The 138,890-nt window shown below is 34.6% G+C and overlaps 16 protein-coding genes across 36 annotated transcripts in view; 7 read left to right on the top strand and 9 right to left on the bottom strand.

Annotated features, from left to right (window-relative positions):
• Nucleotides 1-1,484, bottom strand: part of LOC115961049 (protein NRT1/ PTR FAMILY 4.3) — a 4,692-nt gene extending 3,208 nt beyond the window's left edge. The window contains exons 1-3 of the mRNA XM_031080098.1: nucleotides 1,290-1,484; nucleotides 727-944; nucleotides 1-381 (exon numbers count right to left, since the gene is read on the bottom strand). The exon at nucleotides 1-381 is cut by the window's left edge and continues 60 nt beyond it. Coding sequence (XP_030935958.1) covers nucleotides 1-381; nucleotides 727-944; nucleotides 1,290-1,440 — 750 coding nt within the window. The 5' untranslated portion in view covers nucleotides 1,441-1,484. The remainder of the gene's footprint in view (nucleotides 382-726; nucleotides 945-1,289) is intronic.
• A 15,989-nt stretch (nucleotides 1,485-17,473) lies between these two features.
• On the top strand, nucleotides 17,474-20,886 carry LOC115959350 (5-methyltetrahydropteroyltriglutamate--homocysteine methyltransferase-like). 3 transcript variants are annotated; one of them, XM_031077699.1, is made up of 4 exons: nucleotides 17,474-17,660; nucleotides 19,638-19,707; nucleotides 19,805-19,862; nucleotides 20,627-20,886. In XM_031077699.1, exons 1-4 carry the CDS (start codon nucleotides 17,609-17,611, stop codon nucleotides 20,756-20,758), a joined length of 312 nt encoding a protein of 103 aa, XP_030933559.1. In that variant the 5' UTR covers nucleotides 17,474-17,608; the 3' UTR covers nucleotides 20,759-20,886. The 3 variants fall into 3 exon arrangements, 2 of the variants coding, with proteins under 2 accessions (XP_030933559.1, XP_030933560.1); XM_031077700.1 differs by having other exon boundaries at nucleotides 17,489-17,654; XR_004084854.1 differs by lacking the exon at nucleotides 17,474-17,660 and adding an exon at nucleotides 18,771-18,946.
• Nucleotides 20,887-24,031: 3,145 nt separating this feature from the next.
• On the top strand, nucleotides 24,032-27,901 carry LOC115959975 (GDSL esterase/lipase At1g71250). Its single transcript, XM_031078661.1, has 5 exons — nucleotides 24,032-24,236; nucleotides 26,282-26,409; nucleotides 26,752-26,997; nucleotides 27,186-27,441; nucleotides 27,678-27,901. The coding sequence occupies exons 1-5, from the start codon at nucleotides 24,032-24,034 to the stop codon at nucleotides 27,899-27,901; spliced, it is 1,059 nt and encodes a 352-aa protein (XP_030934521.1).
• Nucleotides 27,902-29,370: 1,469 nt separating this feature from the next.
• Nucleotides 29,371-31,869, top strand: LOC115959519 (DNA repair RAD52-like protein 1, mitochondrial). Its single transcript, XM_031077951.1, has 4 exons — nucleotides 29,371-29,772; nucleotides 29,874-29,911; nucleotides 30,021-30,115; nucleotides 31,401-31,869. The coding sequence occupies exons 1-4, from the start codon at nucleotides 29,462-29,464 to the stop codon at nucleotides 31,542-31,544; spliced, it is 588 nt and encodes a 195-aa protein (XP_030933811.1). The 5' UTR covers nucleotides 29,371-29,461; the 3' UTR covers nucleotides 31,545-31,869.
• A 14,085-nt stretch (nucleotides 31,870-45,954) lies between these two features.
• On the top strand, nucleotides 45,955-52,530 carry LOC115959518 (RNA-binding protein 24). Of its 2 annotated transcripts, none has more exons than XM_031077949.1 (6): nucleotides 45,955-46,543; nucleotides 46,797-46,929; nucleotides 47,657-47,816; nucleotides 48,372-48,408; nucleotides 50,091-50,388; nucleotides 51,152-52,530. In XM_031077949.1, the coding sequence occupies exons 1-6, from the start codon at nucleotides 46,361-46,363 to the stop codon at nucleotides 51,190-51,192; spliced, it is 852 nt and encodes a 283-aa protein (XP_030933809.1). In that variant the 5' UTR covers nucleotides 45,955-46,360; the 3' UTR covers nucleotides 51,193-52,530. The 2 variants fall into 2 exon arrangements, with proteins under 2 accessions (XP_030933809.1, XP_030933810.1); XM_031077950.1 differs by having other exon boundaries at nucleotides 45,957-46,543; nucleotides 51,132-52,530.
• Nucleotides 52,531-57,195: 4,665 nt separating this feature from the next.
• LOC115960132 (vacuolar protein sorting-associated protein 52 A) lies at nucleotides 57,196-73,148 on the bottom strand. 3 transcript variants are annotated; one of them, XM_031078850.1, is made up of 20 exons: nucleotides 73,000-73,148; nucleotides 72,142-72,239; nucleotides 71,936-71,993; nucleotides 71,586-71,681; nucleotides 69,493-69,594; nucleotides 68,653-68,736; nucleotides 67,861-67,941; nucleotides 66,732-66,875; nucleotides 65,518-65,609; nucleotides 64,180-64,261; nucleotides 62,207-62,389; nucleotides 61,612-61,727; nucleotides 61,452-61,510; nucleotides 61,027-61,127; nucleotides 60,008-60,058; nucleotides 58,855-59,034; nucleotides 58,629-58,763; nucleotides 58,299-58,370; nucleotides 57,693-57,750; nucleotides 57,196-57,604 (listed from the first exon to the last, which is right to left on the bottom strand). In XM_031078850.1, exons 1-20 carry the CDS (start codon nucleotides 73,015-73,017, stop codon nucleotides 57,300-57,302), a joined length of 2,115 nt encoding a protein of 704 aa, XP_030934710.1. In that variant the 5' UTR covers nucleotides 73,018-73,148; the 3' UTR covers nucleotides 57,196-57,299. The 3 variants fall into 3 exon arrangements, with proteins under 3 accessions (XP_030934710.1, XP_030934712.1, XP_030934711.1); XM_031078852.1 differs by having other exon boundaries at nucleotides 57,210-57,604; nucleotides 72,142-72,206; XM_031078851.1 differs by having other exon boundaries at nucleotides 57,210-57,604; nucleotides 72,142-72,233.
• Nucleotides 73,149-82,579: 9,431 nt separating this feature from the next.
• LOC115959031 (single-stranded DNA-binding protein WHY2, mitochondrial) lies at nucleotides 82,580-87,150 on the top strand. Its single transcript, XM_031077323.1, has 8 exons — nucleotides 82,580-82,734; nucleotides 84,018-84,139; nucleotides 84,343-84,440; nucleotides 84,539-84,631; nucleotides 85,036-85,130; nucleotides 85,341-85,414; nucleotides 86,086-86,174; nucleotides 86,747-87,150. The coding sequence occupies exons 1-8, from the start codon at nucleotides 82,703-82,705 to the stop codon at nucleotides 86,870-86,872; spliced, it is 729 nt and encodes a 242-aa protein (XP_030933183.1). The 5' UTR covers nucleotides 82,580-82,702; the 3' UTR covers nucleotides 86,873-87,150.
• A 562-nt stretch (nucleotides 87,151-87,712) lies between these two features.
• On the top strand, nucleotides 87,713-93,823 carry LOC115962112 (tRNA-specific adenosine deaminase TAD3). 13 transcript variants are annotated; one of them, XR_004085356.1, is made up of 11 exons: nucleotides 87,713-87,945; nucleotides 88,501-88,542; nucleotides 88,648-88,767; nucleotides 88,907-88,958; nucleotides 89,121-89,194; nucleotides 89,292-89,413; nucleotides 89,563-89,645; nucleotides 89,927-90,026; nucleotides 91,050-91,499; nucleotides 92,044-92,176; nucleotides 93,231-93,320. XR_004085356.1 is itself a non-coding variant. In XM_031080996.1 (11 exons), the coding sequence occupies exons 3-11, from the start codon at nucleotides 88,671-88,673 to the stop codon at nucleotides 93,403-93,405; spliced, it is 1,200 nt and encodes a 399-aa protein (XP_030936856.1). In that variant the 5' UTR covers nucleotides 87,714-87,945; nucleotides 88,501-88,542; nucleotides 88,648-88,670; the 3' UTR covers nucleotides 93,406-93,823. The 13 variants fall into 13 exon arrangements, 12 of the variants coding, with proteins under 12 accessions (XP_030936856.1, XP_030936857.1, XP_030936849.1 ...); XM_031080996.1 differs by having other exon boundaries at nucleotides 87,714-87,945; nucleotides 89,341-89,391; nucleotides 89,922-90,026; nucleotides 92,064-92,176; nucleotides 93,231-93,823; XM_031080989.1 differs by having other exon boundaries at nucleotides 87,715-87,945; nucleotides 88,628-88,767; nucleotides 92,064-92,176; nucleotides 93,231-93,823.
• Nucleotides 93,824-101,800: 7,977 nt separating this feature from the next.
• Nucleotides 101,801-104,198, bottom strand: LOC115958879 (phytolongin Phyl1.1). Its single transcript, XM_031077136.1, has 2 exons — nucleotides 104,068-104,198; nucleotides 101,801-103,584 (listed from the first exon to the last, which is right to left on the bottom strand). Exon 2 carries the CDS (start codon nucleotides 103,083-103,085, stop codon nucleotides 102,264-102,266), a length of 822 nt encoding a protein of 273 aa, XP_030932996.1. The 5' UTR covers nucleotides 103,086-103,584; nucleotides 104,068-104,198; the 3' UTR covers nucleotides 101,801-102,263.
• Nucleotides 104,199-108,174: 3,976 nt separating this feature from the next.
• On the top strand, nucleotides 108,175-109,508 carry LOC115959976 (zinc finger MYM-type protein 1-like). Its single transcript, XM_031078662.1, has 3 exons — nucleotides 108,175-108,788; nucleotides 109,203-109,379; nucleotides 109,454-109,508. The coding sequence occupies exons 1-3, from the start codon at nucleotides 108,175-108,177 to the stop codon at nucleotides 109,506-109,508; spliced, it is 846 nt and encodes a 281-aa protein (XP_030934522.1).
• Nucleotides 109,509-109,635: 127 nt separating this feature from the next.
• On the bottom strand, nucleotides 109,636-111,176 carry LOC115958881 (RING-H2 finger protein ATL58-like). Its single transcript, XM_031077141.1, has 3 exons — nucleotides 110,926-111,176; nucleotides 110,728-110,810; nucleotides 109,636-109,990 (listed from the first exon to the last, which is right to left on the bottom strand). The coding sequence occupies exons 1-3, from the start codon at nucleotides 111,151-111,153 to the stop codon at nucleotides 109,651-109,653; spliced, it is 651 nt and encodes a 216-aa protein (XP_030933001.1). The 5' UTR covers nucleotides 111,154-111,176; the 3' UTR covers nucleotides 109,636-109,650.
• An 878-nt stretch (nucleotides 111,177-112,054) lies between these two features.
• Nucleotides 112,055-114,063, bottom strand: LOC115958878 (putative pentatricopeptide repeat-containing protein At1g12700, mitochondrial). Its single transcript, XM_031077135.1, has one exon. It carries the CDS (start codon nucleotides 114,032-114,034, stop codon nucleotides 112,079-112,081), a length of 1,956 nt encoding a protein of 651 aa, XP_030932995.1. The 5' UTR covers nucleotides 114,035-114,063; the 3' UTR covers nucleotides 112,055-112,078.
• Nucleotides 114,064-116,929: 2,866 nt separating this feature from the next.
• Nucleotides 116,930-120,887, bottom strand: LOC115958880 (RING-H2 finger protein ATL7-like). Of its 4 annotated transcripts, none has more exons than XM_031077137.1 (4): nucleotides 120,130-120,887; nucleotides 119,942-120,048; nucleotides 117,747-118,183; nucleotides 116,930-117,318 (listed from the first exon to the last, which is right to left on the bottom strand). In XM_031077137.1, the coding sequence occupies exons 1-3, from the start codon at nucleotides 120,400-120,402 to the stop codon at nucleotides 117,772-117,774; spliced, it is 792 nt and encodes a 263-aa protein (XP_030932997.1). In that variant the 5' UTR covers nucleotides 120,403-120,887; the 3' UTR covers nucleotides 116,930-117,318; nucleotides 117,747-117,771. The 4 variants fall into 4 exon arrangements, with proteins under 4 accessions (XP_030932997.1, XP_030932999.1, XP_030932998.1 ...); XM_031077139.1 differs by having other exon boundaries at nucleotides 119,942-120,024; nucleotides 120,130-120,886; XM_031077138.1 differs by lacking the exon at nucleotides 116,930-117,318 and having other exon boundaries at nucleotides 117,521-118,183.
• A 5,489-nt stretch (nucleotides 120,888-126,376) lies between these two features.
• Nucleotides 126,377-130,325, bottom strand: LOC115959471 (stachyose synthase-like). The gene is made up of 4 exons (XM_031077888.1): nucleotides 128,806-130,325; nucleotides 128,540-128,717; nucleotides 128,063-128,430; nucleotides 126,377-127,073 (listed from the first exon to the last, which is right to left on the bottom strand). Exons 1-4 carry the CDS (start codon nucleotides 130,237-130,239, stop codon nucleotides 126,471-126,473), a joined length of 2,583 nt encoding a protein of 860 aa, XP_030933748.1. The 5' UTR covers nucleotides 130,240-130,325; the 3' UTR covers nucleotides 126,377-126,470.
• Nucleotides 130,326-132,894: 2,569 nt separating this feature from the next.
• On the bottom strand, nucleotides 132,895-133,446 carry LOC115959979. Its single transcript, XM_031078666.1, has one exon. It carries the CDS (start codon nucleotides 133,444-133,446, stop codon nucleotides 132,895-132,897), a length of 552 nt encoding a protein of 183 aa, XP_030934526.1.
• Nucleotides 133,447-133,629: 183 nt separating this feature from the next.
• LOC115959984 lies at nucleotides 133,630-136,996 on the bottom strand. Its single transcript, XM_031078673.1, has 5 exons — nucleotides 136,189-136,996; nucleotides 135,628-136,131; nucleotides 134,979-135,279; nucleotides 134,854-134,898; nucleotides 133,630-134,797 (listed from the first exon to the last, which is right to left on the bottom strand). The coding sequence occupies exons 1-5, from the start codon at nucleotides 136,994-136,996 to the stop codon at nucleotides 133,630-133,632; spliced, it is 2,826 nt and encodes a 941-aa protein (XP_030934533.1).
• Between the last annotated feature and the right edge of the window lie 1,894 nt (nucleotides 136,997-138,890).

The following is a 138,890-nucleotide window of genomic DNA, read 5'->3' on the forward strand; positions in this document are numbered from 1 at the left end:
CGAAATCAAGCTGATCATTCCTATTGCCATGGCAGCTGCAGAGACTCCAAATCCAACATCCATTCCAGAATGAGTTTGGACCCAAACCAACACAGTAAGAGCAATGAGCTCCCCTATGCAGAAGGCAAAGTAGGCAGCATTGAAGTAAGTAGAGAGTGTCTTGGATTGCTTGGAGTAATTTGTTCTGAATTGGTCAGCCCCATGAGAGATTATATTGGGTTTTAAACTACCACTTCCTAAAGCCACCAAGTAGAGTGCAACAAAGAATATCAATGACTTGTAACCCTTTGCCTCCTCACACTGGCCTTCCTCCAATATCATGTTGCATTTTGGTGGCCTTAGTTGTGGAATATGGGCTTGAACAGCAAGTAGTATAAAACCCTGTCACATAATTAACACAAATTAATATTTATTATTATATATAATTTGTTAAAATGAATACAATATATAATTAAATAAGATCTACTGGCTAGCATTTTGTACTGTGGAATATTCTTTTTTTTCCCTTTCGATGCAGCAAACCAATGGGCTTTAGAACAAAAACCATCATTGATACATTCATCTTTATGTTTTTTACAGAAGTGAAATGAAAAGAATCTCAAACTTTATAATTCATAATTAGATAAGGTTGCAGAGATGTTAAATAGAGATATACTGAGATCTCTAGAGAGACAAGAATCTGTTGGGCAGTATAAGAAAAAGAGACATGTCAGAGAAAGGGCTTACAGAGAGCTCCACAAAGCCAAAGATCAACATGGTCCAGAAACTCCCAAGATAAGAATCGGAGAGGAACCCACCAAGGAGTGAGAGGAGGAAGACTGTCCCTACAAAGTTTGTTACTATGTTTGCAGACTTTGACAGAGGAAAGTGCATGTCATTGATTACGTAAGTTATCAGATTGTTCCCAACAGCAGCAATTGCCATCATCTCGAATGCTTGGAGACCTGCAGTGTGACCCACAGAAATCAAGCATATGTATGTACTTATTTTTCATATAGAGAACATCAAAATGAAATGAAGGATATCCTACATAACATTTATATCAATAAAATCTAAACTCTGATATTTATTTCTTTCTAACTATTGTACTACGACACTTGAAGAATAGTATAAGTGTTTAAAATGGTACTTCTAACTTTAAGCAAACGTAGAGATTAGATTTTGTAGGCATACAACTACAAGGCCAAGCAACATATATGAAAGAGAGAGAGAGAGAGAGTATGCATGGTGCACATGGAAGAATAGTATTAAAACAACACAAAAAAAGAAAGATCGAGGAGATCGAAGACCTAGGACAAAAACAGCAGCCGTCATTCCACCATGCTTGTTAGGCTTGCAGGGTCTGCCTCTCCAATCAACAGAGGTCTCCTCCACCAACACAGACTCATTAGGCATGTCAATGGCATCTCCTTTTTTTGTCTTCTCCACTCTTTCCACCATTCTTTCTCCTTAATTAATTTGTCCTTTATCTAAATACAAATTTTTCTTTCCTTGTCTATACTATCTGTCACAAAGATACTTTAATTAGTATTGTTGAAACTTGGAACTTGAGGGACTACTTCTTTTGTGATTTTGGGACAAGTGAAGAAAGTGGCATGGGTTGGCCTTATATTTATAATGATTTTCCATCCAACAATATTCCTCGTGGCCGATCTTTTCAACTCCTCGTCAAGTTGACTAATTAGGCAGTAGTGGAGGTGGCAGCCTGGCCCCCATTACCATTAGGCTCAAAACTAATTAAGCATTAAGCAATATTGCAAAAAATGCTTAAATGCAAGTCAGCCTCCTTTCCCCCACAAATCACAATCACCACTTCGGTTTTAATTGGTATTATACATACATATATCTATATTTTGATAGTATTTGATAATTACATTTGAGTTTGACACTTATATATATATATATATATATATAGCAATATATAGTAGCAACTAGCTTGAAAGAAATCTTTTGTTTATATATAAACTCCTCCCAACCAAACCCATATCCAGCATCCACCATCAGATATATGGTAATTCCTTCAGGCCCGGGTACCATAGACCGTACTTAATTTTGTCGTCGAGCACTATATATATCCACCGATGAATCATGATAGTTCTAGTTGGCCTGACGTATTGTTTCTCAAACTTGGCCCACAAGTCATGGAGTGGAGCATTGAAACCACTTCTTTGTGCTCTTCCAGTACTCGTAATTACTTCTCATCAAAAGGATTTTTTTTTTTTTTTAAATATTTTGCTTTAACACTGTGCTATCCTTGCTTAAATCAACATCCAATCCGTGCCTACAAAATCTTCTTGTGGTCAAGAATTGAATGATCTAGGATATGGTGCTAAGCAATTGATCGGTGAACCACTATTTTTTTTTTTCTTAAACTCATAGTCAATTAAAACTTGACTTCATTTAGAATGCATATATTGTTCAGCTTTTGGTGATGCAAGCCTTTATGAATGGCACTATGGCAGAACCTTTTTTTTCTAATCTACCAAAAGCAATTTGGAAAATTTCTAAGAATCATTGATTACCAATTTATATTATATTAACATTTGACTGACGCGTGAGAAAATGAAGTAAATTAGGAACTTTGAAACTATAAAGTCTTAATTATTATGAATAATGTTAGAGATACAAATTATTTTACAAAAAATTTTACAAATTGATAATGTGGTGAGTGAAAAGATTTTACAAATTGCTGATGTAATAAGTGATTATTGATAAATAAAAAAGTAATATCAATGACGAGTTTAGATGAAAACCAATAATAGGTTGGTCACATCAACTTTATGGCTGTAGCATTACTTAATCATTATAATTAACCTCAATGAAGTTTCTGTAGTATTTTTCCAAAAATTTCGCAAGTTGACTTAGATGCATAAGTAATTATAGCAAGATAATGCTTATAAATTTGTATTGAATATATTATTTTCTATATGACACTATTATTATTATGTAGGGTCTGAATTTGGGGCCCAAGCCCAACAGATATGGAGTCTTAGTCCAAAGGGCCCTGAAACAATGAATTTGTAGAAAGTGAGTTACAAAACCGGACCTTAGCAAAGTAGATAGAGGCTAAGGTTAGGATACACAACACTTGGACACAAGAAGATCCTGTTAATGTCCAAATATTCTCAGTCTGAGGGGATGAGATAGATATTTGGAGGTTCTTCCTTTAAATTTTCCCAGTCCCCTTTTCTCATGAGGACTCCCTTTCTTATATAACCTCCTTGAAGCCATCGTAACCTTACACTTGTTGATTATCTAGACTCCCACTTAAGTGCTTGTCCCATCGGACACCCCCTCCACCTTACTGTGAGTTGTGGTAGCCAAGGCAGCACTGTTCACAGGTTTTCTCCACATTAATGTGGCCAGAAAAGTAGCTGCAACGCATTTAATGTGGTAGCTGCAGCCTCTCCTTGGGCATCTTTCGTTTCCTTCTTTACCACAGGTCTGTAGGACTTGTCCTTGCTACTAGTGTTCGTTGGGGTGGATCCTTTTGGTAGGCAGAGTGTATGTTGAGCCATACTCATCACGTTCAAGGAGACATTTCTTCTCGGACTGCTCTTTAAGTGACTTTAGGCCTACGAGAACTGGACTGGGACCCCTTTTGATATCCACGTCCTCTCCTCGGACATAGTTGACCATCCCGTATGAGGCCCAAGGTCCATTGTATGATTTTGAGCCCGTAGGCCTTTGCCCCTACAATTTATTATTTTGAAAGAAAGAGCTTCTTGTGCAAGTAATGGTTAAACTTAAATCGTAGACTTAAGGGGTTCCTACGTCGAGCATGATTGCATTTTTTGACAAGTTTGCTGGATAAGATTAACCAAGAATTGAATAATCATGGCAATGAATTATACAATGGAGGGGTTTACATGCCTTGCTTTACCTAAAACCAACGATGCCATATATGAAGGCAAAAATGGATTATCGATATGATGAATATGATTGATTGCACCTGTCTTAAGTGTAAAACTAATAGGGTTAAGACTTAAGAGCCAGCTGGTGGGTACGTACCAAGCCATATATGTACGTAGGCCCCAGAATTAATGTATATTCTATTATTCATTTGAGCTATGTAGGATCTTCAATTCTCAGTTCATAGGTCATAGCTAGCTTTATGTCATCGATCTAGAGATCATTATTATCAACGAAAATCCATTAGAACTAATCTTGATGCTGAGCCTTCTCTCCATAGGAGGGTTTTTTTTTTTTTTTTTTAAGACATTAAGTAAGGTATTAGAGTTGAAAACATGTAATACACAAAATGTGAAATCAGATGACAGAATATCACATGGGTGTACGTTGGTCTGACTTGTTGTGGTTACAGTTTATTTAAATATCATGATCGCCTGTCTGGGATTACACAGTTATGTGAAGAGTGTCTCTCGTGAAATTGGAAGTTGTTAGTTCAAATCTCTGTGTCTTTAATCAAACTCATGTTTTAGACGTTAAAGTAGGCATGTTTTTCATACATTATATATGGTAGGCAGAGAGGATCATGTGACCACTATATATATACATTAATTATAGGACAGAAACGCATGCACTTCATAATGTGGATACAGCTGCTGGGACTATAAAATAATTTAAAATAGTTTTTTTTTTTATTATAATATTTCCGAAAGCTCTAGGGTAACATGTGTTGCTGAAGGCGCACACACAAGCTAGCCATTGGTTGCAACTGTAAGCGTATCTCTTTTGTTTTGCCAAAGGCTGTTAATTTTAATCATACATGCAATGTCTTTAATTAAAATGAGTACATGCACCTGTATTCCAAAACTTCTCAGATAGATTCCAACGCTATTTGCTAGGCAGGTTCCTTGAAGCATGTAGTAGTACGTGGCACAATCCAATTTACAGGATTAATAATATATAAGGCCTTGTTGTTCCAAAAAGGATATAAATTGTTGCTCTTTTCGAAGGATTTAATTGGATCAAAGATTGGAAATTATGATTGGTAATAGTTTATGCTATTAAGGGAATTGACAAACACATCACTAACCGCAACCGGCCTGCCGCCTCACAGAGAGAGAGAGAGAGAGAGAGATGTGGTTCATAGTGTTAAAGACGTCATAGTATGCATTCAAACAGTATCCAAGAAAGAGAGCCAATTGAATTTAGGTTTTTACTTTTAAATTTTTAATTGATAGTGGTGATTCCATCTGAGTAAGACATTGACGCATGGCAGATGCTAGAGTGCGATAAATCCACCTAATTCATTTCAAGCATATGTTAAACGGGAAAAAGAAAAGTTTATGCATTTGAAAATGATGGCAACCATTAAGACTTACAAAAATTAAATGAATTAATCAAGTAGCCACAAATTTGCTTTACTTTATATTTATGTTTTTTTTTTGAAGGCAACTTTAGATTTGATTTATTTGTGTTTAATCATATAATTTGGTTAAATTGCTTTTCCCATGGCGCATCTCAAATAAAAGTCTCAATTTTTTTTTCCCATAATGATTTGATAGTTGAGGGTGGAGAAATTTGAACTCTGAATATTTCTATTGAAAATATCAAAAAATACTAACCAATTGAGTTACAAGGTGCTTGGCGAAAAAGTGACAGCTTAAAAACACTCAATTTTATGGTTGCATAGTCTTCCCTAACTGTTAACCAAAAAAAAAAAAAAAATAGTCTTCCCTAACTTCTGGATGCCATGCTTGAGCAACTGCTAAATCACTAGTCTAAAACTCATGAAAGTGAAATGATTTCTTAATCCCACATTGCTAAAGGTATGTTAGTGTTAGGAATGGAATCATGATCTATCCCTAGTGGGTCAAAGCAAAGAAATAAAGAAGAATAGTACTAAGTACTAACAATAAGAAAAGAAGAATAGGTTGTATGGATTAGCTTAATGTAAGCTCATCGATCAAATTTTATAATGTTATTAATATGATAATCCCATATTAATGAACGCAATCCAAAATTATGTTTTAACAAATAAAATCAATTTCATCGATCTCAAATTTCTGAATTTTGTATGAGGATTTTAAATAATTAGTATATTAACATTTGAAGTTGATAGTACTTTAGTTGGATTCTAAATCATTTGATTTTTTTTCTTTTTCTTTTGAGAAGAGTTGATTGTTTTAATTGACTTTCTCATAATCTAAAAGTCAAATAAACATGATATTTATTATCTCATTATATCTATAGTAATATTCCAACTAAAAAATCAATTCATGTTGGCAAGTAAAAAAGAGTTTAAAAAAAACAACAAAAAATTAATCATATTGTCACAAAGGGTGGATTAAGCTGAATACAAATGGTTCCTCACAAAGGAATCTAGGCCAAGAGGCAAGAAGGTGGAGGGCCAGTAAGTATGAGTATGAGTGCTTTGCCCAAACTTTGAGTGGTTTCCTTTCTCACTAATGCAATTATAATAATGTTCATCTTAGCTTGAGTTGTTTTATATATAGAGGATTGTAAGTGGCTCTTGAGGAAGATTGCTTACACGAGAATCAAACATGCGGGAAGTGAATACTTGCGTTGATGCCTTTGATGTTTTTGGGGAGAACACAAGTTGAATATTGTTGCTTTTGAATTGATGATTTGATGGGCGTTGGTCTCGTCTTATACATTCTATTATTTGTACGTACTTTGGACTCTGTTTTGTTTCGTTTAATGCATAACCTCCTTTTATTCAACACAAAAGGTTTCCAATCTAGAAACTGCTTAAATTTGGTTTGCTTGCACTTTGCAGAATGAGTCTTAGAATATTTACGCTCAAAGGGGGAGACTTCTAAACATATATATTCATTGGTGATTGTCACACATTCAAATCATGATCCCACCCATTTAAAGGTCTATCATTTTAAGCCTTTTTGGATAGAGCAAATGTAGTGGGCGATCCATGGAAGCGTCATGAACAGTTGCTTTGATTCACTTAAGATGTTCGAATATATTTTATAATCCAATTAAGTTACTGACTAAGAGAATGCCACCAAATGTGGTTGGGAATTGGAATGATTTTTGTATGAATGGAAAGAACAATTATCAATTATGGTTTGGTTCTATGTTGCCCGACACATGCATGACAATTCATATATGATAGTGGCAAACATTGAATTTATAGTTCCCGCAAACATTGGCTTTGGCAGCCCTTAAAATCGCCAATATGTGAAGGCCACTTTTTGTTTTGACAACACGCATGGCCTGTAACCCTTTCTACGTAGTATCTACTATCTACTATGAATTGAACTACCTAGCTACTACTTCGTACCTAGATTAAGCGCTTACCATTAGCTTTCTATTTTGTGAAAACAATAAATTTCTTGGAGCCTCTTATGGTCTAGACTGACGCTTTCACTAGGCAGTAGGCACCAGACCACTTAGGTAATTATCCATGGATCCCAAGTGGAAGGTCTAATAATAAATTATTTTTTTTGGTAGACAGGATAACATATTAAAAACTAGGTGGTATCAACCACAATATTACAACCACGATCTTGGGATAAGCCCAGTTTGTCAAAATGTAAAAGGGAAGCAATTATAGAGGGAGGGGACTCAAAAATAACAAAATCATCCTCCATGTTTGCTCCAAATTTTTTGTGAGCGTCCGCACAACGATTTGCTTCTTTACATTGTTATTAATACCGTTTCGGACCCTGTTTCGGTTTGTCCAGTGGAATGGAATATTTCGGTACCGGCCGATTTCGGCGTACCGTTTCAGAGTGTTTCGGGGTTCCTAAAAAATATTTTATATATATTCTTGTAGAACATAAAATTGTCAATTCTAATAAATAAATAACTAAATATCAAATAATACAAATCATTTAGTCTTAACTCTTAAGTCTTAAACATCAATATAACATCAATTTAACATCACACAATAATAAGATTTACAAGTCAATAACTAAATATCAAATAATAACTCCTAAGTTCTTAACCACAAAACAAATCATAAGAAAAAAAAAAATTATGACAGAGGGAGAAGGAATGAACAAACAAAAGACATTATTTATGACAATGTATACCACAATCACATATCTTAAGTTCTTAACACTTAATCTTAACTCCTGACTCCTAAGTTCTTAACCACAAAAAAAGACTTTTAAAAAAAAAAAAAAAAAAACAAGCCAAATCTTGTACCGGCCGAAATTCACATCTCGGTTGGAATTGGTTGGAATTGTCCGGAATGACCCAAAACGGCCCGAAATTTGACCCAAGGTGGAACGTGAGGTATTCTCGTACCAGTTTGCATACCAATACAAAAAATTCCGGCCGTTCCGGCCGAAACGGAACGGAATCAATAACAATGCTTCTTTATAGCAATGTTTTAGTCAGACTTGGGGAATGTTCTTCATTAAGTTCCTACAATCATCAATAAGAGAAGAGAGTTCTCCATTAGTACTAGTGGAGTGAGATAACAAGGAAATAGCTACAAAGACATCAATATCAATTTCCACCGCAGCTATGGAGAGGCTACAACAACGAACCAACCCATCTCTCACAGCCCAGAGTTCAATAGCAATGCTAGATGTGAAGCCAATAGCCCTGGCAAATCCAAATACCAATTCCCATTGCAGTCACGTATGATGCCTCCACCCCCTACCAGCTTGGGGTTTCCTAGAGCAAACCCATATGTATTTAGTTTAACCCAGTTCAGTGGTGGCTTCACCCAACCAACAGCAATAGTGGAGCTAGTCCTAGGTCCAGCGTGATCAAGAATGCAAAACCAATATCCATATACCTGCTTCTCCACAACCTTGCATAGATTCAGATTTGGTTGGGTGGATTGGAACAATATTTTGTTTCTTTGGAGCCAAAAGTTCCAAATGTCAAATAGAAAGAAGTGTGCCCAAGAGTAGTTCTTCCCTCCATTAAATAGAATATAGATAAAAGATCTAGAAACATAGCTCATAATAAGATTACTAGTGTCCATTGGGAGGTTGTATAGGATAAGTATATCACGGTTAAAATGCCATTCAAGCCTGTCATAGGCCTTTTCAAGGTCGATTTTTATTGCCATGTTGCCTAGATTTCCCTTTTTTAAGCTCATAGTGTGGATGAGTTCTTGCACGATAATCATGTTGTTGAGCCCTTTCCTCCCTGGGACAAATGCTGATTGAAGGGGGGAGACCAATTTATCTAGGTTAGGTCTGAGTCTTTGGACGATGATATTTGTTATAATGTTGTAAATAGTATTACAATGACTAATTGATCTAAAGAGGCTTAAGCAATATGCACTTGGGCATTTGGGAATAAGTGTGATCAAGGTCTAATTCAGGTGGCTAGGCATGACTCCGTTATTAAAGATCGAGTAAACTTCCCTAATAGTTGTTTCTTTCATAATCCTCCAATTTCTTTGATAGAATCCCGAATGCATTCCATCTGGCCTGGGGGCCTTAAAGGGTTTCATAATCCATAGCCCAACTTTCACCTCTTCTCCTGTGATCTAATCGTTAAGAGTTTCTCCTTCTTCCTTCTTTAGAATGCTGGCCCAACTTGTGACATTCCAGATGGTGATTGAGGCACTTGTTTTGCTAGTTTCACTAGTTTCAAATAAGGACATGTAGCCCTCCCTAATAATGGATGCAATACTCTCCTTATTGTGAATCAGAGGGGGCCCCAATACGTGAGTCCATACAACAACCTTTGAGCAAGCAGCTGCTATGGGTTTGAAATAAGGCTCCCATGCACGAATAGTAAGATAGCGCTCCCCTACAAACCAGTCCCCCCCCCCCCCCCCCCCCCCTTTAAGGACTTTCTCATAATCCTCAATTAACCTAAACTTAATCAAATAGAAGTCATTCTCAAGATCAATACAATCCAATCTCCCTGTCGGTTTCCAAAGGTGCATTATCCTGAAATGTAGAAAATGAAAGCCCATTGTTCTCCCAAATACTTTAACAATAAGGGAATGGACCCATTTAGACTTAATATTCATTTTTGTTTTCTTGGACAGCTTGATGGCTATCATGTCTTCTAGGGGATCATCTATTTCCTCGACTGAAAGTGAGTCTTTTTCAATATCAGCATGGAACTTGAAGGCTTGGGCATAGGCTTCTGTAGGGATAAGAACGATTGTCTGTCTCTCCTCCTTTTTCTTCTACAATTCTCTACAAATAGAACCCTTTCCCTCCCTCACCACCACCACTCTCAGAAAACAAAAACACTTTCTTCCTCTAAAAAAAAAAAACGCAACTCACTCTCTCTCTCTCTCATTTTGCTTTGTTTCTCTTTGTTTTCACCACCTCCAATCTCAAAAAACAAAAACACTTTCTTTCTCTCCAAAAAAAAAAAAAACCCAACTCTCTCTCTCTCTCACACACACACACCCACACCCACACACACCCTCTTTCTCTGAATTTGATTTGTTTCTTTTTGTTTCTCTATTTCTCTAATTTTACTAGTTTCTCTTTGTCTTCACCGCCTCCAATCTTTTAAAACAAAAACACTTTCTTTCTATCCAAAAAAAAAAAAAAAACTCTCTCTCTCATACACACACTCTCTCCCAAAAAAAAAAAAAAAAAACAAACAAACAAACAAACAAACAAAGTACTCTGTATTTTGAAGCTAGCGATTGAAAACCAAGAAACCTCTATCTGGGAAATCAAGCCCAAGGATACGAGGATCATGCTACAATCATTATATTTTTTTTCTTTATTTCTTTTACATTGCATTGGATTCATTTCTTTTATTTTCTTTGGATTTCTCTTCTAGGTCTGCTCAATGTACTCTATTTTACTTGAATTAGGTACAAGTGGTTTTTTCTTTTTCTTTTGTGAACTTTTTTATTTGTATTGCTATGGTTTTTGATATTTGGATTTAATTGAAATACTGACCTCTCTTGGTTTTTGAAAATAGGGCACTGGAGGTTTTGATGAAGAGGACAATAGGTGGCCTCTATGGCTGAAACCTTTGCTTAGAAAGAGGTTCTTTGATCCATGCAAGTTGCACCCTGATTCCCACAAGAGGGGATGTAATATGTACTGCTTGGATTGCATGAACGATGCTCTCTGCTCTTTCTTTCTCAAATACCACAAAGACCACCACGCTATTGAGGTACTATTTATTGGAGTGGGTTGTATTTCAAACACTAAGCATTGTACTTTATGTCCCACATTGATTAGGAGTGAACCATGTTATGTGTTTATAAGCCATTATTCACCTTAAGTGGTAACTTGGAAGATAATTGGCTAGGTGTTAGAGTTGGGCTTAGGTTGGGTTTATGCTTGTCTATATCTCTATTGGGTTGTATCATTTTTCTTTCTTTTCCTTCTAGCCTTTTTAGTTGGTCTTTGTCCAAGCCTCCCATTGGGCATTTAATAAGCTGCCTCTTGGGCATGCAAAGTGACCGTTGAAGCCAACCCACTATTTTCTTATTTCCTTTGGCTTATAAAACCCTTTAGCCCTCATTTCTTTTTCTTATCTTTTCCTTTTCTAGCCACAATTCACAGCTTCTCTGCTCCTCTGTTTTCTTCTCTTCTCCCACAAAACTTTATACACTTGTTTTGGGTGCAAGGAAAGGCAAAATAAGAAGGTTATTCTTTAGTTAATCTTTGTAAAATTGTGATTTACAACTATGTTTTTGTTGGCTTTTATTCCGTGTCAAATTTGATTGTATTTTGTTCAATCATTTCCCTATAAGGATTGAGTGTGAGAGTTTGGTGGAGAATTGTGAAGATAGTAAATTTCGCGACTTGCTTGTGACTGTCTTGCGAGTGGATGACCCGCGAAAGGCCACGTGAGAAGCACATGCTAAAAGTTGAAAAGACTTATGCTAAACTAGTTTTCGTGAATCACTTTGCAACTTAGCCAACTCATGGGTGACCCGCAAAACTCTCTATTTGGATGATTTTAAAGAGTTCTTTCCTCATTTCTTTACCTACACTATATAAGACAACATTAACCACGAAATTGTAAAGAGGCTATTCAGAAGAAAACCCTAGAAAAGTTTTTACAATACCCACCATTTTAGAGAGAATAACTCATCCTTAAGTGAGAATTCTTTTGTAGTCTCTTCTCCTCCCCTCTCCTATTGTTATATCTTGAGAGAAGATTTGTATCCAAACACAACCCACACCTATTCAAAGTGTAGAGAGTATTTGCCAAAATAAGCCAATGAGGCTTGGCGGATGCAATTTTACTATATTGCGAGATTCGGAAAGCTAATAAAGACAAAACTCTAAGAAGTCCGTTGGTAACTAGAGCTTGGAAGGCTCAAGTACTTAGGGTAAATTAGAGTTTGGGGGTCTTTTTGGTATCCTTGTACTCCAACTTATTCACTAATGGATCATTTCGGGTTGAAAGGCCGAGAAGAGGTTTTCTGCTGAGTTCTTCGGTTTCCTCTTCGATAACACATCGTCTTGTTATCTTGGGTTTGCAACTCTATTTCCCATTTTGCTTTCCATTTTAGCATTGCACTTATTTGTTCATCCATGCAATTATTGAATGCTTCAATTGATTAATTTGCTAATCACGTATATTCCACATTAAGTATGTTAAGTTTAAAATTAATCAAGTCATAATTAAGAATTGGGGGCCTAAATAAGCAATTGTGTTTTACACTATTTGAGCTTTCATTCTTGATTGGGTATGCATCCATCTCGAATATTTTTGCTATAGTCTAATCAAGGGGGGTTGTTTGGCCAAGAGAGTCAAACGTACCGAATTCCACTCCATGCGGCATGAATCAACTTTTAAGGACAACGTAATTTACGTGATTCTATAATTTGTGAGATCTTTCTAATTCTATCTATTTATTTTTGTTATTGATAATTTTTTAGGGTTTATATTGTTGAATCAAAACTTGTTTTTCGTAACTATATTTTCAACACCATTTCCTCCCTCTGAATTTAAAATTTTCCTCTCTTTCTGGTTACATATATTGTTGTCAAATCTGTTGTCATATAGATTCTCAGTAGATGATGATAGTTTGCAAATATATTGTTTTATATTGAATGTTTTCTCATACATGATATTATTATAATGTTAATGTTGATGGTTTTGATATATTTTCAAAAACTAGAAGTTTTAAAGTAAGTTTTGAAAGTAGAAAAAAAAAAGGATAATGAATTTACTTAAATTATGTATTAAAAAGCTAAATTCATTTCGGAATACTTGTATTATTTTCATAATTTTATTGAAAATATTTGTTGCAGTTTGTTTTTATAGAATGTTTTTTATTTTGCAAATTAAAATTGATAATATCCTATCTAAAATATATTGGATTAACCACATATAATATATATATCAACAAAACTTGAACATTAAAGTTAGTAATTTTGAATCTTAAAAAGTGAGAAGAAAATTTATAAAACTAAAAGTTAAATAAATTTTATTTAAACATTAGAAAATGTTTCACTAATGTTTTACATCTTTCTGGACTTCCTTATATTTATTTTTGTACATTTTCTACTGAAGTAATGTTATCTTTTGCTTCCTAGAAACTACCAAGATTAATTTGCTCCTCTCTCTAGCTTAAAGATATTTGGTTTTCTTGTCGAAAAAGTAGTGAACTTGAACTAATAAGATGCCCGGATTAAGGTGCTACCAAATTACAGTTTCGAATTTTCTTGCAATAATTTATTTATACATATACTCTTGTTAGATACGTAAGTTATAATTCGATGAAGATTAAATACTAAGGAATGATGATGCCTTGGCCGGCTTTGGCCAGTCAGAACACCTATAGTTGAAATACAGCACTTTTGTGACTTTACTTCAAAATATCTTCTTCTGTGTAACCAAGCAAATTCATGATTATCAATTGTCGTTTCAACCCTAGCTAGTATGAGTGTCAAATTAAACCACGTTACTCCCGCTTTAAAACGTGCCTCCGTGGAAACACACACAACCAAATAATTAAAAAATAAATATTTGGAAAAGTAATTAAATCCTTTATTATTCAACCGACCAAGCGACCAAATCTCTGTAAAATCCACTTTAATTTGCTAAAATAATTAATTACTCTTTGAAGAAAAATAATAGAAATTTCCTCCCAAGGAAAGGGGTCAAAACTCAAAAGAAGTAGCTAGGTCGGTAGGATTAGTTGGTTGAGTCAAATAAGCTAGAATTTGTAAATGTAGGTAAAAAGTGCCATGCACAATGGCCATACACTACTCTTTTTTCTTTTTTCTTTTTTTGGTTACATAAATAAATTATTAAGTACCTTAAATGTATTACTATAACAACAAGTTATTTAATCCAAAAATTAAAATTTTCACATAATTTAAAAAACAAATTAATTCATATTATTTTATTAAACAACTTATTTTTATTCATGTAGAATACCATATCAGCTGTATTCTAAAAATATATATGGTAAAAGTTATTCCATATATATATATATATATATATATATACTTATTTGTAATTGTTTCCTCTAAATAAGATTTTCCCGTAATTGTTTATGGACATTTTATAGTCTTTGGCCACCATCAGATCAGCAACAAAGTACGCCTAAGATTTAGCTCAAGCATCATTTCATTATCTCCCCACTTATGATTTGCTTAATTAAAAAGTATGGGTGATCATAAATCAGAAAGCACACAAGAAGTGTCTCAAGCTCCTATTAGCCTATGCATGCCACATGGCACAGTCTTATGGACATAATAATAATAGAGTAGTCAATGTGTCAATTTTTAATTTGTGTTTGCACACAACAATGCTTGTGAGTGGGAGACAAACATTCCCTATTGTCCAAATTCATTCTAACGAATTAATAAGTGCGGGTGTGGGTTTAGAATATTATATATATATATATATATATATATATATATATATATATATATCTCTTTAGAATACTTTGTTTCATATCATTTTGTGTACTTTGGATACCAATAGATAAAAGTTTACAACCCGATCCTTAATTTTGTATAATTTTTTTTTTATCTTTTTTATAATAATAATAATAATAATAATAACAACAATTCGGTAGGAAATAAACATATGTTTTTTCTTTTTTTCAGAAAGTTGGTGCCAATTGTCTTGTTCTTTTTTTAATGTCCTATACGTCTTGTACAGGCTGTATATCCTCTTCAAAGTAATTAATTAATCAAAGGTGAGATGAGATGAAAATTGAACGGGAGTGGGCAGAAAAGAAAGATTACAGTCTCCTTTTTTTTTAGTGGCTTGATGAAAACTTTTTTTTTTTGTTTGGGGGGGGGGGGGTGAGAATCTGCTTGATGAAATCTTTAAAGGGAAGATTACGGACATAATTATAACCAAACTATGGTATGCATTTTGACTTTTACTTCACCTATAAAGAAAAGTGTTTTGAATTTTGATTTGAGATAATGACCGTGTGTCAAGCACATTATTTATTTTTTTGTTAACAAAAAATAATAATATATTCTCATTCTACAATGGTGATTTTTTTTTCCTCATTCCCCCACCACCCCCCCCAAAAAAAAAAAAAAAGAAATCTTGGCTCCATTTTTAGGCGACTATTTGATTATATGTCTTTTTTTCCTTTATTATATTTTATCTAAAGTCACACTCTCTTCTAGCTACTTTCATATTCTTGTGCAAAATGAGCCATTGCTTGTACTCGAGGCTTACACTTTCCACTTGTTGCTTCCTCGTTGAGCCTAGGTGATACTTGTCAAATTGATAATTGGTCCCAACAACCTAATTGGTAATCTCTTCGAAGTAACTATACCAAATTTGACTATGTCAATGTCATGTGTTTTTGCTACAGACGCTAGCTACCTTAATTAATTGCCTCTTTCTACTCTCTTTAACCACTTTGCATTTCATTAGATTTTCATTTTACACCACTCGTTACTTATTAGCATTCCAAGCATTAGTTCTGGTTTTTAACTACCTTCACCTTTCTAGTCGTAATTTTCTCGTTTTGCCACTTTTAGTGCTTTGAGAAGATTTATTTAACCAACAACATTAATGACCTGATCTAGTGGGGGAAAATATTGTTAGAATATATATATATAGTCATCATTCAATTGCTTGGGTAAATAGAATTTTTTTCTTGGTTAATAGTAATTAAAATAATTAAAACAACATTTTTAGACCCATTGGTTTAAGTTTTTAGGTAGAAATGATATTGGTTTCCCTGTCTATTGTTTCCAATTTGGAAGCCATTTCTTTTTTCCTTTTTTGCTAGGTAAAAGTTTTAAGGTAATTCAATCCTCAAATGTGTCCCATTATTGAAAACGGATGTTATCAACTGGAACCAAGTTCATTGGCATTTTTGTTTTTGTTTTTGTTTTTGTTTTCTGCTTTGGTTACGTTTAGATTTTTCATAGAAATTATATATGCCTCCAGTTATCAAATCTATATCAAATCCTCCAGTTCCAAAAAGGATATGAAGCTTGGTGTTCCTTAGCATATTTTATTTTGTGTTTGTGTTAACTGCTACGATCCCACTTGTATGTGCATATTGCGTGGATGTAACTCTGTATCTGCAAGAGAGGGAGAGATTTTTCTTGATCCAGCAATTATTACTTTGAAGAAGAAGAAGACAATTTAAAGAAAGCTTCACCATTTTTAACCCCACGTTTGAAATTGGTTCAAATTAATATATATATATATATATATATATATATATATTCTTCCAAGTCTCCATACAATGAAGTTGGGCGAAGAACAACAAGGCTTCATTATCCTTAACCAGTCCTTCAAAATCATATGAGAAAGTGGCCTTCTTATTCATAAAGATAAGGACACTACTGCTACTTCTACTAATCTAGCTACTTCCTTATATACCTCAGAATTTATGTTGTGATGAAAAATCTGTCACAGTAACACAATAAGACAAGGAAAGACCCCTGGCTTAATGACTGCCCTGACATTATAGAGTCATCGGTCTAATAAAACAAATAGTATATGATATTGAAGTTTAGGAAAAAAAAAAAAAAAAAAAAGAAGAATGTGTGTCAGTTTGTTTTTTTGTTTACTAATAAATTTCGAGAATAGAATTTAGCTTATTTACGCATGGTTGGAAGTACCCAACGCCATCTATGAATATAATGTATGTATGTATGTAAAATATTATTGCAGTAAAATAGTCTGATTGGATTATCATCGCTTTTTTTTTTTGAGTTTGCAATCAATTTCCTCACACTGTCTGTCACACATACACCTAAAATGGCAAAATCCTCTTGCATTCAAAATTTATCATCTTTCAGCTAATATATAATTTTTTATAATCCCCATTTTCCTCTAGTTACAAGTTATTTGCTTTGTAAATTTCACAAGTTAAGACGACTTTTGTCAAAACACAGGCCACAAACCTTCTAAAAAACTACTAATAATTTCGGTCTACCAATTATTAAGTTGACTAAACTCTATTAGATTTAAAATATTATACATGGTTCTCAAGATACTAAAATAAAACCAAGATTTTAAAATTATTTTACTGATTTGTGGGAAAAATAATAATAAACAAGCATTGTTCCAAAAAAAAAAAAGAAGGAAAAAGGTTATTGGACCCTTGAGAACTAATTTTTAAACTTTTATCTTTTTTTAAGTACTATTATTCTTCACATGAAGCAAAATATTTCTTAACAAACTTAATTAACATTTTTTTGAAATATGCAATCTTTGGTTTTCACAATTATGTTTTCACAATTCTTTTTAGCGGGGCTGAAGATTAAATCTTTGGTTTTCAGGGAGTCAGTAAAATTTTCTGTTGGGGACAATGGCTATTACTGTGAGACTCATGGCTACAATGGTAGCATTACTTGGTATAAGTATGTGGGGTTGTCCATTGCATTTGAATGCTCAAAATACTAGTGTAGCATATAATGAGTTTGATTTTGTCATAAGATTGTCAACACAGTTGTGTAAAAGCTAACAAAAAGTGAACATGGGTGCTCTGTTTTTTGGCCTTAGTTTTGATTTGATCTTTGGTTCTTAAAATTTTAAGGTTCCTGTCAACTTAAATTCTAGAGTGTTTCATAAGCCAGTTAGCCTTGTGAACTACAATTTTGAGAAGTATAAGCTTATTGTCATAGTTCTTAATGACCAAAATTTCAGTTAAACTCAGTCACTTGACCATTATTAATGATGAATGTTCCTAAGTTGTGGCTGGTTTAGACGCCAATTCAGTAAATCAACCAATATCCTTGCATATTTAAGATAATTGAAAACCTCCAAAATTTCTAGTTCATGTTAGGTCCATATTTGTCATGATAAAAGTAAGACTTAGACCTCGAGGCTAAGTTTTTCTTGAATACTTCTGGGCTCCACTGACACTATGACCCATGGTTAATGTTCATTATTTTATCAAATAATTTTTGCTAGGCTCCACCTAGGCTAAGTAATACTTTAATACTTCTAATATATGTGTTGGTTTCATGTTTGTATTGTAAAAATATGGCATGAAATATCTACATGAATGATAATGTAAAAGCAGCCAGCTTTACATCTGAACCCGAAAGTATTAGCAATAGAATTATTAGATGATGAGGAATTTCTTGGATAATTTTAAAGTATGCCTTTTGGAGTAATTTGAGCATATTTAGAGAGTATTGTAGCTGTAAGGTTTCTGGACTGACTTCAATCATGAGAGTTTATAAGGACTCATTTAGTGGAACAAGCATTCTCTTTTACTAAACTGGGGGAAGTTAGAGCTTATAATTTATAGGGTTTTTTTTTTTTTTTTTTCCTGTTAGTGTGTATGGTTTTCTGCTAATGCTCTAAGTAGAAGATTACAGAATCTTTGTTGTTTGTTCAGTTATTTGGTTGTTATTAATTTGTTTTCTTCTGTAGCTGACATGTTTGATGATTTGGTTTTTTTTTTTTTTTTTTTTTTTTGTAAAGAAATTGGGTTTAGTTTTCTGGGGAAAAATTATTTGAAGTTTATATGGGTCTTTGGAATAAGATGTAGAAGATTGTTTTGGTTTTTTGTTATTGGAATTTTGGTAATTTTGTATGTACTCTTTTTTCAGTTTAGTATAGTTTATCTGGGAGTATTTACAGGCACCAGTGAAGCAAGGAAATGCAGTGAACACACTACACAGCACAATCACTTTTGGTTATTTGAAGTTTGATTTGACATGTTTTTTGTTATAAACTTTTTTTTTGTTTCCTCGTAACTCATTGATTAATTATATGATTTTGAAAACTAAAAGCAACTTGTTTTTCTTATTCTTTCATGAAGAAATTGTTGAGTAATTTTTTGCTCTTCCAAATGCTACAGACAAAAAATGGAACAAATAAAATTCCAATAGGATATCTGAACCCTTTTTTATTTAATTGAATATTGGTCCTATTTTTGTATGGTAGAAGAAATGATTGGGACAGAGAGATTAAAACCCCAACATGAATATCTGATTGTGATGCCTTAATCTTCAAATGTGGGAGAAACTATAGAATTGGTTTGCTTCCAACAAGTAGGGAGTGTGGATATTTGAACCCAGTTTCTTCCTGTGGAGAGAACTGGACAATACCATATAGCTACAAGGCTCGTGATGAGCTGATTTGACATTTTTAGTGTTTGTGCAAAATTCATAGAAAAGGACATCACCCCCCCCCACCTTCTTTTCCTCACCCTTTCATCTTGTTAATGTTTTTCTGCTTCCTGTCTAACTTGATATCCTTTATAATGACAATGTTATTGTCAAAGGGTTTAATGCAGAATTGCTATTAAGATCTTTTAAGATGGAGTTCTATATTATTACTTTTCAGCATTATACAGAGACTTAACCAATATTCTTTTATTTCAGAAAGTTCTCAAGAAAGAATAGGTGGAAAGGATAGCCAAAGAAGAGAATACAAGCAAAACCATAAGAACTGGTCAGCTACTTACAAAAAATAATTTCTTGGTATAGCATTGGTTATTTTCTTATGTGCCTTGGCAATTTAAGTAATTTGTGAAGAAATATTTTTTTAGGTGGAGTAAGGGGGAGCAATCAACCGCTTTAGCAACTGCTACTGGTTCTAGCTTACAGGTTCGTATGCTGTAGCAACAAGTATAAACTGTTAACAATTAAAATCAAAGATATCAATTGCCTACCTCTGCTGGCATGTTCTTTGGGGTTGGGGTGGGTGAGGAGGAGAAATAAAAGAAGTGCTGGAAGAGTAGTTTGTACTAAAGAATTTATTTACAACTTGACATTACACCTTCTTGTAGCCTGGAAATCCTCTTGAATTAGTTTGTGGAAACAAACCTTTGTTTTTGATGTTTCGTCACAATATTTTTATTTAAAAAAAAAAAAAGATTTTTATGCTTAACTGACTGAAGTTTGCTCCTATGAATTTATGTCAATATGGTCTAATAAAAACTGCATCTGAGTTCGAAGTTGGTTTTTTCTTATTTCTTTCTCCTAATGTGTACAGGAGAATTGTCTAGTAGTGATGAGAAAAAATATAAAGCACTGAACCCAAATTGCTCATCCAATTCTCACATGTGTGGGTGGATGCTGAGGTTATGGGTTCGAAACCCATTTGGTTTGTGTGTGTGTAGCTTACTAATAATAATAAAAAAATGTTGATAATGGTTTGAAATTGATATGACATACATGTATAGAAACTAGAAGTTAAACCTAGCAATGCAAGCATCATGATGGTTTCTTATCATAAATCCTCCTTCTATACTAATAGTACAGGGCCCTGATCATAATTACAAGTTATTCCTTTCAATTTTCTTTACCTATAAATCAATTTATTAATATATGCTGTATATTGAGTTCCACTCCCTTTGTGTCTCATGCAGCTTGGAGTAGATACTGTTCCAGTCCTTGTTGGCCCTGTGTCCTACTTGTTGCTGTCTAAACCTGCAAAGGGTGTTGAGAAGAACTTCTCTCTCCTCTCCCTTCTTGAAAAAATCCTTCCTATCTACAAGTGAGATTTTTTAAACTTACCATCTATGTCATTTATTCCGGATCTATGGAAGAACAACCGCATTTCTTGCAAGTGTTAAAAGATATTTTTAAACACTTTAGAATTTTGATTATAGTATTAGATTAATTTCAACGGTTGTTTTATTCAAATGACCACATCTTTTTTTGGTTAATTTAAAGATACTGGTTATAGACAATGTTATGTATTTGATAATATATTTCTATGTTAATATTATGTTAGTTTCAAGACATTTGTGGTGTTGTTAATTAATTACATTTGTGGTATTGTGTTAGTAGAGTTAAAACTATTACAGGTCTTTTGTAACAGGTTTGTGAACTATTTATTTACTAGCAAACAGCAGTTTTAAAACCCACTAGGAAAAAAAAAAAAAAAAAACCTATAGCGGCGGTCAAAAAGCGCCGCTAAAGGGTCACATTTTATGTTTTAAATAAATACCTATAGCGGCGCTGTTTGCTCGCCGCTAAAGGTAGGGACCAATAGCGGCGGGCGTGGCCCGCCGCTACAACTACAATATGTTGTTTTGAATGATTGTCTATAGCGGCGCTTTTTGCCCGCCGCTAAAGATAGACACCAATAGCGGCGGGCATTATCCCGACGCTAAAAGTCAATCCAGCGAATTCTAAGGACGTATTGCGGCGGTTTTATGCCCGCCGCAATAAACATTAACCCGCCGCTAAAAGGTGTATCTATAGCGGCGCTTGTAGCGACCGCCGCAATCTACCTATAGCGGCACTGCAGCACCGACGGGAAGGACCGCCGCAATAGCACCCGCCGCTATATGTTTCGTGTACCTTTAGCGGCGGTTTTTGGGGCTTTAGCGGCGGTTTTGGACCGCCGCAATAGCCCTTTTTTCTTGTGGTGACTACTGCTACTTCTACTAATCTAGCTACTTCCTTATATACCTCAGAATTTATGTTGTGATGAAAAATCTGTCACAGTAACACAATAAGACAAGGAAAGACCCCTGGCTTAATGACTGCCCTGACATTATAGAGTCATCGGTCTAATAAAACAAATAGTATTATTGGTATGATTATATAAACGTAATGTTGAATCTCAAAAAATTTAACAATTAAATTCAAAATTTTCAAGTTGCATCTATCACATTATCGATTCATGAGATTTTCAAAATGTATCATTAGTAGGGAATGAAATAGTCTAACAAAAAAGACTGACAAATTGAAAAAAAAAAATGATCAACAATGATGACAACAAATTTCATAATTTCACATATTTAAGCGAGATTATGATTAGTGTAATATCACTTTTAAATAGAATCGCATCTAACATCACTTCTATTCTATTGTACACCAACCACAATGTAAAATAGCGTATTTACTCACGAAGTTGGTGATGTGTTGGAACTGAACACATCTGAAGCCTTCAGTTTGCATGCCAAGCGGAGTCATGCAAGAAAAGGATGTCCAACCAACCTTAAAACTTGTTTTAGAATTACAACAATTTCACAACTATCTGAAATGACAAGTTTTTGAACCATACAACATTACATTACAACTCCAAACAAATAAAACATAGTTTTGAGGGAATGAATAACATTGTTTTACAGACCACCTTCGAGAGATGACAAATTAAGAAACAGAATTAAACCAGAATAATGGTGCCCATGGAAAATAAAAATCACGACCAATAACCTCAGCTAGCTTCACCTTCTTTTTTTTTTTCTTTTTTCTTTTTTTTTCCCTTATTGTATGTGATAAAATCATAAAATGCTGAAAGATGGTTTTAACATTTTACCTCTATTTCAGTTCTTACCTCACATAATTGGGTCGGGAGACCATTTATGTTATCACTTATTTGTGTAGAAGAATGAAGTGAAAGTTTGTGTCAAATCAGATGTCTCATTTCACCATTATTTGAGGACTAACCTATCTATGAATATCCTAGGTAGCCTAAGCACAAATGCCATATAATGCTCTTATTCTTTGCTACAATATCTGCACTGGCAATGGCATTGGTGATTTTGACCCTTAAAGGAAGGCTTCTTTAAAATGGTGATAATTAAATTCAACTTGAATGATAGTGGCCATCACATGACATGAGTCTCCATGTCTTTGTGGGCTATAATAGCAAAGTATATATATATATATATATCATTGATCACCGGTACCCTTTCCAAACATGGGAAAATTAAGACCATGGTGCGAGAAATTATAACATCTCAGTCTCAGTCACTCTTAGCTTTAAGATTATAACTATATCAATCAAAGAATATTTGAGATGTCATAGACTTGTAACTAATTTTTATTATATCAAAAGGTTTATTATGGATTTAATTTCTTTTGGTTTTAGAAACTAATCAAGTATAAATTAGGAATTGAACAATTTGAATTTATTTATCTTTATGTTTTTCAATATTAATCTAATGTATGCAATATCAATGGTGTAGTGACCATATTTTATTTGAGGAATGGATCACCAAGCTTATTCTATTTTTTTTTTTCTAAATAATACAATAAACTTTTAATTTATAGTTTCTGCTTCATAATAATAATTTTTTATAATTAGATTCAAGATAACATATTAGTGAACTTTGGATTATAAAATTAATAATTTATGTATTGTTTAAATTCTATTTTTAAATATTTTAGTTTCTTTCTTAATTTATTATGTTTATCTTATTTGTATTGAAATGATAGACAGAAGAAAAAAAAGAATATACTCAAATAATTATTTTTACGTGAAAAATATATTTATCAGTTAACTTGACCCGACCCGACCCGTCAAACACTGGTTATTAATTTTTGTAACGTGTTTCAGTCTGACACATAGCCAATCGAATCATAGGTGAAACCGCGACCAGTGATATATCATTATGAAAGCTTAATCTAGAATGCTGAGGAATATCAATAGAAAGCTTTTTCATGCGTCTTTGCTTATGGTCTAGAGAAAGCTTTACATAAGCAATGCAAATACATGCAGAAAAAGACATCGAAAATCTAGAAACAACCAAACCGAACGTTAAAAAGAGAGTCCTAAAGTAAGGATAAAAGGTATACACAAACGCAGCATATCATGGGCGTTCCTTACATCATCTACTTAGCCGTTTCAAAATGGAAAATCACCTCCCCTAGTTCTAAGTCTCACTGCCACCTACCTTTTATATATACATGCATCTTCGATCAGAGTCTGTATTATTATTATTCCTTTTCATCATCTGGAAATAATAATGAAGCAACAAATAGAGAAAATGGTTAAAATTTCCAATCTAATGCTGTGGCTGTGGGTCACCGCCACTATGACGATGCAGTGCTCAAATGGGGCAGCTGTCGCGCCACGACAGGTTGCAGCTTTGTTTGTGTTCGGAGATTCCTTGGCTGATGTTGGTAACAACAACTTCCTTAGCTCCTTAGCTAAGGCCAATTACTATCCATATGGCATTGATTTCACTGCTGGCCCTTCTGGGAGATTTACCAATGGCGAAACCTTTGTTGATATGCTTGGTAACTTTTCTTCAGCCTTGTTACTAATAATTATTTTGATACGCACCAAATGGATTATATTGTATGAGTGTTGGATCTCACCAAATGATATATATCAGGCATTATTAGGTTGATTTAGATTATATAAATGATTATGAGAAATTCTAATTATAATTTTTGCCTAGTTCTTTTGGAATATATATATATATATATATATATATATATATATATAAAACACAAATTTAACTAACGCTAATATAAGCTTTACAAGCTTATATAACACAAGAGATTAAATTCTATAAGGACGTGGTGTAAAACTCATGTTTTATCCCTCCAATCCTAACATGTCATATCATCTATATATATATATAAAACCGAAGCCTTTGCTGGCACCACAATTTTCCACGTCAGCACAATATTTAAAAAAATAAAAAATAAATAAAAATTATAACTCCTCAAAACCCTAGCAACCTTACCCCTCTCTCAAGTTAAGAAATATAAAACCACGGTTTCTGCAAACTCTCTCTCTCTCTCCAGATGTAGGAAGCCCTAAAGCATTCAAGATCTACAATGCACGGTATAGATTTTAGCTTATAAAGTTCAGCTCGTAGGAAGCCCTAAAGCATTCAAGATCTACAATGCACGGTATAGATTTTAGCTTATAAAGTTCAGCTTTTGTAAGGTTAGTTTTGTTTATATATTAATTAATACATAGTACTTTGTTCACCATTGAATACTCATATAATCAATTTCCAATTCAGTGTTCAAGAATTAAACCAAAATTCTAACTGCGCTATCATAAAATATTATTATTAGTATGAATTTTATGGAGTTGCGGTGTTCAAGAATTAAACCAAAATTATTTTAAATTATCTATAATATTTTGTCCTCTGAAAATTTTATCTCTTTGATTTTATTATATTGTGTTTCTTAAGCTATAGAGAGATTTTCTTTGGTTTCTGCAAACTCTCTCTCTCTCCAGATGTAGGAAGCCCTAAACGCCGGTATAGATTTTAGCTTATAAAGTTCAGCTTTTGTAAGGTTAGTTTGTTTATATATTTAGTCCTTACGTTTAGGTTTAGGTTTAGGTTTAGGTTTTAAGAGATTTATATATTACTACTATGTGGCTAAATTTCCCATGACATCGGTTTTATGTTTTTAACCAAATACATCAGGAAAGCAAGAGAAGGCGCATAAATATTTAGTCCTTACGTTTAGGTTTAAGTTTAGGTTTAGGTTTTAAGAGATTTGTATATTACTACTATGTGGCTGAATTTCCCGTGACATCAGTTTTATGTTTTTTTTTTTTTAATTTGTTTTATGTAAGGTTAGTTTGTTTACATCAGTTCTTTATCTCAAAGATAAGGCTTTTATTTCTACCACAAGAACTATTTAGGTATGTATCCCTTGCAAGCACACATGAACTTAAATTGTCTTTTAATATATGCATGCTTTATTATTTTTTAATAGTTTTCCCGTGCATCGCACGGGTTAGCGACTAGTCTTATTATATATTTAAGAATAAATACAATCACACTTAATCAATTCTAATACCCATATATAAATCCAACCAAATTGGGAATTTATTGAAATGTTATTAGACGTGGTAGGATGTATTAAATTTTAAGTAAAATGCTGATGTGGCAATTATTTATTGAAGGTGCAAAACATGGGTTTTACACCCCATCCTTATAGAATTTAATCTCATAACACAAATGTAACTAATGCTAATATGAGCTTTACAAGCGAATATAAGGAACTTTTGTTGCCAGTCTTTTGAATATAACGAACATATGACTAATACTTACTTTTTATGACCTCGTATAATATTATTTAAAGTGACATCTTCATTATCCTGATAAATTCCTTGGATTGTGACAATAATATCATTTTAGCTTGTCATATATGTATCTTTGTTGTCCCCCACCTCTGATATACCATCTGATGTGAAGTTGCTGGACAAAAGTGGATTGATCAATATGGCAATCATTTAGAATAAAAGCTTTTATTGACTAGAAGAACAAGTATGGCCGAAGCTCATTTTGATGTGAATTTTTGGTTGGCAGGGAGGATGTTGGGGATTCCATATCTTCCAGCTTTCGCAGATCCCACCACATTTGGTACCCGAGTTCTTAACGGAGTTAATTATGCTTCAGCAGCTGCTGGCATCCTTGATGAGACCGGCCGACACTATGTACTTCAATTAATGCATTTAAATTAATTATTAGCAACTTTCTATTTAATTTTAAAAATAAAAAAATCACCGCACATTCTTGGTGCGATGGTCACTCCATAAGTATAAATGTTTGTGGAATGTGGGGGACAAGGGTCGGGGTTTAAGTCTCTAAGATGGAGTTTTACACACATATACACTTAGATTAGGGTAGAGTAGAATTCTATCTTGTATCAAAAATTTAAAAAAAAAAAAAAAAGTAATAATAATAATAATAATAATAATAAAAGACAGTTTGGACGTAATAAACAAAATTCTCTTCAAAAATTATATTTTTGCTGTAATTGTGATGCTCGAATGCAGGGACAACGGTTCAGTCTGAGCCAGCAAGTGGTTAATTTTCAGTCCATCACATTAAATCAATTAAGAATAATAATGAATGGGACGAACCTGAGCCAATATCTAGCAAAATCGATAGCAATATTGGTGTTTGGAAGCAATGACTACCTCAACAACTACCTCTTGCCATCCCTCTATTCTTCCAGCTACATCTATAGCCCCCCAGATTATGCAAACCTTCTACTCAATCGCTATACCCGCCAAATTTTGGTATATTTCACTATTTTATTTTCTCTATCTTTTTTCTCTTTTATAAATTCAATGAATCATTTAGAATAATATGGGTCTTTATATATAATTAAACACAATAAGTTTGGAGACTTTAACCTTAATTAATTAATTGTGTGGGATTAGTGAACAATTAATTTATATGAAATGGTTCGCTACATGCATTGCAGGCATTGTACAGTATGGGATTAAGGAAGTTCTTATTAACAGGAGTAGGACCGCTTGGTTGCATCCCATACGAGAGAGCTAGTGGTCAAGCCCAGCCAGGAAGGTGTGTGGATTATGTGAATCAGATTCTTGGTACCTTCAATGAAGGGCTTAGATCGCTGGTCACTCAGCTCAACACCAACCACCCTGGTGCAATGTTTCTTTATGGCAATACTTATGCTGCTTTTGGAGACATCATTAACAGCCCTGCCACTTACGGTAAGTAAATTAATTACTAGCTATATATATCAAGCAAAGAAACGCATTAGATAGAATTTATTCACTTTTTGAACACAAATTAAGATGCTATATATATATGTACACATAAAATCTCATTGGCAGCTGGCCAAACCAAACCCAATCACTTGTTTACTTTGGTGTCATGCATAAGTCCCGCTTTTAATAGTTTCGTGTGTAGCAAGCATTTTTAATAGCAAAAATTAATGTTATTTCAGGGTTCAGCGTGGCTGACAAGGCTTGTTGTGGAATTGGAGGGAACTACTTGGGACAAATAACGTGTCTACCATTTGAAATGCCATGCCTAAACAGGAGCCAGTATGTGTTTTGGGATGCTTTCCATCCCGCAGAAGTTGCTAATGCCAACCTTGCTTGGAGGGCTTTCTCCGGTTCGCCCACTGATTGTTACCCAATCAATGTTCAACAAATGGCTCTCCTCTGATCTCAAATACTATTATTAATTCTTGTGTTATGTCATGTCATGTGTGAGTTCGTGTGACTCATGAGTTCTTGTCTGCTACAGTATGTATGTGAGCCTGAGCTATAGCGTGAGCCTGTTTTATTTGTCATGTATGTTCAATAATTAAATTCAAGGTTTAGTTTGCAATTTTGGCATTTATATATGCTTGTATGTGGAAATATTGTGTAGTGGAAACCATTTTCTTTTATCGTGTAACTCCCTTTGGGACTAGCAAAGATGTTTATTGAGGACCCTATCTATATGGAAAAAAAAAAAAACTTAAAGGTATGTTTGGTAACTATTTTTTCCCTTTATTTTTTATTTTTAAAACTAAAAAACTTGTTTGGGAACCTAAAATTAATAGAAAACAAAAGTTGTTCTCAAAATTCAATTTGTGAAGGAAACTGAAAACATGCAAAAGGTTGTTTTCAATTTCTAATTTTCAAAAGTTAATGAAAATACTAATTTAATTTAATGAATCTGTCTCATTTAATAAGTTAGCATTAAAGTTCAAATCGTAGTAACAACATATTTTAGTATTTTTTTTTTAATTTCAACTAACCAAACATGTTTTTTATTTCAAAAATACAAGAAAATTGTTTTTTCTTTATATTCCTAAAAACAAGTTTTTGAAAATAAAAAACAAAAACTGTTACCAAACATAACCTTAAGTACTCTGGAGGCAATGCTCCCTCCTCTCACATGAGGGGTGAGCCCCATGGATGAGGGAGCATTGCTCTCGGAGCATATAAGAATTACCCCTATGAGCTATAATGAATTTATAATTAATTATTATTTGTGGGTTCCCATGGCATGCTTGCAACCTTTCACAAGCAATGGTCTATACGTAGACTTGTCCTACATATGAGGCTCATATGAATTCCCCCCCGCCCCCATAAAAAATTGTAAAAGAAATACATTTAATCTTTTATTTACTTTTACTTTAATGGTGAAATTAGTAGTTAAGGTTTAATTTTTATGAAATTAATCAAAATGAGTTGTTTTACCCAAATTTGTTAATAAGTAAATCCATTTAAATATATTTTTAAATAAAATAAATAAATACTCATCAAACAAAAAGGATAAAGTATCTAGTGAGTTTAATTTTGTAACTAAAAAAAAAGCTTAAACGGTGTTACTTATTTGCTAATAGATTTGAAGGGAAAGACCCAAACTCATGTTTACAAAGTGAGAGATTTACTATCAAATATTAAATCTTATGGATTAATATGACAATTGAAAAGTAAGACTAAAATGAATCTTAAAAAAAATAGAAATAAAAAACAAAGGTGATATAGTATAAATTAGTAAAATGCAGGCCTTTATTGAAAACAGGCCTAGGCTAGGATGGACTGGGCTGGGCTGGGCTAGTGGATTTTTATGGGACCTAACCTAACCCAGGAATGGCCCCCATTTTCAGTGAATAGTGAATAATCCCCGCAAAAAGGGACTTTGAAAATCTGTGTCGCCTTTTGATATTTTGTCCCCTGAAAATTGAAGAGTGAAGAGGGAAGAGGGAAAGGGAAAAAAAGAAAGAAAGAAATGGCGTGGTTGAGTAAGAGCATGAAAATGGGAAAATCAAGTTCAAGTGCTTCTCTTTTGAAATCACTGTTATGTCGTCCTCCACGCTCCTCCTATTCAACTGCTAAAAGGTCATCTAATTCGTCTTTTAAGGAAACACACGACGTCGTAGCAGAAGCAGAAGCAGAAGAAGAAGCGGAAGCAGCGAGTGCGAGTTCTGGAATCAGTAGGCCACTCTCTGAAATCCTAAAAGAATTGAACAAGAGAGTCCCCGATTCTCTCGTCAAAGTCCTTCGCTCCGAAAATGACTTCTCCATCAAATATGTTCCCTGGTTCTCTCTCTCTCTCTCTCTCTCTCTCCATCAAATATTTTCATCTAACTTTTATCTTTATTTTTTATATCTCTTTTTATTTTATTTTTGTTTTTGTGTAGGCATGTTATGAATCGGATTTTGAATTTACATGCTCCGGGTATTATTCTTTTTATTTTATTTTATTGTTGTTAATATTGTTCATATTTCTTTAATTTCTCTTTTTCTTTTCTTTAAATTAAATTATGATTTTATTTGTAAATATATAGAATGGTCGGGAGAGGTTCGAAGCATAACGTATTCAGCTGATGCCAAGTCTGTCTCTGTTGTTTATCGTGTCACTCTCTATGGGACTGATGCTGAGGTATTATTATTCGAATGTTATCATAATGTATAATACGATGCCAAACTGAAGGTTTCCCATTTCACAAAATAGAGCTTTAAGATGTGCTTGGACCTAGCTACAAGCTTTCAAAATTAAATGAACTATTTATTTATTTATTTATATACAACAAATGAGATAGTCTAGTCTAGAGAGGGAACTTGAATATATAGCTGCAAACTCATTATTTCTTTCTTTCTTTTCATTGCTAATGCTAGGTTACACTTACACATGCCTCTTATACTCACACCACCATTCACCATACTCGATCTCCAATCCATCTCATTATTGAGGGAGAAGCAATTAGTGTCTCATTTGAGGCTGCGCTACACCTCATTGTCCAACCTACCTAATTTGTCTTCAAAATTAATTTCACAGCTTTCATTAAGCACCAAATACTAAAGATTTAGATTAGAACCTGATTTTCCTTTATCAAAAATAAACTCATCATGGTAAGAATGACATGACATGACATGACATTTGCATCTAGTATTAAGGGAGAATAATCAGACAAATTTAGAGTTTGCAAGCCATTTTCTTGATCACTGCACTTCTTTTCCCATTAATTTTTTTTTTTTCCTTCTTCTGACTGAAAGCGCAAGATAGAGAAAATAACAATGACAACTTCTGTATATTCATCACTTGTGAATTACATAATCTACCTTCCATTTATAGAGGAGACTTTACCCTTGAAGAATATCACATGACATGCGATAAATGAAAATGAAAAAACTAATATATAACAAACTGCAACTACTTCAACAACAGTTTGTTACAACTGAAATCTAACTTCAATGCTAAAGCCCGTGTGAGTGTGACAAAGCTAATCCCCACCTGTAGTAAACTTTTGATGGTTAACTTCTGGACTGCTGCTGCGTTGTGCACAAGATGCAGGACTTTTCTGCACTGTTGCATTGTTTACTGAACTGCTGATGTGTTCTGCACTGTTACAATGCTTGCCTGATATGCTGCTGTGTTTTCCCTCTCTCTCTCTCTCTTTTAACTAACATACTTCTAGTTGATAATCTTTATTTTGTATGACTGACACTGTATTTGCATTGAACATGAAGACAATAGCAAGTTGTTTTAGGGCTTTCCACAAATGTCCTGTTAGCTGAAGCCTTAGGGAAGTGTTCACCTTTTCTCTAAAGAAAGTCTTATGATAATTTCATTGAAAATAAAGATATGTGTTCAGTTGCTTTATTAGTGGTGGAAGAGAGAAAAAGAGAGGAGCTGACAATTTCTTTTTTTCTCATGCTTCCACAAGATATATAGGGAATCGACGGGAACTGCTTCAGTTGATGACACAGGTTATGGGGATCCTGTACAAAAAGCAGAAGCAATGGCATTTCGTCGAGCTTGTGCACGCTTTGGGCTTGGGCTTCATCTGTACCATGAGGATATGTCTTAGCAAGAAGTTAGGCTTGTGCAATGCAAGTCCGAATTGTATCTTTTTTGATGTTGGGGAAATCATGCTAGATGTGGATTGGTTCTTTTTGTTGTCGGGGTCAAGATGATGGTTTTTGGAAAGTTGAAGAAGCGGCCTATTTTGAATCTAGCAGACATCTGATATTGAAGCATCAGCCCGTGTTTAATTAAGCAGTTGTTTAGTAGTTTGTGGTTGGAAATATTAGTGATTTAAATCCCTAATATATCCAGTATCTTTTGTAGTCATTGTTGAATCGCTCAATCGGATGAATGTAAGCATATTTTGCTTCCTTAACATGTTCACTCAAGCAGATTTCCTGAACATTCTCAACCAACAAAAAAAAAAAGGGTAGATTTCCTGAATTGTTGAATTATTTCCAATAATTTTGCTGGAATTTTATTATCTGAACAAAAGTCCAATTTAGATATATATACTTATATTGCAAATGTGTTAACCTCACTTGAGACAGGGATGCTTTCATACTTACATGGCTAATGGCTTGATGCCAAAACAGCTTGTTTTGCTACTGTTAGTCGCTCTTTTTTTATCCTTTGGTTCTTTTTTTTTTTCTTTTTTTTTAATCCCAAAATATTTCGGAGCATTTCATGTTCTATTTGTTATGAGTGTGATACCTAATATTTGGTGAGAGATGTGTTGAAAGAAGCCCAAACTCTTATCAGCCCAGATATATTTTTTGGGCTGAATCTTATTAGACCAAAAAACCTATGTTAATGCCTTTTTTTAAAAGGCCCACACAAAGCATATCCAATTATTTGGGGCCTATTATTTCCTTGTATCTTTTTATTATTTACACATGGCTCAAGCAGGTGCAATTTTTAATGGGGAATTTTGAAGGAATGTGATATGGGCGGTAAAAAGTTGGTCTATTTTGAGACCTTACCCATGGACTCAAGAGAGAGATTTCGCGAAGTGGGCTTGGAACACTTGCAAAGTCTATGAACCCCATGAGCAAGTCACAAAAGAGAACCTACTAATCTGCTGTATTTTCCCAAAATTTCAGCCTAATAACCTAAAACCATGAAAACTATTTTGATCTCATTAAACGCTAATTGATGCAGTTCCTCAAATTTAGCAGGTTCTTAATGGGTCGTTTCCCCTATAAAGTTAAGCAAAGCTAGTTAGGCCAACCAGATTAACAAAAAAATGGTAGTAAACCAGATTGTTATAATATCCCAAAAAGCCCACAACTCAAGGTTTCCATTCTTCCAAAAACCCACAACCAAAAACTTCAATTCTTAATCAAAGATGGATATTAGACATGCTCGTGATCTAATATAAAGTCTTGTCCAAAAGTCATGCATTAATAAGATTTTATCTACCTCACTAACCACATTTATACTTCTAACTTAAGCCCAAGAAGTAGTTAAAAGTTGCTCTATTATAATTAAAATACAAAGAAATGGAGAGAGAGAGAGAGAGAGAGAGAGCATTATTTTAATTATTTTTAACTACTGTCTTCCATTTTTAAGTTATTATCTTTGTGTGGTTCTTCACAAGGCATCACTAACCTCTATTTTTTTATTTGAATTTGACTCCTTTGTGTCTTTGAACCCAAGTTAAGGCCTGAAATTCCTTTAGCTTGACATCACAAATCAACCCCAATAAGATATCTAGTTGGATGCTTTTTAATTGTTAAGAAACAAGTCTAATGAAACAAATTTATTCATAATTTTGATGTGGTTTATTGTGATTGCTTACATAATAAAAATGTTAAGAGATATCAAGAGTCTCCTCTAGCGCTACTCCTCAGTAGATGTGCCACTCACTATCTTGTCCACAAACAATATCATCATTTCAAAAATTTTAGTCCGACAACAGTAGGAATAGCTATTGTTACAATTTTAGTCTTTTTTTTTTTTTTTTTTTTTTTTGGTAGAAGGGAATTTCATTAAAGAAAAGAACTAAGGGGAACAAGGCAAATTAGAAGAGTATCTGCTATGGAACAAACCAGCTTTATCAAAGCTTAACAAGTCCAACAGACCCACAGGCGGGTCATGAAATAAAACAAAAGAACTATCTTATTGAGATCCTAACCGAGCCAAAAAATCAGCACAAGTATTAGCCTCACGGAAACAGTGACTGATTTGGACTTGGCCAATCTGAGATATCAATTGTCTGCAATCATCAAGGAGAGGCAATGCACAAATGTTAGCACTCGAAGAATTAGCCAAGAGCTGAACAACAGCCTTTGCATCAAGCTGAACATCCACGGCACTCAACTACATTTCATAACAAAGATTTAGACCGTCTCTAAGCCCCCATTTCATAACTGCATTCCATCCACTAGTATAGTCATCATCCAACCGTAATGGCCACAGTTTAAGCAATAATCCATCATCGAACACCATTGTATAGTGCTTCCTTATTGCACATTCTATTTTCAAGCTTCCATCTTAAACTTGAGGGGATATTAAAGGCATCAAACGTTAATCGTAATCAAAGTTTAAATTTGTTAATTAAATAAGCACAGTTCATATATATTTATACCTAATCTAGTTTATTGTAGGATTTAGCTAGGTCAATCATGTTATTTTATTTTATTTTTGTGTGTATTCGTATCTCTCTCTCTTAGTCCCAATCCATCAACTCTTATAATAGGAATGAAAATTTGATACTCAATCTCAATTCTAGAAGCCTCCCAAAGGTTTCAACCAAAAAAAGAAAAGAGAAAAAGACTTGTACCAGAAATAATAGAAAAATAGGCAAATGATAATAAATAAATAAAAATAAAATAAATGGTACAAAACAATAGAAGGCAAGTGGGTATGAGTGAGACTGAGCTGGAAGTGGGGTCCACAGAAGATGTGGAAGGGATAAAGCTGATAGACAGGCATGTGCTGGAGTCGGTCACACACACACACACAGTGCCGTACTGCAGTCCCCAGTTCCATGCCTGGCACTTGCTGCAGGAGACCCCTGCTCCCTCCCTTCTTATTTAACGTACACATACACATCATATTTCATCAAACAAACAAACAAAGAAAACAATTTTGATTAAATTGGAAGAAATAGTATACTGTATACAAGGAAGGAGACTATATAAATAAATATAAATATAAAGAGAGAAAGAGTAAAATAGAGTGAATGTGCGTTGTCGTATGGATGATTATCACTTTTATTTTTTGGTCAAAGAAGTTGGAGACAGCTGCCCCAACTGCCAGATCATACCCCACTCTCTTTTAGTTTCTACCCTACTCCTCACGTGTACTTTCTCCCCTGGGTTTTTTTAAAAACTAAAAACAAAAACATCCATTATTGTCCCTCTTCATCACACGCTTCGGTTAATAACTCTGGATAATATACACAGGTTAAAATAAGAACTTAAGCTTTATGTCTATGTGCCTCACCTCAATCTTTCATGGTAAACCCTTTTTTCTATTTATTAATATCGTCATATTGAAGGATTTCTGGTAACTCTCTTTCTCTCTCTAGTATGAAATGAATGATATGAAAGGGCCCTTAATTAAAGCTCCGTTAACTTTTTCTTCAAACCTAAATGCATTTGTTTCTTTCTCTTATTTCTCTACTGCCATTCCGTTCCTTTTTATCTTTTATTTGTCGGACAAATGTGTCTCACTACTATTGGAATATTTGGATGCATTGCACAACCACACCTCTAAAATTTGTAAGGGGTCAAATCATAAAATCATTACCCTAAACCTTAACGTCCTCGACAAACCGACAACGTAATACTCTATATGTATAACTGGTTCACCACAAAACACATAACACAACCAATTATCAAGTGCTCTAACTTCTCTCTCTCTCTCTCAATGTTTGTTATGTTATATATGTAGTAGCTATATCTATATTGGGAGGGAACTCATGAAGTTACTCTAATCAAGATGTCTTCCTAATGTCAGATCCTCTATTGATGCCCTTTATTTCATTGAAAACCAGCTTCCAACATATATAATTACTATAAATTCAACAACTCATCTATTTCGGCTACCTCATTAACTTCACCTCATCACATTTACTGCTCATTAACTTTTTCGAATACCCCCTTTTTTTTTAATCTTCTCGAAAGAAATGCCCTACTGGTATTATTGAGTTTAACCTGTAGGTACAACATTCTTTTCTTTTCTTTTCTTTTCTTTTTTTATATATATTTTATTATTATTATATATATTCTTACAAGTGAAACTTTGAAAAATTGGATGGAAATTAAAACCAATAATTTTCACTTCATAAGCTGAAGTAATGCTCACACCATAGGTGGAGCTAAGGAAGTGCCAAGGGGGCCATAACCCTCTTAGCTTTTGAAATTTTTTATTAATTTTTTTTTTTTTTTTTTACATTTGCTAATAAATTTAAAAATTACACAAAAATATATTCGCCAGCCCTCCCGAAAAAATTTCCTAGCTCCACCACTAGCTCACACCATTCTTATCCCAAGTAGCACATTAAAAGAAAAAATACATTCACTTTCTATTTGCATGTTTAATTAGAGATGCACAGTGGATAACAATAATCCTGCGATATTAGTAATTAACATAGTTATAATAATACTTTTAGTCGCATTTTTGCCCTCTTTATTTAATGAATTATTTAGAGATAATCCTCTCTAATTTGAGGGTTAAGACAACTTTAAAACTATTAAATAATTAATAACAACCAACCGGCAATATAATAGATGTGTCATGATGTCATCATCCCCATGGGAACATATGACAGATTTATCTAGTAGGTCACATGATGCTATATATTACATTTACAGTCACTCGATGTAACCAAATATGTGATCCATCTCCCTTTAGCCTTAATAATCTTAAGTACTACAACTTTGTTGCTGAGTAACGAGCCAAAGATTCTTGTCACTTTATCGTTTTAAAACAATCAGAAAGGGATAATAATGTGGTGTATTGGCAGAATTGTCAGAAGGTAAAAGGATAAAGGAGAAAAAAAAAGCAGTTCAAATATGAAAATGCAAAAAAATAATAATAATAATAAATAAAAAATGGAAAATAAGTACTCGTCTCTTTATGTAATCTAAAATTTATATAATGTAATCTTATTTAAATAGAGAACTTAAATGTAGTACATTAAAGTTATATAATTTTAATTTGTGCTAAGTAAAATAAGATGAATAAATAGAAAAAAGAACCGGTTATATACCAAACAAGCTTAGTTTTAGTGTTGAGAACAACTTATTTAGTTAAAATTGAAATTTTTTTATTGAAAATAATGTAAATAAAACTAAAAACTAGTTAAAATAGTACAATAGTACCTAATAGTATTAAAAAGTGCAATGAGATCCATGAATAATAGCAAAAATAAGCTGATTAGTAAAAAAAACTAGGATTTTCAGTTAATGCCTAACACAACCTTAATTAGGCGAACTGGTTGGGGATATCTATTGGTGATTGTTAACAGAAGAAAGCCGCACATGCAATAGTATAGATTGGCCTTTATATGTATATTATATGTATGTATGATCATTCAATATAGACCTGGGGAGTGGGACCAGTAATAAAAACTGGCAGAGGATGACTAAAGTTAGAACTTAGAACAGCTAATAATCTCTTCCATTGATAATTGAAAATGATATATGTAATGTAGCTAGCTAGCGACGTCTCACGTATTTTGCAATCAAAGCTTAACACCCTATATATGTCTCTCGCTGACCCCAAACTTACATTACCTACTACTTCATCATGTGACTATTTGCCCATATTCTCTCTCTCTTTCTATTCATATTTTGCTACTTCCATTAAATTATGAACTTCAATACAGCCTAGACATTATTGTATGAATTGTTGGGTTATACGTGTGAGTATGACTTGTTCATGGCCTACAAAGAGGTCTTGAAGTACACAGAAAGGTAGAGACTCACACGTGAAGGGGAGATTGTTAGGTTACACGTGTGAGTGAAGTCTCACATTGAATAATGATGAGAAGAATGAGTAGTTAATATAACATAATTGAACACATACTCATTGGGGCTTAGACTTTTTGGATTAAAGTGTGTCTCTATATATTTTATTAATTATTCAAGGAAGCTCCTTAAGGTATTTATATCTCCCCAACATGAATTATATCTTACGTGACTCATAATCCTTTTTTGTTTTAAATTATTTATTTAAATGAGATTAATTAAGTATATTTAACATTTGTTAACCTTAAAACACTAATGAATGAATGTTAGTATTGAGTTTATTATATATATACAAAATCCAACAATCTATTACTATGGCCTATTTTTATTAGGGAATCTCATCTCATAGCTGGGGTTGGCTTTGCCTACGCCTGTTTCAGTTAACTTAGCTTTGAATTTTAAATAATTATGCATCGATTTTGGTGTGGTAGTTGATGTAAAGACTATAGTCTATATAGGGGTAACAAACTTAGAAGAAGGTTTATAAATGGCAAAGTGAAGGGTGGTCTGTCGTTTTACGATCGATCTCTGAATCATTACCAAAGACATGCCTAGCTAGTTTATTAATTAAATTAACATTTAGTACACAAATGGATGTTTCTGGGACCTCATATTCCTGTCTTGAGATAGTATAAGCTGACCCTACTGACAAACAAGCACTAACTAGCAAATTATCCTTCAAATAAGTTGGATGAAATGTATGCCTCATATAGAAAAATTTTCCCACATAAATTTATCAATATGTCACTATCCAACAGATAAGATGGTTAGGACCATACATCGATCATATTGATTGGCTGCTAAATGAGAAGCAAATTTGGGTTTCAACTAACTAATTAGCAACTTCTTACTTCTTCGTATATTAAATGCATGAAAAGGGACCTACAAACCACAAGATGCTTAATTTCCAATATCCACAGCCTTATGACATGCTACGACAATAATTTCTCATGTTTTAGCTAATTGTTCTGTGCATTTACATGATTCATCCTTCTTGATAAGTTATTATACTTATTTTCAAATTATAATACTTTAGTGTATGTGTATTGGATATATTTTTTGTGTGTTCAATAGTCATATGTCTTGGATTTATTAGTACTTATCTAAACCTGTTTGTAGTTTTTGAGCTTCTTTGCAATACCATACAGTCAATCAAATGACTTTTCCTTAAACTTTTCAAATTGACCTTACTCATTAATTTTGGCTCAGGTTTTAACATTTAATTACAAATTGAAGGAAAAGTAGTAGGTATTAGTCTATTAGATGACCTTTTTTTTTTTTACTTAATGTGCATTCAAATGAATGCTTTGAATAAATTGAGCTATCACATAATCTATGATACATCAACTTTGACCACAAAATAAAAACCAAGATAGCTAGACCACAGTATTCCAATTGGATGACCAGTTACTTGTTTGTACCATGTGTTAGTTGTGGCTCGACCTTCTTAATTAAGGTAGGAAAAGTCAGGAATTTAAACTTGAAATTAAAACCTGGTCATAGAAATCCTTATCCTTTCGGCCAATGTTTTCTAAAGAAGCCGGTAAGTTGTTACCGCCATGCGACATAAAATATTTTTTATGGACGAATGTTATACGTTTCCAACTTTCCATTCACATTGACTTTACTCATAATAATGAGCATTTGTTCATGCTCTGTTTTGTTTTGTTTTGTTTGTTTTTTTTTTTTTTTTTTTTTTTAGATCGTTACAATATGTTGTTGTAGGAGTAAGGGCCCAAAATAGTATATTGGGTCTTGAGCCATATCCGAGGGCATTGATAGGTCCAAGGAGAAGCTAATAAGTTGTTAAATTTTCTCAATTAAAGTCTCAAAGATGGGGAACAAGTGAAAGATTGTCCGAGGAGGAACTCCTTCTCGGATATGATGAATGTAGTTCACAATACGTACTCCATCAGTTAGTGTAATCCTCCAAGAAGCTCTCATGATAGAGACAAGCCTCATGAATATACGAGAAGGAAGGAAACCTAAAAATATCTAAGGGAAAGCTACCATCACCGCATTAAATACACTGCAACTACTTTTCTATCCTCATTTATGTGGAGAGGACTTTTGAACAGCGCTACCTTGACTACCACAACTTACAGAAAACCAGAGAGGGTGTCTGATGGGACAGGTACTCAAGTAAGGGATCGGATGATCAACAGGTGTAGAGTGAAGATAATCCAAAGGAGGATATATAAGATGAAAGACTCATCATGGAGAGGAGATCAGAAAAAGAAACAAAAAACATTGTAGCAATCTAAATTTTCTCTGTATCCAACTGTGATCAATATATATAATTGTGATCTCCTCGGACTGGAAGTCCATTGACATCAAAAACTTCTTATTTGTGTTTAATTGTCATTTAATTCAATACTAGTCGTTGTTTAACTCATTAAAACCTAGTTCTTTAACCCACTCTCTACAAATTTATTGTATTGGGCTCATTGGGCCGAGATCCCACATATTTTGGACTTGGGCCACAAATCGAGACCCTACAATTGGCGTCGTCTGTAGGAAGAACTTGTATGATAGTGAAAACAACAATCAACTATGGCAAATTCAGGCTCACATCGGGCAAAATCCATAGCATCTCAACGTGAAAATCCTTTCGCCAACCTTGAGCTTAGGAGAGATCAGGAGGGCAGCGTGCACGTTACGCACACAAGCAAAAGCCGTTCTCGAGTTGGGAGTCACGTCTCTCAAGAACAACACAATAAAGCCATGCAAAGGGAAATCGACCAGCTTAGGAAGAAGTTACGCCATGCACAACGAAAACGAACTCCCATCCCATCTGATTCCTCTTCCGACAATGAGAAGGATAGCGGTTATTGATGTAGATCAAGGATTCCTCCTAGCAAATCCTTCTCATATGAAGAGGAGCATCATAGTGAACGTCGATGCAGAAGCCCCATTCACAGAGGATTGGGAAATGATGCGATGAGCAAAACTTTAAACCAGATTGCCAAGTCACCATTCACGAATAGGATCGAAAGGGTAACCCCTCCTCGGCGTTTCCATCAGCCAACATTCACCATCTACAATGGGCAAACAGACCCGGTGGAGCATGTGAGTCATTTCAATCAGAGAATGGCTGTCTATTCCAAGGACGAAACCTTGATGTGCAAAGTATTCCCATCCAGTTTGGAACCCGTAGCGATAAGATGGTTTAATGGCTTGAGGACGGGTTCAATAAATTCCTTCAAGGAGCTCACTCGAGCGTTTGGCTCCCATTTTATTACGTGTACCAAGATCCCTCAGCCCTTAGACTCCCTACTGTCTTTGTCCATGCGAGAAGGGGAGACCCTGAAAACATACTCGAACAGGTATTAGGAGATGTACAATAAGATACAGGGTAACTTTAAGGACATCGCCATCAATACCTTCAAGAGTGTCCTCCCAACCGAGCATGGTTTAAGGAAATCCCTAATAGGAAAACCAGTTACCATTCTGCACCAGCTTATGGACCAGATTGATAAGTATAAAAGGATTGAGGAAGACCAGCAACTGGGTAAAGGAAAGGCTAAAGTTATCCCTCAAGAAATGAGGGATTTCAGGTCGGACCGATTCAATAACAACCAGCATCAGAGAGATTTTATTGGACAATCAGGGTCTACCAACACCCAGACCGTTAATGCAGTATTCCGAGAACTAGTGCATCAGGTTCTAGAGAAGATTAAGAACGAGTCATTCTTCAAATAGCCAAACAAGATGGTCGGAAACCCTTGAGATGCAACCAGAGCCTTTATTGCCAATATCATCAGGACCAAATGCACACTACGGAAGACTGCAGGAATCTGTGGGACCATTTGGACCAGTTGGTTCGAGAAGGGAAGTTGAAGCAACTGCTGCACCATTCTAGTGGTCAAGCGGGGCAAACAGGTTCGGATCCCCTAAGAGATTCTTCTTCAAGACCTCCTTTGGGAACGATCAATGTCATCTTCGCTGCCCCGATAGGACCGGTTCATATCCCTCCAGAATGATGTCTGTGGCTCCGCTATCATCCGAAGACAGCAATTCAGAACCAAAAAGAGCCAGAATAGAGGCCCCGCTGGTTCTAGACTTCTCGAGCGACGATAAGATTGGAACTATCCAACCCCATGACGATACTTTTGTGGTCACACTCAAGATAGGGGGGGTACGATGTGAAAAGAGTGTTGGTAGATCAAGGAAGTGCTGTCAAGATAATGTACCCTGACCTGTACAAGGGATTGAATCTAAAACCCGAGGACCTAACAACATGCAACTCCCCACTAGTAAGCTTCGAGGGGAAGATAGTTACTCCAAGAGATCAGATTAGACTGCCCATACAGACCGGTTCGGATGTGGTGGAAGTGGACTTCATTGTGGTGGATGCTTATTCACCTTATACGGCTATTATGGCCAAGCCTTGGCTTCATGCCTTGGAAGCCATTTCTTCTACCCTTCACCAGAAGATGAAATATCAAAAGTAAAAAAAATAAAGCTAAAAGGGCTAAATCCCCTTCTAAAGAGACTGATCTTAAAGGTACCCCACCTGGATCTCCTACCCAAGTTGGACAATGAAAACCGTCGCTCCACTCCCCTGAAACAATCAGATAGTCATCCTTCATGCCCTTATTAGACTTGGGGAGACAGGATATCAGCCAAACGACCTCAGACCGGGACTTGAGGTAGTATCCCGCACCAGCGAGCTTGTGGCACTCGTACATGTGAACCACATCGTGCCACGTGAACCCTAAGCCCAGCTGCTTAATGAGAGTGTCTACGCAACCCAAGACCCTAAATAGGTTAAGGGCGCACTGGTAAGGGGTCAATTTGTGGTTAATCAAATAGTCCCTAGTTATCTTACCCATAAGAAGTTTCATTCCTCCCTCTATGAAAGCAATCATGGGAATAATGACTTGACCCACGTCCTTATTAGTAAGTACTCGGTCCGAGGGACAGTATTCTAAAACCATCCCTTATGGGATACGATACTTAGCCCTAAAACCCTCCATACCAGCCGATGAGTCTACTAAGTACTTGAACCTACCCATCAAACTAAACAGAAAGGCCGAGAAGAAAAAGGAGAATATAAAAAAATAAAGACTTATGGTAACACGTGTGTTAATCTCTGAAACTTTCAGAAAATTTTCGAAGACTTTTTACAGGAAACAGTTATGTAGACTCAAGAGTTTAAAGCGTTTTGTAAGACGGGGCACTGTAATTCTTTGAAGCTCTTGAGGATTTGTGAAGAAAAGAGGAAAATGGGTTCTCTCTAGGCTTTATATAAAGGGAGAAGATGAGTGGGAATACTCCCGTTCAAAATACTAGGAAAAATGTCAGCCATTGGATTGGCGTTTCACCGTTGGATGCGGGGGACATAAAGTTGTCTAGAGTAATTAATAACGCCTCGTGGACTACAAAGCGTTAGTGATAATTGTGAGGCATGTAAAACCACATTCTCACACGTGTAAATCAAAAAATCAATTGATCTTATCTCTTAAAAATCAAAACCCCACTTTTTCTCCTCAGATGGGAGAGAAAAACCGGAATTTTCAGGGGCTATTGTAGGGACAAGGGCCCAAAATAGTATATTGGACCTTGGGCCTTATCCGAGAACATTGATAGGTCCGAGGAGGAGCTAATAAGTTGTTAAATGTTCCCAATTAAAGTTTCAAAGATGGGGAACAAGTGAAAGGTTGTCTGAGGAGGAACTCCTCCTCGGATATGATGAATGTAGTTCACAATACGTACTCCATCAGTTAGCGTAATCCTCCAAGAAACTCCCATGATAGAGACATGCCTCATGAATATACGAGAAGGAAGGAAACCTAAAAATATCTAAGGAAAGCTGCCACCACCGCATTAAATGCACTGCAACTACTTTTCTGGCCTCATTTATGTGGAGAGGACCTCTGAACAGCGCTACTATAGCTACCACAACTCACAGAAAACCAGAGAGGGTGTCTGATGGGACAGATACTCAAGTAAGGGGCGGATGATCAATAGGTGTAGGGTGAAGATGATCCAAATGAGGATATATAAGGTGAAAGGCTCTTCATGGAGAGGAGATCGGAAAAAGAAAGAAAGAACACTGTAGCAATCTAAATTATCTCTATATCCAACTGTGATCAATATATACAATTGTGATCTCCTCGGACTGGAAGTCCATTAACATCAAAAACTTCTTATTTGTGTTTAATTTCCATTTAATTCAATACTAGCCGTTGTTCAACTCATTAAGACCTAGTTCTTTGACCCACTCTCTACAAATTTACTGTATTGGGCTCATTGGTCCGAGATCCTACATATTATGGGCTTGGGCCACAAATCGAGACCCTATAGTTGCTAAACTCATAGTTTAAACTCTTTCCCCCACTGTGGTTTCCAGCTAACTCTACTAGTAAAGTCTCTGATGGTTGTATAAGAGATTTAGAGTTCAATCCCCACCTACACTAAAAACTGATTGGTGTCTTGGTTTAATGATAAAGAACTATCATCAGGAGCAAACGCCATAGGTTGAAATTCTCTCCAAAAAAAAAAAAAAACTATTTCCCCCACTAAATCTTCAAGCATTTTGTGCGTGAAGATGTATAAATTAAAGTATAGGGCTCTTGGTTTGTGATCCTAAAATAAGCTAAAAAAATATTTTCTATCGTTTAACTCACATGAAGAACAATTATTTTTTCTTATAATTCCAATAATAATATGAAGAAAAAAAAAACTATTTATAAAAACATATGAAAAATTAATTAGAAAATGACGGGTTTAAGCAAAATAAGTCATTTGAAAAAAAAATAACAATTAGTTGACACCTGTCAACAAAGAGGTAACAAACCATCAACAGTCATAAATGACTAATCTGTGGAGAGAAAATGGGGTGAAAAGAAAGAGTTACCATTGTGAGAGGTTTTTTGTGGTATTTCATTTATTTGTGGTGATTTATTGAGTATAACCTTTCAGAAAACGTTTCTGGTTCTCAAAAAGTGGAAAAGATGTTCTAATATATTTGTCTTGTTTTTCATTGACACAACAAAAAAAAAAAAAAAAACGTTTTCCTTTCATGTAAGTTTTATATATCTACAAAATAATGATATTAAAGTTTCACCGTTGCCATGGTTTCTTCATGCAATGGAGTATAAGTAGATAATAAATGAATCAAGTTGTTTATAAATAATTTAGGCTAAACTTGATAAAAATATCGTTCATGTTTGTTTGTTTATAACAAGCAAGCTTAAGCTTGTTTAATAAACAAGCCAAGACCAAACAACAACAAAAAATTGATCATGAATAGGCTCATTAACAATAAGACTTAATACAAAACATGTTGAGTTTAAGCTCGTGATAATAAGCTTGATATACATATGACAGATCAAACTTATCTTACTAAGGCTTTAGTTAATTAGAAGCTCATGAGATAACTTTTCCAAACCAAAATTGAAGGGCTTTAATTACTCTTTCTTTTTTATTAGCCAGCGACATGCGACAATGTCCATGAGTACCATCCTCCTCTTTAGTTAGGTCTTTTCTTCTTTTCCCATTCCCATCTAATCAAACCACATTTGAACTAGATTTTCCAAGCTCCTCCTTCCCCTTTCCTCACCTTACCAAATCACTATCTATTTTGTTTGTTTTAGTTCAAATCCCCACTTCCCCTAGCTCAATCACCTCAATGTCATCATCTAGTGTCTACTTTCTACAACCTAAAGTTGTAGGCTTCCTCGGCTTGTTTACAGTTTGAAATATAAAAATTTAGTACAACAACAATAAAAAAGCTTTAATTTGAGGTTAATTCGTTTACGGCCCAAAAAAATATCTCATTACAATAACATTACACTTACCCTATGTTTAGACTTAGAATTGTAATATATTCGGATCACCTCCATTTTTTTCTCTCTTTCCCATCCCCGAAACTTAGAAAGTGTAGAGACAAAGCTATGGTCCCCCAGTTGCCAAAAGACCATGCGGAGGCCGAGGTGACCATAAGACTAATGGACTAAACAAAAAAAATTTAATGTGAAAAAGAGATACACTGAATCACACCCTTTTATATATTTATTTATTTATAATTAATAGTTATGCAACATTACTGCTCCAATTGGACGGTTGACCGTTGACTTTTCCCGTGATTTTATCCCTCCCTCCGTTTCCAAATTTCCCCGTTCCGTTTCTGCCACTACGTTACACATTCTAAGCAATGCAGTTTTCTATGGTAATATAGGTGATTATGAGAACAACCTTAGGGCTAATTAGTCATTGCCGTACTAGCCTTAAATAATAAAACCAAAGGTGAAGCGATGAGGGATATTGAGGGACATAATAATAGTAGAAAAACCCACACCCACGCTCATGATTGCGCGTGGTATGGAATAATATAAGGTAATGATATTCACGTAGTAAGCACACATTATAATGGGCGCGTGAGAAAGTGAAGTTTGGAAAAATAATGTAACGAGGTGGGGGCTGCTGTTTTGTATATAATTCATGTCCGTATTATGAGAGCCCCTTTCCTCTTTTTCTAACTTTTGCTTTCTCTTCCCTCCTAATATTTCACTTCTCTTTCTTTTTTTTTTTTTCATCTCTCTGTCTCTCTCTCTCTCTTTCTTATTATCAATACCACTGCTCCTTCCATCACCACCAAATCCAAATTCACCACCTCTAATATCTTGAAAAGATCCATCTAGGTTTAGTGGGTCTTCCTCATATTCATCTTGTACCACAACTAAAATAGTCTAGATCCATCTTCGTGCCATAGTGCTAGCTAGGACTTATTTCATTATTGACACAGCACACACATACACAACTAGTAGTACCTACTACTACTAGTACTACTACTTCTGCCCACTTTATTTGGAGAGATATCAAGGTGGTGTTGGTGGTGGAACAGATTTTGTAAGAGAAAATTTTGAGGAATTAAAGTGTCCAAATTTTAAAGATGACTCCAGCTAATTTGGCAGGGCAGTTTGGTGATACAACTTATACCAAGGTATTTGTTGGAGGCTTGGCTTGGGAAACCCAGAAGGAGACCATGAAGAAATACTTTGAACAGTTTGGTGAGATCTTGGAGGCTGTTGTCATCACTGACAAAGCCACTGGAAGATCCAAAGGCTACGGATTTGTATGCTTCTTCTTTTACTTTCTCTCACATTTTTGCTTGCATATAGATTTTGTCCAATTTATCTCACTATTCAATATCTTATATAGTATCTTTGTACTTTGTCCTTTTTTCACTAGATCGCGAGCCAAATGAAAGATCTAGAAGTGTTAATTTCTCAAAAGAAATGGAATTTATAAAACAAAAAAAGAAAAAATATTAATAACTCTTGTCTGTTCATAATTGTGATGGAAAATTAATGTTATTTCTATTTTAGGTAACTTTTCGAGAACCCGAAGCTGCCATGAGAGCTTGTGTTGATGCTGCTCCAGTGATAGATGGGAGGAGAGCTAATTGCAATCTTGCTTCTTTGGGTGTTCAAAGATCCAAACCTTCAACACCAAAGAATGGTATACTACTTTTTATTTCTTTTTCTTCTCTTTCTGTTTTTTAATATTATTTATTTCATACTATATGGATTATATTTAGGTTATGCGATATGAATATGATACATCAGATCTGAGAAAAAAAAGTTCCATAAAATCTTCCATTTTATTTGTCACTATACAAAGATGCTTAATTTGAAGTCTACTATCCCCACAATTATTCGTTGACAATGCGAACAAGCTTAGTTGTTATGGATATTCCTTACTAATTATTGGTATTATAAAAATTAAATACTGTCATGTAAAATCTTGATCAGGCAATATTAAAAATATACTATTTTGAAAACACATATACACTTGGAAATGCAGCATGAATATTCTCCCAAAATGGGAAAGTTCTATTCTGCCTTTCAGGTAATAATTCCAGAAAGTACATTTCAAGAAAAATAAGTGGAAGAACAATTGTATGAATTCACAACATGCAAACAACTCAGCCACTTTGTACAAGAACTACATTTACTTCTTACCATATATATATATATATATATATATATATATATGTTTCATTAAAATGTATGATATATATAGTATATTCAAGTACAAACTGATCATATACATGTTCTCCAACATGCATATATGTATATAGGTGTTTAATTAATAAAGAGATGAATATATATATAATGATTGGTGATTTAAGCAGTAAAAAAGTAAATGTGTGTGATGAATTAATTAGAAATGAAATGGAGTGCAGGAGGAGGAGGTGGAGGAGGAGGAGGAGGAGGAGGCAGGAACTTTAGGGTAATGGGGTCATTTCAGACAGGGTTTGGCGGGGCAGTGGGAACAGCTTTTCCTTCAGCAGCAACCTTCCCTCATTATGCTATCCAACAAGGGATTCCTTACAATCTTTATGGGTATGTTTTCATTTTTTGTTTTATGAATATATACACACACTTACTTTTTTATTGTATTCCTCTTTGATTTCCCTCTACCTTTGCTTGTGTATACAATCATTCATGGGAATAACCTGCACGTGCATTGCCTATAATGCACACCCATCCATTCCAATCTCCCATTAAACTAGGCTTACTATATATCAAGCATGCTCCTCTCTCTCTCTCTCTCTCTCTCTCTCTATATATATATATATATATATACATACATCCACGTGTCCACTAATACATTTTGTTACCATGTTAATGGTCCCTCTTTCTCTCTCTAACTCTCTCACACGTAGAGAAGAGAACACATGCAGGTGTATGTGTAGGCAGTATTAATGTTATGTAAATCATTTTAAGCATGCACACCACCAAGCACGCTGTTCCGTGATGCTCATGCGCTTTTCTCTCTCTTTTAAAATAAAATTTTGAACTGATTTGTTTGGAATTTTGAGTTCCTTACTTATATCACAAGCTTCAAATTATATTCTAACTTTTTCCCTTTTTTCATTTCTTTGATCACTATTTCAGGTACTCTCCATACTCGCCAGACTACACTTACCCTACGGTTTGTACAAATTTCACCCTTTTTTTTTTTTTCTTTCTTTTGCTTTTTATTCACACTATATTTAATCTTGCTTCTTAGGATGCATCTCGAAGCATACTTTCAGTAGACCATGACCTTTTAACTTCCAATGATTTTACATATTTTTACACACCACAAAAGAATCTCCTCTTTATCAATAATATTAATATGCCAAATCGTTCGTTTTTATTTTTTATTTCATATCTCATTATTTCATACATCCGAATGTACAACAAACTTTTTTCCACCTAAATGTGGATCCAATGTAAAGGAGCTACATATGGAAACGAAACTTCTTTTCTTTTCTTTTATTCAGAAAAAAAGGTTTTAGTTCAATCTGAAAAATCTCTGTGACCCAATTGTAGAAGTATCATCGGTTATATATGTCATGAGTTACTTAATTAAACCTTGAAATCAATGAAATATGAAAACTGTCTTTGTTCAAAAGGCTAAGATGGCTCAAAATAAAAGAAACATTTTATTCTATGAGATCTTAAGATCCAATTAACTATATCTGCCTAGCTAGTCAGTAAGTGGGGACATTTTTGCCTTCGACCAAGCTGGCCAAGATGGTAAAGGCAGTTTTATTTATTTATTTATTTCAAAATCTTTTGTCATTTTTTCTTTGGAGTCATTCAATATATAACAACCACCAAAATTGACCCAAGATTTCTATCTTCCAACCACCACTTCGTAGCAACCACAGATACGTAATTTAATTTAAACTATTACTATTGCAACCTATCGAGATGACGGGGCAGCCTTTAAAATTTCTTGTTTTATTTATATCTCTAAATTCAATTCGTAGTGTTCAATATTAATGGGCTTACCAAATCAAACACCAACCACAATACGGCACTGTACTTTATTAAGTTTTTCTTCCTTTTTTTTTTTTTTAAAGAATTGATCTCACATATAAGCAAGGAAGAATGAGAGAGATGTGAGAAAATGATTGAGGCTGCACTGCACTGCACTAGCTTAGCTCTTAGCTAGTAGGGGACATGAACCTGGTAACCTGAATGCCACGTAGTGGTAATTAACAAAGAAAGAATGAAGTTGAGAGGTCAAAGCAGTCTTCTGTCTTCACCAATAATATTTGAATAACAGACTTCTTCTTGTGGTCCACTGACACTCTCTCTCTCTCTCTCTCTCTCTCTCAGAGTTACACTTTCACGGTCTTCTAAGAGTCCACACTCACTCACTGAGCAGTGAGAAATGAGAACCAGAATGTTTCCCACGCACAATGCCATGTTATGATTTGACCCACGAGAAAACAAAGCAAACATTTGGATTTTTTCTACTTAAATTCCTACGTAGCCGCCATATTTTAATAATACTATCAATAGGAATTCCGATTAAATAAATAAACCCTAGATTCACGTTTGAAATTTTAGTTGTCTGCGGATCCACTTCCATTCCATGCATATATAGTTCATTTGACAAGCAAATTATCAAACCATTAATTTCCATCATGAATAGGTTATATGTGCCCAAATGCATATGACTCTTGTAACTACTTTCATATATATACTTTGAAATAATGAATGAATGTATTTTATAAGTCACATATTCAATAATATAAATCTAAAATGATATATAGTGTAACATTATTAAAAAATTTTAAATGACCTGACACTACATATATGTTGTTGTGGCACATACAGAGCTACTACAGCGTGTATGGTGGAACAACCGCCCAATATCCCATGTATGGAACGGGGCCAGCTGGGGGGATGATTACTGGTGCGGCGGCAGCAGCTGCAGCATTCTACCCATATCTCCAGTTCGGAGAAGGGAGCGGTGGAGCAGCTGCCACTGGCTATACTTCTGGACAGACCGGTTATGGTGTCAATTACCCACACCACCTCTTTCAGTATTCAGCCCTCAACTCAGCAACTGGGGGGTACCCACAGCATTATGGTGCATCCATGTCTCTTGCACCTACACCTGCCTTGCAATCAGGTTTGTACTTCATAAACAGATACCTTACTTTCTTTTTTTTCATGATCTCTCCTGCTTATTCATTCTTTTCAAACTATATATATATATATATATATATAACGCATCATTATTTTGGGTGTTTTGATTTCTCTCTTTCTCTTGGTAGCATATGAAAAGTAATTTGGAAAATGTATCTTATGCATCACACACACACACACACTTATATATACTCTCTCTCTCCCAATGCGTAAGTCACGGTAAAATATATAGTACATATATCCAAGCCAATGCATGATATAATTATGCACATAGGCATTATATATATGGGAATAAAAGAGATACCTATATTCATCAACACATTATAAAACAAATAAATATCACCTTACTACTAATTTTAAACATGCCATTATATGTCCATGACTTTAGAATATTATAATGTTTTTGAATAAAAGTTTTGTGTAAAATGGCTTTTCAAAACTACTTTTTGAGTAAATGCATGTGTTTGTCACTGGGAAGTGGGAACTAATACAATGTTAGATCCACTAGTTTTCAAGGCATGATGTCTCCAATGTCACCTCTTGATTAGTTGATTGTTAATAGAAAATAATTTGTAAAACATACTCTTTGTTTGTATATATAGCAAAACCAAGCTAGCTAGATAATTCCCCAACATGCATGATAAATATTTTATAAATCAGTTCTTAATTTCAAGGTTGATTTTGTATATGTCATTTTAATTCAAGAGTTACTAATATCTTTGACAGTGTGTTTTGCTGTGCCACAGGCGTGACCATGGCTCTTCATGCACCAATTCCTCATCGCTAGACATTCATGTTGAACTACCTAGCTACATCAAAATTCTCAGCTGTTTCTTGAAGTCTCAAAAACCTTTGGCCTAACCATGGTTCTCTCTCTCTCTCTCTCACACACACTCTCTGTGTCTAACTCAAGCCCATTCATGTCAATTGGGCTTTTGCACACATACATGGCCCCCCATAGGGGCTAAATATCACCTCCAGAATTGGAGAGTCATGCATTTTTCCCCTTTGCATCTTTTTGAAAGAAAGGGTTCCTGGAAGAGAACCGAAGCATATGTGTAAGTAAACCAACTAAAGCTATTGGAATTAGCTAAGTTGGAAATAGTTTTTCAATCCTTGGCCCTTGAAAGGCCGAGTAAAGCAACCAACTTTTTAACTTTAGCCCAAGAAAGGCTAAACAAAAGCACATGGTTTGCAGAAAAAAAAAAATTGTAAATTCAACAACAGAAATAGCGAGCTCCTCACTTTGAAAATCAAGTTTTGGAATGGCTAATCCCTCCCAACTTCAGCTAATCACCTCTAGATGAAGAGGCAGTTTTAGCAAAATCATCATGGGGCATAATGGTGTGCCCCAACTTTTTTGTTGGTAGTTAACATCTAGTCTTAGGATTTTAGAGCTAGGACCAGTCATGTCTTTATAAAAAATGCTTTTTACCAACTTCATTTCAACTTTCACATTATGTTTTTAACCAACCATCTTCCCTTAGGGTAAGGGGAGGCAATCACTAACTCTTGTTTATTACTTTGTAAATTCATTGTGGCTAAACATGGGAGTTTAGCCCCATTTTACTAAAATTTAGGAGGGATAGTGTTTTTATATTTTTCTCTTGCATTTAGCTTTTAATATAGTTCATCATCAATTTGAGTACTCCATCAATGGATGTGGAGCTCAAAGCATGTGCATGTAACCCTGGGAGATATTTTGGTTCCCTTGGGTTCTTCTTCACTGACACACCAACCATGGTTAGGACTTAGGTCAACCTTGTCACCCTCTCTCTGCTGTCTGCTCTCTCTCTCTCTCTCTCTTTCTCTCATCATTTTCACCGCCACCGGCCACCACCAGCATCATATCTCTCTCTCTCTCTCTCTCCAACTCTTACTTGGAGATGGAACTTGATACTCTTAAATATTATGTATAAGCCCTATGGATTGGATTGTAATTAGGGATGCTCTTAGGACAACTAAGATTCATTCTCTATCCATGCTGGTTGAGAATGGATAAGATACTTAATTCTACTATGTTTTTAATTTGAGACTGCTATGCTTACTCCTGCGAATGTTTAATTTGTCCATGATAAGCAAAGTTAAATGCTTCCAAAAGTTCAGAAATTTTGCCGTGGTTCAATTGAGATTTTTTTTTTTTTTAGTGACTAGTCGAGTTACATCCCATGTATGCAAAATAAGCATGAGAATTACTATGTATGTAAAAGTCTTATTGATCCGAATAACGTACGTTTTCATTGGTGTAGTAACAAGAAAGTAAATCCACGTAATATATTATAGATAGCGGACAATTTTTTAGATTGCTTTGTTATCATTTCTTGAAAGCTAGAAAGTAGTACCTTAAGTTATTGTGGACTTGCTTATACTTAAATAAGATTGCAATTCACTATACTACGATAACGAATCACGTGACATGTTGCATGTCTTGTATATGAGTCGAGGGAAATTGATCATAATTCATAATCCTCCTTTTTCTTCTCTCTCTGCGCAAAAACATAGGATACTTGTACAGTAGGAGGCAAAATCTTCTGTTTGTTATCTTGATTTTGTCAAAAGTTGAAAAGAAGCTACACGACGATGTAGTCCTCTCTATCACCTGCTTTTCCTTCTTTCTTTCTTTCTTTCTCTCTTTCTCTCTCTCTATATTTTTTTGGAGATGACAACCGCAGTGAGTGACTACCGCACCAATCTCATATGCATCCTTCGTTATTTCACACACACACACATATATATATATATATGTGTGTGCGCGCGCGCACGCGCGGTTGATGTTTCAACTTTCTGCCCTATGACTGCCTAATTCCATCTGCTGTAATATCAATGTCATGCATTTTTTGAGAGGGCCATGATTATTTCACATCTAGTTAACTGTGTTCATATTTTTTTCACATCATATCTACTCTTTTTATAATATATGTACAATATGAACATCTGGCGTTAAAAGTGTGAACATGGTATGAAACGTTTCACTTTGATGATAATATGCATGACATGTTTACAATAATTAGCCTTTTTGAGCCAAGCATTTTCCCCCCTGATCAGCCATTACAACTCCTTTTCGGAAATTTCCTAGTTTCCTTTCCTAGGGTGTACGATACGTCGATATCTCAAGCGTGCAAGATTTCATGGTTCTTGGTTCCTTTTCATGTCTACCATTTCTGGAGGGAATCCTTCAATTGTTCCATTTTGACTTTGCTCTAGGTTGCTTGCAACTATTAAACTTGCTAGGCTGCTAAAGAATTTACAGCTCATATATAATTGATTCGTTGAAATTTTGCATTGAATTTATAGTCCATCTCATATACAAATATAATTGATAATTGGGATATCTGGTTTAATTTCTGCTAGTATTATAGTGTACCCTCCTTTTGTGGTGACTTTGAAGCTCATGTTGATAATTCTGGATATGTATATTTTTCGCTTCACAATGTGTAGAACTTACAACTATACAAGACTCACACATAAGAGATACCTTTTCTTATGTTTGATGACCTCATCTATTCTTTTCCTTCAAGTAATTACTCAGAGAGAGAGAGAGAGAGAGAGAGAGAGAGCTTAGGATCCTTTGGAAAGAGCTCTGAAAGATTCCTGAAATTCTAGAGGTAATTTGTTTTTCTCTTGGATGAAAACTTTTTCCACTAAAAATAGACGGGACTCTCGAAAGCGCAACGAAAGCTGTGTGACTATTCATTTTTATCTTTTTGTGTCGACTGATACTTTTTTTTTCTTCTTGTGTCGACTGATGCTATATATATATATATATATATATATATCATATATATATATTGCATTATGCCTTAACATATTTTCAAAACTAATTGTAAGTTACCAATCAAGATAATAGGACCATCACTTTTTACTACCATGACTTTACACATGCTTGAACTTAAATGTAACTTGTAATAGAAAATACATGTAATACAAATAGTTTGGGCGGAAACACCAATAATTCATTTTTAAGGATACAATTTATTTTGCTGAAAACTGAAAACACTGTAATAAATTTTTTTTTTTTTTTTTTTTTTTGGTAGAAAGGAAACTTCATTTTAAAGCTAAAAAGCAGGGCAAAACCTGTTAGTACACAGATTGTGGTTATCAGCCTCAAAAACACTTAAAATGTCCCCAGGCAGACTGGAATACAAAATAAAATCCATAGATTGCGAATAACCAATATTAGCTAGACTGTCTACACACCCATTAGCTTCACGGAAAATGTGCTTAATCCGACAGTGGGGGATTTGGGACATCAACTGTCTAACTCATTTTAAATATGTGAATAGTGCCATATGACTCATTTTTAATGAAAAAATTGCTGAAAAGTGAGATTTGTGGGTCTCGTGAACAGTGCATGGAACCCACTAGTGTGCACTGTCCACCGCTTATTTTGCTGGGTGAACAGTGTTAAGATAGAAAAGTCAAAAATCACGGCTCAAAAAAAAAAAGGAAACGCAGACGCAAAATGCGCTGCTTTTCAGCTATCCAAACCACACCTTAGTTTATACTCACTTAAAAAAAAAAAAAAAAAAATCATATTCCACCACTTTATTCATATCAGTATGCTAATGTAGTATTCAATACCAAGTTGAAGGATCTAGTTTCGCTCCTACTTTAAGAATCATATGTCATTTTCATCAACTTCAAGAGATAGAGATAATAAACGACCTGCATGTATTCATTGCTAGACAATGCCCTTCAATATATTGTAGATTGATTCCTTATTTCTACCATTAGTTTAAGTAGATTTAGACAATCCAAACATAATGTAATTAATGATGTGCTATCCAAGCAATCTAAGCATCCATCCACTGATTTAACCTATGATGAATCTTGCATTTGTAAGCATTTCAAATAAGTACGTGAATTTTGATGAATTAGCAATTCTATAAAGATATCCTTTAGGAAGAAGACTGCAGGAACATAATGTGTATGTGATTGTGAACATAAGTTGTACCAAAAAACTTACATGCAATCCTGCCACACATATAGCAATGAAAGGAACATAATAAATAGAATAAATTATTGAATACAATACTAAAACCATCCAATAATTATTGTCAAAAGAGGGAGGAAAATAACTAATAGTTCTTCCATTGAGGATGCCACACAGGATGTGACCAGTTGCTTAGAATTATAGCAACTCATTGATAAATCCCTACAGCACAGAGCCCATTACGAAATAAATAATAGTTCTTCCATTGAGGAACAAGCCATTGATAAATTCCTAAACTTGTCTATCTGTTATGTTTATGTTTCTATGTCCAATCTATAGAGGTCATTAAATCTATAACTATAAGTCACATACTATATTGAAGGTTGTCTCACATCAAGATTCAAGAAAAGAAGCCAAATTATCATATAGTGACATTTAAACTTCAATGTATAGCTATTTTGGATAGTTTAGCTAGTATGTTTCTATTATGGATATAAGCATAATAACATCTAACATGCTACATTTCACATTAAAAACAATAATCAAATTTCACTACTAATAAGCAAATAAGCTAGATAATAACAATAATAATAATAATGAATATACTCTAACAGCTGAGAGAGAGAGAGAGAGAGAGAGAGAGAGATTTTTGTTGTAAGGATTAGGGAAATGTCAAATAGAGATGGAAGAAGATATCCGGAAACGAACCTTGATGATTCTTCAAGGGGGAGATTACTGTTGTTAGCCATGAGAGCAAGAATAAAGATCTCTTCTTATCGAGCTAAGCCTACCTATGTCTCTGCTTGTTTGAGTAGACCTCTCTCGTCAGACTCCCCTTTTTTTTTTCTTTTCTTTTTTTTTTGTAAAATCTCTCTTTTTCTTTCTCTATCTCCGTTCTTTTTGCCTTTGTCTTTCACCGTTGTGCATCTATCAGTATTCACTATTCACTATTCAGTGACCAGATAAGCCCTACATGTGTTCAAAGCCCAAACCCAAACCGTAGTTTTGGCTCGATAAAAAAATTATCCCCCAAAGCACTTTATTCACACTTTTTAATAAAGACTAAAGATATTCCCATGGGTGGGCTGCGGATAGCCCAAATCAATATAGTTACAAACTTAATATAAGGGGGGATTTGAAATTTTGAACTATGAAACTTCATTAAAAAATTCAAATATTCAATTAATAAAATTCAGACTTTTATTTTTTTAATTTTTGATGAATTTCAAAAAATAAATTATACATTATACCACATTTCAAAATAATTATATATTCACATGTATCGCATAAGTCTACAACTAGTTAATAATAACAATCAAATCTTGGTCTCAAATTGTTTTGTTCAACTATAGATTCATAAAGGTCTACCACATATATGACCTTACATTTATTAAGAGAGAACCTGCCCTTCCTTTTTCCAATTGAATGTTTTTTTATATGTATTAAAAATTTAAAACATTTGGCTTCCTAGTTTTCTCCTATTTAGAAAAAAGTGGCCTTGATAGTGATTGTGTAAAATTCTTGGTCTTTACCACAATAGTGTTTAAAGTGGCCCGATCTCTAGGCACACCAGGTTATAATTTTTGCTTACGGGGTCAAAGCAAGTAGTCCTTTGCTTTCTTGATGCTATGCTCTAATGCATTAATCCTGGTTAAAGACACGGATGCCCCGAGTTCAAAGCCAAAAAGACACAGAACAAAGTTTGCATTTGCTTCTATTCTGGGCACTATGCTACCTGTGCGCGTGCGCATGCATGTGTGTCTAGAGAGAAGGGAGTTACCAATTCAAATCAATATGCTATTAAGGCCTTCAAAGACTATCGAACACTTTCAGATTGTAAGGCCTTCCAATGATATATTTGAAGCAGAGAATAAATATTAACCCATGCATTTCGAATTCAAATATTTTGAATCCACAAAATTCAAATCTTGGTTATCAAAGCATGACCTCAATTCAATGACTTAGAAGGTCCTCGAGTATTTCCTTATCTCATACATGATTGAAGATATTGACACAAGATCCTTGTTGAGTGCAGACCCACCAACAATCCTTTTTATGCAATCTGAGAGCCTGGTATAATATAGCAGTAGTTGAGTCAATGCAGCCCTCAAAATTTCCATACCACACAGTAAGCTACTGAAAGAAGTTATAACATCTTTGTGCATCAGCTCTATTGCAGCTTTCCATCTACTTGCAAAGTCCTTCACAAGTGGGTCAACTTCGGCAACAGTTATGGGCTTCTCAGAACTAGAACCTGGATCCTCCGCTGATAAACAACTTGCAAATAAGCCTATTTCCTTAAATAACGTAACAAAATACTTAGATGTTGCAACAATATTTGTCAAAATACTTACAGGCTCGGGTCTTTACAAACTTTATTAAGTCACTAAAATGCACCAGTAGCAGTTCTTCCTGCAAGGAGAAATAGATAGACAAACTAAAACAAACTGCAAAAAAAATCAAAAAAGGCAGAAAAGGCAAAAATTCCTATACAAAATAGAGCATTAAAAATAAAGAAATTTCAGCTTCAGATGAATCAGATCTATAGGCATTTGATTGTTTTCAAGCTCTATGTAACATATTATCAACATTTTCCCATCAAAAATCTTTCTGAGAGGATTCGTAAGGGAAGCAGTTCTTGCCACTTGTACAGAATATAATTTCTGTTCCAGTACTTAAGGCATATAGGAGTAACATCAATATTCTGCAAAAAACAGGAATCAAGACAGGTTGCAAGGAGATAGGTTTACTCCCCTCAGTCTAAAATTACAAACAACAAAAAGATATTCATCATCATATAAAAGAAAAAAAAATTATTATTATTTACTTTCTAGACACAATTCTATAACCATTAAAAAAAGATATTTTGCTAGTAAACTTATCTGCAATCATTTAGTTTCAAAATCAATAAGGCATTTTTCCTTAAAAACGAGGTCTAAAAGCTATTGATTGAGAGTTACCACAAATAATGCTGTGTTGCTCTTCAGCAATTCCTCAAAGTGCACTTGAATTTTCCCTTCTGGAGCAGCTTCCTGAAATGCAACTAACAAATTAAAAACCACAGTGGCTGAAGGCCAGAGGACATTGCAAATTTTGTGCTCAACATATATGAGCAAAAATATGCTATCCATCTAAATGGCATTATAACTAAAGCAATCTTGTCCAAGAAATTCTTTTGGATAACAATGAACTTGTCCTAGAAATTTTTTTTTCCTTGACACCCCTAAGTTCCCACCTTTACACAAAAAAAGTAGATCTCATTTTCCAGAAAAGAAGATACTAATCCTTACCTTCAGAATAGAAATAGTCATGTCATAGTTGTTTATCAGAAACACAATTTGTAGTTTTGTTTTTGGGAACATTTTTGCAAGCTTGATTAGCAAGTCATCAACAGCCATTCTAAGTCGTTCCAAATTCAAATCAAGCTGCAACATTGAGGAACTAGATGTTTTGAGAGACTCATTCCATTATGAAAGCAAAGTTAAAACATTTTATGACTTTCATTCTGTGTCTAACCTGCCCATCTCCATATTCAACATTAAGGCGGATCAGTGAAGCTGTGAATTCAGCATAACGTCTCATGACATAGTGAGGATGAACATCATCTTCCCACAATGTCCTCACATTTGCACTGCGTAGGCTGTTGAGGTGCATATCAAATACCATCTTAAAACGAGGCCATAGGGAGATATTGATCTGCTCCAATTTAGTTAAGAATTAGTCAGAAGTTTAATTGGTGATAAAAAAATCTAAGACACAACTACAGAAGAATTAATAATTAACTATTCCCTCCATCTCCTATCATTGGTCCTCCCCTTTTTGGATGTTCCAATATCATTGTCCATTTTAAACTTCATATGACAAAAATTTAAAAATTTACTAGAATGCCCACCTAGATATTAGAGAGGAGTATCAATATGCAAAAGAATGAGAAGAAATTCTGTAAGTCATAAGTAATAGAGTAACAGTAAAATTCTTTCAAAAACTGGGAAGCCCTGTAGAGGACCCAACAAATTGGAATGCAGAGACTATTTTGCAAAATGAAAGTAGTTCCATTAGTTAGAAAGTGCTTCTGGAAGCAAAAGTCTACTTCATTTTGAAGCACAGTAAAGACGAAATAGAGTTAGACAAGAGGAGGCAAATAAATTGTTAATTCTTTGGGTCTTGAACCAACAACTTTAACCTCCAGGACAATCCTATGGAGGAGGAGGTGCTATTTGAGATGAAGCTAATTGTCAAGTAAGATGTTAGTTCAAGAACAACATTATCTTCCTCCAGTTTCATATATTGTAAGCCCTCATCCCATGTTCATAGGAAAATCATAAATACTAGGACAAATCCATCTAAAAACCACAACAACGGATAAATTAACTGTTGAACGAAAAAGAAAATTTTAATGTTTTGGTGTTTACTCGGTAATTACTCCTTTTCCTAGTCATATTGCTTAATTTCTAATATCAGAGATATCTCTCTTTGCAAGAGCCATAACTATCCACTCAACTTTGTTCAGCCAAGACTAAAAAACCATGTAAATATAAAGCGTGGTTTCTAAAGAACAAAGGAGATTTGATAGTATAAATCTTGTGCCAATAATACTATATGTCCGAAATTTGTATCATCACCAAACAGCTCAATGATAAACATAATAACTATATCTAAAATTACAGACCTTGTCTAAAAACGAATCCAAGCATGGAATCCGCCGCCGAGACATTATGAGCTGAAATGGAGAGCAATGAAACAGATTAATCACAATCAAACTCATTACTCAACAGTATTCACAATCCTTTTTTACATTTAGCTTTCTGTCATGCCTCAATATGTTTGAAAAATATAATATATGCGAGGGTTTTCTTTCTTTTTTTTTTTTAAATCAATCTAAAAATAGTTGCCGAGTATTTGATTTTCCAGTTTGAGATCAACCAGAGTCAAATCCTATTTCAAGCATTCTTTTCAATTAGGAAACATAAGTTTGGAAATCTTTGGAAAAAAGAATAATAATTTGAATTAGGCAAGGAATTCAATTCTCTTAGTAATCCACACATCAGAATCAGAGGGATGCTAAAGAAGATTTTTCTTTTCTTGAATAGAAGCATTAATAAAGATGTATGTGCACATTTCTCAAACATGTCCTGATGTTATACATAATTTGAAAACTTTCAGATTGTGCAGCACATATTCCAACTACTACACAAGCAAATAAATATGGGGTAATTCCTGACTCAAACAGATGAACAGCAATTTCAACACCTAGATAATTGACATCCATGCAACTGAAACATCAGATAAAAAAGAAACAGTGTGTTATAGAAGGAATACTGAATTCTGAGTCAATTGTCAGACAAGGAAATTTAGTCAACTACTGAGAATACAATAGCACACTATCCAGAATGCACATACAGTAGCTTTTCACCATCTACAGTACAAAATGGAAAATTCTTTACAATGACACGGCAAAAATAAAAGAACAAGGAGAACGGACATCAAAGTATCCATCAATCGTGAAATTTTATTATATGTTCACTTTGGATTATCGTTATAGCTCATGAAGTTTTGAGCAGAAAACACAACAGCAAGTATTGACGACTCATGTACTAGATTCGAGGACTCATGACTCAATTACAATATAACTCTAAACAACAGAGAACTCAGATAGAAAACATTAGCTTTAGAAGCTCAGAAAAATACCTGGTGCTGATGTATTATCCGAATCATGAGCATTAGGCCAATAGCATCATAACAATTTGGAAGTATTGAATTGAAGTGTTCATCAATAACAGCAAATGGACCTGATAATATCAAAGTAAGATCATATGACAAATCACAGGTCTACCTTTTTCTAATATTCATCACAGTTTCCACTGCCCATGAATCGTCTCATATTCATATAAAGCTTCAAATACAGATAAATCAACTCCCATGTACATGACAAGATTGTTTATTCAAAGGAATGTGTACAATATAATCCTACTGGCAAGAGTGCCAATCTGAATCATACAAAAGTCATCTGATAGAATGCCATATAATATTTGCCACAGGAATGCTTGTATGTAACATTATTAGTATGTAGAAACATTTTATGCAAACGATTCTGGAATATCCAGGAAAATTACCTGCAAAAATTTCATAAAATATGGACTCCTCGCCAAAGAAGTCATCACAGAAATGATACCTGCGGATGACAGGAAAATGTCAACATGTTAATCACTATAGGATTGCCATTCATTAGCAACTAGAAGACAATATCAAGGAGTAGAGCAAACTCCAAGGTACTCAGAAGTAGCAGTATCCATAAGCAGCTTGTGCAAACTCCTGAAGAGGACCTCGTACGGGTACTTGCTGGAGCTGGCTTCAGCAATATGAGGAATTAATGCAGGTTCATCAATTTCCTGATAATTACAGACCATGGCATCTGTAAGTAATGAAGTCATAGTTTCTACAAAAACTACTCTAAATGTGGTTTTATAATTAGAAATAACAATCAAAAGAGGAAATTATTATTCTGCAAGTTCTGCACCTAGTCATCATCTTTTCAGATATGAACCTATGAGCATGGCTGGAATAACATAATTAAAAGAAAGCAATGCAAAATTCAGCTTATATGAATAAAACATGCATAGATGACATGCATAACAAAAAGAAATCAATTGATTAAATTTTAAGTTACAGAATAAGCTTTTTAATAAGGAGACAAAGATAAAAGAAACAAAGGTTAATGCCCAAATAGTTGCGATTGAAATCTAATTGACTGAGTGGATCCAAGAGAAACAGCATGCTTTTCTTCCACATTAACTAACAAACCAAACCATATGTCATTCCTAGCAAGTAAAATATTATATAAAAAATTTTAAGAAAGAAGTAGAAAAACCTTAAGAATTTTTATCCTCTCCCCCAGAGCAAAAACAGCAGAGCGGTTCTTCAGCGGTTCCCTTCCTCTTAAAAAAAGGCCAGTGCTTCTTGTCTCAACCCCAATCAAATCACTAGATGTTGCTATATCCAACTGTAGTTTCTCAAGGGCCAGAATATAAGCCCGGAAATGTGCACTTAGGACCTGCAAAACATGCAGCTGCACTTCAATACTCTCTAAGATGCACAAAGCTAGATAGTTGTTACAATGTAATGTGAAAGAAACAAATTGACCTGGCTATTAGCACAGCTCAAGTGTAAGACATCTTAAACGACATATGAGAAGTTGAACCTTCCAAAACAGATTCACCATTAAGAATGTCCATAGTAGCAAAAGGATACCAGGTGTTGCATTACCCCCAATATTTCATATTCTTTTTTTTTTTTTTTTTTGATAACTCAAGAGTTACAATGAGAGAGCAGGAATTTGAACCTAGAAGCCTCTTGGCCAATTGACTAATTGAGCTACAAGCCTCTTGGCCAATATTTCATATTCTAACTATTCATAATTTCTAATGTTTCATAATGTTTTAAGAACTAACTCTGTCCCATAGGATAGTGAATATTTTCTAATATTTGTTAGTTCATCATTTTTTGAGAAATTTTCTTTGTAGTATGAAGTATCAGAACTTTAATATACCTATCAAAAATTATAGTACTATACTACCTATCAAAAATTAACTGTTACAATGTATTAATTTTATCTCTTTGGCATTATACTAACAGAAATTGCCAAATATAATACTAATGACCCACACCTTTTTTTCAGTTTTTTTTTTTTTTTTAATAAGTACTAGTGGCAATGACCCACACTTTTTTTTTTTCAGTTTGATAAGTACTAATGAGTAATGACCCACACTTAGCTTATGGTATAGCATGCACACCATAATAAATATGAATATATTTTTTTGGGATCTGAATTGGTATCTGCTTATAAATAAGACTCCTTAATAATTAAATTATGTTCCACCATGGATATAAACTATTGCAGGCCTAACTACTACCAATACCAAATACAGAAATGTGATGCATTCACTGTCAAGGAAAGCATAAAAGAGAGAAAATTTTAATTATCTAGTAAGAAATTTGGGATTTCTAGGACAAGAGTTCAAGAAACTAATATCTGGTGCAAGCTTGCAAGCTTAATGGATAAAAAAAGATTTCATCTATCGCTATAATGCAGATATGAAGAAGGGGTTTAATCACTAATTTCTGAGTAAATTTAAGTTTCAGCAACTTGGGTTTTCTCATTTTTGTGGTTCATATGCTACGTTCAATGTGAGCTAGGTCTCCATGGCTTTTAAGATAATGTCACAAAGATTCTAGGGTTAAAATAAAAAAATAAAAAAATTATTTTTTGTTTGTTAGCCTAAATTTTTTAGGTCTTAAGAAGGCTTCCTTGCATCTTAAGATAGTTGGGTTATCAAGTAATTTTCATTTTGGTAAAATTTTCTGATTTTCTATTGTCAAGTTTACGAGTCCTCGAGTATAAGGCAACAAACTTGAACAGAACTGGGGCTATGTTGATGGTAGTCAAATGCTTTGAAAATATAGCAAGGATGTGCAGTTTTCTCTTCTGTCTCTTTCCTGTCATCTTCCTCTTGATCTTTACCTTTCTACAAAACAAACAACCCCCACCCCCCGCCCTCTCCCAAAAAAACCTGCCCCCCAACCTCTACTTCTGAACAGGTGCTCTTGATTTATCTAGGGTGCATTCCTTCAAACTATAATTAGAAATAACGAAAAGATACAACAATAGATTATCTAAAGAACCAAAACAAAGGAAGAAAAGCAGGGAATGAAATTGATGCTAATGGTTTAAAGATCAAGTGACCATTCCCAAGTCCTCATAAAAATATAAACATACTGGTGAACACTTCAGTCCTGCTACCAAAACTAAGTTCTGCAATATATAATTGATTCGTCAGTATTTACCTTGTTCATTGTGTCGATGTACGCTGCACGGACCTCAATATATACCTCATTGCCATGTTCTTTGAGGAAGGAAATAACATACCTACATGTTCATGTTACCATATACTATATTATAATAAGCCCACACTTGACCAGGGAAACAAGAACCAGAACTATTATATGATATATCGCTACTTCTCATTTTTTATGAATTAAAAAAATTCTTATTCACAAAGAATTAAGATATGAGTTTACATATGATGGCAACATAAAAATATCAAAAACAAGTCATGTAAAACCAAAAACACAGTCCTACTTGGATCAGTTGCTCTCTTTACAAATATAGATGCTGCTGTCTTAGCTAGTATCATATACAGACACCTGAATAAATGCTAGGGATGTACAAAAGATTGGGTAACCATCAAAAACTTTTTCAGAACAGTTCAACAACAATGACTCAATAATAATGGCATTTGATCGGCTCTCCGACTCATGATCAAGGGAAAATGATAAACACATAACATTGGGACACATACAATTGAAGTTATCCAATCAACAACTCATAAAAAACAATCAGGATACTGCGCAGTTCCCCCCAAAGAACAAACAAGGTTCAAAAGGGAAAACCATACAGATGTGTGAGAGAAGAATTCATACCTCCATCCCATATTGTTGGTCCTTTATTCCATTTTGAGATGTCCCAAAATATAATCATCTTTGAAAAATCTATGGACACTATTGACAACTTTCCTCACTTGACCTTACTTTATTTAAAAAGTCAATATCCCTCTTTCGCTAGAGTTTAAATTAAGGGGGTAGTTGGAAACATGCACTTTTTATTTGAAAGACAATGCATTGAATTAGGTTCCTTTAAAAAGTTGGAGTTTCTAGACAAGACCAATAATATGGGATGGAGAGAGTATTGTTTTGAATTGACAACAATCAATGGAAAAGGATGTATCACAAGAAGCACCTTAGTATAATATTAAACAAAATAAGAAACTTTAAGTAATAAAAAGATATTCCAGTCATAAGTCAAACAAAATAAAAAATATAACCATTTGATTATGGCGAACACACAAGCTAGATACTAATCAGACCATGGAAAGATCAAATCAACCCATCACCATCTCCTTTAGAAAGAAAGGAAAAATCAAGCAGCTCTCACATCAATTAACAAATCATCCATATAAATAGCAACAAAGGGAGGAAGAACAAAAACCCCAAAAGAAAAAAAAGATGAAAGTAAATATGATTTTTTTTTTTTTTTGATAAGTGCTGAAAGTAAATATGATAAAACCATATAAAATTCTAATGTCCCATTAGACCTATTAAGCACTGTATTTAGATTCTACTCACTTGTACTTTAAAAGAACACTCTGTTGAAGGATCTGGATATTTGTTTTGGGTTTTCTCAATGCATAAAGCTTCTGAACAATGAAGTCAAACACCTGCAAAAAGATAATATAGTTGGAAAGAGCCTATTTGTACTCATTAATTGACAGGTAAAGCAGTAGAAAAACAATTAGAAAGAGCCTATATGTACTAATTAATTAACAGGTAATGTGGTAGAAAAATAATTAGAAAGAGCTTATATGTACTAATTAATCAACATGTAAAGCAGCAGAAAAACACTTAGAAAGAGCTTATATGTACTCATTAATCAACAGGTAAAGCAGTAAAACAAGTTCAAAAGTGTGATATCATTACATGAGCAATAGATATTATTCAATATCCAAATCAAAACATTTTTGAAGTTTATATTCACCATATTTTCTGTCCAAACTATGAGACAAAACATGGAATATCATTATTGTCCTCAAGAGCTTCTGACTCAATTAAATCCACAGAGGTTGGGGAGAAGGCATAGGTGATATTAAGTTAAAATGTATTGACTTCCAAAAGGTTCTCAGTACAAAATGGTCACTGTTCAAATTTTGATTAATAAGACATTCTGGCCTCAATACTATACAATGTACATGATGAATCCTTATCAAATGAATGAAATCTGGATTGGCTACCTTCTGTTGAAGCTAACTAAGAAAAGAATTGTTGAAAAAAAGCTTTTATCCCTACCCTTGGCCTTGAGGAAATCTTTGACCTTAGCAATTACCTCAAAACTCTAACTTCAGTTGAAGAAGCAAACTAAAAACATCTGATTATCAGTAAATATAGATTAAAATGTTGACCAAAACTAATATTCAGTCAACAAAATTATGTTAAAGTATCAAACCTAAGTACTAATAACCAACTCTATTCAAGTTACAGATGTCAAATTGTAGTCCTTTCTAACATATACGATTGAAATGGTCACAAGAGTGTTAACTCATCAAGTCACAAGCTTGGGATTCTTCTTGTGCACAATAAGGACTGCTATTACTAATTGATAATTAAACAGTCCATACAAACAATATTGTATCCAAATATGTACATGGGCAGATTAGTGTATATGATATGCATGACATTGTAGAGGGGCTCTCACATTAATATTTTGGTAGGTTTAAAACATACAATAACACAAGAAATTGAATAATCATCATCAACCAAAGCATCCGGTATTTCTAGTCAATAACCTTTGAAACTGCTTTCTGCCTAACTTTTTCAAGCTCAGGTTGAACGTCTTTCAGAGCTTTTGAAGCTTTGACCATAGGATCCACTTCTACAAACTTCAGCTTCTTACTCAGAATCTCAAGAGTTCTCATGTATTCATCATTGACCTGGACAAATTCCACTGCAAGTATGTTAACAGCAATAAAAGAAACGGAACACAAAAATCTCCCAAATCACTATGTTAACCAGGAAGCAACATGGACCGTACACCATGCACATTCAAGGACGTATGTTGTAGCTCAATTGTGTTATAGATACGTCCCGCATATTAACAAATCAACTTTAACCTATAATGTGAATATCAGAAGAGCCTAAATCATGTATATAAGCATAAAACATCTAGAAAGTGCTACTCTAAGTTGCAATTTGAATCAAAAAAAGATGGGCAGCAAATGAAGCAGATGACCAGATCTTTCCACAATCAATCCACAATAACCCCATCATGCAATGATTTTTTTTTTTTTTTTTTTGGATAAGTAACCCATCATGCAATGATTGAATCACTAATACAATAAGGGAGGGGCAAGAGAGAACATGAGCAACAGTTAATCATTTCAAGTAAACACATTTTCCCACACATTAAGTTCTCCCTCAAACCAACCTAGCAAGCCTTACAAGGACATAACAATGATATAGATCAAGCATAAAAGAGCATAAGTAAATCCCATCCTGCCATCCAAGGCTTGATGTGATTGGTATCAAGGCAAAAGGGTAAAGCTTGTAGCAAAATATTAAAAAAGGAGCCTTCTTAATTAAGGCAACTGTAAACCAAAATAAATGAAGCACAAATAGACCTCTCTCAGATTAATGTATCAATGCTTTTCTCATAATTCAATTCCCAAACATTAAAGAATAACCAAAGTCCTGATAATCTCATTGGATGGGTAAATCACTGAAACTCTTCTTCTTCTTTTTAAGTAACGGACATGCAAACGAAGGCTAAACAAAAACAACTTTTTGGATGAGGACATCAATGAGCAGGTTTGTAAGCCAAGACCATCTGTAGCAAGTTTGAAAGCTACGACAAACATGTAATAATAGCAATTATGACAGTAACAGTAAAAAAGCAGGCTCTACAAAAATTAGAAATACCTCTCCGTCAACGACTATGTCAACCATCCTTGGAGGGACTATAATGTCTTCAACAAACTTTGCCAATTTTGATTCTGCCGACTGTTTATAGAACATAGAACAATCATATATTGTATAGAACATAAGAAAAACGGAAAGGTTTATAAACAATAATTTAGAGATGTCACTTTGGCATTACTCAAATGGCCCACTTCCAGGAAAATTTTTCAGACAGAAAAACTTCAAAAAAGTTTTTCCCCACATTTTCACACTTTTTTCGGTTGTGTTCTTTTAACTCCAAAAAGAAGTAAAATGTTATCACAGCACAAAAACAAACAGCTCAATAATAATTCAAAAATGGTCCCAGAGTCCGAACCCCCACCCTCTACCCTTTCTTTTTTGATAAGTAATAAGATTATATAAATCAGAAAAAAGAGTCACCCAAGTATACAGGAGATATACTAGTGTAGACAATCAATTACAAAAACTGCATAAATCTAAAAGAGAAAGAAACTTGTCATTGAAAAAGACAAGGAATGCAATCCAACTAAGTCATATCACAAATCACCAATTGACAAATCATTACTCAGCTAGCTTTATCCCCTGCTGAGAAATTGATGCCACAAAATATCATTGAAAAAGCACATATAACCCCTAAGAGGAACTTCAAACAAATACAATTTTTCTTATGTTTTTGTTGTACTAACTAGTGGTCATTAACATCTAATAGATATACAAGCATGTTTCTGTGGTTCTCAAAATTTAAACTCCAAACAAACAATGAAGCGGAGCTACTCTTACAAACAATCATACCTTACGATTCTTAAGCTTCAGGCCCATATCCATAGACTTCTCTTGGAGGACTTTTATGTCTGAACTTATGGAACCAATTTCAACCTGGGACAAAAAGAGGTAAGGAGAAAACCTTCATTGAAAAGTAGAATTCAAACCTTGGGGTTTTACTAAAAGAAGAGGATAAAAAACAAAACAACACAACAACAAATAATTCTGCGAGAATCAATGTAAAAAGAAAGTTAAACAAATAGAGCCTTTATACCATTAAATGCATCTAAAGTTTGTGATTTATATTCTCCTTAGTTACATATAACAGTTGAATTAAAAACACTATCAATTTTGACAAATGGATGTATAGGAGAGGGAAAAAATGACTGCACTAGTTATGACATCCTTAAAGCAGCAGTGATATAAAGCTAATTCCCACAATCTTTTTCAGCTTATAAATAGCGTACTTGCAAAAAGTAACCAGCATTGGGAAAAAGGGAAATTTTACTACCATAGACTAATGGAAAACATTTATAACTTATGGTATTTATGTGAGGTAGTGATTTATATCCAGGAACTGCTACTAAAATCAAGAATGCATATAATCTTGTCCCTAAGCAAAAACAATGTATATAATTTTGTCAACATATACAAGAAATTTAAAAAAAAAATTTATGATCATTGCAAAGTGACAGAGTTATTATAAAGATATATGCAACTACATTTTCAGCCAATATGTTTTATTAGAGGGTGATCAATTGTGTATATCCATCAAAATATATTTTATCAGTATAAAACAAATGAGAAACAGTCTCAATGAAGCTGCAAGCAAGTAAATAATTGCTTATTGCAAAGTAAGGGACAACATACTTGAAATCCACTAAGGAGAGTTTCCATCTGCGACAAGATTCTGTCACATTCACGAATTTGATCATGAAGCGACACTAAATTATCACTTTCTTTTATGTAATCCTGCAACGTTGAAGAAGAAGTTTTAATGCAATAAAAAACATTTAATCTTTATAAAATATATAATAAAAGAGTACTCAAAAAGGATTCTGAAGAGTATCTCTGCTACACAAATCTTTACCAATGAATTACCTATCAAAAAAACAAATCTTTACCAATGAATGAAAAAAAAAATCAAAATAAAAAATAAACCAAACACACATTTTCTTTTTAAATTCTTACCAAATAAATCTTGTTTCTATAATCTAATATAGTGCCACATAAGAGCAATACAACAAAAAGGATGAGCAATCTAACAAGTCAAAAAAGTCTTATTCTTAGTTGATGTGCATACACATGCTCTCAAGCGCACCTTCCCCATACACATAAATTGAGACAGCCTGCAACGTCTGATGCTTCTCCAACTATTCACTTGGGAGATATGATCACGCACATGCCATGGCCGAAGCGACACTTAAGGTAACTAAAGTTGGAAACTAACAATTTTAGGGCAAGTTTGGGCCAGTTGTAAAACCCATAATGGCACACAACCTAACAGTAACAAATTGAACTATTTTAAATTGGTCAAACTCAAAACCTAAGGAGAACAAATTAAAATGTCCAACGCAATTAGAACAACCATTTTAAAGAATTGTAAATACCTAATTAATAATAATGACCAAAAAATAACCATAAACTGGAGCTCATCACGAAGGGGCGTTTAGTTCGCTATGATGTACCATTGATGTGATGCATATTACGATGATATGACATTAAAGTTTTTGGTTTATTTTATTTTTTCTAACATTACTATAATTTAAAATTACAAAATATATCACATCATCTTAATCTCATCACCTTCCTAAACAATGTAATGTTGTATTCTTGTATTGAGATTACATTAATGTAAGATTACAATAACGTAATATTATGGCGTAATTGAACATCACGGCAAACCAAATGCCCCCAAAGTGTATGTCACTAAAGCTGTCCTCCTTCATGGCCCATTAGCTCCAAGTGCTACACCTAATTATTATAACCTTAAATGCAGGCTACCTAGACAAGCAAGCCTAACTAGATGAGGTAGGGCTTACTTTGCCAACTCTAAGAGAATGAGAATGTGTCTGGAGTACAAGGATAAAAATGATAACAGGGCCATGCAGTTAATTGACAAAGGGTGGGACAGAAAAAGATAATATTTGGTCCAAAATCTAACCGGTCAAAGAAAGTTGGCACAAGGAAACAATGACAGTAGCATGAAACTTGGGCAATATGAAAGTACAAGAATATAGGGCAGATACGGTAATATAAACTTCCAGATCCGATATCAAAGCTTCTCAAAACTTCACACAAATAAATCACACTCCAATAACTGCATGGTCTATTTGTTAATCACCACTAGTTTTAACTTGGATAACTATACTAACAAACCATTCGGCAAAAAGTGTCTCATGAGACACTAAAACCAACTTTCCATAATTCATTATGAAAAAAAAGTGATGGTGAGTCGACACCAAAATCACCAACTAAATGATCTCATGAGAATAAGCTTTCCAAAAGGAAGCAATGCTCCACAAAGTTTTTGCACAATATGGCTAATGGGCTCTAGCTAACACAGCACCTCCTCCTCAATAAGAAAGGGTGGAGGGTAAGGTTTTGGGTTCCAAAACTCACTAATTGCATGTAAACTTACGAATCAAAGAAGAAGAAAAAGTTTTGCACAATATAATATGATGTAGAAGTGGAGAACCAAGCTATTACGAAGAAGACTTCCTGACATAGAAGAGAAGCCTCTTTACACTATTTTTTTTTATATGGATAATTATAGGATTTCTAGCAACAAAGCATCAAACACTTTTATGTTGTGAACTTCATAGAACTATGGGCTATGTGAGACAATTTTCCGGTTAAAATAAAGCAAAGCCTAGTAAGAAAGTTTACAAAAATAAATCATGTCTCTATGAATTATAAAACTATTGATTGGCAAAAAAGGATTTCGTTAAGTAAGCACAAACCTGAATCGAGTCCAATTCAACTTTCCGTAAATTGTTCTCAACCCCCTTTGTATACTCCCTTAATTTTGTACCTTCAGATAGTATGTTTGCAACTACCTACATTATTAAAGAGACGGGGGTCATTAATATATAAACCTCTAAAAATAAACATGAAAGCATTTTTTTGGTAAGCAACTAAAAACAATTTACATAATAAAACACGATTAAAATGTACAAGGAAAAAGCAAAAGAAATAAAATAAACAAAGAATTGCAGCTTAAAGGACCGTTGATAAAAAAAAAAAAATATATATATATATATATATATCTAAAGGAATGAATTTTCAAAGGAAATGATATGGAATTACTTACATCGTCATTTTTGCATTCTTCCAGTTCTTGCTCTAGTCCATCCAAAGATATATCATCACTGTCAAACATGAAAACCAAATGTATTTTCAAGATGCCATATTCAAACTGGAGGCTGATGAACCGGGTAATGTCATCATATAACAGGAATGAGAATATAATGTATTCGTAAATGAATCAAGACGCAGAAACATAAGGATGAATCATACCTGCTGGCATCCTCCTCCACAGACAAGTCCCCAACAAACGCTCCAAAATCAAATACTACATTTTTCTGTGCACCATTTATCTCAACATATGACTGACCCTGCAAACAATTTTTTGTTATAATTAATAAATAAATAAAGGTTATCCAAAGAAAGGAATGCTACGCTACGATACACAAATTTTTTTCGCATGGACCCACCACTAACACCACTTTATTATTATGTACCAATCACAACACGCTACCTTAGCTATTGTGGGAAAAAATTGTGTGACTAGACTTATTGAAACACAAAGATAGAGGCTCCTGAACTACAATCACAAAATTAAGAGATACATGAATGAATTTTATTGAAGAGTAACTAACAAGATATCCCCCAGTCCCAATCATAGTACAAAAAATGCAAGAAAGTAGAGTCGATCTCAACAACAACAGATCTCTCTCAATTTTCAACATAATAAGACTATACGACTGCGGAGTGACATTCCAAATGATACTCTATTTGCCATAAACCAAAGAATGAGCAATGTAGAAAGCAACAGATGATGATCCACAAATTCACAGCTACTCTAAAATTAGATAATCCAAAGTCAAAAATTCAAGGCAAAGCAGTTGTCCACATTCCTAACAAAACTGCCTAAAAAATTAAGAACGATAGAATGTGTAGCAATCGTGAAGCATGAAGATGATGATGATGATGATGGCTACTACTTCAAAGAGAAGATCCACTGGGTCTAGTCTAGTGGTGAAATAATAATGAAACAAATAACAGCTTAAAAGCTCTTGCGAATTGAAAAGGGCATCGTCTCACAATAACAAGAAATATAAATTAATCAATCAGTATTGGAAATTTGAAGCTTACCAAATCGGTGGTGGCCATTTTATTAACGAAATGGCTCAAACTTATTCGAAGATCTCCAGATTTCAGATTTCAGATTTCAGATCACAAAAGAAAAGAAGTTGGTTCACGCGCGTGCTGGATCGGGTCAGTCGTTGCTCGCTCTCTCTGTGTTTAATAACACCCCAAAAAAAAATCGATTTTTTTTTTAATATTGGATAGTTAGGGGTGGGCTTGGGAATCTGGGCTAGTCTGGGCGTCCTATCAATTGTGGTGGAATGGGCTTAATGTTTAATTATAGAGGCCCAGTGCTCTCTCCTGTCTCTCTCTGTTTGAGAGCTGATGAGGTGAGTTATTAGCCCAAAAAAAATAATAAGAAAAGGTAAAATATTATTTTGGTTCATAAACTTTATCAAAAGTTTGTTTTTATTCTTAAACTTTAATAAATTCATTTTTCATCCCTAAATTATTAAAAAGTTCATATTTCTTACTTAAACTATTGAAAATATTTTATTTATGCCCTTAAACTATCCTAGAAATTTGTTTTTCATCCCTAAACTATTAAAAAAAAAATTCATCCTTATTTTTGTCTCTATACTATTCAAAAAACTCTTTAGAAAGTTTAGGGATGAAAAAATAACTTTTTAAAGTTTAAGAATGAAAAACAAACTTTTAATAAAATTTATGGACCAAAATAGTATTTTACCCAAAAATAAATAAATGTGTGGTAAAGATAATGACCCTATGCGTTTTGTTTTATTTTGTTTTTTTAATGGTAAGAAAAATTAGATAGTAGTAAAGATAAAGATAAGTTTTTTTTTTTTTTTTGGGTGAATGAAAGGGGTAAAGATGAGTTAATTAATAATAATTTAAAATCGCAAAGAAATAAAAGAATAATAATAATAATAATCCAAAAAACCCCCCCTAAAAATTAATGAATAAATTCATTCCAAATTGTATACATAGATAAATTTCAAAACTAACATAGATTTTTTAATATCGTTGTTGCAAGTGCCCCCACAAGATCCGATTAAATGATCCTACGACAATTTGAAAAATATGACCGTTAATAAGAAAAAAAGTGATTGTTGGAAGAATAAAAAAAGTTTTAAAAATGAATAAAAAAATTAATAGAAAAATGATAGAGTGTCTATTGAAAAATGTATTCTAAAAAATAGATAGCTAAAAGGTAAAAGTAATTATTTGCTCTTCAAATGGAGTAAAAATATAGCTAAGGTACTGAAGATGCTTCAGTAGAGTGAATCATAGTAAAATATAATATAAATATGATGAGTTGTGTTTAGGCTTACTAATGCAATGAATTGTGTTTAGGCTAAAAACTTGTTTGAAATAAATGTTTTATATGAGTTAGTTATTAGGTTCACTCTTGATATTAAGCCACATGCTCTTGCTACATAAAAGTTAGGCCAAATTGCCTAAGGTTTCTCTATAATAAAATCCATCACAAAACAAGCTTTACCCTTCCTTTTCTAACTAATAACAATTAAAAATTTTAATTTTAGGCATGTTTCACATAATAAGTTTCATTTTGTTCAAATAATTAAAAGGGTTTTTTTTTTATCAGAAATTTATTTTATTACTTCTACATATTTTTAATTCATCATTTTCATTATGTCATTTTATTATTCCCATGATTTTGAATTACACCACCATGCCATCAAATTTACTACTTGTTTGAGTCATTATAATAACTTCGAATAATAATCTTGTATTCATTAAAAAATTCATTAAAAATCAAATACCTCTTTCTCACTTGGTAGAGACCAGTACATGTAGTTGAAGCTTCAATTTATAAAGACTATATTACAAAATTTGTAATATCCTTGTCAATCGAGATTTCACCTTCACACAAAAATCAACTCCACTAAACCAATGGGATAACTAGCATAAACCATTAATGATCGCACCACCACCCCCTTGCTTTCGATCCTCAAATTGGTAAGTTGAGAATCACCTCACATTTTCATACACAAAAATTTATACTTGAAAATCCTAAGACCTTCCAACATGGTTCCACTCATTCAACTTAATTCTCTTCACAAAAACTCAACTCACCAACTTTACGAATCAAAATTTAGACCACAATTATGCAAACAAAGCTGGGGAAACCATCGATGTAATCTATAAATATCAGCTGGTATAAGTAGGGTATGTATGTATTACTTATATTGGACTTTTAATGATGGTACGTATATTTTGTGGACTGTTATGTTTCAAAGAATAACAGTTACATACCTTTATTGTAGGATGTAGTATTTTGTGGACTTGGGATGATACAATGACCCAACTTATACATCTTCAGTGTAAGCATGGTTGGTACATGTGTAATGTTCAAGAACCTGTTGTAAGAATCATATTTGTAGACCATGGAGGCTTACCTCCAATGGTGAATGTTACATTTATGTACTTTTGATCTATATATTATGAAAATATTTATTGGATGTTTACCTTTGTATGTTAATTTGGGTGTGTAATACATATTTGTAAGCTTACGGGAAGGATCAAATTCACTATTATTTATGTAATTTTTATGAAGAAACCAAACATGGGAAAATATATACGAGAAAACTATTTCCGTCCAAGACAAACATCGGAAATTGTTTTCTGCCATATTTTCCGCAACGCAACCAAATAGGCAAACACATGGAACGTATTTTCCTTACCGGAAAATATTATTTTGGGATAATTACAGTAAACCTATCTGTGGTATGGCCTGTTTTCACTTCGCCTACCTGTGTTTCAATCATTTATACTTTACCCCCCTAAATTTCAATTTGTTACCCATCTATTACCAACCTCACCATCAGACGTTAGAAAAACATTTTTTTATTCAAAATCATAACATAACACGGATCAAAAATACGAACCCACTCTTCTTTTCCTCACGAGCCCTAGAAACACGAAAATCTCTTGTATTGAGTTGGGGTTTTGATTTTTCTAATCGTGCTTTCATGTGAGGGTGAGGTTCTAACTTTGGGTTGTCTTGAGGCATTGAATATTTGAAGATAGATCATCACCAGGTACGACATTTCTACTTTATGTAGGTTTTGGGGTTTAAAGTTTTAATGGTAGCTTTGATTCACAATAAGTTGATAGTCGATGTCTTCTTCGAATGGAAATTACTCGGGTTCAAGTGGGCATATGTGTACATATGAGACTTGTGTGCTAAGAACAAGTCCGACAGTGGATAATTTTGGGAGAAGGTTTCTAGGTTGTAACTGATATAAGGTAAATATACTTTTTACTTAATCTAGTTGATTCACGTGAGATTGGAATGTGATATGTTCAATTCAATTTATGAACAGGTTGGTCCCAAGTGCTCTTTCTTTAAATGGCTTGATAATCCCACTTGTATGCGTGGGAATGAAGCTGCCTATGTGGTGCAACAAAAACTGAATTTACTATGAAGTGAGCTGCAACTTGCACATGAAAGGGAAAGAGCAGCTATCCAGATAGCAGCAAAAGCTACCCAAATGGCACAAATTGCTCAAGACAAGGCAGCAAAAGCCACTAAGAAGGAGAAAAAATTTCGAACTTCCTTTGTTCAAGCCAAGGAGATAGCAGTGAGAGCTTTAAAGTAATAGAGAAAGTGCATAATTGCACTAATTCTGTCATTTTTTTTTTAATTATTTTGGTTATGTTGTTTTCATGTGTTGGCTCAAATGAGAATGTTGGAATGATGAGATTGAGTTTGCCTGGTGGGTTGTAATATAAGCTGGTCTTCAATTATATTGTAATAGAACTATGTAAGGTTTTTTTGAGAATGAGAACTATGTAAGATGGTAGATGCTGTTGGCTTTAAACCACTGAATAATATAAGCCTTTTTAAGAGAAAGTGTTATTTATGTTAGATGTTGTTGGTATTTTTGTTTTGTTTAAAGTGAATTGGCTACTTGTGAGCTGTGAGCTGTTGGTGTTGGTGTTTTGTTGGATGTTGTAAGCTGTTTTGGGTTGTGCATAAAGTGCATTGTGTAAAGATAAATGTGTTGAAAGTGAATTAATTTAAGTTTAAAGTACATGACAACTAATGTCAACTTGCAAGAAAAGACAACAAATGCACACACAAACTTGTTATTCAACACATACACCTGCTATTCAACACATACACCTGCACATATAAACAAACTCATTTATGGGCAACTGCAATAATTAGAATAATAATTTTGAACACCTATCATTAAGTTGGGAAATTGTATACATATGTAAGGTGGCATTGAATAGTCTTTCATCAACCACCAGTAAATATAAGGCATTTGGTACAACAACAACCAAAACAGTTGCACCTGCCCATTGTTTACAAAACTTACAAAAATACAAAAAGTGTTTGAACAACTATACATAAAAGTGTCTTGTCATTGTCTGTCATGTCATTGTCTACAAATAACATATAACTCTAACACTACATAACCCTAATACATAACAAAAAAAGTGTCTTAACTTAGTCTTCATTTACTGCCTCTATCCCTGCTCCTGCCTCTCCCACCACTACTGACCTTTCCACCTCTTGTTCTACATTTCTGAGTCCTAGCTGCATCACTCTTTCCTCTCAAAGCAGCTTCTCTGGTAGTAGGTGGTCTTGTAGGCTACAAAGTACAAGAATTCACATGTTAGCTACCAATATCACAATTTTATGAATAAAACATCAAACCTAACATGACAGTACCTGTAATGATGGTGCTTTACTGTCCCATGTTTTTGCAAGGATGTATGGTGCTGACTGGCTTGAAGAGAACCAAGGAGCTCCTTTAACTGTGTACTTGAAGTCTGAAAAGTACCACTGACTTGGGTTTTTAACCATGGAGTTGATGGCTATAACTATGGAGCTTGTGGTTGTGGAGCTGGTGGCTGTGACCCTACTGCCTGGTTGAATGAGGATGAGGCCATAGTGTAAGGCTGATGTGTTGGTAGGGGCTGAGATGATGCTGGGGCCTGGGATCCTTGTCTGCATGCAAAAGGTTTTCCACTTCCCTGCAACCATATATGAGCATGTTTTTACAGTATTAGTTATTGGCATTTTGCTTTTGAATAAAAAAAATTTGTAAAAACTTATCGATTTTCCTTTCTGCAATCTCTGCCTCATTTCCCATGGTGTCTCACTAGTGACATTGGCCTTGCATCTCCTTGTATTGTGCCCTTCCTTTTGACACCTTCCACAACTCACTAACTTGTTTACTCTAGACACCTTATAGGAGTTCCTTGGCTCATCAGCATCTCTCTTCCTCTTCATGGGTGGCCTACCTGGTGGCTTATAGATAATAGGCGCAACAAGCTTGGGTTGGCCACTTGACATCCACTTAGACTGGCCAAGCATTGGAGGTATGGGTATCTATGTCTCCACATAAGAGCATTCTCATGAGGTGTGCCAAATGCCAAATATTTGGCATTTGGCACACCAAATCTCAAAATATGAGCCACATGAGATGTTTCAAATGCCAAAAATTTTGGCACACAGCTATAGTATCGTCTCAAATATGAGACGATACGGACACCCATGTCAAAATTTTTTATTATTTGTTTATTCACTCAAACTTTCTCTCTCATATATTCATTTAGACTTTCTCTCTCTCATTTCTCTCATCTTCGTTCTTTTCTCTCATCTGTGTTCGTTCTTTTCTCTCTGCATCTTCGTTCTTCTCTCTTGCCAATCTCGTCGAAGCTGCCGATCTCGCCGAAGCCATCGATCTCACTGGAGCTATAGTTGTCCTCTACAGCTCCCTCTTCACTCTCATTCTCTTCCTCTCTCATCCTCAAGCCGCTTGAAGCCAATCTCGACTAAAACCACCTCAAGCCGCTGAAACCGATCTCGCCTGAAGCCGATCTCGCCGCCAATGTCTCCCGCCTGAAGCCGACCTCGCCGCCTGAGCTTTGGGTTTGTTTGATTTGGGATGGGTTTTAAGGTTTGTGAATGTGGTGGGTTGTGGGTTAGTTATGGCAATGGTACTGTGGTTGTAGTGGCAATTTGGTGGTTGTGGTGGTGATTATTAGGTAGTTGTGGTGGCTATTTTTTGGGTTGTTGTGGATTTCTTTTTTCCCGGTTGTGTTTTTTTTTTTTTTTTTTTTTTTTTTTTTTTTTTTTTTTTTTTAAGGTGTCGTTAGTGGATGTGGGTTTGTGCCAGTGGTGGCTGTCGGTGTTGTTGTGACAGTGGTTGTTGGTGGCCGTTGTTGCGGTAGTGGTGGAGGAATTGTTGTTGTTGTTATTATTGTTGTTGTTGTTGGAGGAGTTTAATATATTATTTTAATGTGGTGTAAATATTATTTTAATATATAAAATGGAAAAATAAAACATCTGATAAATGGTGTATTGTAAAATGATGTGGTAAAATAGTAAAGTAGGTTTTTGGTGTGTCAAAATGACATTTTTTTATGAGAGAGCTGATGAGAATGCTCTAAGCATCATTGTAATAGCATGGTTGAGTGTAGTCTTCTGGTTTCTCACAATTCACAAAAATGGCTGCAACTCCATGTTTGCAGGGGATTCCTGTCAAGTCTAATGCTCTACAACTGCATGTCTTCCTTACCAAGTTCACCACATGCCTTTCCCTTTCATTGTCAACCTCATACATAAACCTCCCAGATGGCATTGCACAGAAGCCCTTAGACTCTAATTTTAACTTTTCCAACTTGTCTTGTTTGCTTGGACACAACTTGCCACAATATTTTTCTATACCAATCTTCTTTGTATACAGCCTGGTCATAAACCTAACTCTGATCCACTCTAGCATTTATAAAATGGGCTTGTCTCTAGCCTTCACAATCATAGAGTTAAAACTCTCACTCAGATTGTTTACCAGACAATCTGTCAAAGCTCTTGTAGAGAAGTCGGATCTGGTCCACTGTGCAGGCTCTATATCAGCTAGGTACTTCCAAGCTTCTTTATCCAAACTCTTAAGATGGTTCATCCCCCTCTCAAATTCCTTGGCTGATATTTTGCCAGCACACATCCATAGTACACTCTTCAACTCCATGCCCTTGTGGTTAACCTTGAAATTGTTTTATATGTGCTCCACAGTTGGAAATAGAGTCTCTATTGCAGGTAGAAGGCCCTGCAATCCAGTAAGCAAGCATTCAATGTCAGTAAAAAGGTAAGCATGTAAGCATTCAAGTAAGGTAAGCAAACAAGCATGACAATACCTTCTGCTTGTCACTAATGAATACTAGATTGAGCTCCTATGGCCTGCCAATGTCATCTGCAAATTGCTCCAAGAACCAGATCCAGCTGTCTTTGTTCTCTTGCTCAACCACAGCCATTGCCACTGGGAATATATTGTGATATTGTCATTTCCATCATTGGCAGTGGCAGACAATAATTGCCCACCAAACCTACCTTTCAAGTGGCATCCATCCAGCCCAACAAAGGGTTTACAACTACTTAGAAAGCCAACCTTCTGAGCATTGTACCTAATGTAAATCATTTTAAACTTGGGTTCTGCATCCTCATTTTCCATTTCTGTTTGCAGAATCACCTTACTTCCTACATCTGTCCTCCTTATCATTTCTGCATAATCTCTAAGTAAGCCATACTAAGCCTCTTCATTCCCAGTAATCAGTCCCCTAGCTACCTTCCTTGATCTATACACCTAACTAATACTTAAATTAACTGAAATCTTCTACATCACATGGTGCTTAACACCTGAGACCTCCCAATTAGGATTCTTACCAAAATCCTCAAAATACTTGTTTGCTACATAGACTGATGTAACTTGTTCATTTTGGAATGTTAGGGGGCAGGTATACTCAGGATAAAGTGTCTTGATCTCAAATGTGCACTTTCCAATCACCATTGAGGCATAACACCTCCATCCACAATTGTTCTTACAATGTACATAAATCTTCTTCTTCTCATTCAACTTTCACTTGATATCAATGTGATGCTGAATCATATACTCCCTCAAAGCCTTCCTAAATACTTTGAAGTTTGGGAACTTCATCCCTTTTACCAATCTAACATTTTCCATATAAGTCCTCTCATTAAACTCCAAATTGCCAGGCCTCTGCTCATCATCAGAACCATCCACACTTACAATATCATCCTCTAAAGCTGGTTCAGCCCACTCTTCATCTAAATCTATGTTTGGAGGAGGAACATTGCTTGGGCCAGGTGTATTTGTGTTTGGCTGAGGTGTATCGGTGGTTGGTTAAGGTGTATCAGTGGTTGGAACAGTATTAGGCTCAGATGGCACTGTGTAAGGTGGAGAAGACTCACCAAAAATGTCATCAGCAAAGTCTTCTCCTTCTAGACCTTTATTCAACCAATCAAACTCCTCCTCTAGACTATCACCCCTTGTAGCAGCTCCTGCACCACCCCCTATATCAGCCCCTACACCTCCTATAGCAGCCCCTGCAACAGCCCCTACACCAGCTCCTGCACCAACCCCTGCACTATCAGGAACTTCAACTGCAAGTAAAGTATTACCACTCTCCACATATAGTATGATGGTGTCTCTTGGCCCTCCCTTATTAGGCTTGCACATGGCACCACATCTTGATCATCTTGTATAAGCCTCAAGTCTTGCTCCAAGTTGCCCCCAGGACCTAAATAATGAACCCTACACGGTTCATCAATTCCCAATTTCTCACATATACCTTGTATTTCAAAATAACTAAGCCTATTAGGATCCTTATACACTATTTCAACTTTCCCACCAAAGTATTCTAAACTAGGGTTCCACAAAAAAACACCCCCATAATGTACCTCCAATTTCACTTCCTCATTATCCATCTGCAATAACAAATTACCATTTGACACATATACAATTAATAATTAAAGAATTGTAAACAACAAAAAAAGTAAATACTTGCATGTTTCTGTTTTACTTTTAGGATGCAACACACATAGAGAGACCACATTTTCTGCTTTACTTTTGATTCTGTTTTACTAAATCTCACATGCAAACATTAAAATTTAAACCCAATAGAAACTTGGGTCCACTGTGAGACACAATGGCCACGACAGACAAAATGCCCATAAACAAACAAAAATCCAAAGAACACGTGGTCACATTTTTCATAAACATTAACAAATACAACCAATATTCTCATTCCATTACATGTAACATTGACCATTGATTGATTACTTAAAAAACAATAAAACAACCACAAGCCCAAAGTAAAAACCCAAACAGTGACTGATTTCTTACCGGGATTTTAGTCCCTCGAACAACCCGTTGCTCGTTTAGGTTCACACTTGTAGCTCTATTACAATATCATATGTAGAATGTGGTGTCTACGAGGACTTTCGTGTTTCTAGGGCTCCTAAGGAAAAGAAGAGTGGGTTCGTGTTTTTTATCCGTGTTATGTTCTGATTTTAAATAAAAAAGTGTTTTTCTAACGTCTGATGGTGAGGTGGGTAACAGATTGAAGTTCAGGTGGGCAAAGTGTAAATGATTGAAACACAGGTAAGCAGAGTGAAAACGGGTCATACCATAGGTGAGTTTACTGTAATTATCCCTATTATTTTACACTCAAAAATCCATTTGCATAGAACCAAACATGGCCTAAATTGCAATAGTATTTTATTTATTTATTTATTTTATTTAGAATGAAATTGCAATAGTAACTAGCAAGTAACAAAATGAATTATTGAAAAAAAAGTAAACTAATAACATACCGCTCAAATAGTAAATACAGTCCCAAAATCAAAATCAGAGTGTCAGAGTTTGTCCTTCGAAAGAAAATCGGTCTGAGACTGAGAGTAAAGTGTTTGAAAATGATGAAGCTAGCGCGCCTTTTACCTTCCAGGTATCAATTTCTTCAAGACTACTAAATCTTACTTTCAATCCAAACCTTTGTTTCTTTGTTTTCCAAACTCACACTCATTTCTACTTGTAGTTGTACTACCCTCTTTGTCTTTTCATTCTTTGTTTGCCCACCGCACCGATTATCTAAACAACATTCAAAAATTCAAGCTTTCGGTGTCCCGGAATTGGGATTTTCGTTCGCCAAAATCATCCACTCCGATTACCCCTAATAGTAATACAAACAAAATTTTGTTCATTTTTTGGGTGGTCAAGATTGTAACTTCTGATGCCTGTGCTTTCTCTATATATTGTGAATTTTTATGATGCTATAACTATTGTTAGCTATACATGGTCAGTCATTGAGTAGCCTCTGCAATGGGCTTCATCCACTGTTTCTGTTTGGGTAATATGAATTCTAAAGTTTTGTGATGCTGTATGGCTATTTAGCTATACATGGTCTAGATTGTAACCTCATTTATTTTCATTCCACACCTTGAAACTGAGTGAATGGTTAATTTTAGGTACTAATTGTTGTGTACTTTCTAGTAGCAAGAGGCTTGCACGTTGTGGTTTCTCACATTTTTAGTTGAAATGAGGAAGAATAACAGGGGGGGTAAATAATTTTTATTGCACCTTGATTTTGATTTTGCTAGTGTAAAATTTAATCACTTTATTATGATTGAATCCATTCCACTAAAGATACATGATGGGGCATCCCCTACTAGCAATGCTGCATAGAATGACTTCATATAGGATAGAATGGTGTAAATGTGGTCTATCCCGGTTAGTCCATTGAAAATCCATAACAGACCTCAAAATTTTGGGACCAAGACTTGGTTGTTATTATTGTTGATGTAGATCCCTAATCTTGGGTATTCAAATTTTCTGCATACCATGTTAAATTGTTCTTATGGTTGGTAGGCTATAATTGCTTGCCATTACATATATGCCTTAAGTAATAGGTACCTTGCATTGTGTGAATGCTGTCACTTTTGCACGAAAACACTCTTTTCCATGGGTAATAGTTGTTCATTTATTTAATTTTTTTTGTGGGACTTAAAATGGCTTTATTGATAGTTTGTTACAAGACTTTGATTTTGTTTTGAACCACACCCACCCAAAAAATATATATATATATATATATATTGCAGTAAAATTAGTTATCTTTGTAATTTAGCTGCCATTATATCTTAGTAATATGACTAACTTTGACACATGTAAGCTGCAGTCTTGAGTTAAACGCATAAATCTTCAGTAAATACTCTTTCCATTTATTAACCACAGGAGCCAGTTGTCTGAAAAACTGTTACATGGGAAAGCTGGTGATGTTAAAGATGCTTCACGGTTGTATGCTTTTACATCTCGGGCTGGGATATCAAATGCTAGAGAGAATTCTGCTGCTAAAGGTTCTAATTCATTTATGTGGAATACTTTCAAGATTTTGTTCATTTATTTTATTTTATTTTTTGTTATTGTTGTTGTTGTTGTTTTTTTTGTTTTTTTTTTGTTTTTTTTTGTTTTTTTTTGTTTTTGTTTTTTTTTGGGTTTTTTAAATCAAATGATTGATTATGGTCTGATCATCCTTGTTCATTGGGAACTAAACCTGCAGGATATATTGCAGATCGAATATTTGCTCCATATTCGGTTTATAAGGGCAAAGCTGCACTCTCTGTGACTCCTGTTCTCCCAACTTTCACCAAGTTGGATGTATGATTGTTTTTTTGGTTGCTTTTACAATTATTCAAGTCCTATTTCTGTGGGGTTGAATTATGCCTCTCCTCATTTATATATTTTCTGTTGCATAGTCTGGTAGTCTTGTAGTTGATCGCCGCGGTGTCATGATGATGAAGTTCTTACCTGCTATTGGTGAGCGCAAGTATGATAATGAGAAGAGACAGGTAACTTTTCTTAGCTTTCCCCCCCTCCCCTTCTTTTTGGTAATTACCCCTCTATTTGTTTTGTTGACCTTGGTCAAAGATGAAAATATTTTACAATGACACAAATGCAGTGACAACACTCCCAATAACCTCAGTCTCAACCTTTTTCTTATAAGAATAGGAGATGCAATTTAAGATAGAGGTTATTGGCAACTTTTCTTAGTTTCTTTGTCATTACTTTCTTAATCTACTTATAATTTAGATCCCCAGGTCATTGCACCTTTCACATGGACAAGCAGTAACTAGAATGTCTAATTGTTTAATTGCCATAATGATTGACACATGGGTAATTTTATGCACCTTTTAGCTGATACATGCTGTGTCTCCATACGGCTTAACTGACCAATTTAGTGGATGTTTTGTAGGTGTTTGCTTTGTCTCCAACAGAGGTAGGGTCTATGATAAGCTTGGGTCCAAAAGATTCTTGTGAATTCTTTCATGATCCATCAATGCTATCAAGGTTGACTTTTTTTCCTTGACATACTACTCTCATGGAAATATTTGTAATCTGTAGACCTAATTTGTGATGGTCAAGAATTATATTGTGATTAAACAAAGTTGTTCAGATGGCATCATCTTATTGTTTTGTTGTGCAAGCATCCTTTTTTCTATCTTAATGCCATATGATAAAAAGTACGTGCTTAGTCTTGATGAGCAATTTATGCTGCAGTAATGCGGGTCAAGTCAGGAAGAGCTTAACAATTAAGGCTCATGCAGATGGTACTGGCTATCTTATTTCTTTGAGTAAGTACTCTTTCTGCTTATATTTGCACAGACTTGCTCAAATTCACTTATTCTTTCTGCTTATATTTGATTCCTGAGTTTGTTTTATTTTCTGTTCTTGTTGAAGTGGTGCTAAATCAGTTTTTGTATCAAAGCTCGTTCTTATACATAATTCTATCTAGATTTGTTGTTCTTTGGATGATAATGTCTAGACTTGATGTTTGTTTATTTATGATTGGAGCTCTGGAGAGCTGCCTCTTATTAATATTACCTCTCTAGTGATATTTTGGATTGTATGTTAGAGCAGAAATATGTACATTTTGAAAATAAATTATGTTAGTTTGTGGGATTGGAGAGTGTGTTTCTGGTAGTTGTTCTAATGGCCATTGATTATGAATCATATCCCTAGAACAACTTTGAAAACTAGGATTCTTTGGGACATTGTTGCAATGTCTAGGGAGGTTAGGAGTGAGTGAAGCTGATGTGCTGTGATAGACATACCAGGTTCATGCTTTCATATTGAGATTTGATTTGGCTACAAATGATAAGTGGATTTATACTCAACTACAGAAGTTTTGAGATATATTTTTTTGACATATTGTTTGCCTGAGTTTATTAGTTCCACAGTTTCCTTTTGAATTATTAACCTTTTTTATTTTTTCCCAATTATTTATGTGCTTCTTTTTTGGCAGATGTTGTCAACAATATTCTTAAAACCAAAGAGTTCTTCACTGTTCCTGTCACAACTGCCGAATTTGCAGTGATGAAGACAGCTTGCAGCGTATGACCAAATAAAATCTTTATCCACTTTACCCTTTCCTTCAGTTTTTATTTTTATTCAGTTAATTGGAATCATGGCCAGATGAATATCTTTTATAGGATAATAGTGATCATGGAATTCATGACAGCTGGGGTGACATTCACTGCATTGAAATAAATTTATAACCATCTTTAGTGAAATAGACAAAGTTACCTTTTGGTTACTACATGCGCACATGAAGAAATGGTTTGTGAAGTTTTGGCAACTAGTGAAACTCAGTACTTGTGAAGCATTGTGCAACCATTGGTTCTCATAATTCATAATATGGATTAAGTGGGAGAAATGTAGGAAAAGGTTGTATCATAATGATGAAAACACTCTGAAGATAGTAATTCCAATCCTCAATGGTGGGATTAATTCCTTAGATCTGGACATAAGTACATTATTTATTGATATAGGTCAAACTCACTTACTCATCAATAGGTATTAATTTTTATTTTTAAATGCTGAGTGAGGTGTTAAATCATTTAGAAGCACTTCTTCCTATGTAATTAACCTCTTGAGGTCAACATTCACTTTGATTTGTTTTGCAGTTTGCTTTGCCCCACATCTTGGGTTGGGACCGGTTAACTAATAATCCTTCAAGAGACTCAAGACGCACAGTGGGGCTCCCATCAAAGGTGGATCCACAATTTTTGGATTCGGAGTGGGACAAATGAAGTCATGACTGCTGGATCAACAACTTTTGGATTTAGAATGATGTTCCAATTGCCATTTGTAATGTTGTCCCTGTGCATCGGTCATCAATTCGGAAAAGATTGTTTTGTGGGCTTTGCCAAAACTGTGTGCCTTTTATGTAGACTTCTTGTATTCTATAACTAAAGACTTCCTTTTCTGTCTTTCCGAATGAAATTCGTAGTAGTAAAGAAAAAGAGGATTGGCATGAAAAGAGACGCTATTATGTTAAATTTTAAATTTTAAGTGTGTTAAATTCCTAGTGCTGCCACCTGCTAATCCTATACATGGCCAACAAATATTTGCTGTATTCCGCTTATGTGTATGTGCCTTGAGAGGAACTTGTACAATATTTGCTCGAATGCGTGAATAACTCTCTGTATGCAATATACATAGTAAAAACTAAAAAGTAATCTAAGCCCAGAATCTTGCTTTTTTTTTGGTACTGAACGAAACTTGCTAGAAAATTAGAAGTAGGAACAAAATGGGGTGTTTTTTTTTTACAATATAGTATTGGACTCTTGGTTGTAGCAAAATGCAAAATAGGGTGTTTCTTACAATAGTTTTTTAAGATATATTAAATAAATGTTGCTGCAGTAAAATCTGAATATATGGTAATAGATCACCGGATGCGGGGCTGCTCTACCCAATCAAATGGTAGTGCATTAATATTTGTTTTCCTTACCCGACCCAATTCATTGGTGCCCTACAATACCCAGTTCCTTTTACGGATACTGGGCCACCAAGTTAGAAAGGTCCATATAGACCAATTCACACTGGCCCAATACCCACCCCGCCGGCCCGGCATATAGTCCAAAAACCACACTCTTTCAAACGAAACGCAGCTACCCTCAACTGTCACTGCCTTCTCTCCCATATAGCTTTCCACCATTGCCAGTCAGTCTACTTTTGTTTTCCAGTGTGGTGTTTTCTGAAGTTAGGGTTTGAAAGAGCCTAACCCACTCTCTCTTCTATTTGTTTTTTCTCTCGCCTCTTCCTATCTCCCAAATGTTCAGTTGTTGCCTTGCCGCTAGCTTCTAAGACAGACCCAAGCAAGGTGAGTGTTTTTTCTTCTTTATTTTAACTGTTTCAATTGCTTTTGTGAGTTCGTTTGGTTGTCTTTTTTTTCAAAGAGCAGTAAATGGAATAATACACTAAACCAGAAGAAAAAGAAATAGAAGGAAAGAGAAATTGAGATTGATCAACTTCCCTATTATTCTATCTTCATCTATTTATAATACTCTCTATCAATACAACTCATATAACAGTAGCTAAAACTAACTCTGAGATTTTCAACATTTGCTTTATCATTTTTTGAACAAATATTTCTCTCTCTCTTTTCCCCTTTTCTATTGATATCAGTTTCTGTTTAATATATTTGTAGAAAAGGCTTGGTTATGAAACAATGCTATGAGGTGATGTTAACAATTATAACATACTGTATGAATTGAACTCTATTACAGCTACGCCTCCATAGAAACTTTTGTTAATAGTAAAAGAACGAAGAAACATAATGGAAAACTTTCATTTATTATATATTTCGTTCTTCTGCCATTTTTGCAATAGTTGATAATGATATTGTTCAATTTCCTTTAATCAAACATCATTCCAGTTTTTGAGTATGCTGTTGCTGAGCCATATTATGAGTTAGAAGGTTAGCCTATTCATTTTGAAGTGCTAAAATTCCTAAATTTAAATTTTATTATTTTGATTTATCCTTCTTCTAGTTCTAGTTCAAATTCTAGTTGGTATTGTGCAGAAGAGCTCCCAACAATTTGGGAAATGAAGAAGAATGACACAAATAGAGATAGAGATAGGTGGCAAATCCTCTACATTCCAGACAAGCCCCCCATACCGCCCAACCAACAACAACCCACTGGTTACTTTACTTTGCCAATCCCCCCATTCATACATACTACTCTGTCTCTATCTCTGCTTTTATTATTCCATATGATACATACATTCAATCTTTATCTTCCATAAACTTATATTTTGTGTTTCTTTGTATGCATGTATAGTGAATGTTTTTGCTTCAATCATTGACCCAAAGCTTGCTAACACTCTTATAAGGTTAGTTACTTTCTAATTTGCGCTGTTTTGTTCTTTGTAATCCAAATGTTACATTCTAGAATATGGACAACATGGGCTGATACAAAAATAAACACCATTCTTATACCATAATATATAGTTGTGAATTGTATTTAATAAAATTTTGTGTGGAATTTTTGCTAGGCGATTAAATCAGATAGCACCACTAGAAAATCTCCGCCATGTGAAGCGAATCCGCAAAAAGCAGCTCGAAGGAGGTATTTATTTATGCAATGCTTATATATATATATATTTATTTATTTATTTACTTCAATGTCTTCAGAATATAATGGTGAAATGTAACTGACTTGATAGGGAAAACTGAGTTATTAGTCATCTTATGTCTAGCATCTGAAAATGACAGTCACTTGGAGACCATGCAACATGATGTTCGAGAGCTTGTCAATTCCTACCAGTTGAGTGCTTTTATTACAAAAGTGGGTCTTCTTTTTCTGTTTTATCAATTTCTATATCAATGCTCGTTTACAATTATTTTTACTGAAAAATAACTTTATATATATATATATATATAGTACTCAAGTCTAGTTAAGACTAATATGTTTTAATCTTCAATTTAATCTTTTAGGTTTGCAAATTTCCTGCATCATCAAAAGAAGAGTGGGAAGAACAATGCAAGCTTTGGCCAACATCATATCATCCACCAACCTAGTAAGCCCTTTGCAATAATATTAACATTTTTGTTCAAAGGTATTTGGTCATGCATTTTAGTTATCCTAGTATGGTGCTTGATGACATAGGTGAATGTTACATGAAATTAATAATTATTTTCTAGTTTAGCATTTGGCATAGGCTTCATTGATAATTTTTTATCTTCTTTTTAGGTATAATCTTGGGATATCTCTATCGATATATGCATATATAACACACACACACACATTCAAGTAACATCCTGATTTGCTTCTGCTATTGGTTTTTTCTTTCAAGTACAGCAATATTGATGGCATTACTGGATTTAATGAAGAGGACTCACAATCAGTTTTCAGCTTCATGAGATTTGCTGTTGAGTTGGCAAAATCTGGTGATGGCTTGGTATATTACTCATCTTTTCTTAAATATATGTGTCTTAGGGATGATTTGACTTTAATAGATTGGGTTATTCAACTGAATCCATTCCCATTAGTTGAGAAAGTTACCTGTTCCACTACTTGACCAAGCATAAGCTCATAGCGTTCAAGTTAAGACTAATTTCTCATTTGGTTTTCTCTAGCCAAGTTAAACTGGGGTAGGATTGTTTATTATACTTGGTTTTATTATTAAAAAAAAAAATTTTTGGGGTAGCATAATTTGTTTTAATTGGGGCTATATTGGTCATGTAATCTAGTATAGGAGTTCAATGCCTACATCTTTGTCAGCTGAGAAGCAAAACTTTTTAAATTATAAAACTTGTACTCAAGACAGTCGTAATGTCTTACCTTCTTTAAGTGGTGCGGACTGATGGGTTGGGAGTATATTAGACAATAACTCTGTATTACATGGAAATGGGTTTATGTCCATAAAAAGGTTGTTTAAGTATATAAAATGGGAGTATATAGACAATAAATAGATACAAAATTTGAGTTGGGTTGGGTTGCTCGAGCTCTTAACCTATGTCTCACTCAGTAAATCTTATATTTAATGGTTTGTAATATGCTTATCATGGATCTTGAGTTTATTCAATTGATGCATCAGATTAGTTTGATGAGGTGGAGAATTTCCAAGTTGAGCAGTCTCCTCCTAGGTAGAGAGTGAGAATGTGAGATGAGCTTATTTCTTTTTGGTTGGGTTCTTAATGTAGTTAGTCTAGTCTAAAAATGGCAAAAGTGGGGTATCACATATCCTGGTGGGTAAGAGATGTGGTTAACACAATGGGGATTTGAAAATAGGTAACTGTACTTAAAAAGAGAGATAAAGCAGACTGTATTTGAAGATGTATGACACCTTAGGAATTAATCCCAGTCAGTCTTTACAGTGCTTCAAAATCATCAAGAGTACAAATCATCATAGCCTCACCACTGGCTGAGGCTATGATCAATTTTTTATATATTTATCCTCCTGTTTTGCTCTGCTTTGCAGGTAACTAATGCTGCGGTGATAGTGGATCCTTCAGTTAAGAAAGTGATTGCAAGTGCATGTGATGAAATTTGCTCTTGGAATATTCCCACTAACAATCAAACCAGCTCCTTTAAAGTGCCAGATACCTGCATTTCTCGTTCCAATTCCAATAGAATAATAACCCATGACACTTTACCTTCAAATGGTTCCACCAGCGAACTCAAACAATTATGTACTGGTGCCTCTTGTTTATACCCTTGGCGGTGGTCTGAGCAAGAATTATATATGCCAAATTCTTCTTGTTGGCACCCTCTACGACATGCTGCTATTGTAGCGATTGAATGCTCTGCTGCTAGAGATAGGCAACTTTTCCCTGATTTGGGTGACAATGAAGATAAGTCTTTTGAATTGGATCATATGCATTCTTCCACCAGCTCTCCAGCAAAAAGACAAAAAGTCAATCTTGAAAATGTGAGTTACCTTTATCTCTGTTTGGACTGTAGAACTTTCTATTGGGCCAATTTTAGGATCCACTAAATAGGGCTGCTCCAGGCAAAACATATACAGAGTGCACTTAGTATTTGTTGCTGTGCCTTATATACTTATAATACATATCTATTGTGGTTTTAAAAAGAGGGTTTTTAAACAAAAAGAAATCTTCTGAATTGTATTGGGTTTGAAATACCATGTTTATGGATTTTTTTTGAAAACAAAGAGAAAGCTATCATCTTCCGTATGGAACAATTCATGCTATTTTATAAGTTTTTTATTTTATTTTTCTCTTGGGTGGATTTTGTAGTTTCCTGAAAGGTCCTCCAATACCTTTGCATTTATAAGATATTTTAAACTATTACTGTATGAGGGGCCTGTCATTGTTAGAACTGTGTTATCTGCTTCCACAGCAGGTAGAACTGTGGAAACAGAACTTCTGAGGCACTAGGGAGCATCATTTCCGTTGAATAAATTTTTTATATGTTTCTTTTGAAGATTCATAGTGTTAAATGCTATATGTCAGCAAATGTTACACTATTTCAGGTTGAGGACACTGAGAAACTGGATACTCTTACTGAAGGTTGTCATCCTGTAGCAGCCAGACCTTATCTATGTACTGGGTATGACATCTACCTTGTTTGGGAGCCATGTACAATGTAAGTTTGCTAGACACAAGAAACCTTCCCTCTTTTTTTGGACATATTTTATTTTCTCAAAAGTAAGATAGCTTTTTGTAGCTTTTAAGACTTTACAACTCCACTAAGAGTAGTATGGTTTGTTCTAAGGGTTATATAAGATAGCTCTTGGTTGTTTTGTTATCAAGTATCAGCTGCTTGGATATGGATTAATGTGAGTGCATTACCTACTGTTTGGTATCTTTTGTTGGTAAAATGAATATTTGTCTCTATTACTTGTGCAATCTATCTATGCTGTCAGCAAAGGACGTGGCACTGCTCTCAATCAATTGCTTCATGCTGCTCAATGGGTTGGAAATTAAATTTAGTTGATAGATATGGATACAACTAATCGTAAGTACTTGAGTGTCTTAGGCTGTTATCCATTTTTTTGATTTCTCACTTTTGGTTGAGTCTTGTGATACTTGGTGAAAGCAGCCTAAGCATAATTCATTTTAGCCTGCTTGACATCTGAATGTTGTGAGTATTATTCATCATCTTCTAGCCTTATTGGCTCAAACAGAAGTTTGCAAGTATTAAACATCATCTTTTAGCCTTTTTGGTTCAAGCAGAAGGTTGCAATTGAGATAAGTTGGTTATAAGTTGCTCAGGCTCAGGTCATTCTGGCTGATGAAACAAGTTTTTCTTCTTTTGAGTTCTCTTGATATCATTTCTTGACTCTATCCCCCACCTTAAAAAAAGACAATAATTCTCGCAGCATTGTTACAAAATCTCTTCTACATTTTGTTCTCTGGACTCTAACAAAAGTGATGGAAAGAATCTACACCAAATTTTTTGAAAGAAGACTTTGTTTACATTAATGCTGGACATTATGTGATTTAAAGGTCTCCAATGAAAGTTCCGACTGATAACATGTACGCATTAAGATTTCAGTTCTAATCATATCATCATTGTCAGAAAATGATTATTGATTCACTCTACCAAAGTCTTTGTATAGTTTTATGTATTGCTTGATTTTTTTTTTCTTCTTTCAAAGATATCCAATTTCTGATACCTTGCCTCTTATCTGTAATAGGTGTGCAATGGCACTTGTCCATCAACGAATTAGGCGCATTTTTTATGCTTTCCCAAATCCTAATGCTGGTGCCTTGGGCAGTGTTCACAGATTGCAGGGAGAAAAAAGCTTAAATCATCACTACGCCGTTTTCAGGGTCTTGTTGCCTGAAGAGGTGTTAAGTGTGGAATTATAACAAAATTTTATCTCTTGTTAGTTAACAAGTATGTGGAGGTCCTGATGATGCTAGGGACGCACCAGCATTGAGGTTCCTCATACCTGCCCAATGAGATGAATGTGATTTATTGCCTCATTTTTAGTATTTTATTTTTGTGCTAAGTTAAAAGAAGGCCCTTGGATACTGATATGCATCTTTTCTTTATATGCAGTCAGTTTTGTTTTACATGTAAACCAATTTTTATTCTTCTCAGTTTTGTTTAGCATGTAGACCATAAAATCTTAGAACATATAATGAAGAATGTCAGGCAGAATACAATCATGGCAGAGTTTCTTTTAGGCAATCACCAGAATGATGAAGATATTACTATAAGCAGGCCGTAAGGCTTTGCATGAGTCAGGCTTCATTGTGTTTTACGGTTGTAATTAACGAAAAACAGTCATTAAAAATTTGGAAAATCAAACACTGTACAAACAGTGAAAATTTCTAATGCATTGTTTTTGACTAGAGAGTAAACGTTACTTGTTAGCTGTTAATTTAGAGAAATCTTTAGAGGCAATATATTTAATACTTGTGAAATTGGTTCTTGTGCGGAGAAAACATCTAATGAATAACTTGTCATGCCTGCCAATTAGTTAGCACAAAATAGAACCATGCAAAGCTTTTCTATAAGGTGGTATTATATGTATCTAATGAGAGAGTGGATACATGTTTCGGATATAATGCAGGATAGATTTTCTCGCTCTCTAGTAATTGTTTCTATTTATACTTGTAAATACTTGTAAGCTGTAATATTAGGAGTCCACAACACTTTATGTGGATTTCTTTCTTCTTTTGAATATGGATTTTCTCTTTTGAATAAAACAAGGTGAAGGAGAAATATATTGCACGTACAACTTGGGCAAGAAAAACCCAAAATAACATGGAGGGATTACCTCCATCTAAAAAAGACAAGATTTAGCCATTTGGCAATAAATGCCAATCTAAATTGAACTTTATGACAAAAGACGTGAGTTAAAAAAAATTATAAGTTTTATTATTAGCTCAATGAAATGAATAGCAAAATTTGGAGGACCACTAAAGTATGAAGTCGATGGCTGCCTCCTTTCTAGGAAATACGAAGTCTTACAAATTTGGTATATTGTTTTGGTCCAACTTAGCTGAAAACCTTTATAATCTTATATGACATGAATTTATATAAGGACACCTATAATTCTTTGATGTATGTTTTTGCAGATGATATAATTTTAGTAGATAAAATTAGATTTGGATAAATGCGTGTCAACTCAAAATCACAATCCCAATAGTAAGATGGTACGATTCCTAGAGATATTTATTAAAAAAAAAAAAAATCGTATAAATAAGCTCACTGTAAATAGGGACTATGGACGAAGTGGTTAGCAGACACACACAAACACAATACAATTTAATGATTTTATAATACCACCCCGGCCTTAGTTTATGATTTTATAACAAATCAATGAAAGTCAGAAAGTGATGCAAAAAATAAACTGCATGATTATTAAGCAAACAGATGCTGCCGCTGAAATTTACGTAATTCAATTTTTTTATATATATATACACACACATATAATTTCAATTCATATAAAATAAAACCAGCACGTATAGCTACGTATAAAACACGGGTAACAAATTAACAATTTCCAAACTCCAAAGTGGTGCAATATATGTGAAAGCAAAGCAGGGAAAAATAATAATAATAATAATAATAATCAAGAAAAAGGCATTAAAAATATACCATATAACCAATACTTAATATTAATCTCTAAATAGTATCCAAAAACCCATACTTAGGGTCTATTTGAGATCCGCTTATTTTATTGAAACTGAAATTTTTTTACTAAAGTACTGTAGAAAAGGTAAAAATTAACTGAAATAGTATAATGGGACCCATGAATAGTACCAAAAAGTGCAGTAAAACTTATGAATAGTAGCAAAAATAAGCTGAATAGTAAAATAAGTTGGCAAAATTAATCATCCAAACGGATAGGGTTTGTTTGAGATCCACTTATTTTGCATAACTGTAGAAAAAGGTAAAAATTAGCTGAAATAGTACAATGAAACCTATAAATAGTATCAAAAAATAGAATGGAACTCATAAATAGCAGCAAAAATAAGCTGAATAGTAAAATAAATTGGCAAAAAATAATCTATCTAAATGCAACCTAATTAGTAACACTTGAAAGATGAACTAAAGACCATGGAAAAACACTCCACAAATACCACAAAACAAAAGAAGCATGAAAAACCTTAAATTCTCATGATGTAAGTAGATAAGAAATCTGACAATAACAATAAAGCTGATTATCATAATTATAAATCTAAGCAGCAGAAGCACAAGTATGGGGAAACTCTTGGTCAAATTCTTGCATAGGAGGGGTACGAAGATACCATATCTGAAGTACAATACCATTTTCATCAAACACCTCGTCAGGAGGATTCTCAATCATCCCAGACTGTTCCCTTAAGAACATGTCCAAGTAAAAGTCACGAACCCCATGAACATCCTCAAAACTATTTTCACCCTCTACTTGTGAGGAAACACAATGCAACATTGATTGAAGTTTTGATTTAATAAAGAGTTTCCCTTCCTTCATAGGCTTTGAAAGCTTTTTCCCAACACTTTTGAAACCAGCCTGTAGCTTTTTCCTTAGGCTTAAGCCAGACATGGCTGTTGTGTATTCTTTTTTCTTTGTCCTAAAGGAAGTGCACAATTCGTATTAGGGTTTTCCTTTTAAATAGTCCACCCCTACCTTACAATATAGGGTTTAACTTTTAAGGCTTTGAGTAATTATTGAATATTCTCAGAGTACCAAAAATGCGAACTCTCCTCTCTCATATAATTGTGAGTCTTACTAATTAAATTTATAGTGGGACCTACAATTCATTTGAGAGTATTCAATATTTATGGTATTCCCGAAGTACCCAATAATTTTCCTAAGTCTTTAAATTGTAATTTATCCCAGATATCATAATATTCTCTAATTAATATTATAGTTAATGTGATCTCCTATACAAATTATGGTATTCTTTGAGATTGATTTTCTTAACTTTTTGACAATTTTTTTTCCTTTTTGAAAAATTATTCTTAGGTTATATGTACACCTAGTTTTATCACAAAAGTTGACCTAAGATAAAAAGGCACACTTAATTGTGATGTCACACTGATAAATAATCCAAACCTATCCCTCTCTATATTCTCCTATACGTAGGCTGGGATTTGTGTGCTCTTCCTTAAATTATACCTAGTTTTTTAATTTAAAAAATAAAACCCAATTGCATTAAACTACATTATTAGAGATAGTAAATTTAATAAATATATTAGATAAAGGGCTATTTATCTCTAATATTAAAATTAAATTTCCTACACGTGTTTGACGTATACGATCCATAATAAATATCACAAAAATACAAATTTATCAATTTTTTACGTCAATATCATTTATATGTAGATGATTTGAAGAATTCTTTTTATATTTTTACTTTGAAAATTTTTTTTTTGACACCTACTTTGAATTTTTTTAGATGTAAAAGAATATTATATAAGTGAATCATGTGCTCACATTAAATTCAAATGTCTTATGTTGCTTAATGATTTATAAGCCACATAAATATTATATGAAACACTTTCTATAATAATTTGTTGACAATATATTGGACTAAGATTGTGATTAAATCAATTATAAATCATAAGCATGTGATTAAAACAATTAAAAATTAAATGATATTATAAAACAATAATATAAGAATCAAGATAGGAGAGATATAATTACATTTTACGCAAAAAGGAAACATTATTTTATACTATTTCTATAATTAATTATATATTATATCATCACCATCATCATTATCATTAATTTAACATATATTTTGGGGGCCAAAGTTTGACACTAAACATGTTCCAGGGCCTTGGACTCTCATCACTAATAGAAAGATGACATTAGTCTTTATCATGTGCAATACACATAACTCACTTAAGTCAACCAACCAAATGAATCACATTTAAAAAAAAAAAAAAAAAACTAAATAAGTCACATGCATTGCACATGATGAACACATGTCATCTTTCTATTGGTTGTCCAAGGCTCCAAACATATTACCTTCTCATATTTTGAGAGGATAATGACTTAATTTTTTTGGATATTCTCTATAAATATGGGCTAACAAAAATATAAACATTTAAAAAATTTTAGGTGCAAGTGTTATTTTTCGGTTTGTTTACTTGGTGGCTGGTTCTTTATTTTCAATAGTTCCTCACAATTTTAACAAATTTAAATTGGAGTCATGATACATGAATTTATACCATTTTGTTCATCAGGATGGAAAATACATTTTCCCAGATAATGCTCTTATGTCAGTGTTATCGAGTGTAAGAAGCTTGATCTCAAATATGCTTTAAAAAACTCAGTAAAGTAATCACCATTTCTCGGATTTGCCAGCACCAACGGTTCCAAGTGTCATCTTCCTCGTTACATAGTTTAACCCCAATTGATATGAATCAACAAGTTAAAAAGGTTCGTTCATTTTTAATTACTTATTGTTGATATAAGTTGTCAAAAATGCACTGATATTGGTCTTATATATATTTTGTATATATTATTTTTGCTTAGGAATGTGGTTTCAACTTTCAACTGCATGTATCAAAGTGAGGTTGCTGCTTCAGCTGTTAGGCATCATCTTCCGGATTACCAAGGAAGGGGTCTTATATTTTCATTCACTGTTGAGAGCAAGTGGGTTCCTGAACTAGAGGCTCCTGTAAGCTTTCATGTGGAAATAGAGCACAGAATGCAACTTGATATATATGCTTAACATGTTTTCTTGCTAAGTTCTATGTGATACGCAAAATTTTCCTATATTCCATTTCTGATTGAGAGTCAATGATATATTTCAGTTATTGGGATTACATAGATGGATCCACATTACTGGTTTCAAATGTATAAGAAATCAAATTGAGCCAGAAGATCTTAACATTCAACATTAAATCTTCAGTGCTTGCTTATTGTTGGTCACACCTATCTACCTTAATTCTTGGCAGTGCCTAATATTGGAGGTCCTGCGAGAACTAAACGTATGTTGAGGCCAATACAACATGATGTGTAGCTGGACTCTATCATTCATGATCATCATGATGGCGCAGTTAACTATGTCAGTCATGAACAGAACATTGGCAAGTTTGAAATACAGGTAACTTCCTCTGTTATCTCACCATATTGGTATTTTATTGAAATTCATAAACACCGAGCTTCGGTTAGGTTAGGTGTTACATCTTTTATTGATATACAACCAACATACAGTGATATGAACAAAGTTTATTGAAGGAACAATTTTAGGCTTAGTATTTAGAAGGATCATCTCTGGCTATATTTCAAAATTCTTTTCTGATTTTATCACAGTTTTGAGTTTTCTTTTCTCCTAAACTGAAAAAAGCTAATGTATCTGTTATTTTCTGCTGTGGTCTTGACAGATTTACAGAACTTGTGAGGGGAAACATTTGGTTTATCTCCTAGGAGTCCACGGCCCACAGTTGCTGTACATGGAAATTTGTCTAGCTTTCCTAGAAAAATTCCAGGATGTTTAGAGCAAGAAGGCTAGCCTGATAAGAATACATCGCCACTGAATCTCTAGTGATGCTTGTGAATTAGTAACCTACAAAGATTCAGTCTTTCAGTTTGGCACTGTATTCTTTGTTTTAGAATTTTCCTAATTGTTTAGAACCTTGTTGGGAACTTTTCTCCTCTTAAAAGTTATAGCTCTGTAAGAAAAAACTGAAATTTGGATTTTTTTTTTTTAAAGCTCTATAATTAGTAATTACCCTCTCTTTATTGGGAAAATATTCTATACTCCCGGAGTACCATAAATGCATACTCTCTCCTCTCACATGAATGGTGAGATCCACCATTCATGTGAGAGGAGAGAGTAATTTTTACTGAAGACAGGCTGTCACTATTGTTAAGAAATAATGTCACTGAAATAATTTTGTCATATTTTAAATGTACTCTTGGGGTTCTTTTTAGGCTGTCACTATTATTTCTTGTTTCTTTTTTAATATTGTAGGAAGGCCATTGAAAATTACATAAGAGTTTCTTTTTCACAATTTAATGAGATGCTTTCATACATTATTCCTGAAGTGATTTATTTTATATAATTCTTTTTAATGGGTTATAGATACATTCAACAAACATGCTGTAAGGACTTTACAAATTTTGATTACATTTAAACTAATGCATTTATAGTTTCAACCATTTTATATTCCCTACGAAGATTATAATTAAATAACAGACTTATAATTGATGGGATTTACAATATAAACTAGTTGCAAATCCATGCAATGCGTGGAAATAGATAATTACTTTGTAATTTTGATATAAGTATAATTTGTTCTTCTAAATTTGTTGAAAATAATTTGCTCTGCTGAAAAATTAAGAGAAATATTATGTTGACAATAATTTCACAATAAATCATATGTAGCAGGTTATTATTGGTTGTTATTAGTTGGCAAAAAAGTAATTTTAATGATAGATTTAAATTAGAACCGATAACAACTTACCAACTATGACTTATTGTGTAAACGTTGTAGACATAGCACTTCTCAAAAATTAAGCAATTTCTAAAATTATTTTTTTATCTCAAAATCTCTACAAATACAAATCTATCATTCTATCAATTTTGGGTGTATTTGATTGATATTTATCCATTTTTTAGGTGGTTCATATTCCTCTAAATTATGTTATAATGCGTTATGTTTTCCTAATTTGGGTTTTAATTTTAGATTTTAGATTATGCTATTTTTTTCAAAAACTTTATTTTTTTTAACTAAGTATTAGCTCAAACAAAAATTAAATCAAAACAAGAAGAAGGAGAGAGAGGGCTTGTAATAGAAAACTCAATTCAATTCAATTGGTCTTCTTCATATTTTATCCAAATTCAATTTCTTCATATAGCTAAGCATACATCTTCGTGGAATTTCTCACATCCAGTTGGTCTTAGTGGATTTTGAGGCTTTGTCCAAACTTGGATAATCTTTCACCCTTATCTCCTATTTTTTTTTATTTTTTATTTTTTGTTGTTGTTGTTGTTGTTGTTGTTTATTGCTGCCTTATATAGTTTTATACATGTCCTTTGATTTAATTTTCTTTCCATTGACATCAAATTCTACAATTTTGGCAAAAGTCTTAGAACAAAGGCATCCCATAATAATATCTAAATTTGTTACAATGCCAAGAAAAAAAAAAGGTAACTTATCTTGTACTAAGTTATACATCTACATTCATGTCACAACTATAAAACTGATTTATGTTATGCATATGCAAAGAGAATTATTCATCCATGATGGTGAATGTATCACACAAATGCACATAAGAGGTATCCCATCAGTGGAAAAAAACTCATCCATGATTAATGACCACATAAACTATAGTAGTAAGACCTTAATGTGATTGTTTTAATGTATTCTTCACCATGGCTTTGAGATTTTTTTGGTTGGTTTATGGGGAACAATGTTGTTAGCACTTGAAATCACCAATGGCACATCACTAACAAAAATAATTCAGAAAACTTAAAGAATATGTGGGAGAATAGAAAGAAGAAGAAAAAAATATTTACTTTGGGGAGACTTTCCAAATTTGCAGGAGTGAGGTAGAGCAATTGCAAATATATATAGACAAAAAATCAGTAGGCTTTTTTTTAGAATTCTAATAGTAGCAATTGAATAGTTTTCAAAACTGCTTGATTGGGGAGAGAGTCATAAGGTTGAAAGAAGTTTAAATTATTATCAGATTGGGTTTAATGGAATGATAAATGGAAAGTTGAAAAGTTAGAAAACTTTAATTAAGAGATGGAGTTTTTTTATTATTTTTTTTTTTATGTGATTGGGAAAATGTTAATTTGCAAAAGGAAGGAAAAGAAAAAGAAAAAAAGAAAGTTAGGATCCGTTTGGATGCAGCTGAAAACTGAAAACTGAAAAATATTGTAGCAAAATAATTTTTAAATGTGTGAATAGTACCGTGAAACCCATTTTTAATGAAAAAGTTGCTGAAAAGTGAAATTTGTGGGTCCGTGAACAGTATACGATGTGCTTTGATTGGCTAAAAAAAGTTTAAAAAGTCAAAATTTACAGTTACTGTTCATTAAACAGTACATGAACAGTAACTGCACGTCTGAAAAAACGCGTAAAAAAAAAAAAAAGGGGAAAAACGCAATCGCGCTGATTTTCAGCGCAATCCAAACATAGCCTTAGTGGGATTAATGAGCTAGCCGCTAATATGGCTCAACATCAGCATAGTAACAATAAATGTTACACTTCAACTTTTAGATAGATATATATATATATATATATATATATAGATTTATATGCATTTAACCATTCTTTTTCATTCAAGCACAATGTAAAAGATGGCAAAAAGAGTGTTCTACATAACTAATGACACTTTTTTTCATCCAATCTAAATAAGTCTCTACGAGGCTTTTTGGACACACAAAGAACAAATACTAATAACTCACTGATCCACAGCAACCGGAAATTAACCATAACCAACAGTCCAATACTCTCTGAAAAGTGGAAACACCCCCAAACCCCATTTTACACTTACTAGCATGAATTTTCTGGTGTCCCTGATACAACAATATAGAATCTCTAATGCCAAGAACTAGATAATCTTATGAATATTTCATATACATATGCAAAAGCTATTAAACTATACACTTAAGATATACAATTTAATCTCTTCGATAAGGTTGGGATGTGGCTTTCACTACACTGCAGAAGGTATCTTTCAAGGAATTTGGATTGCAATGCAAATTTCCATAAGATTTGGAACCATTATTGTGTTTAAAGTCCAACAGAAATGACAAATCTTTCAACTGATACATGAAATACCATGACAGATGCATAACCAGATCACAAAAAGTAACAAACAAACAGCCGCGTCAATGGCAAGAATAATTCGTACTTGGCGCCACCATTTCTTTCGGACAATTTGAGAGCTTGATCTGAACCTCATTGAACCCAAATCCTTCTGTAATGAGGCCGAGGAACCAACTCCAACTTGATTATTAGAATCTGGAGTTTCCAAATCAGCTTTGACTCCTCTATCTGTAGATCTTCGATGCCCCTCCGACTCGATGTCTCTCATTGCAATCACATGATCCTTTGCCTTCTTCTCTTGCTTGCTAGATTTTCCCAACAAGGGGGCTTTTGTAGAACTAGTGGCTTCAATTTGGCTATTTGCATCACTTGGGGATGGAGACAAACCCGTTTCAGCTATCCAGTCATTGCCATTTTGAGAAACATTGTCCAACGAGTTGATCAAGCGGCGGATGATAGGCACTAATTGTTCTTGTAGACCAATTGAGTTCATACTTGAAAAACTTCCTCTTGAACCTTTTCTAGCTATCTTCTTGAATTCTTCTCTCACATGCTCTAGAAATTGAAGAATGCTGGAGTTACCCACACCCTCATCGACAATTGCAAAATAAACATAGCCATCTTCCATAAAAAATCCAAAAGTCCTTTTGCGTGCTGTCTCGAAATACCAACGGTGGAATGGGGGAGCCCTTTCCAAGCACAAAGCAGCCAAATTTTCAATTTCACGGTCTCCACTGCTATGAGTGTACAAAATCCTGCTACCCCTTGAAACACAACAATAGTGAACCGTATTCTGAATTGTATCCATGACCATGGTGATAAAACTCCAACTTAGGAAAGCTGCCAATTCTAGTTAAACACCAACACTTATAATGATCAAAGACACTCTCAATTATCCTTCTTTTCTTTCGATCACTCTCAATTATCCTTCTTTTCTTTCCGGATCAGATCTTTAACACCCACTTGACTTTACCACACATTAAGCATTCTCATCAAAAATTAAACTTTGAACATAAGACTCTGCTAAACCTTTCTTTTGCCTCTATTGAATGTAGGATTCTGAACAATCTAAGCAATCAAGATTTGGCAAAATAAGAACCCAATAAACTCCTCAGCTAAAGAGGCAAAAACCAAACAAAATGCAAGTAATTCCTCCACTACAAGGTCAAAAGTGTCCACTAAATACCAACATAGTCCCTCAGCAAAGTATTCAAAATCCAGAAAGAAGTCCCTCATTCCTGCCTAGGCTTTTTCAGAAATCAGAAATACCCCCATATGAACAACCAACACACTACTCTGCCATGGCATATACTCTGTTAAGAAACAGAACAAAAAATAACATATAATCATAGGTAACACTTACCATAAATTTTCAAACAATCCCAATTGAATAGAATCCAATACAATTCTCAATAACCAATCTGAAAAATTTTAGTAAATACCACAGCTATGGGTTTCAAAATTCCAACAGTGACCACAAGTGTGTAATCTATGAAAAAAACTGAAGAGAAATAAACACAGATCATTACCCTAAAAACATAAAAAAGATCAAATTTTGAGAGAAGCCCAATGATCAAAGATCTAAAGCAATAAAGTCAAAGACTATACATATATTCACATCTGTTTAGTTGCAGTGAAATAGGAAGCAAAAACAAAAAAACAAGAAACAAAAAGAAAAACAACAACCACAACAACTGAACTGTTATTAGTCGTGTGCAGCTATATTAATTTTTTCAAAAATCAAAATTTGAAGCAATCTAAACAGCAGAATAGATCAGGTTTCTCAAATCATTTACCTGTAAACTTTAATTCTTAAAAAAGCAGAAGCTCCTGAAAATTTATGAATGGTAGGAGATGATAGAAAGAAAGAAAGAAAAAAGAGATACATTGATTGAGGAGGTAGAGAGAGAGAGAGTTAGAATGTAAAAAGTGTTTATAAAGGATGAGAGATAAATAATCATAGACATAGCAGTGGTGGACTGGTCGTGTTTGACCTTTTCACTACACGTTGTTCTTTTTTTTTTTTTTTGGGAAATTCCAATCTATTCTCTTCTCTTTATTTCACTTTGAATAAACCAATTTTTTGAAAAATTCCATATTTTTAAATATCGTGTTTATCTCACTTAATCACATAATTTTTTTTTATATGTAATTTTTTAAAGGTAACAATAATGACTTTTTTTTTCCCTTTAATTAGTCTTGCAAGCTTCTATTTCGGAGGATCTCTCTTGACTTTTGTGTTAAGCATTTGGATTCTAACATCCAAACCTGAAAGGTATTCAACTAGATTTTTTTTTTTTTTTTTGGGATATATTTTTCAACTATAATTTAAAATATCAAATTGGGTTATTACTTATTAGTGAGAAAATTATTAGGTGTAGACAAGAGATATGGAGTGAAAGCACAAAACAATATATATCATGTGTGAAAATAATGAAGTTCTACCATATGTACATTCCTTGAAATTTTCTTTATTTAGGTTTTTAACTTAACAAAGTTTTCATTTATATCAAAATATTAGTTCATTGAATTAGTCAATGGAGTAAATGCATATATTAATTATTTATAGTTGTGCATTGATTATTGTAGGAATTTATATGATTACTTTTATAAATTTTAAGAAACTAATTTTATTTGGAATAATAATAATAATAATGTAATTTTCATATTCATAAATACATAATGAAATTTTGATGTCATTTTTCTAAGATTTATATGAGAAACAATTAATTTGAAATATAATATTCTTACTCAAATTTAGTTACTTTTGCAAGAGTTAAAACAAGGTCCAACCAAAACAAAAAAAAAAAAAAAAAAAAAAAAAAAAAAAAAAAAAATTAATAACACACAATTAAGAATGTAAAAAAAATTATTGAAGGATATTTGCATTTTTATTTATCAAAATGATATTTGCATTTTTTATTAGGCATATCATGCAATTTTCATATTTGTAAATACATATAGTATGATCAATAACTACATTATGCTTATTGTCTTTCTATTTTGTCTATAAAACAAGATACTAAACATTAAAATTTTTTACAAAAAAAATTTATTGAAATATTAGAAGAAACTATCAACAAAATGCATTGCATGACTTGCCTAATTAAAATTATATATATGTTTTGGGGGGGGGGGGGGGGGCTCGAGGATCGAGGAAGGGATTGCTGAGCTGTTAGTCTTGTTATTGAGACATCACGTGCCTGAGGAGGGAATTCACCCGAGGAGAGGAGAAGAGACAAAAGTCTCTTGGGAGCTCCAGGTGAGAAGGATAGGCAGAGGAGAGAGATTCATGGAAAGAAGGAGAAATTTCCAGCAAGAAGTAGCCTGTTGCCTCTGTATTAAATGGTGGACAACAGTTTTATCAGCTGTATTAATGAGGAAGTGACCTGAACAGTGTAATTCACAGCTAAGTAGTTTCTTCTACCACCTTCAGTAGATGTGTGTCATGATAAGAATTTGGTTTGGTAAAGATGGGGGGTTAAGATGTAAAGAGGAAGGGAGTATATAAGGGAAAGGAAATTTCCAGAAAAGGGAATGGAAGGATAATTCTTAGAGAAATAAGAGTTAGAATAAGAACTTTGAGGGAAGAGCGTGAACGGTATTTCAATTCGAGTATTATTTGCCTCCTTAGGCAAGTTTGTAATAAGCCTATTTCATATATTAATTCATGACCTTTAGTTTTCCATCCCTGTTTTTGTTCTTGGACTGAGCCCTCCCTTTTTGTTTTATCCACTCTCTAACAAATACATTGATTTGGGCTTGGTTGAACTGTGCAAATCTCACTGTTCTAAGTGAGCTTAGGCTATTTGATCTCTGTGTCCTTAAAATATATATAAACCTAATTGAGAATCATTTTTTTTTTTAATTGTAATTTTTCAAAAGTTGCAAAAATCAATATTTGAAATATTCAACAAATACAAATGCCATTTTAAAAAAACACAAAACAAAAAAAATACTAAAAAATCACTCAATCTAATCCAAGTCGTCCACTAGAAAAAACAGTCAATTGCCTTTACGAATTGAATAAGTTGGATATGATTATAGGACCAATCCATTGCCTTCCTATTGGATTGTGTTAGTTGGATGGGATTAATGGCTTTTGTGCACACCCTAATTGAAAAGCAATAACTAGGTTGATATTCTCTATAAAAAAAAAAAAATGAAAAGCAACAAACACAATAGTCAAAAACTGGTCATGAGTTAGAACGGACTCTCCGGTCATAGCAAAAGTTTCTATATTCTTCACCCCAATATAATTCGTTTAATTGAGTTAGGGTGCATTTTGGAATGTATGAATCAAGATTAGAAATGGGTTAAGATATCAAATTTGAACAAAATGAAAATTTTGATGCGTTAATATGAGATATATGCTCATCTAATTGACTTAATATAAAAACTCTTATTGAAATGAAACCATGGTTCCCATGTACAAGACATTGTAGCTCAATAGTTCTTATCAATACTAATCTAATTACCATCTTTTTAGCTGTTCGACCATCACTAATCTAATTATCAAAGCAAGCATCGTAGAAGACAAGAATATTTCGGAGTTCTAAAAATTTTATTTTTTTAATCGATCATTTAGTTCAGTTTTTGGTTGCTGTCTAGAAGAAGGAATCTCATGCATTATATATAAGAGAACTCGCCAAGTACTCCTGTGGTTGTTGCTCTTAACATCTCAGTTGGAAAGCCGTACGCATGATGTAGGATCTGATTCATGATGACATTTTTAGCAACATTGACCCAACTCTTGATATAGGTTAAGCTGTTCATGACAAAAGACATTAATAATTGAAGTAAATTGTACCATAACATATAAAAGGGGGGCGGGGGCAACTATATGTGTCTTACCCCTCAAGGCGTGACCTAATAGGGGCACCCCCATTGGGAAATTTTGGATTGAGCCATAGCTACTGTGACCAAGGTGCCACAGACCTCACCCTAGCACCCCAAGAGAACCAGCGGATGAGGCGCAATACATGCTAGGAACCCACCCCCCACATGGTACCCGCCACAACTCGAACAAGGGACCTCATGCATGCATGCACGTGGGGTCTCACACCACTAATATGTACCATAACATATTAGTTTATACAGCTATTTTGAAATGCAAAAGCAAGAGCATTGTAATTTGTGAACAATCACTGCTGCTTTAAGTAGGTAGCAAGATGGCACCATGATGAAATAAGAAGATATTATTTAACAAAAGACCCTTGTCAACCTGTTTTACACAGTGATGATTACCCTATATCTTTTTTTTTCTGGAAAGCCCCGTCGATTTTTATCCAAATGGTATAAAGATAGATACTGGTTGGAATATAGTATAAACAAAGATGCAGTATTCTGTTTTTATTGCTACCTATTTGGACAAGATGTTGGTAAGCAAGGGGGAGGTGACACTTTTGTAACGAAGGGATTCAAACTTTGGAATCAGAAAGATAAGTTAAATTCCCATGTTGGAGGAGTTAATAGTGCTCATTACCAAGCTGTCCAGAAGGGTAATGATTTGTTGAACGAAAAGCAACACATTCAAAGTGTTTTTGTTAAGCAATCAAATCAAGATAAAATTGACTATCGGATTCAATTAAATGCAATAGTTGATTGCATAAGATTCCTTTTATGCCGGAGATTAGCTTTTCGTGGTCACGATGAATCTCAAAGTTCAAGTGATAAAGGAAATTTCCTTGAGCTTGTACAATTTTTGGGGGGATCACAATGAATCTATTACTGAAGTGTTGCAAAAAGCTTCGAAAAATTGCAAGCTTACCCACCCTGACATTCAAAAAGATATTATGAATGCAATTGCACGTGAAACATCCAAAGCCATCATCAAGGATCTTGACAATGGGTTCTTTTCAATATTAGTTGATGAGTCACGTGATATCTCAGTGAAAGAACAAATGGCTCTCGTTCTTCGTTATGTGAACAAAGAAGGAATTATTATAGAGCGATTCCTTGGTATTGTACATGTAGCAAGTACTACCGCTTTGTCACTCAAGCATGCTATTGAATGTTTACTTTGTGAACATAATTTGAGTTTATTGAACCTACGTGGGCAAGGTTATGACGGGGCTAGTAATATGCAAGGTGATATCAATGGTCTTAAAACTTTAATTATGAAAGAGAACAAGTCAGCATTTTATGTCCATTGTTTTGCTCATCAACTTCAATTGACACTTGTTGCTGTTGCTAAAAATCACATTAACATTGCTGAATTTTTTTATGTGGTTAGTAATTTAGTAACTGTTGTTGGAGGCTCTTGTAAGAGACGAGATGCTCTTCGAGATACACAATTTGCCAAAATTAAAGAAGATTTAGAGAATGGTGTACGTAGAAGTGGGCAAGGTTTGAATCAAGAGACAAATCTTAAACGTCCTGGTGATACACGTTGGGGATCATATTATGGGACCATTCTCAGTTTGATTTTGATGTTCTCTGCTATTGTTGATGTACTAGAGATTATTGAAGAAGATGGCCTCTCCGACCAAAAAGTTGAAGCTCGATCTATTATGAGGTCAATTCTTTTTTTTGAATTTGTCTTTACTCTACATTTGATAAAAAATATTTTAGGGATCACAAATGAGTTGTCAATAGCATTACAAAAAAAAAATCAAGATATAGTAAATGCTATGGATCTTGTTAAAGTGTCTAAGCAACGGTTGCAAGTGATGAGAGATGATGGATGGGCATCTTTATTGGCTGAAGTATCTTTATTTTGTACCTCACATGATATTCCTATCTTGGACATGGAAGCGATATTTGTAGTTAGTGGGAGGCCGCGGCGCAACACTCAACAAAATACAAATTTACATCATTATTGTGTTGAGCTATTCTACACAGTCATAGATATGCAACTTCAAGAGCTTAACAACCGTTTTTCTGAGGCGAATACTGATTTGCTACTTTGTATGGCTTGCTTGAATCCAAGTAATTCATTTGTGGCTTTCGATAAGGAAAAGTTGATACGTCTAGCTAAGTTCTATCCTTCTGATTTTCTTGGGACAGATATTTTGGCACTTGACTCTCAACTGCAGAATTATATTTTTGATATGCGCAGCAATGACTTCTTTTTAGAGCTTCAAGGAGTTAGTGAACTTGCTGAAAAGTTAGTGAGCACAAGAAAACACGAGACTTATCCATTAGTCTATTTGCTAGTGAAGCTAGCTTTGACCCTTTCAGTTGCTACTGCAACAGTAGAAAGAAGTTTTTCAGCAATGAAATATGTAAAGAATGAACTGCGCAATCGAATGGGAGATCAATGGATGAATGATTGCTTGATTGTGTATATTGAAAAAGATGTAGCTTGTAACATTGATAATGAGACTATTATGCAACGATTTCAAAATATGAAAACTCGTAGAAAGCAATTGTAAATTCTATGTATTTGTGTATTTTTTGATTGTTGTTGTTGTCAATATATAAAATTTTCTTTTTATTAGATTGTGTAATTTATGCTTATTAAGGAACACCCTGAAAAAATTTCCTGGAGTCGCCACTGCATTGACTGCCACAGAAAATTCATGACCAGATTCAACATTTAAATGAGGTAGTTCAGTTGAAGATTTACTAGCAGGAACTAGTGAGAGGCGGCAGAGTGGGCAGGTGGTGTGAGTAGCAAGCCAGTAATCAATGCAGTCCATGTGAAATGTATGGCCACATGCAGGTATATGTTGAAGCCTATCCTCTGCTTGGTACTCCACAAGGCATACTGAGCACCTGCAAGAATAAAGAGAGGAAACTAAGAAATTCAAGATTGTAATCTCAAACACCTTGAAATTTATAAAATTCTTCAAGGCACTAACCAATTCATTTAAGAAAATGCCTAAGTTGTTAATCTTATTCATTTTACCCCCTTTTCTGACATAAAAGGACAGTTCTGGAAAGCCCATAAACTTTCTCATTGCTATGATGCCAGTGACCCGAAATCTGTAGTAAGGTCAATTAGAAAGTTATCTTCTTTCCCAATGATATATCTAGACCTAATCTTTCAGATAAGGCTTTACTCAATTCTATCAAAACTGATATAAAACAATCAGTCCAGTCCGATACATAGCAAGTTAGAAAGTAATGCACCCTCTCAAGAGTCAAGATGCACCTTCCATTAAATTTAATTTATTTTAGTTTAAAGCAACTTAAACAGATGCCTTATATTTGAAGAGCAAATTGGACTATCTCTAATATGTACTAATAACCACTACAATGTATATCTAGATAATAAATGAATCACCAGCACAAATTTGACTCAACTGGGAAAGCTCAACAGTTTGACTGTTACCATCAAGTAACCAAAATCCTAATATGGAGGTTAAGAAGATTTAAAGTGCAAGAAAAAACAAGTTATGGATACAGCAATAATAAAGACAGTGCTAAATAGTAAATACTAACAAGCAATAGCAACTTCGATGAGAATATGAGACATAAGAAAAATCAACAAAATAAGGAAGTCCACTCACTGTGAATCTCTGATGGAGAAGCTCTCCTTGTATACAATAATGGGTAGCATCTCTCTCAGTTCTTTCTTCAAGCCCAATTCAGATTGTGCAACCACAACCATGAAAGACATAGTTACACTTGCACATTCACAAACCTCAACATGCAAATTACACAAATAATTGAAAAACAAGAAAAGGGCAAGGAAAGATCTTGTTTACCCTGGAGATATCATTGTTGTTGGCATAAGATGGTGGTATTTGAAGAGAGGACGAATTGGCCCTTTGACGGCGTAGATAGCAAATATAGAAGAAGAAGAGGATGATGAAAGCGGAGGAGACTGGTACAAAGATAATAAAAGTTTGGTAAAGCTTCTCTGCTGTTGAAGCTCTTGTTTCAGAACCACAAGGTGGCTCTACCTCTGAGTCTGAATGGCTATGAGAAATCATTACTAATGCTCTAAACACACCCAGTAATCCTATGAAAACATAAAAGAACAAGCTTGAAAGGTAATAATTATAGGATGAGAAATAACGATTAGAGATTTATTTGAGAGAGGGGGGGTTCTAGACTGTGAAGCAAAGCAATCTAAGACATGAGCAAACTGATTTTCTTCAATAAAAAACAGATGGAATTTTCAGATAGTGTAGTGATGCAATATTCAGAGAAAAAAGTTCAAGAGTGCTAGTTTTGTAGAAGACCCAGATGAAAAAAATTTTAAACTTTGAGATTGATTTGAACTTTAAAGTCTGTCTTATGACTTTAAAGTCTGCCTTTTGGCATAAGACAGCTGAAAGGTATGAAAGTGAAAGAGACAGTAACTTAAAGTCTTAAACTAATTGATATTTAAGAAGTCCCACAGCTCAATCTCTTGTGGTTTTAAAACAATAGTTTAACTTGCAAGCACCCATAACCTGCTTTAAAACTAAATTTGCTAAGCAAATTACAACCAGACTATGTTTGTAAAACTGAAACTGATTCAAGAACTAATTTGATCCAGAACCTAATCACTAAGGGTTTAAGAATTTTGGGGCTGGTTTAGGGAGAAGTGCAAACCTATATAAGGTATGATATTTAGCATTAACTTTACATTATAAAAAAATTTGAAACACCTATACATAAGAAAGGGTTTAATGCAACAAAATAAGTGCAAAACAAAATCACAATAAAATATCAGACAGTAAAAGGAACAAACAATCATAGAATTGGAAAGAAATACCATCTCATAAAAAGTATTAAATTTTACTGGGAGCAAATATACATCACTCACATAATGACTTGTGATTGGTTAAATATGAATGTCGTCCTTGATCTTGAGAACCTAAAAAACCTTCACACGAACTTTAGAAGCAATTCTTGAATATTTTCATCTACTTAATTTTTTGATAAGGCTGCAGTTGTTGCGTTTGCTGAAAATCCCTTGTCAACCATCATCTTGTGATATTTCATTGCCTTTGTTGTCTCTTTATGTTGCAAAAACCCATGGATTATTGTGTTATATGTGTGCTCGTTAGGTGAACAACCATTGCCATCCATTTTCTCAAGCAGCTCACTTGCTTCATCAACTAGTCCATTCTTGCAAAATCCTTTGATCATTATAGTGTAAGTCCAAACATTAGGTTTCAATCCTTTTGCAGGAAGGCCACCAAAGATTTCTCTTGCAGTCATAAGTTCCCCAACATTGCAGAAACCATCGATCAAGATGCTGTAAATCACAATACCACAGTCCAGCCTTTTGTCTTCCATCTCCTGAAACAATGCCATTGCCTCAGAAATTCGTCTCTTCTGAAAAAAGCCATCTAACAAGATGGCATAGGTTTGGGGATCTGGATGTTGGCCACAAGCTCGCATTGTATTGAATAGCTCTAGTGCAGCCTGGACTCTCTCCACTCGACAAAACCCACCAATAAGAGAGGTGTAAGTCACTACATCGGGAATCATTCCTTTGTTGGACATTTCATGAAATAGATGCATTGCCTCATCAATTTTTTCACTTTTGCAATATCCATTGATCAATATGCTATAGCTAACCACATCGGGTGAACAACCCTTCTCATCCATCATATTAAACGTCTTAACTGCCTCATCCAGTCTGTTTTGCAAACAATAACCATCAATCAAAGAATTGTAAGTGACTATGTTAGGATCAATGCCTCTTTGAATCATCACATCAAAAACTTCTTTTGCCTCAGTCAACATCCCTTCCTTGCAACGTGTATCCACCAATATGCTAAATGTTTGTACATCTGGCATGACCTTCCTTTGCCCCATCTCATTCAACAAAGTAGCCGTCTCCCTCCACCGGCCAAAATTGCATAGTCCTTGAACTAAGGAATTGTAAGTGACAACGTTTGGCTGAATGCCTTTACTCATCATTTCAGATAAAAGATTCAAAGCCTCAGTTACCAATCTATCCTTACATAAACCATCAATTACCGTGCTATAGAGCACCACATTTTGTTCAAAATTCCTTTTTCCAAGCATCCTGAGCAACTTAATAGCCACACCAGTTTGGCCATTCTTACACAGACCATTTACTATCGTCCCACAAGTAATTGCATCAGGTTCATACCCTTTCTTCTCCATTTCCTCTACCAACCTCACAGCTCCAGCAATGTTACCTCTAAGATAAAGCCCCTTGACAAGAGTGGTTAGAGTTATACGGTTTGGTTGATATCCAAGTTTCAAAACTATTGCTAAGACAGAGAACCCAAAATCGACCCGGTTCAAATGGCAGAAGCAATTAATCAAAACAGTGAGAGTATGAACATTGGGAGAGATTCCAAATGATTCCATTCGTTTAATTAGAGTAACGACTACAGAGTAATGCTTCATTCTTGCAATGGCACCCAACAATTGAGTAAAATCGACAATGGAGGGCAAAGGGTGCATGTGAAGCATTGTATCAAACAGGCCTAAGGCATGATCAAGATTCTTAAAGGTTCCAGATTTGCAGTGATCTCTCACAGATTTCAAAAACTGATTCCGATTCTGATATGGGGTTTTCGCATTTTCTCTAATAGTGGAACAATAATGATAAGAAGTAAAAGCACGAAATGGAAGGCTTACTCTAATAATCAAACGATTGCATATAAAAAGAAAAGAGGATGTTGATTTACCCATTTCACAATGACGACAGTCAGTCTCAGCTACCAACTCAGGTCGGGTTTGGTTTCGGAACTTCAAAAATCGAGAGGAGGAGAAGTCATTGTGGCGGAGTGGCAGATCGGAGAGCAAAGCAGTAAGTTCGAAGGTAAGAGTAAAGAATGAGAATGATTTGTATTTCTGAATTATTATTATTATTATGTTTGAAAAGGTATTTCTGAGCATCGACTACCTCCCGCCCCTGGCGGAGGGAACTGCGTGAAGCTGGTATTTCAGAATTAATTGGAAACTCGTTTGGAGCCATTTTTGACCCCCAAAAAGAAAACAATAAAAAATTGTAAGGTTAGACTGACATATTTTGTAGTACTGCACGTGTCCTATCTAAATTTTTTTTGAAATTTTTGTTTATGTTGTGCAAAAATGAAGAGTATAATAAATAAATAAAAAGTCAAAAACCCAATAAACAAAAGAAAAAAAAAAGAATAAATTCATGCATATATAAAAAATAACTAAAATTAAAAATTAAAAGAGAGAGAGTAAAACTCGTGTAATTATAATCTATATATATATATATATATAATTAAAATCAAAATTGAGAGAAAATTTAATTTAATTTTAAATTAGATTCCAATTATTGTCTAATATAAATAAATCATCAAAAACCCAATAATAATAGGAAAAAGAGAGAGAATAAACTCATGTGCATATCCCAAAATAAAAATATAATAAAAAATGGGAGAGAGAGAGAGAGTAAACTCATCTATGACTATATAAATAATTAAAGAAAATTCAATTAGATTCTAAATTAGATTCTAATTGCTATCTAATTTTACATCACGTGTCTTTTCTAAGTTTTTAAAATTTTTGTTCTAGGTGAGTTATAATGTTGTGCAAAAGATGAAGATTATAATATAAATAAACCATCAAAAACTTAATAAAGAAAGGACAAAAAAAAGAAAGTAAAATCATGTGTATATAAAAAATTCTAAAATTAAAAATTAAAAGAGAAAGAGAGAGAGTAAAACTCATCTATGACTTAAAAAATATTTAACTCTTAAACTAGGTATAATTTAAAGAAAATCCAATTAGATTATCAATTTTGCGCCATGTGTTTTATCTATTTTTTAATTTTTGTGTCAAGTGAATTATTAAGTGTAAATGTCAAAGAAACCAAATCTAATTGAAGTCCAATTTTGTGCTGCGTGTCCATCTAATTTTTTAAATTTTGTAGCAAGAGAATTAATGGGTACAAAAACCGAAAATTTTAAATCCAATTAAATTCTAAATCTTTTATATATATATATATATACACACATATATAATGAGAAACCATTACATGCTCTATAAATTGAAGAATGCTGGAGTTACCCACACCCTCATCGACAATTGCAAAATAAACATTGCCATCTTCCATAAAAAATCCAAATGTCCTTTTGCATGTTGTCTCAAAAAGTCAAAATACCAACGGTGGAATGGGGGAGCCCTTTCCAAGCACAAAGCAGCCAAATTTTCAATTTCATGGTCTCCACTGCTATGAGTGTACAAAATCCTGTTACCCCTTGAAACACAACAATAGTGAACCGTATTCTGAACCGTATCCATGACCATAGTGATAAAACTCCAACTTAGGAAAGCTGCCAATTCTAGTTAAACACCAACACTTATAATGATCAAAGACACTAGCTTGAAAATTATTAGATGCAGACAAGAGATATAGAGTGAAAGTACAAAACAATATATATCATGCATGAAAATAACGAAGCTCTACCATATGTACATTCCTTGAAATTTTCTTTATTTAGGTTTCTAACTTAACAAAGTTTTCATTTATATCAAAATATTAATTTATTGAATTAGTCAATGAAGTAAATGTATATATTAATTATTTATAGTTATGCATTAATTATTAGAGGAATTTATATGATTAATTTTATAAATTTTAAGAAATTATTTTTATTTGGAATAATAATAATAATAGTAGTAGTAGTAGGTGAATCCGATTAGAAGACGACATTCTTTTTCATGTTATATACATATATGGGATCAACATTACAGCATTTATTCTATGTAATTAAAAATGCTACTAATAGTATAAATACATTTATTTTTCATATTAATTATTTGAAGTGGTTCATTAATTATTTAACTATAATGAAATTTTGATGTCAGTTTTTTTAAGATTTATATGAGAAGCAATTAATTTGAAATATGATTATCTTGCTTAAATTTAGTTACTTTTGCAGGCAGTTAAAACCAGATCCAACCAAAAAAAGAAAAGAAAAAAATTAGTAACACACAACTAAGAAAGTAAAAAAAATTATTGAAGGATATTTGCATTTTTATTTATCAAGATGATATTTGCATTAGGCATATCATGCAATTTTCATATTCATAAATACATATAGTATGATCAATCACTACATTATGGTTATTGTCTTTCTATTTTGTCTATAAAACAAGATACTAAACATTAAAATTTTTTACAAGAAAAAATTATAAAAATATTAGAAGAAACTATCAGCAAAATGCATCGCACAACTTGCCTAATTAAAATTATATATATATATATATATATTCCGAATTGTGAATCATTTTTTTTTTAATTGTAATTTTTCAAAAGTTGCAAAAATCAATATTTGAAGTATTCAACAAATACAAATGCCATTTAAAAAAAACTCAAAACTAAAATAATAAAAAAACTAAAAAAGCACTCAATCTAATCCAAGTTGTCCACTTGAAAAAACAGTCGATTGCCTTTACGAATTGAATAAGTTGGATATGATTATAGGACCAATCCATTGCCTTCCTATTGGATTGTGTTAGTTGGATGGGATTATTGGATTTTGCGCACACTCTAATTGAAAAGCAATAACTAGGTTGAAATTCTCTAAAAATTTTTTTTTTTTTTGAAAAGCAATAAACACAATAGTCAAAAACTGGAATGAGTTAGAACGGACTCTCCCAGTCATAGCAAAAGTTTCCATATTCTTCACCCAATATAACTCGTTTAATTGAGTTAGGGTGCATATTGAAATGTATGAATCAAGATTAGAAAAGGGTTAAGATATCAGATTCGAACAAAATGAAAATTTTGATGTGTTAATATGAGATATATGCTCATCTAATTGACTTCATATAAAAACTCTTATTGAAACCATGGTTCCCATATACAAGACATTGTAGCTCAATAGTTCTTATCAATACTAATCTAATTACCATCTTTTTAGCTGTTCGACCATCACTAATCTAATTATCAAAGCGAGCATCCTAGAAGACAAGAATATTTTCAGAGAAGTTCTAAAAATTTTATTTTTTAATCGATCATTTAGTTCAGTTTTTTGTTGCTGTCTAGAAGAAGGAATCTCATGCATTATATATAAGAGAACTGGCCAAGTACTCCTGTGGTTGTTGCTCTTAACATCTCAGTTGGAGAGCCGTACGCATGATGTAGGATCTGATTCATGATGACATTTTTAGCAACATTGGCCCAACTCTTGATATAGGTTAAGCTGTTCAAGACAAAAGACATTAATAATTTAAGTAAATTGTACCATAACATATTAGTTTATACAGCTATTTTGAAATGCAAAAGCAAGAGCTTTGTAATTTGTGAACAATCACTGCTGCTTTAAATAGGTAGCAGGATGGCACCTTGATTGACATGGTAAAAAAATCACACAACTAAAAAAAAGAATATTCTACATATTTTTAATGCATCAACTTCATTGAAGAGTACAAATTAATGTAGTTGAAGACACCATGCGGCATCAAAATTTGAAGAAAAGGCACAACCATGTGAAAAATATAATTCAATATGCAATGCTCCCCGATGGCAGAGCGGAATACTATACTTGAAAATGAGGGGAAAAGCAAAAAAGGGAAATTGAAAGTTGTTAGAAAGATTGTCTAAGCTACAGTGCCACAAATAGGAAATTACCAGAAAATCCATCAATATGATAATGTCATTCAATGTCATCCCCTGAACTTCTAGATTCTCTCACATGATCAACGCAATCAGAGCTTCTTGCATCTTCGTTTTTGGGATTTCTCACCTCTCTTGCATCTTCTTCAGACTTGTTTTTGGGATTTCTAATGTCTTCTTCGGCTTGTGCTGCTACGCTAGCCTGGGGCCTTTGTTGAATCGATGTATCATTACCATTGACTGCCACAGAAAATTCTTGACCAGATTCAACATTTATATGAGGTAGTTCAGTTGAAGATTTACTGGCAGGAACAAGTGAGAGGCGGCAGAGTGGGCAGGTGGTGTGAGTAGCAAGCCAGTGATCAATGCAGTCCATGTGAAATGTATGGCCACATGCAGGTATATGTTGAAGCCTATCCTCTGCTTGGTACTCCACAAGGCATACTGAGCACCTGCAATAATAAAGAGAGGAAACTAAGAAATTCAAGATTGTAATCTCAAACACCTTGAAAGGTATAAAATTCTTCAAGGCACTAACCAATTCATTTAAGAAAATGCCTAAGTTGTTAATCTTATTCATTTTACCCCCTTTTCTGACATAAAAGGACAGTTCTGGAAAGCCCATAAACTTTCTCATTGGTCTTGATATAGCATGTGATATGAATCTCATTATTGTTTATTAAATGTATAAGATGTCATAAGGTAAATCATTTCATTTTTCAAAAACTCAGCCAAAATTCCTTTTCCAAGAGGTCACGTATTCCAGTATTCTTATTCAAGCATGCTTTATTTTTTTAAACATTTGATTATACATAAACCAGATTTGAAATTGTAAAGCAGCATTTTTAATATCAACACTCTAAAATAAAATGCTTGAAATTCAAGCAGTACGTAATCGGTTATTCCATGTAACCGTTTTATGATGGTTTACCTCCCTACATGGATTTACCTCTTATTCCCTTAAATTGACCAGTTCCAATGGGTGATAGATGACTATCATTTCAGCTTCCATCATATGTAAGAAGATGCTTACACCTGGTACACACATTCACAACTCAGTTTAACTTAATGGTGGCCTTCTGTTTCTAGACCCTTTAAACAGCTTCTATGCATCCCATATTTCAAAAGCAACTATTATCTATTGTTATTAAAGGCCATGCTGCCTCAAGGTGCATAAAAAGAATAAATATAAGTATGAGACCAGTTAGTTCTGGCAGATATGATGGTTATTAACTAGATTGCTTTGATGGATTTGCCAGTAAAGAAGATAAAAGGAACTGATTAACCTTTGTCTTGAACAATGCCAATGCCAATGCCACAGTTTTTCCTCTTAAGTTTGAACAAAGAGCTTAATAAAAAGTTAATGATTTAAAAATACATACCTTAATCAAAGAAAAATGTTTGTGACATTGAATTCAATTAAAGGCAGGTCTCATAATACAAAATGTTGACCACCAATCAGCTCATGTGAACATCATGGTTATTTAATCTGATCATGTACACAAATGTCTTCCTTCATCAAACCATATTAACTAAATTAAAGTGGAGAATGGAATCGTGACTCATCCACCAATTAAGTTACGAGATGTGTGTGGTGAAATCCTAAGAGCAATAAAAATTAAACACAAGAAAGCTCCTTGCTTCACAATATGCCATTACCACTCAGCTATGATGCCAGTGACCCGAAATCTGTAGTATGGTCAATTAGAAAGATATCTTCTTTCCCAATGATATCTCTAGACTTAATCTTTCAGATAAGGCTTTACTCAATTCTATAAAAACTGATATAAAACAATCAGTCCAGTCCAATTCATAGCAAGTTAGAAAGTAATGCACCCTCTCAAGATGCACCTTCCATTAATTTTAATTTATTTTGATTTATAGCAACTTAAACAGATGCCTTATATTCGAAGAGAAAATTGGACTAATCTCTAATATGAACTAATAAGCACTACAATGTATATCTAGATAATAAATGAATCACCAGCACTAAATTGACTCAACTGGGAAAGCTCAACAGTTGGACTTTTATCATCAAGTAACCGAAATCCTAATATGGAGGTTAAGAAGATTTAAAGTGCAAGAAAAAACAAGTTATGGATACAGCAATAATAAAAACAGTGCTAAGTAGTAAATACTAATAAGCAATAACAACTTCGATGAGAATATTAGACATAAGAAAAATCAACAAAATAAGGAAGTCCACTCACTGTGAATCTCTGATGGAGAAGCTCTCCTTGTATACAATAATGGGTAGCATCTCTCTCAGTTCTTTCTTCAAGCCCAATTCAGACTGTGCAACCACAACAATGAAACACTTGCATATTCACAAACCTCAACATGCAAATTACACAAATAATTGAAAAACAGGAAAAGGGCAAGGAAAGATCTTGTTTACCCTGGAGATATCATTGTTGTTGGCATAAGATGGTGGCATTTGAAGAGAGGACCAGTTGGCCCTTTGACGGCGAAGATAGCAAAGGTAGAAGAAGAAGAGGATGATGAAAGCGGAGGAGACCGGTAAAGAGATAATAAAAGTTTGGTAAAGCTTCTCTGCAGTTGAAGCTCTTGTTTCAGAACCACAAGGTGGCTCTGCCTCTGAGTCTGAATGGCTATGAGAAATCATTACTAATGCTCTAAACACACCCAATAATCCTATGAAAACAAACATAAAAGAACAAGCTTGAAAGGTAATAATTATAGGATGAGAAATAAAGATTAGAGATTTATTTGAGAGAGAGTGGGGTTCTAGACTGTGAAGCGAAGCAATCTAAGACATGAGCAAACTGATTTTCTTCAATAAAAAACAGATGGAATTTTCAGATAGTGTAGTGAAGCAATATTCAGAGAAAAAAGTTCAAGAGTGCTAGTTTTGCAGAAGACCCAGATGAAAAAAAAAAAATTGAAACTTTGAGATTGATTTGAACTTTGAAGTCAATCAGAAGAAAACCCTATTGAGAAAATTCTAAAATTTATTAAAAAAACTGGAAGTCAGAGAATGAACGAGAGAGAGAGAGAGAGGCAACGTTGTAGAGGAAGTGTTCTTTAACTACCAGATCACAGGGAGAGCGCAAGTGGCAGATGCGGTAGGTGGACGATTCAAATGGTTCAGAGTTCAGCTTGTCTGATTAATGAACAAAACATGAAAACTTGTCTGATTAAATAACAGCTTATCTAACTTTTTAAAAGATATATAAGTCGTTTATTATCTTAATTTTATACGTTTTTTTAATTTTTTTTTTAAATCTTAATTTTGTACCTATAATTTGTAAAACAAGTAAGAAATTCATTGGTAAACTTATTGCTAATTAAATGGATGTAAATTTAAAAGCTTCTTGACCATGCTAATTAGTCTCTCTCTCCCGTGAATAGAAAATATATGATTTTCTGCTAATAAACCTTCTATCTAAATCACCAACTCTTCTAACTTCAAACAATTACATTTTAAGAGTGATTGAATAGAAAGTGTTTTCAAAAGAAAAATGGTATGTTAAGCTTGTTTTCGTGAATTCCAATTGCTAAATAAAACATTCTTGAGATTGTAGATGTTTGCGGTATTGATGAGTTTCATGATGTAAAATATTTCTATACGTTCCAAAAGCTCACTTATCCAAAAAAAAAAAAAAAACATATATTTATATATCCATACATTAATGCATTCTTTTATTTGGAACTAAAAAGAAAATAGATATCTGGAAATATTCATATAAAAATGCAAGTGATTAATGCGCAACAATATTGGCATCCTATGTTTACAAAATATAAACTACTTATAACGATGTATATTAGATTATAGATAATGTGATTTTTTTTTTTTTTTTTTTTTTGAGAAACCAGACCCCAAGTGCGGGCTGGGCTTTATTGAAACAGAAATTAAACATCAAGATACATCACCCAAAACCAGAGGGGTAATGTCTTCAGGACAATCCTCTAACCAAACTTGTAACTCAGGCCCTGCTTTAGCACGTTTAGCTAATGCATCAGCTACTGAATTACATGAACAAGGAACATAACAAAAATCAGAAAAATGTAAAAGAGAAGCTTGGCCAAGAACATCATCAACTATGTGACCATACAAAGATTGGTTAGCCGATCCTTTTGAAATGGCATTGATCACTACTGCTGCGTCACCATCAAATGTCACTTCATGTAACCCGATCTCAACAGCAAATTGGATAGCACGCCTACAAGCTAAAGCTTCAACCATTGCCACAGATTGAGGAAGTGGTACTCAAGCTGAAAGCGCACCTATGACAGTGCCATTAGTGTCCCTGATGATCACGCCCAAACTAGCAGAGTTAGAGCTTTTGAACAGAGCTCCGTCGAAGTTGGCTTTGTATCGTGGCCGTGCAGGGGCAGACCATTTAGGTTGGACAGGATTTTGGGCTATGACTGGTTCATCATCGTGAGCCTCAAGGAAGTCTTGCAGGAGTCTGGTAGCTTTGAAGAAGATCTGGTTCAGAGGTCGAGCTGGGCTCCTAAAATGAATTGAATTTCGTCGATTCTAGAGCAACCAAGCTGAGATAGCAAAGATCTCCACCCTATAATCATCCCGGACCTGCAAAAAACTTGAGAAAAGGTTAGAAAAATCCCCCGGTGAGTGAGGGATAATGTGTTGCATCCAGTTGATAGTGCTCCACAATTGTGCCACCTTTGGGCAGCCCCATACAACATGCAAGATGTCCTCAGTTTGGGTTTGGCATGTGTTGCAACAGGCAGAGGGAGTTATGTGACGATGAAACAAGTTGTCCATTGTTGGAAGTGAGTTGTTATATGCTCGCCAAGTGAAGTGCTTCACCTTATTTGGGGTTCGTAGCATCCAAACACCTCTCCAAAGATGTCTCTGGGGGTGTGGATTTGAACTACTTGGGCTGTTGGTTGCAGCTTCATTAACCAGCAGCTTGTAAGCGCTTCGAGTTGAGAAAATACCTGAAGGCGTTTTTGACCATATGGGGCTATCTTGAGGCAGTCTGGTACTAAGAGGAATGCTCATGATTTTCTTCGCTTCATGAGGCAGAAAATTGTGCATAATTTCAGCCTCCTTCCAAGTTCCATTCTCCTCGTCAATCAAAATACTAACCTTTGCATCAGGGGGAATAGAGGGGAGAGGGGAGCTAACCAGACGGTATACTTGATTCGGGAGCCACTTGTCCTCCTTTAAACTCACTGTTTTACCATCACCTATCTGCCAAACCATGCCTTTCCGCACCACATCCCTTGCACTTAAAATACTCTTCCATGCATACGACCCATTAATCAAGGTATTAGCTTCAAGAATGGAACAATCCGGGAAAAACCGAGCTGTAAAAACTCTATGGCAAAGTGATTCCGGATTTTTCAACATACGCCAAACTTGCTTGGCCAACAAAGCATCATTGAACTTCTCAATCTCCTTAAACCCCATGCCTCCACAATCTTTAGCTTGACAAAGTTTCTCCCACTTTACCCAATGCACCTTCTTATTATCACCATGGCAGTCCCACCAAAATTTGCCGATCATGACCTCAATCTCCTGAATTAATCCCTTAGGAAGCTTGAAACAACTCATAGAGTAGGTTGGAATGGCTTGGATGACGGACTTAATAAGCACCTCTCTGCCTGCTTGAGATAGGAGTTTCTCCTTCCAACCTTGTATTTTCTTCCAAATTCTCTCCTTAATGTAGGCAAACCCTTGTCTCTTTACTCTCCCCACAAATGCAGGTAACCCCAAATATCTCTCATATTGCCTGATAGCTGGAACACCCAACAGATGTTGTATTCTGACTTGGACATCATGGTGAGTGTTAGAACTGAAGAAGATATTTGTCTTATCTCTGTTTATTTTTTGGCCCGAACCCCTCTCATAAACTGACAAAAGATCATGGATTACCTGACACTCAGATTCTTTTGCACGACAAAAGAGAACACTGTCATCAGCAAAAAATAGATGAGACACACGTGGCCCATTTCTACAAATTGACACTCCCCTGATAACACCCTCAGATTCAGCTTTGTGGAGCAAGCCTTGAAGTCCCATGGCACATAGCAAAAATAAATATGGAGATAACGGATCACCTTGTCTCAGCCCCCTACTAGGCTTGATAGTTCAAATTGACACTCCCTTGATAACACCCTCAGATTCAGCTTTGTGGAGCAAGCCTTGAAGTCCCATGGCACATAGCAAAAATAAATATGGAGACAACGGATCACCTTGCCTCAGCCCCCTACTAGGCTTGATAGTTCTACCTGGCACCCCATTGAGCAAAACCGAATATGAAACAGACTTGATGCATGAAACTATATAAAAAATAAAAGGTGTATTAGTTTATATATAATGTTAATCTTGATATACTCCTATGTCATAAAATTAAAAACCTCACGCGGATTTGAAAGCTTGACACCATATAATTTCACATACTTCCAAAAAAAAAAAAGGGGGATTGTGATACAATACACTATTCAACCATGCTGCAACATTTACTACTAATAATTTAGTATGATAATATCAACCGCAACCCCTTAAGTAAATTAAATAAATTATTAATAGATGCTTATTAGATGCCTGCAAATGAATTTTGAAGGATTATTTTGGTTGGGTGTATGATGTGACTCGGTCCACTATAATTAAAATGAACATTTTTTTTAATGTTTAAATTAATATATAAAACCTTGGAATATCTATACCCAATTACATCATAACATACATTGAAAAACAAAATACTAATGCGCATGAGCTCCACTTTGCCGGGTCCTATACATAATTTATGTTTAACAAGTTGAATTTGATCCATAAAACTTTGTAGCTGGATAGGTCATGGCTTACGAGGAATAAGCAACTTATTTCCAAGGCCAATGACCAACTAGTAGTAGTAGGGTTGGTCAGAACTCAAAAGCAGGCCAATAGCACCATTTTGTTAGTATCTAAACTATAAAGGAAACTAACATTTCGAGTTTCTTAGATATGAGTTCATTGTGGCAACTCGAGCATAAGAGACTCGAGTTATATGTTCTTCTCCGAACCACTTCTCCTCTTCTTTCTTATTCTCTTCTTTGTGGGTCTCAAGTTCCTTCGATGCCCAGATGCACACATAAATAATTGTTCAATTGAACAAGGAACTAACCCAGACTGAACAAGGAACAAGGGAAAACAAGAGGGGGAAAAAAAAAGTTAGCCCAGATTGAACAAGGAACAAGGAAAAGCAAGAAAAAAAAAAGATAGTGAGAAGATCCACAAAATCAGTGCCGCTGTGGGCAGTGGAGATACTTCCTCTCCTCTGCCAAATTACCAAGATTGATTCAGGTATTTGTTTTGGGTTTTGTGTTTGGTTTTGTTCTTGGGTTTTTGGGGTTGGAACTTGGAAGTGGGTGTTTAGTTTTGTTCTTGGGTATTTGGAGCTAAAAGTGGGAGAGAATGACATCCGATCCACTCTCCGTTCTCCCTTCTCATTGCCGTCGCTGTCGCCAATTGCTTTGAAAGTGATTGCTTGAGAGAAGATGAGAGCGTGGGATTGGGATTAGGATTGGGGTTTGGTTCTTGTTTTGTTGTTGTTTTCTAGGTTTGTTATTGAGAGAAGATGAGAGTGTGAGTTATTGTTTTTGTTTTCTAGGTCTTTTCCACGTGGAAAAGTTTCCACCTCAGCTTTGCCAGCGGACTCGAGTCTTTCAGACTTGTTAGTTTCATAAATAGTTTGGAATAGATAGCTGATTTTGGAAGAAGATATTTAACTAAAATATACTTTTGGCTCTTTAAGTTTAGGGTTGTTTTCATTTTGATCATTTATGTTTCAAAATGCATTTTGACTCTTTATATTTTATTTTTATTCTATTTTGATCCTTCATGATTTGAAATATAAATGGACAATATAACAATGAATCAAATATGAAGAATCAATTTCATCAAAAAAAAAAAAAAAAATGAAGAATCAAAATAAAAATCTTGAAACATTCTTCGAGGCCCAAATATGTACTATATCAAACTCTTTCATCCCAAACACACAAGGGTGGCAGCCAGCCATCAGGCATGTGCTGGTTAGCTTGGTCATCCAATTGGTGAGGACCGATCTCATTAAGATTGTTGTGAATGGCTTTACTCTATACTAAGCTTGGATCTCTCCCCTCGGGCCGGTTCAGAGGGGTGTGGACACTTTAGAGTTTGGACCTTGGGACTAATAGATTCGGTCCCTCCAAACTCAATTGAAAATGTACGAATCATAATAGAAACTCCAACGATCCCACAACCAGAGTAACTGGCTAGTGGAAAAGCGGGCCTAAATTGTCCATCAAGTCTGTCCATTATAGACGTCTACAGTGTGTTTTCAAAACAATGTCACAATATAAACGTCAGCTTGTGCAACTCGAAAGTAAACAAATAATTCAATTAGCAATTCGATGAAATAGGTGGCATACGTGCATGGCAATTCATCAAATGCATATGATATTGCTGAGCAATAGAGACAAGAGAGAGCTTTGCATCAGTTTCTTCTCACAATTGTGAATCAACTTCATACCTTCATTAGTTTTTATTGCCATGGCTAGCTAAAATAATTAAAACTAATACTGCAGTGGGACAATAATATAGAAAGGGTTAAAAAAAAAAAAATCAAACCCTTAATTTATTTTTCATTATTCAATTAATATAAAAAGGGTTAAAAAAATTAAACCCTTAATTAACTTATTCAATTAAATGCCAGCCATGGCACTCAAAGTCTCAAATTTTTTTTACCCTGATTAATCCCTAAAAAAACATGATAAAAATTAGCTTCAGAATACAAAAACAACATCAGAAATGCCACCAGCCTCTTCAACCCAAGGAAGATTCAAGGTCAGTGTGCCACCATTAGCACTAGCAATAGCCAACCACTCAAAGGCCACTTCAGCACCATTCAAGTAGCATTCCTTTGGAGATGCATTTGAGTATGCTAAGAAATTCCCATCACCCTTAACTTTTATTTTCACACTCTTATTATTCTCAGCCCCACTGTCACAGTTAATGTACTCCAATTCTTGAATGGTACCCCCACTGTTAAACATGTTTGTTAGCCCAATTGGGGCAAATTTGATGGAGTGGCCCAACTTCTCAACTGGCACAAAGCTGAAAATCTCGAATGAAGATGGTTGGATAGTGGCCTGTATTGCATCAGATTCGTGAGTCACGAAAAGCAACTCTTGGGCCTCACTGAGGTATACTATGTACTCTTCAGCATTACCCATTTGGGCTGCCTCTATCTTCTGGTCCCATTCGATGTCAGAGACTTGCACTGTTGTAGACATTGGCTTGTAGCAGTGAGAGTAGCCCTTGATCCTTTGCTCCTTGGGGTCCCAACCAGCCCCTTGGCAGTTGAATGCTCCAATTACACCTCCATACTGTATTAACATAACATGTTTAGTATTTTTGAGTTTATAGAATGAAAAATATAAATCGAGTAGAAGAGAGTATATGGTGTAATTTGATATATGTAACCAGATGAACCGAGTCCACCTTCATGTGAGTGTGTATGTCTTTTTTGGTTGGTAGACAACCTTATGACACTTATTTTTGTTTGAAATGATGCTTTTTATGTTTTTGAAGTTGGATCATGCTAACAAGTGTTTTTAAGGCAATGGTTAACAATCAATTTAAAAAAAAAATTTGACACTACTTTTATGAGAAATAAAAAAAACTGTCAAAACATTAAGGATCATGCTAATGAATGCATGAAAATGCAATGATTAATAATCTATTTTAAGAAAATTTTGACACTACTTTTATAGGAAATGAAAAAAACTGTCAAAACATTTTTTTTTCTTTTTATATAAAAACTTTCTTTAAATAAATTGTTAATTAATGCTCTAAGAGTATTCGTTAACATTTCTCAAATATTAATTGTTTTTTTCTATAAAAATTTTCTTTAAATAAATTATTAATCAATACTCTAAGAACATCTATTAGCATTTTCTTTTTAAGGTTTAACCAATACCGACATAAAAGATAAAAAAGTTTTAACCAACAATACCACTTCATTCAAATAACGTGACACTCATTTCCTTTAATATAATATTCCCACTTTTTTGAAGAGGACAGGTGGACACCAAGTCCTATTCCCACTTTTTGGAAAAGGTCACTAATTGGTGGTCGGCACAAACCGAAAGCGTAAGAGCCTAGAGGTTAGAAACAAATATGTCATGTCAAAGATGCAGTAATTTATGTCACTTGATCCAATACTTTGTCGCATGCATCCAAAATTTATGTCACTAGATGCAATACTGTATTAACATAGGATGTTCAGTTTTTGGAAATTCTTGAAATAACATTTTTAGTAAGAAATTTTTTTCATTTTCTTTCCTAGTAAAGCAATTATCGAAGAAATTGATACCTTGTTGAAGTTCCAAATTTTGAGAATGGTCTTCTGGTCAAAAAGAGGGTTCTTGAAGAGGCAGTCTCTTGTTGGGAGAGCAAAATGCTGGCACTTGGGAATGGTACCATCAGGATACACAAGCTTCTTAATTAGATCAAAATCATGACCTCCCACAGAATCACTCACATAGACCGGACCGCCACAAATGGCCCTTGATCCTGCATGGAACTTGGCACACAAATGGTCTGATTGGAACATATCCCAATCAGGTTGTATGATCTGCCCCATCCACATGCTGTTATAGGCACAGTGAATCATATGTACACCTTGTAGCCAATACACTCCCATTGGATCCCCATTTGGATCTTGGAACCAGAAATCATCGCCTGTAACAAAAACTAACTATTACTCCGCTATTTTAATATCTACTTAAATTATTAATGACACTGAAAAAATCCTATCCATTGTACGTAGAGTTTTGTTGGACTCTCTTACCGACTCTTCCGATAGAAATTTGATTTGTCCCAAGGAAGAAGAAGTCATTGCATTGTTGCATGCTGGAGATGAGTCCATTTCCTTTAAAGTTCTTGGAAATAGAACTTGTCAGCCCTTTGTAATAAGCCTTTGCAAGCTCCACCCGGCCTCCATATTCTTCGGACACATACTCAAGAGTCTGCATATGAAATAAAGTACAGATTATTCAGACACATAAAAATTACAAAATATGAAATAGAAAATTGGGGTTGTAAAAAAAGACGTACATGAATGACATCAACTTTCACTCCTGTAATACCAACTTTGGCAAGGTAGGAGTGCATAGAGTCATAGAAATCCTCGGATTGATCAGGATGAACAAGCCCGATCCCACCTTCGACGATCTTCACCACAGCAAGATCGGTCATTGTCCCATCGAGCCCAGGAGAGACTTTGCATGGAATCACCTTTGCACTAAGATGGGTTGAACCAGGCCTAACACCACCCCATGCACCACAAAGAGCATGCCACACATAAATATCATCCAAACCTTTGAACTTTGCTCTCAAATCCCTTGTGAAAGCTTTCATTCCATATGTTTCAGCCTTGCAAGAAAAGCTCCCACAGCCTTCTTGGCTCGAAACATTGCTGCTTTCTTCTCCACCAAACATCTCATTCAACTCCTGTTTGAACTTTAGAATTTTGGCTTCAAACCCAGACAAATCAGTAACTCCAGATTGGATTGCCTTGTCACGATCTTTTTCAGCATGCTCTAACTCAATTGCCTTTGATATTAGCATCTTTGGTTTCTTTGGATCAAATGAAGGAGCATCAGGACCCAACATGGAACCACCCTTGTATTTTCTGAACTTCTCACATTCATCAAGTCTATGAAGCCTAGCTGTCATTTGAGTCCCACCAAGAACAAGATTTTTGGTATCCTCATTCGGGTTCTCACCATCTAAATTAATGCTTTGCCAGCCATCATCAATGATGAGAAACCGCGGCGAGACACCACCTTCGACAAAATCATTTACTCCATGCCAAATACCAGCAGGCTCTACAGTCAAGTAGAAGGCATCCCAAGTGCACCACCCAAATTTGTTAACAATATTAGGGACTGTTTTCTCTTCTAAGAGCCTAAATGTATTGAGATGGACCCTAACAGCACTATAGGCCTCTTTCATCAAGTTGTAGGGATTGTCAGACACATGAACATAAGCAATTGCATCAAAGTTTGATGCTTTCACTTGGGTTGAACCACTCTCTGCACAAATCATGACATGCCCATCAGAGCCAGGATGAAGAGCAGACCTAAAACCTCCTTCAATGATGGGTATGATTATAACATAAGAACTTATCTCTGGGACATCAAACTGCACCCATTGGGTCTCCATTTGTAAATCTGAGCCACTATTACCCACCCACATGGTAGACCACCATGTTTTGAACCTAAAGATGCTTAGAAAGTCTCTACCAGTGAAACTACCCAAGGAGTTCATCAACCTATCAGATGGCTCATCCTTAGAGAATCCAAGAAATCCACCCTTGTGAGACAGAGAAAGGAGACGCTGGAGCAGGGGAAGTGGAGCATCAGAGGATTGACAGATTGAAGAAAGTGGACTGAAAGAGACATTGGTGGGGACTTCAGAGAGCAAAGGCACACCTTTGACACTAAAGGTACCATTAGACAAGTCGAAATATTTGTTAGGGATTGACATGACTCAGGGATTTCAGAGGAGGAAACAGAGAGAAAAGGCAGAGGAAGAACAGAGGATAACGGATTTATATAGGAGCAAAGGAGTAGTGATGTAGAGGACAAGGAGCCTCAACCAGATTTATATAGGAGCAAAGGATTAGTGATGTTTGGTAACACGAATAGAAATTACATTAGGAAAATATAAGATGTAGTATCGATGTCTTGTAATGTAATAATTATTTCCATTTATACATTTGGCTGTAGAATTGGAAAATAAGTATTTCCCACCATGGTAATAAAATCTATTTGAGGTAAATATAACCAACTCTAAAATATACGAACGAAAAATATTTGATACGTGGAGGACAAGGAGCATTGACTGGATTTATATACTAGCAAAGGATCAATAAAATCTAAACTATATAAGGTAAATATAACAGACATTTATTGTATATTCAAGTAATTAATGACTTTGATCTCCTACAATTTATCCATGTATAAAGCTTGAATGTGCAATATTTGATTATGATACACTACAATTATGGAATTTATACGAGAAGAGAATCCCAAGGTATAATAAAGCTCCTAATATTTCTCTGCACTAGAGTTGAAATAAAGAATTGTTCGATAAGCTTTTTATTATTATTACTATGAAAGTTTTTTGTTCGAGATGAAATCAACGGTGAGTACATGCATGAGCTCATGTAAATTGGTTGACTTTTAAGGTGATCCAATTTACCACTTAAATATGGCACGTTCACAATATTTAGGGTCAGTTTTGAAGTGAAAGAATTGATTGATTCCCCGATTAAAGGATTATTATCTAGGTCATTTCTCATTTTCCATACAAACTCATCGTAATTTCTTGAATGTGCAAATATTTGATACGATACAACTATAGAATATGAGAAGAGAATCTTGTGTTTAAGCTCTTAATGTACAATCGTTGAATGTGCTTTCTCTTAAGGGGTGGATACTTTCAATCTTTCATACCTCGAGATATATGAATTTATTGAATATTAGTGAAATTTGTGATAATGAAGTAAATGACCAATAAGATTCTCAAAAAAAACGGTAAATGATCAATAAAAAAATCTCCACAGTATTTACACATCAGGCCATTGCACATATCATTGCTTAGAGCATCTCCAACAGTCACTGTAAAGCTATTTTTGGACCACCAACAGCTACTGTTCACGCTCCAACAGCTTCTCTAAACACACAAATTCTCCAATTTTTTTTTGGAGTTGCTACAGTAATTCTCTTAATTTAGAGAACACTGTAGTAACTCCAAACCATTATTTTATCTTAAAAAAATACCCGGTTGAATAAAAAAAATATTCTTTCTCTTTCCTCCTCTCTTCCTTGTTCATCTGTCTCTCTCTCAAATGGTAACACAATCAAAACACAAACACAATAACAGATCAAAACACAATAACAGATCAAGAACAGGGAAAAATACAAATTTAATTAGAACAAAAAATCTAAAATCAAAACAAAAACAACAGATCAAGAGCATGAAAGCCTTTCTAAGCTCCATTGTAACAACAAAGTGCAAAAAAAAAAAAAAAAAAAAAAGATAGACGAAGGCCATGTCGGCTGTGTGTGTGTGTGAGCTGTAGAGGAAAGAAAATAGAAGTAGAAATAGAAAAAGTAAAAAAAGAGAGAGCTAGAGAAAGAGAGAGAGAGAGAGAGAGCTGAAGAAATGATCCGGAATGAGCTAGAAGAAAAAGAAAAAGAAGGTAGATAGAGGAAAGGAGTGGGATACGTGGGTGGTGGAGAAAAAACCAAGAGAAAAAAAAAAAGAAAAAGAAAAAAGAAGAAGAAACGTGTCCAGATAGTGTGAAGGGAAAAATAATATAAAAAAAAAGAAATTGCAATTAAGAAATGCTATCACAATATTTTCACAATAAATTTTAAGTAATGGATTTTTATTAGATAATATTGGTGAGTAAAAAAATAATTTCAGTAGTGGGTTCAAATTAGAACTAATAACAACTTTCCAAATAAATTTTGTTGTGAAATTATTGCGTAAAATGTTTTGAATATAACACTTCTTATTGAAAAATGTAGTTGTTAAAAAAAGAATAAATGATGATTAAAAAAAGAATAAACAATGAATGAAGAAATAATATTTAAATGAAATAGAGAATCTGTTAAAAAGTGTATTTAAAAAAGTGGATAGGTAAAAGCTAAATATTATTGTTCATTCTCTAAACAATACAAAAATTTGGAAAAACTGTTGGAGATACTTTTAGGTTTTTTCTTTAATAATAGAATCATGCATGGCTTAGTATTTAATAAATAGATAAGGACCAGTACTAGTCTCGTTGCACAGTTTTGGTCCATTTTGGTCTATTTGGTAATTTTGGTTCTTTCGGTTCATTTTGGTCCATTAGGTCTACTTTGGTCAATTTCGGTTCATTTCAATCCACTTCGGTCATTGAGTCTATTTCATTCCACTTTGCTTCATTTCAGTCCAGTGGGTCTACTTCGGTCCACTTTGGACTATTTCTGTCCACTTCAGTCCATTAGGTCTATTTCGGTCCATTTGATCCATTTTGGTCCAATTCGGTCCATGTCATCCAATCTAATCCATTTTGTGCACTTTTTTTTTTTTTTTTTTTTTTGTGTGGAGAAGAATGTAAGCGTAGTTTTATTAAAGATAGAAAACAAATTAAGACAAGTCGGATTGGAACACAGCATCCAAATCCCCAAGTAGATCTTCTACCCAAACATCAATATCTGCAGTTGAAACTGCTTTCCTAGCTAAACAATGAGTTAATTTATTCCCATCCCGACCAACATGCTGGTAACTACAGTGCCTCAAAGCTGCCCCTAACCTCTTAGTTTCATTGACTACATGGCCATACAAAGTATTGCACCCACCAGAAGCGTTTAAAGCTCTCACAACCCGCAGGCAATCACCCTCCAATATGACATTAAAAAGGCTTAGTTCTCTGGCAAACTCCATAGCTCGTCTGGCAGCCAAGGCTTCAGCTATCTCCACTGTACTGGGTAGACCAATCCTCTGACTCAAGGCAGCAATAACTTGGCCTGAATGATCTCGATACACGACGCCAAGTCCTGCATAGTGCAGCTCTTCAAATAACGCAGCATCAAAATTAGCTTTGTAGGTGCCAGCAGGTGGAGGTGACCAACGAGCTGAAGGACGACGCACAGATTGTTGCTGCTCCTGATCATTGGCATCCAAGAATTCACGGACCATCATTCTCGCACGGTCTTCAATCTCGTGAATCTGCCATGAGGTTTGTCGCACTCTAATCCGATTTCTCCGCTCCCACAAACACCAGCAAATTGTGGCAAACAAAGCCACCTGTAAGCCCGTCCTTTCATTGAACAGATGCTCTAAAAGTTCAACAAATGACCTGCATCCTTTCCGAATCAGAAACTAGAACTCCGGACCTGACATCCAAACAGCCCGAGCTTGATCACAAAGCCACAGGAAATGCAATGTCAACTTCAAGTAATCCCCACACCCCTCACAGACATCATCCACAGGTACATGCTGAGCCTTTAAATTCACCTTTGTAGGAAGCGAGTCCTTTGCAGCACGCCAGATAAAATGCCAGATTTTATTAGGCACCTTCATCTTCCAAATCTTCTTCCACACAGCATGATCATGAACCAACGAGGATGAGCCAGGCGCAAGACAGTCCTCGGCAGCAACAAGAAAGTGATAGGCACTCCGAACACTATATTCACTATCCGCCGTCAACGGCCAAATGAGCACATCCTCCTCCCCAATCGTACAAACCTGAATCTGGCTAACTATCTCAGCTTCCCAAGGCAAAAAACAAAGGGCCAATTTACCCAGGTCCCTGGTTGTTGTGTAGGGAACAAAAAGCTCACTAACCTGATTTACAGAGGTATTGGCTCGAGGAGAAATAATTTTGCTGTGGTGCAGGTCAAGTAGCCACCTATGTCTCCAAATATCAACCAATTCCCCATTCCTAACTCGCCAAATTGCTCCTTTATTTATTACATCACAAGCTTGCAAAATACTCCTCCATGCATAGGAACATTTTGGTGAAATAGGAGCATCAAGAACATAGCCATTTGGAAAATATTTCGCCCTAAATACTTTAAAAAGAAGGGTCTCCTTTTGGTGAATAAGTCGCCACACTTGTTTTGCTAACATTGTGTTATTAAACTTTTGAAGATCCCGAAATCCCATCCCTCTAATTGATTTTGAGGAGCAAAGAGAACTCCACTTTACCCAATGGATTTTCTTCGAGTCACCACTACCCCACCAAAACTTACGAATCATTGCTTCAATATCTTTACATAGACCAACCAGAAGCTTGAAGACACCCATACAGTAGGCCGGTATAGATTGAACCACTGCCTTGATCATCACTTCCTTACCAGCTTGAGACAGAAGCTTTTCCTTCCAACCTTGCATTTTAGCCCAGATCCTTTCTTTAATCTGCGTAAAACAGGCCCTTTTATTTCTACCAACAAAAGATGGCAGCCCCAAGTACTTCTCATAATGCTGGATGGCCGGAACATTAAATGCCACTTTAATAGCCTCTTGAGCTTGTGCATCTGTGTTCTTGCTAAAAAATAAGGTTGTTTCTCCCTGTTAATCATCTGACTCGAAACAGTCTCATACACAGCAAACAACTCTTGGATTTTAGCACATTCCTCCAAGGTAGACCTACAAAAAATCAAAAAATCAATATATCATCTGCAAAAAATAGATGGGTAAGTTTAGGCCCATTTCGACACAAAGAGAACCTGTGGATATCACCATTTGCCGCTGCTTGTCTCAGAAGAGCATTCAGCCCTTTCGCACAAAAAAGGAACAAATAAGGAGAAAGGGGATCCCCTTGACGCAATCCTCTGGAAGGTTTGATCAGACCCTTCGGTTCACCATTCACCATTATAGAATAAGACACTGAGGTAACACATTCCATTATCAAAGCCACCCATAACTCCTGAAAACCCAATTTGAGGAGGATTTGCTCTAGAAAGCACCATTCTACCCTATCATAAGCTTTACTCATATCAAGCTTCATGGCCATAAAACCTTTTTTCCCTGTGCAATTGGACTTCATGTGATGTAGAGATTCAAAAGCAATTAAAATATTATCAGAAATCAATTTGTCTACAATGAAAGCACTCTGAGTCTCTGAAATGATTGAGTTAAGCATGGGCTTAAGGCGGTTAGCAATCACCTTACTAATAATTTTATAAATAACATTGCAGAGACTAATAGGTCTAAAATCAGATACTCTTTCCAGATTGTTAACTTTTGGGATCAAAGCAATAAAAGTATGATTTATAGATTTGAGAATAGACCCAGAATTTAAATAAGATAGCATAGCCTGAGTAACATCCATACCTACTTCAGTCTAGTAGGTCTGAAAGAAAAGAGGTGGCATACCATCCGGTCCTGGAGCTTTTAGCGGGGCCATCTCCCTGATTGCCTGACCGACCTCCTCACTAGAAAAAGGCTTATCAAGATCTGCTCTCATTTCATCAGATACCACAGGTTGAACCCCACTCAAAATTCGATCCAAATCATGAGGGTTAGAAGAAGAGAAGAGGTGAGAATAGAAGTCCACTAGCATGGCCGAAACTACCTCATCCCCTTCTTGCCACACCCCATTCCTATCATGCATCCCCTTAATGAAATTCTTTCTCTTCCTTTGGGTTGCTGTACCATGGAAAAATTTTGTATTGCGATCGCCATGTTGCAACCATGAAACCCTAGCCCGCTGCTGCCACATCTTCTCTTCCTTATCATATAGAACATTCAACTCCCTTTTTAAACAATCCACCTCCTCAAAATTTCCAGACCTGGTCGAATCATCCTCTGCCCTCCATAACCTATCCTTCAACTCCTTTATGCGCTTCTTAACATTGCCAAAGTGCTCTCGACTCCAGACTTTCAAACTTTGTTTACATCTTTTCAGCTTTTATGCAGTAGCAAACATAGGAGTACCATCAGGAGTACAATCCCAAGCTCTAGTGATCACATCACGACATCCAGAATCTAACACCCACATTGCCTCAAAACGAAAAGGCTTTCTATTCCATTTTTTATGCTCTCCACTCGCATCCAAGGATAGGAGGATCGGCCAGTGATCAAAAGTAAAACAATTCAAATGTTTAATCCTCCCAGTAGGAAATCTAGCCAACCACTCATAATTTGCAACCCTTCTATCTAATCTCTCCCATATCAGCTCCCCACCACGTCTTCCATGCCAAGTGAATTCCGGTCCCGAAAATTCTAAGTCTACAAAACCACAATGATCCAAAACCTCTTGAAAATTCTGCATTAAATGGTGAGCTCTAGGTGGTCCACCCCATTTTTCATGTACCTCCAATAACTCATTAAAGTCACCAAAACAACACCAAGGTAGTTGCGGCTTCGAGCCTAGCATCCTTAACATATTCCATCCCTCACTCCTAAGACTAGTATCAGGCTCTCCGTAAAACCCAATCAATCTCCACGCCTGATCTGAACCACCATGAATAATAGAATCTATATGATACTTAGAAAAACTATTAACCCATACATTAACTCCTGCTTTCCAAAGAAGAGTCAAACCACCCCCTCTTTCATCAATAGTTACCGTAAAACACCCATCAAAAGATATCTTATCCCGAACCCATTTCATCTTTTCCTTAGTTGACCATGTTTCTGACAAAAACACAATCATGGGATCTTGTGCTTGTACAATGTCTATAAGCTCTTGAACTGCACGGCGGTTCCCAAGCCCCCTGCAGTTCCATGCTAAGAGTTTCATGGCTATCGGCTGGGCTGCTCAGCAACCTCCACCGTTGAGTTATCAAAACAAATTACCTTCTTCTTTCTGCAATCAGACCCCTCTGCCCATTCCTCTTCTGACTCTGACCTCATGCGCTTAGCTGAACAAGCCGCAATAGGTGCTAAAGTAGCATGTCGTACCACTTGATTGGGCTTGGAATCCCTTAGAATATTTTTGCATGGCTCGGTCTGGGTAAACAAGTTTTTTTAGAAACTTTGCCGAGCCTACCACCTTAGAACCCACCCCTCCTAACTGAGCCTTCAAGTCACACCCTCCACCCTCCCCCACTATATCATATCGTGCCAAATCCTTATCAATAGAGTCCAATTGTGCCTGAAAAACCTGACTGGGTTGCTCCACTATTTTAGTTGGAACTAAGCATTCCATCGAGCTAACAAACTCAGGGCCAACAGTGATAGAATTGAGACCCACTTGCACTTCTACATGTTCGCTCACATTGTCCACTGTATCCCCACCAACATTACCTTGGCCGCTCAGCTCATCAACTTGTACATTACCATCCGAACCAGTCTCCAAATCCACGTGACCTGCTAGGTCAGTCCACCTGTGACTCGGTTCATGCCTAGTATGATCATCTCCCCCTTCCTCATACCCCTCAACACGGACTATTGTCTTCTTTGCAAAATTTGGAGTGGTAGCCCGTAGCCATGATCCAAACTATTGGTCTCCTTCCTTCAAAGTCCCCTTCCTCTTTTGCCATAGAGAGCATTCCCTATCATGATGAGTCAAGTGTCCACACCAATAGCATACATTTGGCAAACACTCGTACTTAAAACTAACCCAACTCTCATCCCCATTACTCAATCCAAGTTTTCGACCTTGGCAAAGCGGTTTTGTGATATCTATAATGACCAGAACTCGCATGAAGTTTCCCCCCACATACTCTTCATCCTCTGCCTCACAGTTGATCATCGTTCCTACCATTGAAACGATATCCTTAGCTACTCCCAAAGTCATACTGTTCAGAGGTAGATCATGGACCTGTATCCAGAAGCTTGCGGATTCGAATACTAGACCCTTCAAATCAGTGTGCCGTTGTACCCTTTTCAAAGCTACCAGAGATTTATCAAAAGACCATGGCTCCCCCAATAAAACTCTGTCGACATTCGAAGCCTCTGAAAAAACGAACAAAACCTTGTGATCACCCATATCACGAACCTCAAAACCCTTTTTAGTATGCCAAAGGAGTTTAAAAGTCCGCGCTATGGCTTCCATGTTCAATACACGACTCGTAAAGAACCTTGCTGCAAGTAAGTACTGTCCTACAGGGCCACTGTCCTGCACTTGATATTTGTTACCTGATTCAGTCAGCGAAAACTTCTCCCACATGTTGGACAAGGCCTCCATAATAGTTATACTAGCGAAACACCAGACTAGCAGATGAAACACGATGCTAACCAGAACACTCCAACACCAGACTAGCAGAGTAAACATGTTGCTAACCAGAACACTACAACAGCCCCACTCAAAGAAGAAAACCAAGCAAGCCTCGCTCAAGGAAGCAGGCACGTATTCTACTGGTGGCTAGGGTTTCGTGGAGCCCTAGGTCAGAGAAACTTTATCCATTTTGTGCACTTAAGAATGGAAAAAGACAAGTTTGAATCGAGAGTATGGTTTTAAAAACTGGAATAATCAAAGAACCAAAAAATGGTGTGATTCCAAGTTTTCATGATTTTTTACCATACTGAATTAGGGTCCAACTCCTAATTGAGCCAATCGGTCCTATCCAATTTTTAAAACTATGGTGGAAAGCACCTATTCTAAATCCGAATTTATTATTTTTAAAAAAGTTATGTTAGATAACAATTTTAAAAAATGCAAGTGGAATCTTGAAAGATATTTTAGCACTTGG

Source organism: Quercus lobata, chromosome 9 (assembly GCF_001633185.2).
Source record: "Quercus lobata isolate SW786 chromosome 9, ValleyOak3.0 Primary Assembly, whole genome shotgun sequence".
Taxonomy (NCBI): domain Eukaryota; kingdom Viridiplantae; phylum Streptophyta; class Magnoliopsida; order Fagales; family Fagaceae; genus Quercus; species Quercus lobata.

Excerpts from the sequence above, each read along its gene's own strand:
- LOC115959976 (XM_031078662.1), top strand. The coding sequence starts at position 108,175 with ATGGCTCTCGTTCTTCGTTATGTGAACAAAGAAGGAATTATTATAGAG. Across the intron at positions 108,789-109,202 it reads GAAGCTCGATCTATTATGAG|TAATTCATTTGTGGCTTTCG; the intron begins GTCAATTCTTTT and ends CTTGAATCCAAG. Across the intron at positions 109,380-109,453 it reads GTTAGTGAACTTGCTGAAAA|TTGCTACTGCAACAGTAGAA; the intron begins GTTAGTGAGCAC and ends TGACCCTTTCAG.
- LOC115959519 (XM_031077951.1), top strand. The coding sequence starts at position 29,462 with ATGGCGTGGTTGAGTAAGAGCATGAAAATGGGAAAATCAAGTTCAAGT. Across the intron at positions 29,912-30,020 it reads TTTGAATTTACATGCTCCGG|AATGGTCGGGAGAGGTTCGA; the intron begins GTATTATTCTTT and ends GTAAATATATAG. Across the intron at positions 30,116-31,400 it reads TCTATGGGACTGATGCTGAG|ATATATAGGGAATCGACGGG; the intron begins GTATTATTATTC and ends TGCTTCCACAAG.
- LOC115962112 (XM_031080989.1), top strand. The coding sequence starts at position 88,671 with ATGAAGAAGAATGACACAAATAGAGATAGAGATAGGTGGCAAATCCTC. Across the intron at positions 91,500-92,063 it reads AAAAAGTCAATCTTGAAAAT|GTTGAGGACACTGAGAAACT; the intron begins GTGAGTTACCTT and ends ACACTATTTCAG. Across the intron at positions 92,177-93,230 it reads GTTTGGGAGCCATGTACAAT|GTGTGCAATGGCACTTGTCC; the intron begins GTAAGTTTGCTA and ends TATCTGTAATAG.
- LOC115959984 (XM_031078673.1), bottom strand. The coding sequence starts at position 136,996 with ATGAAACTCTTAGCATGGAACTGCAGGGGGCTTGGGAACCGCCGTGCA. Across the intron at positions 136,132-136,188 it reads TTGGGATTGTACTCCTGATG|TCTGGAGTCGAGAGCACTTT; the intron begins GTACTCCTATGT and ends AAAGTTTGAAAG. Across the intron at positions 134,899-134,978 it reads GCAAATGGTGATATCCACAG|GTCTACCTTGGAGGAATGTG; the intron begins GTTCTCTTTGTG and ends GATTTTTTGTAG.
- LOC115960132 (XM_031078850.1), bottom strand. Across the intron at positions 65,610-66,731 it reads GGCAGAAAGCAGTTTCAAAG|GTGTTTGACTTCATTGTTCA; the intron begins GTTATTGACTAG and ends ATCTTTTTGCAG. Across the intron at positions 60,059-61,026 it reads GGATAATACATCAGCACCAG|CTCATAATGTCTCGGCGGCG; the intron begins GTATTTTTCTGA and ends TCTCCATTTCAG.
- LOC115958879 (XM_031077136.1), bottom strand. The coding sequence starts at position 103,085 with ATGGTCATGGATACAATTCAGAATACGGTTCACTATTGTTGTGTTTCA.
- LOC115958880 (XM_031077137.1), bottom strand. The coding sequence starts at position 120,402 with ATGTTTGTTTTCATAGGATTATTGGGTGTGTTTAGAGCATTAGTAATG. Across the intron at positions 120,049-120,129 it reads ACAACAATGATATCTCCAGG|TGTTTCATTGTTGTGGTTGC; the intron begins GTAAACAAGATC and ends TGAATATGCAAG. Across the intron at positions 118,184-119,941 it reads TTCTCCATCAGAGATTCACA|GTGCTCAGTATGCCTTGTGG; the intron begins GTGAGTGGACTT and ends TTATTATTGCAG.
- LOC115959350 (XM_031077699.1), top strand. The coding sequence starts at position 17,609 with ATGGCTATTACTGTGAGACTCATGGCTACAATGGTAGCATTACTTGGT. Across the intron at positions 19,708-19,804 it reads AAGCAAAACCATAAGAACTG|GTGGAGTAAGGGGGAGCAAT; the intron begins GTCAGCTACTTA and ends ATATTTTTTTAG. Across the intron at positions 19,863-20,626 it reads CTACTGGTTCTAGCTTACAG|CTTGGAGTAGATACTGTTCC; the intron begins GTTCGTATGCTG and ends TGTCTCATGCAG.
- LOC115959471 (XM_031077888.1), bottom strand. The coding sequence starts at position 130,239 with ATGTCAATCCCTAACAAATATTTCGACTTGTCTAATGGTACCTTTAGT. Across the intron at positions 128,718-128,805 it reads TGAAAGTTGATGTCATTCAT|ACTCTTGAGTATGTGTCCGA; the intron begins GTACGTCTTTTT and ends TTTCATATGCAG. Across the intron at positions 127,074-128,062 it reads AAATTTGGAACTTCAACAAG|TATGGAGGTGTAATTGGAGC; the intron begins GTATCAATTTCT and ends ATGTTAATACAG.
- LOC115958881 (XM_031077141.1), bottom strand. The coding sequence starts at position 111,153 with ATGATTTCTCATAGCCATTCAGACTCAGAGGTAGAGCCACCTTGTGGT. Across the intron at positions 110,811-110,925 it reads ACAACAATGATATCTCCAGG|TCTGAATTGGGCTTGAAGAA; the intron begins GTAAACAAGATC and ends GTGGTTGCACAA. Across the intron at positions 109,991-110,727 it reads TTCTCCATCAGAGATTCACA|GTGCTCAGTATGCCTTGTGG; the intron begins GTGAGTGGACTT and ends TTATTCTTGCAG.
- LOC115959518 (XM_031077949.1), top strand. The coding sequence starts at position 46,361 with ATGACTCCAGCTAATTTGGCAGGGCAGTTTGGTGATACAACTTATACC. Across the intron at positions 46,930-47,656 it reads ACCTTCAACACCAAAGAATG|GAGGAGGAGGTGGAGGAGGA; the intron begins GTATACTACTTT and ends AATGGAGTGCAG. Across the intron at positions 48,409-50,090 it reads CAGACTACACTTACCCTACG|AGCTACTACAGCGTGTATGG; the intron begins GTTTGTACAAAT and ends TGGCACATACAG.
- LOC115959031 (XM_031077323.1), top strand. The coding sequence starts at position 82,703 with ATGATGAAGCTAGCGCGCCTTTTACCTTCCAG. Across the intron at positions 82,735-84,017 it reads GCGCGCCTTTTACCTTCCAG|GAGCCAGTTGTCTGAAAAAC; the intron begins GTATCAATTTCT and ends TATTAACCACAG. Across the intron at positions 84,140-84,342 it reads AGAGAATTCTGCTGCTAAAG|GATATATTGCAGATCGAATA; the intron begins GTTCTAATTCAT and ends CTAAACCTGCAG.
- LOC115958878 (XM_031077135.1), bottom strand. The coding sequence starts at position 114,034 with ATGCTCAGAAATACCTTTTCAAACATAATAATAATAATAATTCAGAAA.
- LOC115959975 (XM_031078661.1), top strand. The coding sequence starts at position 24,032 with ATGACGATGCAGTGCTCAAATGGGGCAGCTGTCGCGCCACGACAGGTT. Across the intron at positions 24,237-26,281 it reads AACCTTTGTTGATATGCTTG|GGAGGATGTTGGGGATTCCA; the intron begins GTAACTTTTCTT and ends TTTGGTTGGCAG. Across the intron at positions 26,998-27,185 it reads GCTATACCCGCCAAATTTTG|GCATTGTACAGTATGGGATT; the intron begins GTATATTTCACT and ends CATGCATTGCAG.
- LOC115959979 (XM_031078666.1), bottom strand. The coding sequence starts at position 133,446 with ATGGTCCGTGAATTCTTGGATGCCAATGATCAGGAGCAGCAACAATCT.